A 121,896-nucleotide genomic window follows, 5' to 3' on the forward strand; every position below is an offset into this window, starting at 1 on the left:
CCTTCAAAGCCTCTCGTCATTCATTACCTTAGAAGGGAACGTCGATATTACCACCCTTCGATTCAATCAACCCTTATTTCTTCCCATCCTCGCCCCTCCCCTCCGAAGCGCCGCGTTATCTATGGTCCAAATGTACCAATATGTCCCCCAGAACTGACGTGACAAATGCCAGAACCTTACAGGTGAACAGAACTTTGCCCATTGAGGCTTTGATATTGGGGTTAAAAGCCTTTCTGTGTACGTGTAAGGAAACGGTGTCACAAAATTGAAGCAGTAAAAAAACAATAGTTTTGATGAATCACAGGAAACAAATAGAATCTTATATTTTGTATATTACAAGCATTGTTAACTTTGTAGTATGGTAATATAACATTAAGTCAACATGATGGAATGATTATTCTGGAACCGGTAGTCACGAATTAGTGTTCATTAAAGTGCTATTACATAAAGTGTGAATCCCAGTTTAGTTTTGCAGGAAATCAAATTCAAAATTAACTTTCACCAAAGTAGTGTAATTTTAAACAATTAGTTGCATTTTATATATTGGAAAGTTTTCCTTTAATATGCAAATCATGTACAAGTGTGTGAAAAAAAAGTGTGGGCCACCACATTTCCATATAATTATTTTTTTAAATAAAAACACTTTCATTGTGATACCATAATGTGCAAAAATATAGTATATAGATTCATATCAGATATATATAGATTCGTCTATTAAAAAATTTAAACTTTAATTTCAACGATCGTTCATGTTTGTATTGCTTATTATACCGTTGTGTGTGATTTGTCGAAGAATTATATAACAGCAACAAAAAATGGACAAAAAAGAGATCGAAACACACTGGCATAAAAAAAAAACAATCATCTTGTAATTAATATTAATAAAAAATTTAATTGGTGGGCTACAGCACTTTACGAACGAATAGAAAATAAATACAAAACTGTTTTTTTAAGTAGTAATTTTAATTACTTTTTACGCTTTTTAAGACTTAATTTTTTTCTTGTTTTTCGCAGATGCTTCGTGACACATTTTTTAAACTTTACAAAACAAAACAACTTTGATTTTAACCACTTATTATTGGTACTTTTTTCTCCAACCGGTTCGACAAGAATAAGTAACAAGTTGGAGAAAAAAAGTACAAATTAAAATTGGTTAAAAACAAAGTTGTATTATTTTATTAGGACTTGATTTCTATCTAAAACAAACTAAATTTCAACAGCATGTTGATTTTGCCCAAATCTTTGTAAAGCAAACATTTTGGCTTAATTCCGTTTTTATCGCCTTATCTACCAATCAAACATTGACTGATACCAAAATACGTCATGGCTTGGATAAAATTTTGCGATGTTATATAAAAGTATTATATACACACTCTCAAAGCTGCTCACATTTTTTTATGTTTTTTTTTATCTTAATATTATATTAGTATTTTAACCCACTAGTTTTGGGTCACCGTGTTTAGTTCATTAGAGGGAAGTTCTGATGAAATCGCAGCAAATTCGAGTGAATGTAGACTGCATTTAGATGATTAAACTGTTACCGTTTCTATTGACATGTTTTGCGGTATGATAAACATGTGACATTCATGATTCCACGCCAGATCTTAGATCTCGAATTCAACCGACGTTCTTCAAGTTGACTTTATGTGTATCACCTAGTAATGAATTTCCGGTGTCTTCGTATTTAGAATTTGCTATTACGAATCCATAGTTTTTTTTTTCAAATATATAAAATTGTAATATGCTAGCAATACCAAAATATAAACATTTTTGACATCTCAACACGGATGAAGAAGAATATAGAAATCTGGTCATTTACAATATTTATGGTCTGTCATAGCTGGTTAAGTGATCAATTCACATTGTAATATTCACCATTCTTTCCATGATTGACAAGCACGTTACTCAAATTAAGTCATATGTGTATCATAATCCATCTCATGGCATTCCGTGATTGAGTTCACAACAGCCATCTATGATTGGATTGAGAAGATTGCTTTTATTTTGCAGAGATCTTTTTATTTTTTGCAATTTCTTATATGTGAACACGTATTTAAACATACTGAAAATGTTTGCGAAAAATATTTTATTGTTGAGACGTATGAAGTACGAGTATGATTGTAAAAAGTGACAACGCATTTTTTTTTAAATAAACCTTAAAGATTAATTATTTATAATTGATAGGAAAGCAGGAACATTCATTAAATGCATGTGATTTTTTTTATGTTTGTTGTATAAGAACACGCCTTAAAACATCATACATCATGGAATTAAATACATTGAGAAAATTTACTTTGTTATTATTATTATACGTAAACGTAAAAGTATTGTATACTCACGAGAAAAATTAATATACATGTTTATATATATATATATATATATATATATATATATATATATATATATATATATATATATATATATATATATATATATATATATATATATATATATATATATATATATATATATATATATATATATATATATATATATATATTATATTTATATATATATATATATATATATATATATATATATATATATATATATATATATATATATATATATATTTATATATATATATATATATATATATATATATATATATATATATATATATATATATATATATATTTATATATATATATATATATATATATATATATATATATATATATATATATATATATATATATATATATATATATATATATATATATATATATATATATATATATATATATATATATATATATATATATATATATATATATATATATATATATATATATATATATATATATATATATATATATATATATATATATATATATATATATATATATATATATATATATATATATATATATATATATATATATATATATATATATATATATATATATATATATATATATATATATATATATATATATATATATATATATATATATATATATATATATATATATATATATATATATATATATATATATATATATATATATATATATATATATATATATATATATATATATATATATATATATATATATATATATATATATATATATATATATATATATATATATAATTGAACGACATAAAAGCGATTTACAAATAGTGTCACGAAAATTTTAATTAAAAAAAGCATTTTAATCTTTATTGTCGTCATGGGGTTTTTTTTATTTAAGTGTGTCAATAGTAGGAATATTTCTGTGAAACGTCTTAAAGTACAATGTAAAACGTGAATCATAGATTTTTTCCGAAATATATTCATACATTCTAGAATTTTATTCATTTATTTGAGTATATGATATTACGTACATACATAATGTTTAAATTCAGTTAAAAAGTCCGCCGCAACTTTCAGCATTTACAATAATTTTTGCATTTCAATGCAGGCATTACCGAATCTTCAATGGGGAAAAGTATGTAAATTTGAGATTACTTTTAAACGAGAATATCACCCTGCCTCCGCGCTACCCCGTAGGTCGTTATCTACAATTGAATGTATTTTTTCAAAAAATTTAAAATTTCTCAAAAAATTTGCTCCGTCTATTGTGACTTTTCTTGATATTCTATTTATGATTAAATCTTGAGCTAAAATCCTTAATGTTATATTTGTAACCTTCTCTGTAAAACACTTAAAGTAAAAAATCACAAAATTAACAATAAATTTAATTTTCATATTAAATTAATTTTGTATTGGATCCTACATTTTTTTTTTCTATATGTGAAAAATAAAATCTATTTTATGCTTTTATTGAAAATTGATGTCAATAAAATACATTTGTACATAACGAATTATCAACAGTAAGTCAGTCTTACACATTTTCAGATTACAAGTCTTCAAATTTATTTTGAATCAATTAGAATTAATTGACTTTATCATACAAAAAAAATTGTCCTATGGTCGCAAAAAATCTTTTATTAAAAATATTATTGTAAACGATTATATTTTAAACTTACGGTAACGGGTAACAGCCAAAAATATTATCCAATACTTTATGAATTTTACATATTTATAAAAGTAGATAACAAATTATTTAAAACATAAATATAAAAGCCAAAAAACTTATCCTTGTTATGTCACACGCGTCTTCGGACAGTCTTTGTGCCATCGGTTTTGACAATTTTTATTATTAGTGTGGCGTGTATTTGACATTTTTACAGAGTAAAATGATGTTTATTCATTAAAATAATTCATAAATATATAAATTCACTTATGAATAATTAATCTAAATTATTCGCACTAATATCAAAAATCAACTATCAACGTGGCGTTTCTTGATCGAACGAAAGTGTAAAGAAAGTAAAAAACTACTATCATCACCCAAATTTCTAATTTACGTGAATTGAAATTTATTTGAACATATCGCAATGGATTGCGTTTATATTGATTTTTATCGCTTTAAAAATATTTTTTAAATTTACGTTATTAACTTGATGAGGATTCAAAAAATTAGGTAAATTATTTTTGGTGGATACTTCGTTATAAAATCAATTTTTAGCGGGGTTTTTCAATACAGATATTTCTCTATTGTTACTTGATGAGGCTATGTTTAGAAATAACCTTATTCAAAAATTATTTATTCACTTGAACTTTCCAAAGGGCGAAATGTTCCGAAAAACCAAGTAAAAATATCAGGCCAAGCAAATTTACACTTTATGATTTTGTTAAGTTAAAAGGCACAGAAGGTCACTATGACACCTCACAAGTCACATTCATTAACAGTACTTGTATGTTGGTTTTCCGTTCCACCAAGGCAGGATATTGTTCTTGATCCTGGCGCTTGTTAATGTGGCATTGTTGAGAGCTTTGCACAGCTTGCAGAGAGGATACGTCTCATAACTGTCGTCGATGGAATGGTAACTATAGTACTGCTTCCATTTGAAGAACTTGGCGTACGCCTCAACATCCTGAGCCAGAGCATAGATGAGTTGTGCCAGTTCTGATGGACTATATTCGTTTGCGTCGATGTATGAATTGGGAGGAGCAAACCTGAAATTACATTAGAGTTCAGAATTAGAGTTCAAAATAAAATATGGAACAAAGGCAAAATAAAGGAACGGGTAAATGATCAAGATTTAATTTTATGAAAATTGTAAAATGGTTATATTCTTAATTTTTCTCTCTTTTTTGTGTGTATATTAGGTTAAAATCGTGGTGGTGGGTCTCTGCAAAAAAAATGTGTTTAATATGTAAAAATGTAATTTAACACACAAGGTGGCTTGGTGGGTCTCTGCAAAAAAAATGTGTTTAATATGTAAAAATGTAATTTAAATACATGTGTACAAATAAAAATTAAAAAATTAAAATTAAAAAAATAATAATTAGGCGTATGTAAGTTTCAGGGCTGATCACCTTTCCTCACTATGCATCATTATAGTGATATAAGTACAAGAAATCAAGAGATAGCTGGAGAAGACTCATTGCATCCACAAGGGTCACAACCTTTAGTGATGAGGAATAAGACGGAGAAGAATAAGTACAAGAAAACACATACATATCAATGATTCTGAAGTCTAGCAACGGCTTGTACTCCAACTTTACAGGTTTCATTGTGAGTGAATTTACAATAATGAAACGTTCTAAAATGTTAGTTAAGCACATCATAACCTCACCTTTTGACAGTGAAGATAAGCTCTAATAAATCTTAAAGCAAATGCACCTAGAACAATTCACGAAATATCGCACAAGTGATTACGCGGATTATTTCGACTCCTGGCCTGACCGCTTTCAAGTATTGGACATACTTGATCATGTCAAATTTCCCTCTGTCTTCTTTTGCTTCTATTTCCAACTACGTTCGCCTCATAAATTTGTTTAATTTTCTTAATTTTATCGATAATGTCTTGCTTTCTCTCCTTATGTCGTCATTCGAACATCTATCATGTATCGTTTTGTCGCACATTCGTCTGAGGGATGCATTATGGTTTTCATCAGGAAGAGGTTAGGATACAGGGGGTGAAGACCGGTCTAACCGTTTTATTAGTATGGAATTATCTCTATAAGGATTGTTTTAAAGGCAAGTGTGAATAAGTCTGCCTAATTGGTAAAAAAGTACATAAGACATAATTGACAAATGAATTAGAAATACAAAGTTATTTACGACAAATAAATTCAATTTAAGCTATGAAGTTATTGAAGATTGCATTAATATTTCATAAAACTCACCTGCTATAATTGCCACCACCTCTCACAATCGGCACCATATTATTTTGCATTGCGGTTAAAAATTTCTCGGTAACATAATCAGTACTAAAACTGTTCTCAAACGACAAGTAAAACATGTATTCTTCTCCCAGTTTTTTCTTACAATTATCGTCGCATGGCAATGTGCCACAATTTCCGTAAACATCCAAAGTTAAATTTAATTTATCCATTTCAACTTTCAACTCCTCCACGTAATTTTCGCGCTTGCTTAATGTGTGACAGTTAGAAACGATCCACGCTATCTCTTTCGTTTTCTTTTTCAAATTCTTCTTCGTATCTTCAGAAACTGGTGCCATCTCTTCGATCCATTTTACATTTTCTCCGGGCCCGACTATTTTGTCAGTATTAATATCTCTCACGACAACGTACTCCCAAGGGACTTCGGAATCCAGCATGTATGTCATGGTCCAGTTGAAATAACCCTCCCATTGGTCGTCGCAAATGGGATAATTGGCAGCAGATTCGATGGAAGCTAAAATGTACACTTGGCGAGGGCTCCTTGCGGTAGGCTGGGGATGATGCCAGGGATTGCCCGTCTTTGTATACTCCGGCGCGTGGAAAAGAACGGCATCGAACTCTATAAGGTCCAAATACGTTTTATTATTCGTAAGGTAGCAGTTGTTGAACTGGCAACCCGCGTCTACGAAATGATTCCGGCCGAATTTAAAAAAACTGAAAGGATCCGTGAAGTTATGCGTCCACATTAATATGGTTTTAAGTGATTTATTTTCCTTTTGCTTCTTCTTTACTAACTCGTTGATAAAATCGTCCACCGAAAACGTGTTATCATCTTCCACTTCCAAACTTTCGTCACCATCTCGACCGAATGCGACGTAACAGAGAATTAACGAAACAAACGCTAGTACGCACAATAAAACAAACGCTTGAATGGAAAGAAATTTCGACGTACGAGTAAACCGCTTCATTTTGTCATGTTCCCGATAAGTTCACCTTGCGCCAGCGCCTGAATATTACTGATGCCGGTATCACCTGTATAACTTCGTAATCATTGTGTTGTATGTAAAATTATGCATACTTAATAATATTATTATTGTGGATTTGCACTACGATATTTCCGGTAGTATAGTATGCCGAGAAAATAATTATCAAGTAATTTATTTGACGGATTCATTGCAATACTCAGCAAAACGTGACTTCAAAGTAGGTAATAAAAGAAAGAATTCCGATGAAAAAAAATATGAAATAATTATAAACACGTTGTAAATTTATTATTATTTTTCAATTTAATATAACTCCTTTCAAAGTGCTGCATACACGTAAATTCAAACTAAAAATTAAATTTAAAAAATTAACCTATATAATTGTGTGAGAAAAAAAACAGCAAATTACCAAATTCCATAAATATTGCAAAATTGTTGATTTCGTTTATGGCTGATAGCTATCATTTATGATACAATGATTAAAGAAAACACTTCGTTTTTTACCACTTGAGTTTTATTATAGACTACATGTTTCAGAAGTTAAACTTCCATCATTCGGGTCTGTATAATAACTAAAATATAAAATATAAAATTGTTCTATAAATAAGGAGAGGGGAAAGTAAGGGGAAAGGGGTTAGTCAAGGAACGGAGTTTGAAAACAAAGGAAAAATGGAAAGCAATGGCGAGGAATTTAGAAACAATATATTATTAAATAAATTATTATTAGAATTCAGGTTTTTTTTTGTATTTTTAAATTTTCAAGATAATTCATAATTTGGCCTTTATATGGAACAAGGTGTAATAATTTTAATTTATGAGAGTGAAATGAGTGATTAATATCTATGATATGATTTGCAAATTCCGAAAAATAATTACTAACAAGACCGCTATGATGTTCTTTAATTCTAATCTTTAAATTTCTCGCAGTTTGGCCAATATATTTTCTATCACAATCTCCACACGAAATTTCATAAACACCACTTTTTTGTAATAAATCAATTTTGGATTTTGAGTTATCGAGGATTTTATGTAAATTATTAATTGTATAATATGCAGGTTGGATATGGGAGGGTAAGATTTTCGAAATATTTTTAGTTATTGAACCCGTATATAAAATCTCTAAAACATCGATGTGCTGATTTATTTAAGAACATACCGAAAGTAAAGAAGAATGTGAACAATGAAAGTGTTTTGGTTAACAATATAAAATGGACTTTAAACGATAAAGAACTTATTTTTACTAGATCAGATAAACGAAATAGCATTGTCATTTTAAATCAAACTGATTACATAAACAAATGTAAAGAGTTTTTGGATAGTGAAAAATTTGAAATTTTGAAAAAAGACCCAACGATTAAATATCAAACGAAATTAAAAGAAGTACTTAAACGTTGCCCTACTATCATTGTTGATAATATTAAAGATTTTATTATTAATAAAAATCCCCAAACTCCAAGATTATACGGGTTACCCAAATTACACAAAATAAATGTTCCAATTAGACCAGTTGTATCATACGTGAGTGCGCCAAATTATAAACTTTGTAAATTACTAAATCATTTAATTATATGTCATAAATGCCGAAACAATAAATAAAATATCATTTATGATATTTATTATTTTCAAATTAATTGGTCACCGTTGGGTTGTCCATATATACTGTAAAAGTCTATAAGTAAACTCAATAATATGTTAATACAAATTAGATTTATAAGCAAAAATAGAGCACATATTTGTTTACGAAGTAAATATAGAATTATGTGTATTCACAGGTCTAACTACCGGCCATTGGCTTGCTTTAATGATCATTTCCTGAATCCAGCACAGAATTAAAAAAATATATATATTGTAAAAATTAATCAATTTAATCTCAAAAAATGTAATTCTGTTCTTCCTTGTCATTAATGACTATTTTAAGACAATTTGTTTATGGGAGTAATATAAAATACATACATTAACTACATTTCTGTAAGCAAGACTACAAGACTAACTACATTACTGTAAGCCTAACAGTATGCGACCATGTTCCTTCTACTACCTACTACTCCTCAAGCCCTCAAACTATTTTGCTACAAAAATGTAAAATTTCTAAAATATTACTTGACGTTGACTCCTTGTAATTGTAAGGTCAAGAATACGAACGCGAGCGTGAAGTGATTAAGCTGAAATTGTAGGCCAATATGATTACATTCAGCGAACCTAGAAATTATAAATTCAGTGTTTACACTAAACAACACAATTTATTACGGCAGGTGTCGCAGTTAGTATACCAACAAAAGGAAAAAGAAATTATTTAAAAATCGGACGAGCGGTATCTTTGATACTTACAATGTATTGGTCCTACAATAATTGGTCAATTTACAGAAAAAACACAAAACTAAGTAAGTAACTTATACATAGATAATGAAACGTTGACAATATTTATAAATTTTATTGTTATCAAGTGATCACTCAAAATAGCCAATGATAGGTCGAAAGCCATATAAATACCAAGTTGCGTTGAAATACCAATATAATATATTTATAGAATTTTCTCTCCCAGTATATAACAATAATATGGCACACTTTTACTCCGTTTCTAGGATGCTAAGGTTGTATAATAATTTATAAAATACTGTTAATGTCATCATCGACATATTTAATGATGGCGCGGAGAAACACAAGAGGTCTATTACCAGATTGGTGAAATCAATTTCAAATTGATTTCACACATCTGGGGGGGTCTTGAATTTTGTATCTTAAGTACCATAGTTTAATTTCACTTTCGATTTTTGCTTCAATTTTTTTATTTCACTACTTTTAATTGTTATTACTCTTTTTTACAACCATATTTCTATTCTTTATATATGTATTTAACCTGCACCTTTATTGTTTCTGTAAGCTTTTGTGTAATGTTTTCATCTAATTGATGAAAAACATTCAAACCATTTGTATTGCACTGTATTTTATTTCTTGTAATATGTTGTTCACTGTTTGTAAATCATAAATAAATAATAAAAATAAAATAAAAAGAATTATTTATGACACATACGGCATACTATATGAAGGTGTTTGTTGCCGACCTATTTATGCATGCTTGTCTCATTTCACTGGTCTCATTGCTATTTTTTTTTAAATTCTACTCTAGGCATATAAAAAGATATAAAAACAGAGATAACATGAATCAATATTTGTGGTACCATTAAATGTAGCTACGTGTGTTTGGTTTGTATGTAACCTTGTATTTTATTCCTCAGTTGTAGGTACTTACTAACGACACGCTCAATACTACTAAATTAAATTGACAACAATGACGAAAATGGTTTGAACGCAAACATGAATTTCATTACTAATCGCTTATCTAAACAACCGATATTTATCATACAAACCTTAACTGCCCTCAGCGCTTAAGTGTAAAATCGTGAGTATTAAACCTTGTTTATGTATTGAATAAATTTACTATCAAAATTTACAAAAAAAACAATAAAGGATTTATATATACATATATATATATATATATATATATATATATATATATATATATATATATATATATATATATATATATATATATATATATATATATATATATATATATATATATATATATATATATTTATTTATATATATATATATATATATATATATATATATATATATATATATATATATATATATATATATATATATATATATATATATATATATATATATATATATATATATATATATATATATATATATATATATATATATATTATATTTATATATATATATATATATATATATATATATATATATATATATATATATATATATATATATATATATATATATATATATATATATATATATATATATATATATATATATATATATATATATATATATATATATATATATATATATATATATTTATATATATATATATATATATATATATATATATTATATATATATATATATATATATATATATATATATATATATATATATATGTATATATATATATATATATATATATATATATATATATATATATATATATATATATATATATATATATATATATATATATATATATATATATATATATATATATATATATATATATATATATATATACATATTGAAAGCAATAATCCGCAAAGCCTCTTTTTTTAGAAGCTTATCTGCAGGTGGGATAGTAAGGATGGGAGAGGTGAATGTGAAAAATACATCACAAGCACCCAGACCAATTGAAAATAAATATTTTGGAAATTTATTTTGTAATTGGCGGGAATCGAACCCACAACGCCAGTTTCGCAGTCGAGCGTCTATCCAACTACGCCACGGCGCCTGTCTGTATGCTGTATGTATTGTGATTTTTTTAGTTTCTAATTCTTTCATTTACATGTATGCAATATTATTCATTTTAGATAATAATGCTGATGCCAGGTGCTAAGAGACAAGAGGTCTAAGTTCATCTTTTTTGTCATTGACGTTCGGTTTGTAATAATAATATATTTAAATAACTTTTATAGCGCCATTTTCGTAAAATACTTCTTCAAGGGCGCCTAATTCGGTTATCACTGAAATCGATTAATTTAGTCAAATTTACATAGTTATATTAAAAAATCATTTTATACATTTAAAAACATACCATTCCAGGTTAAAATGTAACATATTATTTTTAATATTTTTTATTCACAATATTTTGACGTGTGTGAATATTTTTGTAGACAATTTTAGGATTTTCTCTGCTTAGAAGTTATTATGATTAAAGAAAACACTTTACATATCACCAATAGATGTCTCCAGTGAAGTTCTAGTGATTCAAGAACAAGGTTTCTAAATTAATTCATATATATATATATAGAACTTCCAAGAATTTGAGTAGTGTGGTTGTCAATTATGGGTAGAATTGGTGAATGTTACACGTGTGTAAAGTGATCACTTAAACCAGCCTATGACGGTCGTCAGCCCCGTAAATACCCAGACTTCCATATTCTTCTTCATCTTTGATGAGATGTCAAAAAATAAAAGAAAACACTTGTTTTATACCACTTAAGTTTTACTAAAGACTAACTCGTGTTATTATACAGACCTGAATGATGGAAGTTTAACTTCCGAAACATGTAGTCATTAAAAAAGTGATATAAAACAAGTGTTTTCTTTAATCATTGTAACATGTCTTACCACAAAATTGATACCGGAACAATGAATAAAACAGAAGTTATTGATTTCAAGATTTTTTAATTGATATCTCAAACACAGATACTGAAGAAAACAGAAACCTAGGCATTTACAGGGATTATGACCTCTCATTGACCGGTTAAGTTGATCATTTCACATTACAAGGTAACATTTACCATTGAACTCATGATTGTCAAGTATAGAGGCGGATAAATATAACCACCGAAATTTAAAACACAAAACTAGTTTTGAATTTTTTCTTTTTTACAAAAACCTTTGTAGGAGTAGTTCCCGAAACTAGTCGTGTTTACATTAATAAAGTCAAAAACAGTTGTTTTTTTCTATATTTAGGTCGATACTTACTATGTCCGAATATAATAAAATAAATAAATATGAAAGAGGAATTCTGAATGGCCATAGATTATTAATGATTTAAAAGGGTTACTTTATAAGCTTCCTCGTCCGCTCGGTTTCCAAGCCTCGGGAATTTGAATTGGAAAGTTTAAGTACGCTTTTGGCTTTGTATGAATTCTATGCCGGGTGAAGAATGAAATTAGCTTCATTAACGAGGATTTTCTCTTCGGAATCTCGTCATAATTTGGCTCATTTACCATCCCGCGTAAAGTGGGGGATCAGAAGGGTGCATTGTATAATTTTTAATGGGGATGCATTTAAACGAAGTTAGTTATAAATCCAACGCGAAAATGTTTCCGCTTTATAATTGGAAATAACTTAACCCATGATTTTGACAATGAACATCGACGTAAAAATTAAATAGTTGTCTTGTTTTTTTTTTAATCACTTCGTAAGACCCATTTTGAGATTATTAATTTAAATATGACTACATTTTGAGTGTATCCAAATACTTGTTCACAAATCTGGATAATCTCCAATTATAGGAGTTTTTTTCATATTACTCAACAAAGATGAAGAATAATATGGAATTCTGGACATTTACGGGGTTTACGACCGTTATAGGCCGGTTTATGTGATCACTTTACACACGTGTAACAATCACCAATTTACCCATGAATGACAACCACACTACTCAAATTTTCGACACTTCTATTTATAATATGATGCAATTTTCGAAACGTAGTGGTTGAATCACTACAATTTCACTAGAGACAAGTTTTTTTTTTTAGTAAAAACTCTTTCATTTATTTGTGAGGTCCGAATATTGGATTATAATCACATACATGAGAAACGCTAGAAAACATCCTTTTGAATTATGATAATATAATATGAAAATAACTCCTGTAAACTCCGCGAATACCTAAGCGACTTATACGAAGACATGGGCTGCTCGACGTATGAGGAGCTGAAGAGGACTTCCGAAAATAGGCTAGAATGGCGAAAGGGACGTCATCTGTTGTTGCAGACCAATCCGCAGGATTGAGACCAAAGAAGAAGAACTCCTGTAATTGGAGATAATCCAGATTTTGTGAACAAGTATTTAGACACACTCAAAATGTTGTAAACATCCTTTTAATTTATTTTAATTTCAGCTTATAAGTTTACCAGTTAATTTATTTACAACACTGAGTGTGCCCAAGTTTTGTCCACAAATCTGGATTATCTCCAATTAGAAATTTATTTTAATTTATTTTTGACAAAAAATAAATAATAAATAGTTTTAATAACATTAAATTTTGCTGAGTTAGGAATGGAGAATTATCATCAAGACATGCTTACTGAACTATTAAAATCAAGGGATACTGCCAATTATTGTAGAATAGTTCGGAACATCCCGGATTCCTCTCCCGCCACCAAGATGGCTGTAAAGGGAAACACGGAAAGGGAGGAATTATTGTACCCTAGTACCAACTGGAATGACAACGGGCGGTAAATTATTTATGAGGCTACAATCATCGGGAATGCAGTCAGTGCACATTTCTTGATTACAACATGTAATTTATTCAGCGCGATTTTTATCAATGTTTAACAAACAATACAAAAAATGCACGTTCAGTACCGTACACGTGATAGAATTGAAAGTTCTTATAAAATCAAGAATAAAAGAGATAATAGATATATATGCTGGTATAGTGATTGTCCTGACGAAGAGACGGGTACGTCTCGAAACCGGTAGACAAAAATCTCGATTAGAAGTTATATACAAACATACTAACATTACTTAAATTTTGTAAAAAAGATGTAAAAAATTTTTTAAATGACTGACTACAAATTAAGTGCTTCTAATAATAAAAATTTATAAAAAAATAAAAGAAAAAAATTAAGTATAAATGGGAGTGTATATATTTATATATACTCCCTTTTAAGTGCATTTGTGAAACCTTGTTTTTAAAAATATTTATTTATATGTTTTTAACAGTTTTGCTGTTCACAAAAACATGTGTTTTTCACGAGCGAAAAATATATCATTCAAATTAATACGAATAATAATATTATAATCACATCTATCTAGTTAGCATTGTATGGAACATCATTTGGGAAAAATATTTAAATACGTCATTATTTTTTGCAATAAAAAAACATATGACGCATTAATATTAATATAATAATTCGATAACTAGAATGATGAATGACCTCTGTGCTTTGTATTTTAAATATAAATATTATAGGATTTAACTACACGAGGGCAACTATGACGGAAGTAAGCAAGGCCAAAAATATTATTTAGTTGCATTGCAATTGCGATGCTATCTTTTATTTATCTTTGCAAATTTACACTCAACACTTTTTGATACTTTTTAAAAATATTTTTTTAAATATCCATGAATTTTAGAAGTAAGAAATCGCTCAGTCTAAGATTGTGATTGAATTAAGATGAAATAATTTCATTTGTGCAGTTAGTAACAAAAATGCTTTGCATTTCTGACCCTTTCCGCACCCCATTGTGCATAGGCACCGTGCATTGTGCATAGGTGATCAGTTCTACTCACTGGATTATTCGATACATTTGATAAGAATATATTTTCACTATATGGTAATAGCATTAAAAAAGACAATAGTATCTATGACCAGAGTTCTGGGGGCTGGATACCCACACTCGTACAAGAGTACATACTTATAGATATAATCATTTGTCGAACTTTTAAGCGTCGTTACTGTCAACTAAATTTAATGAAATTTTAGTTGTGGCTCTCGATAACACATTTTTTGAAAATCCCTTCATATGAATGTAGTGGGTAAGAATTTTAAAAAAAAGGCTATGAATATCCGTCTAAGAATATCATTCTTCAATTTTAACCAATCATATTTGTTGTCAAAGCAAATAAATAATAAATTCAATAATAATATTTTTAACAAAAAAATATATTTTTTTAAGATTATTAGAGATGCGTCACGGTTCGTTTAGATTTTTTTTTAAATATTAACTTACTAATTCTATCTTTAGTAAAAATGTGACTTCATGCCCGATTGTACTATAGTCGTTCAAATAATACAAAAAATAACTAATTTTAATATATTTTCTATTTTATAAAACGCATCCCTTATTTTTAAATAAGGGATGCGTCATACCTATTTTCCAATCACCAAATGACTTCCGCAGTATGTGTAATGTATGAAATAACTAAAGCAACCCTTACTAAGATCATCCCTCTTTCCTCCGCCCGCCGCCCCACCTGTATCAGTATAAAAGGAGGCTTCGGGGAAACTGAGGGTGGCGGGAAGTCTCTTCCGGGACGGGGAGGAAACGCGGGAAATCTGAAATGAAAGTGCATTTCGTTGCCGTTAGGGGTGCCAGCGCACAATTAAATGATCATATCCGGCATTATTTAAACATCTTCGACTGATAATAGAAAAAATAATGAGTTTTTAAGGGTCGGCTTGATTGGAATATTAATGAAAGGCACAACTGTAGGGGAATAAATTGAATTCGTTTTGAATTATTTTAATTATAAACTGATTTTTTTATGAATTATTCAACTGATGTATTTCACAAATTCATGTGACACATAGGACATAACTATAGTATTTGGGAGTTCCTGTTTAATAAAATTATAATATTCTGATAATGTTTTCTTTATTTACTCAAATAATGATGCTGGTACCGAGAAAGTTTGATTAAAATCATGCAAAACCTTTTTTCAAGTTTATTATTTTAAGATGATGATATTTATTGTTAATGTACTTAAGTTATAATTGTGGGACTCTAAATAAGTTAATATTATTAAATAATTTTATTTTACCACACAATTTTCAGGTTTCATATATCCAAATTATAAAAAAAATATATAAGAAACTAAAGATGTCTAAAAACTTATTTAACAATATTTAAACTTTATCATGGTCTTGATAAGATCAACCGCTACAAATTATTAGCGAATTAAAGACAATTTTAAATAGAGGTATTTGGGGTTATAACTTATAAATCCAAATAGGATCCCTTCACACATTTTCTCTAAAAATACAGGTGAAGCGGACGTGCAAACATATTTACATTTTGCTTATTAGACAAACCACTTATTATATTCTTTATTTTGGCATATATTTAATCGTATTATCTATAAACTGTTAAATGTATTCCGAAACGAAGCTGAAGTTATTTATATTAAAAGAAAAAAATAATAATTGTCATTTACAGTAAAATAATATATTAATTAAAATGGAAACAAGTTCCGCAAAACCTACGTTCGTACAGTGAGCAAAAAAAATTTAGTTAGAATTGATATCATTATTGATTATATATATTTAAAAAAAAAAAAATAAAATATATATATATATATATATATATATATATATATATATATATATATATATATATATATATATATATATATATATATGTATATATATATATATATATATATATATATATATTGATATATATATATATATATATATATATATATATATATATATATATATATATATATATATATATATATATATATATATATATATATATATATATATATATATATATATATATATATATATATATATATATATATATATATATATATATATTTATTTATTTATTTATAAATATTGTTATAATGGTTCAACATGGTCTGCCTTACTCAGTTATTACAAAAATATCACATTCACGAAACATCTCCAAAGTGTTCTATTTTGCAAGATGTCGTGAATTTTTCCCACCCCTATCAGCACCCACCCCGCCTTAAGCCTGTAAGGTCCCTTCAGCAGTTTATGAAGCCTCACTCCGGATTATTATCATTGTTTTTGTAGTGAGAGGTTAAGTGTTGCTTCGTCTGGGGTTCGTAACTGCTCTTCCAAGATCGATACACCCCTTTCCCTCTCCCGGCACCTCACAGCCCCCGGAAGTGAGTAGGATCATCGGATGACGAAATTTATCAAACCACAATATCTCCCGTGTAAAATAGAAATGGTTTTTATTATATTTTAAGCAATATTGATTTTTCAATTTTCAGCCTGATTTTTCTTTATGACTTATCATAGATACCTTCCCATAATTATAATTCTATCCGCAGATAAGTAAAAAATAATATTTACGAGTTATTTCTTATAAATAGGGTACAATTTAAAATCTCTAAAAATCTGTAACAAATTCACTTGGAAAAAGAAAAGAGAATGCTTGTGATATTTTTTATCTAATAATGTAGACCTACAATTGGAATATTATGTACAATATTGCCAACTATGGTAAATGCATGCTTTGATGCTATGTATTAATGCATTTATTTGATTTTAACAGCATGTCAATAAATATAAATTATTGTTATTTTCAAAAAGTGAATAATGGCTAATAGAAAACCATAAAAAAACGCTTACTTACTTTTTGTTCCTATCTTAATAGCACTTCTTAGACCCGTTGTTTCATCGTTAGTAATAATTAAAAATCGATTAAAAAAAGTAAAAATTTCAATTTACTTGAACAATTTTTAATAAGCGTGTTCTTTATGTATACATATATGTTACTTTATTCTTCTCACAAATGATGTAAAGTATTTAATTAATTTTAATCGCTTTTGTCGTTTATTTGATATCTTTTGAATAACTGAATTTCTACTGAGATATAAATGAAGATTATTTTAAAAACCCATGCATATTTTTACGGGGAAAAGTAAGAACTTTCCGCTTTGAGCTTTCTGTCTATGCAATATGTAAATTTGGTATTTCCTATAAGATCACTAAACTTTTCACTCCGACGGTATTGAGGGATTAAGCTCTATGCTTTAACTCCACACACTTCGCAAAGTTTTTTAAACACGTATAAAAGTTTGTTCATGCATAAAGAAAATAAGAAATGCACCGAAGGGGTTTGTGAGGATGTATGTATAATATTATATATGGTATACCGAATTCGTAACTCTTGTCATACTCCCAGAGGCAGTAAGTACCTACATTCAACATATCAACATACCGTCGTACAGGAGAAAGTGACCAACTAACAAAACGTAAAATGTTCGGGAGGGCCATTTTGGTCACTTTTGCTTGGCAAGAAAATAAAAATTAATGCAGTTAGTCATTTTTAACAAGTTAATATATTACATTTCCAAGTTTAAAATTCTTTGGGATTTTTTCAGGGCAATATTAATCTAGTAAGATATCAAATAGTCGATGATCACGTTTTTGTAAAACAATGCACTTGGTCACTTTCTCCTGTATGACTACGATATAGATAAGAATCTTTTTTTTCCTGAAATAAATGATGTTACCACCATTACAAATGAATTTAAAAATACCTAAACCTCAACATTGTTCATCATTCAAACTGTATTGATAGATATCGATATTTAAGGTGTATTGAATTTTTTGACAAATGGAACGAATAAGTGAAGAAAGAACAGTAAAATAAATTTATATGGCGAATTTAGCAGAGAAATACCGAGAAAAACTTGGCATGATCGAGTAATTCAAATGCTTGAAAGTGGTCAGGAGTCGAGTTAATTAGTGGGTATGTATAAGGAGATGCATGAATGTGGAAGAGGCGAAGATTGTTTACAAAGGCAGATTGGTGTGGCATTCTATTCTCTCTGCCTACCCCTGCAGTGAAAACATTTACCATAAAATTTTAAGTTAATATTTTTAGTTCATCGCCGAGTACACCCGGCGATGCATTACTGTGGCTCAGTTTATTTAATGGAAAACAAAGAAAATTGCGTATAAAAACACGCCTGTATTGGAATGCAAATTCGTACCAAATTTTCAAAGAAATCAGCGAATAACTTTAGGGTGTTTGATTTTAAATAAATAAAAAAAAAATCATTTACATAAGAAGACAAATAAAAACTTGCTGTCGATAATAACAAAGGGACACGTAGAAGACAAAATTCATAATAGTACTTATCTAGTAAAAAAGTATCCAGTAACTGTTAGTAGGACAGGTATTGAACGTTTACCCTACTGTCTAGTATTGATTTACCATAATTTGTTAAAATATATATATATATATATATATATATATATATATATATATATATATATATATATATATATATATATATATATATATATATATATATATATATATATATATATATATATATATATATATATATATATATATATATATATTATATATATATGTATATTTATATATATATATATATATATATATATATATATATATATATATATATATATATATATATATATATATATATATATATATTTATATATAAATATATATAGACATCTTTTACGTGTTTCAAATTAAAAGCGAATATTTCTCTCCTTCTATTATGTTTGAAAAGCGCCTTTTGTCCAAATAAAAGTTACTCAAGAAGTTACACGAATAACACTCCTAACTACAATTGAATTGAAACGTCTTTACTCACTAAAAATCTCATTCATTACGTTAAGTATTCTCTGCAGACGAAGTAGGAAGTCTGCTAAAATACTAAATATACCCTCCACAAGCTGCAAACATTAAAGATCTTCCAAACCCAACCAGAACTTTTGTCCGGAGTACGGGCACATCGCAAAGACTTTTCTTTTCATGTTGCTTGACTTGAATCCACAATGTTCCATCTCATCCCGATAGGGTTGCCAATCTACTTCAAAATTTATTGAAATTTCGGAATTTACCTCAAAGCATAATTTTTCTCACTGTAGTAAGTATAATGAGAGCAAATGAAAGTAGGTGAATAATAACAGCCAAAACATAATTTTAACGTTTTTCAGTATTCAGCCGTCGTCCCTATATTATTATTTAGCACTCCATATTTGCAATAAAAGTGCCACAGTAAAAAGTTGAATTTTAATTAATTAATTTGTATTTTATATTCATAATCGAGGCAGGTATTAGGTTTGAGTTTTACTAATATTCTATCACCTACAAGATGAGATTAAAACCTCATATGATGCAGTCACTATTATAATTTTTACTGCTACTTTACAATACGGAGTATGATTTGGAGTCTTTGCGACTAATTACGGAAATGTATTGTAATTGGAAATGTAATTGTAATAGTTCTACCAAACCCATAGATACGTAATATTGGAATGGGATTACTTTGACTTCACTTCTGGCATTAAATTTTTAATGAATTTTGCATTTTGAAATCGGCAGTCGATCCATGCAGTCAGCTGGTTAAAGTTACATAAATTCACTCTTGTCAGTCAGTCTACTCTTGGAATCTTTAGATCCTAGGTTCACTTTAAATAGTTCTGAAAAGTAACTTAATTTTGTTGCGTATTTAAACATCCCATAAATATCGTAATATAATATTTTCTACAGCCCTGTCTTTCATATATACTCGCACTATATATATTTCCATAACTTTCTACCTGGCCTATCACTACAGGCTCTGTGTTGATCCTAGACTCCAGGGTCGAAGGTATCTATTGTATTTTACAAGAATGGAGCAGTCTTAAGAGGCTCATTGCTTAGGTAAACTTTACATTTTAACTCGGGTTAGTATAATACCTTGCGTACCTTTAGCTTAAAGATAAGCATGATATTATCTTATTTTAACCCGCATTAAAAGCTTCACAACGTGACTCGACATGTGTATATTTATCAGAATAATTACATTTTTTTAAGGAGATATATGTAAAAACATTTGGTTTTTAAAATAAGCAGAACAGAAATAAACAAAACATTGGATCGTTTCACCGAAATGACTACAATCATTATTTTTGTTATTAAGACAATAATTAAACATTTTACACATTACTACCATAAAGTAGTCTAAAAACGGCAGATGTCGAACGTAACAAAGCGGTCGCTCTCCCCGTCTGTGCACTTTATCAAGAGATCATCTTTGTACATTGAATCACAGTGCCAAACCCCACTTGATGCAGTATATTTCTCAAAAGTGACATGAAAATTGCAAGTGTAAAAATTTCGGGTGTACTGATTTTGAGATCGATAAGACCATTCTGTTTGACTGAAGGCGATGCGATGGTTTGACTTTTCTCAGTAATGCAGTTAAAGGTTTAAATATATAAGTAAAACACTTGTACAATGGTAATTTTGAGTTTATTCGTGTAAACACGACTAATTTCGAGAACTACAAATGTTTTCACCACTAAGTGAAAAAACTCCGTACCTTAGAGGTACTTACTTATTTAGGAGGTAATACCAAAGCACTTAAGAAGAACAATTTGATTTGATTTAAAGTTCCCGAGTTAAATTCACTATTTTTAAATCAGGTAGTAGAGTTTTTAGTTTTTCTTTCAGCGGGAAGCTCTTTCCAGTAGGTAAAGTTTATATTCCCAGCATGTAAAGTCAGTATATTCAGCGCATCAGTATGCATCACACTCCTCCGGTGCGGGGTGTATTACCTCTCCGGTTTACTTTAACAACTGTACGAAAACTACCCCTATTTCACCTCCAATCTTTTCCAAAACCCCACCAATTTAAAAAATTAAATCAGCATTCAAAATAAAAATATAAAAATGTCTGAATGAAACCGTGACTCTAATAAAATATTATAATTGACTTCTTGTAATCGAATCGTGAATCGTACTAATTAGCAGTATTCAAGTTACAATAGCTAGTACGAGAACGGGTATGCAATCTCGAGTGCCATAGCCATTGCTGCTTTTCTCCTTTTCCTAAATATATCATTCACCGTAAGCTCTTTTACGTACGTCATATGTCATCCATATTCCTTCAAATGTATACCTTTCTTCTCCGATCTGGACCGCAGGACTGACCACCTTGTCTTTACATAATTGACGATCAAGATAATACTGTGTCGATCTGATGCGGTGCCCTATGCACCATTTGATTCTAAATACAGGTCAAAGAGGTGATGAATTCATCGAATGATGAGATGATGAGATAATGACTGATTAAATCGGTTTCATAAGTAAAAAAATAAATGCAAACCATATTTTATGACCACTTAAAAACCGGTCATTAAGTAAAATCCGATGTTTTGGTACTAAACCTACTTTTTCCTCTAAATGAGTGTAAAAGTAATACTTAATTGCACACCTGACCTCCTAAATAAACCAAAGCAAAGAATTAATTAGAAGTCATTCAAAAATAATTTAAACAAGTAATTTCGCAATTTCCCTAAGATCTGTTCACAGGTCCTCTAGGAGTAGGGTTGCCATACGTCCCGTATATACGGAACTGTCACCGTATTGAACTATCCCGTCGTGTTTTACTACATGCCCCATATTTGTCCCGCATTTCGACAAAATGCGGAAATACGGACGGACGAACGTAATAGGATGTCGGTAGAAACCATTGAATCCATACTATTTATATAATAATATAATAAAACCCTTATCCGCACCCCAATGGTGCATAGGGCACTGCTTCATATAAACGCAGTGTTATCTTGATCGTTTATACATGACGGAAAAGTGATCAGCCCTCCGCTTTAGGTACCAGTCCAGGGTAATATTGAATTAATATTACAGTGAAAAATCACTTATATTAATTTGACCCCCACTGGGAATCGAACCCGGGATCTCCAGAATGGTAGCCGAGCGTGATGACTATTAGACTACGGAGGCGGACATTTTGTCATTAAAAATTTTAAGTGACATCCGCCCAGTTCTATGATTATATAAAAGAAAAAGAAGTTATTGCAAAAGTAAAATCAACTTTAAAATATGACTAAGCGAATGAATAACTAAGCAATTTGATGTTTATTTAAGCTAAAAATTTTAAACATGGAACAACACCACGCCGAATATTGATCTGTTCCATGAGTCTGAGGGGGTATTCCGAAGCGAGATTCTTCTACATCTTTAATAAAAGTCTTCTTGTTCACTTTTTTACTTTTGTTTTTAATGTATACGCTTTAAACGTTAGTTTGTAATGTATACATTAATTATTATTGAATAAATTGAAGTGAATTGAAATTAAATTGAATCAAGCTATTTTCTCTATAGGGGCGGGGGCAGATGATAGAATGCCACACTTTTCTGTCCTGACATACATTCCTAGCTGTCACGTCCATACATCTAGTCATACATGCCCTCTGATTGCATAGACTTCTGGCACCACCAGATTTTAGGTTCTGATTGATCTGGTCATGCCAAGTCTTTTTAAGGCCTCCTCTTTCTACTCTCCCATTCACATTTGTCAAATATACATTCTTAGTTATTCCCTCGTTATCCATTCACTTCACATGTCCATACCACCTTAAAGAACTTTTCTCGATCTAACTTTTTTTTCGATGTTGGCAAATTAAATATATATTTATTGTAACTGCAGACAGCAATGCTAATCTTAACTTTCATAGAAATCCACATTACCCACTGAAATACCCACCTTTATATGTACCCCTAGACCTAATAATAGCAAATATTGTTAGTATATAAGGACATTTCGTAAATATTTTTTGTCAGTGTTTGATAATGTCCTAATAAGACGAAACGCGTTACATATTATATATGTAAATAAAATATAATTCAATCCATTAACCGTGTTTAATTTCGGATATATTACCCAACAAATGAAATGCAGCTGTTCCTAGTCCGAACAAAAAGTACTTGTGTAACTAATAAAAATTAATGTTTGTAATCTTTAGAAAGTGTACTTGATTACTGAGTACCCAGAATATTTTCATCATAAGGATGGAGTAGTTTTTTTATTATTACCACATTACTCTGCAGATTTTAAAGGTTATTGTATCAAAAGAGTGAAAAATTTAAAAAAAAACTCCTTAATTTTCGATTCCGATGAAATTCTTTTTAAGTCACAAAAAACGTATATGTATTTCCTTAACCATTATATTTCATGACCAGTTTCTGGTAGAAACGGAGTAAATACAGCACGAAGATACCAACCTATTGAAATGTCTTTTTTGATACTCGTATAGGTTTATACAAGCTAAAAGTAAAGTTTTACTTTGTGAAGACAAATACACATGCTTTATTACATTTTCCATATACCTATGGCAGATCAGGGCCTTGGTTATTTCAAAACCAAAAAAAAAATAGGGTTTATTTTGAAATGCAGGTTGTTTTATATCAGTAAAGTGAAGCATACCAATGTGATGAGCATTTCTGGTAATGCGCTTATTTTACAATTTAACCATGTCAATATACATCTGGAATGGCACTCCAAAATTTGAAATTGAAAGATTGGTAATCTCAGCATTATAAGTCTTTTTTCCGAATATTTGTGATGGTTTTGATTCGAAGAATTTACAGCACCCTGGTTATGAACAGACATAAGTTCTCACAATCTACGGCAGGTTCATGACCTACCTTTATTGCTTACAATTATTGCACAGCTGTCCATGTGACGGTGTAACACCTCAAGACGTCCCTCATTTGTTAGTGCACTGCTCTCTTTTCAGCGTAGTAAGGCAACAATTCAAGGCACGATGCAAGAAACTGAATAAGGACTTCAGTGACATCAAAGCTGTGATAAGGCAAAGGAATGTATCGAGAGAGACAGTAGCATCCGCACTAAAGTCAGTACAGGGTTAAAAAATATATAAATCAAAATCTGACTTAAAAATGCCTAACACTTTAGAAGTGAAACGGAAGATCTGGCATTGCGTTGTGAAGCAGGTGACAGTCCCCTTTCTCCTGTTAAGTTTTCTTATCACTAAGGCTCTTCTTCTTTTGTCTCAATCCTGTCGATTGGTCTGCAGCAACAAACGACACCCCCTTCGCCACTCTGGTCTATTTTGCAAGACCCTCTTCAGCTTCTCATACGTCAAACAGCCCATGCCTCGCATAAGTTATAAAGATATTCGCGAGAAAATTCCCATGAATAGGCCACAGACGACTATGCTATCCTTACACAAAGTTATTTAGATGGAACAAAAATCCTTTTACTGAATAAAATAAGCCTTATGGATCATAGGGCAAATAATAACTACAAATCCAATGGAAATCCATAGTAAAAAAAACAGCCCTTTAGTTCAAAAAGTGATAGGGTATAAGAAATAACTTCTTCTCCGTCTTATTCCTCATTGCTGAGGGTTGTGTCCCTTGCAGAAGCAATGACTCTTCTCCAGTTATCCCTTGACTGCGCTGCACGTAGCGTTAAGAAATAACAATGAGGGGTAAATAAATAAAAACAATCACATTTAATCAAATAATATTTATTATTAGAATATATTACTACATAACACGTTATCAAATGTATTTACAAATACACAAGTTTTAAGTCCGTTAGTGTCTTGGTGTCAGAAAAGTTGGGCTCAATGTGCACTCATTACTCACTCAATGTAATAATACACTAAAATAATGACTATTCACTTACCAACGGGCCGCAGTAGTGAAACAACCAACCCACCAAGTCTGACGTACACCAACTGAAAACACATATTGGGAAACACATGTTTGATATGTTGCCAATTCTGTGTTTACACCTGTAATAATAATACACCTATACAACACATGAACTCAACAAGCACAGAGATGCGATCTTGGCGGCAATAAAAGATGATAAACATTTAACTGTCTTAAAAAATTTGTCAAGTTTGAGCTGTTGCGCAGAAGAGATTCACGGTGATTTTCGTTTGTTAAATCGGCCGCTAGAGGAATAATAAAAAAAAAACTCAAAACATTGTATGAAAATTAGATAAATCGATATACATAGCCGGTAGGTATGTGTATAAAAGTAAATAATTAGTAAGTCATACTCTGGAGATTTTATTTTAATATTTTTCTGTCGCCATGATCGCCTCTCAGTTATATAAATTAAATAAAATGTATAAATAAGATCATATCAAAGATAATTCATATAAAACTAATTTATGAACCTCAGATACATACAGATGCAAGTCAAAAATCGAAGGAAATAAGTTGGAGAAGTAAAATTATAATTGCCAATATGTATAATAGTGGAGAGTGTAACTCCTATCACAAAAATATAAGTTTCGAATCCTGAAACTGTTTCATGCAATCATGCATGAGAGAGGAAGAAGTTTTGAGTTAGTAGAAATATAAAAATAACATAACCATACTTTCCCCTTCGAAATGACTGGAGACCTATTTACAATAAATACATTTGCCCCAATATTTCCACCTACAGAGTGGGGGGGGTGGGGTAGAATTTTCCTGGCATGTTGATGACTATTACCAACATTAATATAAAATAAAAAAATCATATTTAAAAATCCTAATAAAAAAATTGTAGTAATTTTAGGGAAAAAATTGCTGTGTTGTAAATTATTTATAGAGAATAGTACTATATGTTAAAATAATCACATAAATTATTTTCAATGGACAATATACTCATATTCAAAGAACCCGTTAATATTTAACCTTGTAATAAAAAGTCCATATAAAGAGTTTAGACTGATCGTACCCTCATCTAGTTAATTACCATCGCTCTATATCCCATGTATGTATAAACCAGTCAATGCAAACACAGCCCAAGTTTCATAAAACTCCAACAATAAGTAGAAATCTGGAATGATTATATTTCTCTACACTCTTGTTTGTTCAAGAGACGTTGGCTTGACAGTTGGTTTTGTACTAGCGTAAATAATTAATATTTAACTAACTTTTCCTAAACGAGTGATGTAAAATAATCGCATTCTTTAAACGCTTTTCAGTGTGTTAAAAAAAAGGTTGACAATGATTATAAAACAGGGCTTATAACAATATTAATATTATTCATTATATCAGACAATGGATTATTCACCCTACGGATGAAACGTCAATATTAATGGTATCTCAAATTGATATAAAATATCTATCGTTCCTCTTTATATGAGAGAAGATAGAAGTCTGAGCATCCCAGGGCTTACAACCTGGCGTTTGGATGGCTTAAGCGATCACTTTAAACACCTGTGTAACGTTCTGATGTGAAAGTTTCTTTGCACATAGACAGATTTTAAGAATTAATGCAATATGGATTTTCAATGGGCAGAATGGTAAGCATTATACAAGTATAAAGCGGTCACAAGTATAAAGTGGTATAAAGTCAATCAAATGCAAAGTCGTAAGACCTGGGATGCTCAGACTTCCATCTTCTTTCATACAAAGAGGAACGATAGATGTTTCATTTCAATATGAAATACCTATAATATTACCTTGACAAATTTCATGCATTTACTAAAAATTGGTATTCAATAATAGAAAATAAGTAACCCGAATTTAAATAGATATTATGAAATGTTATCAACACAATTTATAGACAGATATTATCTGCACACAACAAGTAAATTAAAATTTTATACATTACACATAATAACATCCGCTTCAATGATGAATGCCATATTTCCACCTAATAGAGGTATTGTTTGAGTATTAAAAAGTATGTATGATGAAAGGAATGGAAGGAATGGAAGAAAAAGAAAGAAAAGGACTGGTAACAGAAAGGTCTTCTATGTCTTTTAAAGTAAAATAAGGACTGTGTTGTATTTTGTCTATGGCTTTGGGTGAAAGTATTTGCATTCCGGATCTTTGCAGCTTCCTCCAACTTCAAATGGGCAGAATATGGCCTGAGCATCTTTAGGCCAACTGAAAAACATACCATTTTAAATAAAAGCTAAAAGAAATGTGCAATATTAATGTGCATAATTTAACGTATCCTTAACAAAATTGTAAGAAGAGATTAAAAATTCACTATTTTTTTCCAACGAAAGGTTTCTGCTTAATTCATCTCTTGCGTCATTAACACATTTTTTTTACTATAATACGAAAATCTTTTCAACAGGGAATGCATTTTTGCCATAAAAATAGCAGAAAATATGAGAAAAATGTGCCAACGTACAAAAATATGCAATACTGGGGATGGTATCAGAACAAATTCTGATTGTAATTATTTTATTTTTCCCTCTATGCATGTAAAATATTTACTAAGTAGAGACAAAATATTTCATGCAAAATCACTATTACCAATATGATATTCAGATTATATAGATGTAAAATAATATTCTAGTATATTCCCTCAACTCCTTTGTAAATACACAATTACTTGTGTATTATCAAAAATAATCTGGTTTTATTTCAGATGAAAAATAATCTTCATATGAAACAATTTATCGTTCACGTTCGTTACATGCAAAATTCACATTCCATATTTAGTATTTCTTATCAACTTACTTGGCCTTTAGAACTTGAAGAGGTGATATGTAATCTTGGGGGCATCCTTCATCATTGGAATGTTCGAGTAATGAATCCTTACTATCAACCAAATTTAATTGGGCGTTAACTAAATTACTTGCACCATTATCTGCAATCACCGAGTCTGATTTGTGCATTACAATGGATTCCGTTTTTATAATGCATTTGACTTCTAAATTACAAAGTTCTTTCTTTTCAACGACATCATTCTCAGCACAAATTTTGAAAGATTTAATTTGATTATTTTCCGATGGATGGATGACAATATCTTTTTGGGGATCAATTAATGTTTCCTTTTCAGATTCTTCCTTAATTTCCACTGTTTTTTCTGAATTATGTTTACTTTCAACAGGTTCACCGCAAGAATGTAGAGTTACACTTATTTCTGAACATTGATGCGAATCTTTTGTTTCACTAAAAGTGTTAATTTTCTCAGGTGATTCCTTACCTATTTTCAATCTTAATTGAAAATCATTTTTATTTTCTACTGAAGCTGATAATTCCGCTTGTTCTTGTACCTTCAATTTGGGAGATTCACTATCAGAAATACTAATTTCATAATTTGGTTTGCTCTTTTTATTATGATCGGTATTTGAAAGTGGTGAATTATTTAAATGCTTAGCAGCTTTTTTTTCTATAGTATTAGGTGCTTCATTTTTTCTAATCAATAATTTATTTGGTTCGTTTGGTTTGTTTGAAACCATATGACTCTTTGCATTATTTTCTATCTCAGTCTTTTTAGCGGCGAGTATTAGAGCGGTTGAAGGTAGGTTTATCACAGTACTATTACAAAATTGATTCTCTTCTTGACGAGCAATTATTGGAAAAGATTGAACATCTTGATTCCCAGAAGATTTAGCAGCAGGAGAAGTAACGTCTTGATGAATTGTAATTGAAAATGTATTGTTTACTTTAGTCCTTGGGGAAATGTTAATCCTGAAATTATTTTTTTTTTACTTGAATTGAACCTTTTGTAAGAGACCACAAACACAAATGGAGATTTAAAATTTGCATAGAATAAAACTAACCCTGTGCAATATGATTTCTATTTTATTTTAATTAAAAGAAATACTGCGCAAAGCCTCCTCTATTTTAGAAGCTTGTCTGCAAGGTAAATTTCTTAGGCAAGGAGCATTTCCTCAAATGGGAATAATCAACAATAGCATCATACATATTGCCTTATATTTTCTGTTAATCTTAAAATAAATCACATGTTTGCTGCTTACCTCTTCTGCAAAACCTGCTGCTTTTTCCTAAGCCAAGTTAGCTTGAGTTGTGTATTGCTGAGGGTTTTCCGGTTATCGTTGTAAGCAATGTGGGACTTTCTCCAAGCGGCCGTAACCGCCTTTAACTGAATGTACAATGCCTCTTGCTTCTTCTGTAATACAACGGATTCATCCTGCAGTTGTTTGACAACCTTCTCCTGGTTCGCTATTTTTCTCCTGCAACATAGCAAAAGGCATTATTATATTTTCATTTTAAAGGACACACAATTTCCTGCACTCAGTACTGCTATCCTCGACATTAAAACATTCAATATTTCAATACACAAGTTTTCTTGAACAACATATGTAATAAAGTCCTCTTCTTATTTAATCTGTCCAGGAGTGAGTTTCTGGGGCAAAATTGTATCTGGAAAATGTTTTTTTTATTTTTTTACTTTAAAAAATATTAATTATCGAAGCCAATGCTATAAGCAACATATTTTCTCAAAAAGAAAATATTCAGACCAGAAAACATGTTCTTTATCAGAATTATGGATTTTTTAGACAGCATCATTACGATGACGTAACACAAACTTTTTCATTAAATACAGAATATTTTATTTCTTTAGTTAGCTTATATTTTCATACATACATTTCATACATACATACATTTAATACAAATTATTTTTTACATTTAATTTACATCTTATTATATTTACAACTACTAACAGTATACAAAACATTTATTTTTAAATTCTTTCACTCTTTTCAAAATGTCATGGGTAAAACAGAAAAATAATCTGAAGTGCGGTTTTAGTGTTTAAATCCAACCACAGATGGCAGCCCAAGTACCATTTTAGAAATAAATGTCACTTTAGAATAATGTTATCATTTAGTCAATTTCTAAATCTTCAATACAAAATTACTTCAAAGTAATCTGGATATTGTAATCAAACTTTGACTATTGTTATCAATTCTAGTAGCTACGTATTGACACTTGAGATGGGAATTGTTAGGAAAAAAATCCTAGGAATTATTCTTAGAATATATTTAGCACTATAAATTCAATATTTTACCTTCCACTTAATGTTATCTGCTGGTTATTTTTATCAAAAGTAACCGGTACCATAGTTTTGCAGATTGGGTGTAATATAAATAATGTTTTTTAAAGTATAGGAATTACCATTTCACGCTCTAACAAATTTAATAAAATTATCAACTAACTTTGTTAAATCAAGTTGCATATCTAAGCCACTAGGAACCGCGTGGCTATTTTCCTTTTGAATTATCCTCCCAGGCGAAATTGCTTGACTCTTGCTAGATACTGATCGCACAATCCTCATATTGTTACTGGACGCCAAAGGTTTACTGATCGAGGGAGATACAGGCACTTTGAGATTGTTCTGCGTGAGATCCGAGTTTTTCAAAGCCTGTTTTCTTTTCAATTCGGACATACGCTTGACCAACTGTCTGTATTCCTGCTGATCAGCCTCCGGCAAATGTTTAACAGCCTGGCAAAAGAAAATAATAATAAATATAGTATCAATAGAATAATCAACGTTATATTTTTTTGCAATCGGGCAATAACTACCTGCGGTGTATCTTTCCTGGCTAAAGAACTGAGGTCTCTTTTGACTATCGGTGTTTTACTTTCAAATTGCGACCGGGCAGTCTTGAGGTAAAGGTCTAGATTTTTCTGGAACTCGGAATGCTGCATTAATTTCTGGTGCATTTTGGTCAAGTTTTTAGTCGTTTCGCATTCACTTCCCGAATCAGATTCTCCTAATTTAATGATCAATCCGGAATCGGAGAGATCACCGGGTTTCAACTGATCAGGTTGATCCGCGGGCTGGGCGGTGGACGGCGGAGCTTCGGAAGACTTAAGAGAACATTCTTTGGAAATACTTTTACTTATGGAATTCAATAACTGCGCCCTTAAAATGTCTTCATCTTCTTCTTCTTCGTCTACGTCATCTAATTTTTTGGAAATATTTATAGGAAACTGTTCCTGCTTCATCGGTTTAAGAATATAATTGTTGCTATCATAATATTGGAAGTCATTAAATAATCCTAAGTCACCGGGCAAGTCTCCGGATGGAGCTCCTTGTCCGAAAGAATTTTCCGGCTCGACAAGTACATCTGTTTCTATGGGTGGACTTTTACAAGGTTCAATGTCTATATCCATATCCACTGTTTCAACATCCGTATTATTTTCGTTAGAAAGATAAGATAAATTAATGTTTTCAATGTCATCATCTGAAAAAATTGTGGATAATGATTTACGTTTACGTTTTAAAATTCTTTTTTTATTGTCTTTCCTGAGTTTTTTGCGTTCAATTGCTTTTTTCATAATAGCCGACTTTAAAGCGATCATTCTCAATTCTGCAGTATCGCTATCTGTACTATCGTCCAATGTTACGCCTTGTAACTTTATTTCGTCCACTTTATTACACGTTTTTTCTACATTACTATCTACGGGGAGTGTGACAGGTTTGCGAATAGATTTAGAATTCAACGCAAGTTGCCGTAATGTTTCGGCATCATCGTCCGACGTACAGGTGTTCGTGACGGATCCATATTTAGTAACTTCTTGATTTTTTGGTTGATTTATTGGCAAAACAGAATTCAAATCAGTCACCTTACTATGTATTATATCACGTCCGACCTCAGCTGACTTTTTATCACAGCTTAATCTGTCATTGTCGGAAATATATTCTATGACATTTGTATAGCTTTTATCTGCGTCGAGATAAGGATGACAGCTTATCTCTTCGGAGGATTCCTTTGGAGTGACCTCTTGGGACTTTCGATCGACGCTGTGAGCGTTACTTCCTTTAATTAAATGCAACAACCTAGTTTTGAGCGATGAATTATCAGTCTTGTGTTTAGGTATTCCGACAGCTTCCCTGAGAATGCGCTTCCTTTGTAAGGTGTTTTCGCAGTCCGAGTCGCTGGAAGAGGATTTCACACTTTTCAAGGGTGCTACTTTGGATTTTCCCTTGACGATTTTGCGTGTCAAACTTTTCCTAGTCCGAGTCTTTTTACGCCGTCTCGGTGTATTCGATGTGTTACGTACTACTGTGCTTCGTATTCCCTTGAAAACTGCATACGGGGTCTCATCGTCAGCATCGTCGATCACAACGAGATTAGCCAAGGGCGAAGACACGCGAGAGGTCGGTTTTAATTTAGGTTTTCGTACTTTTACACCGCCGACTTTTAAATCTAAAACATAATAACGATTATTTTCTAATAGTACCCTGAATAATGAAAATACAAATAAATCTCTTACCCTTTTTAGAACGTAGCCTCGCTTCTTTTTTACCGAGAGCGTAATTATAATTCTCCAAAAACTTTATTCGTTCCCTCAAGAGCATTTCCTCCTCCGTAGACACATCGGATATGTCATCTAGATCGCTGGCTTCGTGTATTTCTCCTTCTTCGAGATCGGAAATATTAATAACATCTTGATCTTTTTCAGACAAATTAACAGTGCAAGGTAAGTCCGAGGAACCCATCTTCAAGCCCATTGTTCGTTTATATCAAGGATACGTGAATATTTTTTTTAATCTACAAAAACCTTCAAACGCTAGGTAATATATATCATTTTTTAAAACCTTTAAATAAATAAACATTTGAATTGTAAAAGAACTAAGTATTATTAATATCACGAAAATACCCGAAACCGATACCCTTCCATATTGCGAAAATTACTAGCCATAGACTACATTAAATGGAAAAAAAATATTGATAAGAACCATAAGCGAATTACCACATGAAAACTTTACTAGTACCTACCTATGAGCCGTTGATATTTTGAGTGTGTCCAAAAATTATGAATAAAATACTGGTCAAACTATAAACTTAATCGAAAATTTCAAGTGATGTTTTCAAAACATCTCCTCGTATTTATATTAAATAATTTAGAAATATTATCACATACATTTCCTAGAGATACCTTGTAATAAAAAAAAACTTTCTCAACTCAGCCACAAATGCTGCTGAGAACTCGCATTTGATAGGAAGTGTCAATAGAAGGATATAAATAAAAATTCAAATTTTGTATAGTGTGCTTGTCAATCATGAGTACAACAATAAATGTTATACGCGTATAATCATTTAAACCAACCTATGACAGATTGTAAGCCTTATGAATTCAGTCATGTTCTTTGAACTTTGAATTTTACAGGGCGAATCATGTAGTATAGGAAAGCAAACATCGCCATAACAAGCACACCCCATGAAGTGTCTTGTCGAAGATCTCTTATTGCTGGACAAGTCCAAAAATAAGACCGATCGTACTTTTTCTGTCTAGATGGACAGGCTTATTATTAGCAGAAAAGCATGCAAAAATTTAGCGATTTTCACTTAGTGGCTTGTATGAACGTACTTTTATAGAAATAAGCATGCTCATTTAAAGTATGCTCAAAAATCGACATTCGTTCGATTTTTGAGGAAGCTACCTGCAGTGAGAGTGAAAGGGGTGTGCTCGCTAGTATCGATGTATGTAAACGGATATGCTTATCTTAAGCAAATAATGTAGACAGCTAGAAAGTATTTATGATTGTCTTAAGCATGCTCAAAAGCATACTTTATTAGTAGCGTGTCTATTTGTACCTCAATGAATATAATGTGCCGACTACCCACACAAAAGCAAATATGAACGTCATAAACTATTTCGACATTTCGAGCAACTACAATTTCTCCAATGTGAGCGTTGTTATACGAGTATGTTCACAGTTAAAGCAAATAGAAGCGAATCACTCTAGCTCTAGACGGAGCACGAATTTTGTAGTTGCAAGGAATATTACATGTTTACTATCGAATGGGTGCGCATGTTACTCATGGTTTTTATGCAATTTATTTTGAGCGATAGTATAAACCCTTGAGGTAGCATATTACGCCCTTTAAATTTTAATACGTCACTCTTCGCGCGTATGTCTAAATAGCGGTACTGTGTAAGTAGGTACTTAATTTATTTACTATCAATACTTTTTATGAATTTATATACAGTCAACACTGTCGTTTATTGTCAGACGGTGCATAGATTTCGTAGTTGGTTGTCAATATTTTTATCAAGGATTTTGTTAGTTTTTATTTGTAATTGTATGTGTTTGCATGTTTATATGCATTATTATATTATTTTGATTTCCTGACGTCAATCTAACAATATAGGAAGCAGTTAAACAATTTAAAGATGGCACATTACAAGGGAGCCGCTTCTGAAGCTGGCAGAGCTATGCAGCTCATGAAGAAGCGCGAGAAGGCACAGCAAGAAATAGAATTGAGGAAAAAGAAAATAGAAGAGGATCTCAGAATTCACAATATAGAAAATAAATTTGCTACACATTACGATGCCGTGGAACAGCAACTTAAAAGTTCGACCATTGGTTTGGTCACTCTCGATGAAATGCGGGCAAAACAAGAACATATTGTTAAAGAAAGGGAAAAAAAGCTCGCTCAAAAGAAAGCCGAAAAAGACAAAGAACGGTTAAAAGAAATCGAAGCTAAACAGGCACAGAAAAATAAACAAAAACAACAGGTAATAACGACCATTGCATTACACTATAATTTATTTTTAAATATCATTTGTTATGAATATGTACTATTTATGGCTTCTTCATATTTTATTGCTGTATGTTTTCAGCATATTCTTTCTATTGAATAATATCTTCCTCTTCTTCTGCTTGGTGTAGGCCTTGTGGCCTGTTTTTAAGAGGGATTAGCCTCCTGCGATTGTTGATTCCCAGCTGTCAATCCATCTCTTTGGTGGTCTGCCAGTGCAATATGAAAGAGTCTGGATGGTACCATTCTCCTCACATGCGATGCCATTGTCTGCTTCGTTACTTTCCCCACCTAACGACATCTTCGATTTATCTTATTCTTGCGTTCCTTATTCTGTATCGTAGACTCTTGCCAGATACGCTTCTTAGAGTCTTCATTTCTAAAACTCTTAGCTCTTTTTTTTAGTAATATACTCAAATAAAGTCCTACAAAATTGTCAATGGGATATGTAAGGGATTAAAAAATTTTGGGTGAAACAAATATAAAAGTCTTTTTACCCTGTAAGAACGAAAATAAAATCGCCACCAATTTTTCCCTGCGTAACGTGGTGTTCTATGTAGCATTTGGTTCTGGAGAGTGGTCAATGAAGAGTGTTTATAAATGGAGTTTAAACAAAATAAAATCGCCACAAAATTGTACCTGCGTAACGTGGTGTTCTATGTAGCATTTGGTTCTGGAGAGTGGTCAATGAAGAGTGTTTATAAATGGAGTTTAAACAAAATAAAATCGCCACAAAATTGTACCTGCGTAACGTGGTGTTCTATGTAGCATTTGGTTCTGGAGAGTGGTCAATGAAGAGTGTTTATAAATGGAGTTTAAACAAAATAAAATCGCCACAAAATTGTACCTGCGTAACGTGGTGTTCTATGTAGCATTTGGTTCTGGAGAGTGGTCAATGAAGAGTGTTTATAAATGGAGTTTAAACAAAATAAAATCGCCACAAAATTGTACCTGCGTAACGTGGTGTTCTATGTAGCATTTGGTTCTGGAGAGTGGTCAATGAAGAGTGTTTATAAATGGAGTTTAAACAAAATAAAATCGCCACAAAATTGTACCTGCGTAACGTGGTGTTCTATGTAGAATTTGGGTCTGGAGAGGGGTCATTGAAGATTTTTTATAAATGGAGTTTAATCAGTGTTTATATGTATTTTAGATTCAAGCTTTGTCATTTGCTGTAGAAGATGACAATGACGACGATGATGATGATGATGATGGCAAGGATTCGGACGACAGTCTCGAAGATAAGAAACTCAGTTGGAGAGAGCAGACTGAACCGGTTCGTGAGTTATATTTATTTATTATGATTCAAACATTTTCGCCTGGGATTTTGGATTTAATAAGCTCTACATATAGAATGAGGATGGAGGAATATTAAAATAAATTCAAAAAGAAAATTAAAAGGAATTTGTATCATTAAAATTATTTATCAAGATTATTTATGATTTATAATTTAAATACTTTCATATCTTTTTTGTGTTAAGTGGATATTTGTTTTATTTTTTAACTTTAGTGAAACATTAATACATTAAGAACTTTTTTTGTACTTCATGTTTCATGTAATAAATTAAAATTTCACTTAAAAACATATTTTGTAGATTTTGTAGAAACGTACAAAATAATAAAATAAAAAAATCAAATATAAACAATATTTTTAATTAAAGCCACTGTATGAATACAAGACACAGAGTATCATTGCAGTTAGCGACGTTCGGCTATAGAACCAAGTACAGATTGTGTCAGTACATAATTAAAGCATTTTATGATAATTTTACTGCTGAGTTATCAGTTACCTGAGAGATTCCAATGTGTGTCTCATTTCTTTTGAAATTGTTTGATAGGCGGCCAAGAAAATAAAGAAGAACCCCGATGTGGACACTTCCTTTTTACCGGATCGGGATCGGGAAGAGGCGGACTTGAAGTTGCGTGAAGAGTTACGGCTGGAGTGGGCCATGACGCAGGCAACTCTCAAAGACCAACCGATAACCGTCACCTTCAGCTACTGGGACGGCTCCGGACACAGGAGGAATGTTACCCTCAAGAAAGGTCCGCAGGATTTCCCTTTTTTATTGTTAATTTATGTTTTTAAATTTATGGTAATGACACCTTTTTTGCCACTCCAGTCTATTTTGCAAAACCACTATGATAATTATTATTTCAGTGTCATGTTTATTGACTATCATTTTATATTCTATTATCTAATACATTGTACAGTGAAGCTCCTTTATTTGAAATTTAGGGGACCAAAAATTTTAAAAACACTCAAAATTCAAGCAGCTTAAAAAAAACTCACATATTTCGTACATACTTAAATTGATGGTCCCGTTGTTTCCAAAGAAATTTGTATTTTTTGTTAACAAAATAACAGAAGCAGTGAATGAATTCACTGTTCGGTTAACACGTTCCTTAGCAAACAGAGTAGTGGGATAAATACCCAGTATTCCGGGTTTGAGTTCTGAAGTAAGCAATTATTATTTCCTGTGATATAATAAATTTATGTTATTGCAATGATTTCCACTACTATTTGTATTTCCTGGTTAGGTTGTGTTCAACCCAGCGTAACCTAACCTAATTTCACGCAATTCTAGTACTATTTATATGGAGAGTTGATTTTGTTTGTTTCTTCCAGGTAACTCAGTGTATCAGTTCCTGCAGAGATGTCTGGACACGCTGAGACCAGAGTTCAGTGAATTAAAAACAGTTTCAGCGGACCAACTGATGTATGTTAAGGAAGATTTGATTTTACCTCACCACTACACTTTCTATGACTTCATAGTTACAAAGGTTCGTAATATATTGTGTAAAGTATTAATTTGCTTTTGATTTACATAAATGTTATGTTTTCCCTGTTTTAAAACGAAAGAGGTTTTGTAAAATTGTTCTAGAACAATAACACATTATTTTCATGATCAATGTCTCAAAAAAATGGTTATTTATCCTTAATTTTTTTTTATCCTGTTGGAACTCTCATTCATTCATTCATTCAAACCCTCATCCACACCCAATGGTGCATATGCACTGCATCATATAAACACACTGTTTTCTTGATTGTTAACACATGAAGGAAAGGTTCCAGTCCAGGGTAATATTGAATAAATATTTTTGGAACTCTAGCTGACAATATTTCCATGCTAGTAAAATTGCTTTATATAAATTGTCTGCAATTATTATTATACGGAAAAAAAATGCAACATAGTCATTTCACAATTCTAGGCCCGAGGAAAGAGTGGACCCCTATTCCAATTTGACGTGTCTGATGATGTGAGATTGATGAGTGATGCCACGCAAGAAAAACAGGACTCGCACGCTGGAAAAGTTTTGTTGAGGTAAGACATTATTTCATCAATAATAATGAAACTCCCGATCATTCATTACTTGGCAACATTTGAAGATTTAGCTGCTTTTAACATTCCTCTTCAAAATTATATACATATTTGCAATATTTTCTAGGCATACAATGTATGCAAATACGAGGGAAGAGTGATTTTTTCATATTTGAAATCTTGAAATACAATATAGGCGGAGAATGTTTGCAAAGACAGAGTGGTATGGCATTATTTTCTCTCTGCCTACCATTGGCGTGATGGTTAGCTAGGTAGTTAGTTAGCTTTGCATTCTTTATACATATGTTTAAATTTCTAACATCAACCTCAAATGATCTAATTTAGTGAATTAAGTTTCTCAGATCAAAGCCTACTTTAAATTATTTTCAATTAAAAATAAGTTTATATTTTCTTTCATTGGTTTGGCAGTCACTTTGTGATAAAATCTATCCATTTTTAATTTTACTTCTGTGACACGTGTTTCGATGCATTCAAAGATTTAAGCAAAAGTGGTATTTACGATGTAAAACTTAAATTACAAAAGTTTTATTTGTTTAGCTATATTGCAATGAAATATATTAAATATGTTTTATAAATAAAATATGTATTAATTTTATTTTTTATGTCTTAAATTTACAGATCCTGGTATGAAAGGAATAAACACATATTTCCGGCTTCTCGATGGGAGCCATATGATCCTACAAAAACTTATAGCAAATATACCATCAAAGGAAAGTAATCTTCATCCAATCAAATAGATTACCATCAATGTACATAGTTAATAAGTACAAACTTGCCTTACATATTGTGTATGTTATATTCTAAATCCAAGGCAAAATAATTTTATACATTTATGTTCTTATGTTTTTTTTTCAAATCATGGGAAGGTTTTGTCATTGCTAATGTTCATATTTTTCCTGGTCTTTCGTTTAAATGTATCTATTTATTTCATACTTTAAAAAATTCTAGTAACCCTACTAAAGCTTTAAACGTAAACACATTAATGTACAGTGTATTTAAGGAAACTGATAGAGATAGTCTATGGGGAGTTTTAGTACAGTGTAATAAAACAATGGACTATGTGCCTATTTTTAAAATATTTTTCTAGATAGTGAATATTATTTTACATATAAATAATGTAAAAAAAAAGTTGTATCTTTCTGTATTTTGTCTATGATTAATTTGACAAATATGTTCACTTTAATTTCGCACCAAAAGTCGTGGTGTGAGGTTTTTTCAAGTATGTATGCAGCTGTTTTTTGTGATTTTTAACCGTCTTTTTTTAAAGCTGAAATCGAACTGTTTGATACCATTTCTGTAGGGTGCACTCTAGGGCAATTTTTTTATTTATTACAACCACCTTAGGATTTAATTTTTTTGTTTTACAGAAGAAATTTAAACATCCATGACTGTTCATAGAAAAATAATTTGAGTAATTTTAAAATATTGGAATGTACATATGTAGTCTATTGTATATGTAATATGACAAATAAATAGATACATACATAGTTTGAATGCAATTATCTTCTTTTCCTGTTCCACACCTAATATTTATGTGATTTTGGAAGTATTTTTTTAATACCTAACAAATTACATATACCTACTTCCCTTAACCAAATATTATACATATAAGCAGGGCTTTTTTTAAAACAAAAAAGGTCCCGGAACTCACTTCATGTCAAGCTTATAACAAAAATATATGTATTCAAAAATCATTTAAATATTCATTCCAAACCATATTTTATCATTTTGATGAATTATTTATATATGTATATAGATTGTAATTACGTAGCGCAAACATTGTATGGTCTTATTCATTTTGAAAATTTAAAAAAAAAAAAATTATCCGTGAAAAAAGATACCGGAACTCCATTCCACCCCGTTATATGGAAAAAAGCCCTGCATATAAGTATTCAAAATGTTTAATTCTTTATTTCGGCCTCCAATATGTATTGAGAACGAGGGGATTACAATTCGACTGTGACCGATTATGTAATAAGGTAAACTATTATAGCAAATGAGGAACATCCGCCATTGTTCTAATAATAAGAAAACCACAGATAACCCATCAAGAGAAATGAAACTGTTAATGGGATACAACTGGTCTTCTGTTACATTTAAGGAGTGGAGGCAAGCTGTATCATTCTTTGATTTCATTTACCAATTGACTTTACTAAACAAATCACATGTGATAACCACCTCTTGCGATAAAAATCTCAAACTTAAGACAAATTTTATTGGGATTTGAAGGAATACATATGAAATAAAAGTTTGTTTTGTATATGATTTATTGAATTTTGTAGTTGTGAACAACATACATACTTAAATACACAATATTATTTGTAAATACAGTGAGTAAATAAACATTTATTTTTCTACGGGGTTTCTGGTAATCTTATATGTATACATAAATATATTTGATTTCTTTCTGTTTTTTGTGTGTCATTTCGATGTTCTGATAAAAAAATAAAAACATTAATTAAACAGGCTTGAGGATATTATTTAATCTTATCCCGATTTGTGATATATTTACTGGATTAGACTGTGGGATTGTTTTGATATAAATTCTTGATAATGCTCTGTAACTAGGCCACTTGGAACAGTTCGGTCAATTAAAATATCTGGTTATTTAAGGATGGAGAATGAAATTGCAGTAATTTTTTTTAACTTAAGAATGGACATATTAGAATTATCTATCCCTGAAGAAAACATGATATTTGTTGAAATCAGTTAGAATAATACATAGTACCAAAAATATAAATGGTTAGAATCATCAAGTTTGTGTTTTTATTTTATTTTATACAGTCTCTATTTTAAATCTGTTTTCAACAAAAATACTTGCATGCAAACAGCGGTAATGAAATTTATTTATTGAGGCAAGTATTTCAGTTTTAAAATAATGAAAAAACATTTTTTAAAATTTTAAATCAAAGTTTTAATTATTATATTATAATAGTGAAAAAACGTTTTGGACACAAACTTTTATATTTTTTTCTAGTCTGTGGTCCAAACAAGCATGATGAAATCATTCAATCCTTTTTTACCTTTGATTCATCTGTTATGCAAGAAATTAGTTTAATTATGATATTATTTCTGTGTTATTTGAGTTAAAAAAGAATGTATAGGCTGTATCCATTGATCATGAGGAAAAGGTAGAGAAAAAAATAGATTACTTTTCATCAGTATATAATATTAGTTAAAAGTGTGTTTTTCTCTCAAATGGATAAATATGTTTTAAATTTTTTAATAACATTTCTTGTGTAAATTTAAAGGGTTGTTTATTTTTTGCTTGTTAATATAATATATGCAAAATTGGTGACAAATATTTTGTAAATCATCTTATCATTTTATTATTCTCTTTGTGAAACACGTTTTTTGGTTGTTTTATAAAAATGGTTTTGAATTAAGTTTTTAATTACAATCCGATAGAAATATGTTTTGACTGCGCATTTTTTACAATTTTTTTTAAACTTCATACGACATACATTTCATTTTATATTCTTATATTGATAATAATTATTTAAATATGTATGTAATTTCAAGTAATTTAAGAGGAATAAATTTTTAATAGTTTTGTTAATTTTTTTTAATACACAGTATATATATGTAAACGGAATAACCACATCGATATTTTAAATATAAATATTACACCCAGACATCAAGAATAGAACATTTATTTATATTTAATTTCTTAATATAAATTCACTTGTATCAGAAACCCAGTGTTATAATATATATTTTTTAATCGGGAACGAATAACTTTGTTCCAATTAAGATCTATGTACCTGTAGTAGGAGTGACAATTTTTTTTTCGTCATGGGCCGCATTACTTATTTTGCGTTAAATTATAACATATCAATCTTTATATCAGTTCTATTATTTAAATTGAAAAGATTGCAAAATTTAAGGTCTCATTCCTTTCACTGTATTTGTGGGACGATAATGTATTTTTAGTGTGTAGATATAATTTTTATTCTTTCTGTGCCACTTCTAACGAAGATCGGCAATCATCGTGGCTATCTTCACTTTAGATGCTGCAGCTCGGAACAGAGATTTGGTGCTTCTGCCAAACCATTGTTGTAGGTTTTTCAGCCATGATGTCCTTCGGCGTCCTTGAGTTCTTCGCCCCTCAATCTTTCCTTGTATGATTAGGTGGAGAAGACGATATTTTTCATTTCTCATGACGTGTCCGAAGTACATCAGCTTTTTATAGTGAATTATATTAGATCTTAGATCTAGCAAAATATTTGTTTCGTGGGCCAAGACTCGAAAACTGCCTTCCAAGGGCGAGATTGATTATACATCTTAAGGTTTAATTAAAATTATTACAATATTAAATGTTCACACCGATAATAATGATATAAAATTTACGTGATTATACATCGAACGATTAAGTTAGCTGAGAAGATTTTACTCGTTACATGTATGTAAACAGTAGACATTTTTTCTTAGATTAAGTACATCAATAAGCGCTTTAAGGTATGTATTAATGGATGGTGTACTGATGCTATCAGCTAGGTACCATCTACTTACGACACTGAAAACATTTTTGGCACTTTAAATAGACATTTATAAAGTGAATATTCAGTCCGTCATATTACTCTATGCGACTTTTAAATTAAATAAAATCACCACTTTATGTGAGTATTGGTAAAGAATTTCTTACATTTTTCTGATCAATATAATTTATCATTTGCAGATTAATACGTAACCGCTTTATAAATTATTTCATATGAACTTGTGAATGGCTTCAATGTTGAATTTGAGACCTAATTGAAAGTTTTTATTTGGAAAATGTATGAATATAAATATATTCTTAAATTATTACAGAGTTTCTTCCAAATGAATGTGATTATGAATTGATATATTTTATGAAATGGACGATTATTGCATTATAATATTATAATAAATAAACATTAAAAACAAATCTTCGTCAACAATTTTACTTACAATTTTTTTTATGATTGATTAACAAATATATTTAATGTTTATATTATAAAGGAGAAGAAATTCATTTGTAATTATAAAAGGTGATATAAAGTCCCGTATGTCATTTATGGTTGCAGAGCACCGAAAATGTGCTTTTTGACCATATCACCTGCCACCGTATTACATGGGAATAATGTCTTAAGAATTTGTGCATATTTATATTATTATTTTTTAATTTTTTATTCAAGATGAAAATAGAACCAACATTAAAGGTATTTCAATATTTATTCACCTAATACTCATTTTATTGTCGTTAAAATGTACTGATATATATTAATAGTTTTGTATTTTAATGTAAAATTCTATTTATTTTCGAAAAATACTGTCAATTTATTTTATATGAATCTCTTATACATATATTAATTTATAAATTATCATTGTGAAAATAATATATAAATTTTATTTTGTATGCGTGCCAGACTTTATTCATCCGCTAATTATTTTAATAATTGAAATGTTATTCTGAACAAATGTATCGGTACCTACATATACAGAAAACGTGATTTAAAAAATGGATACATATACTTGTATTTTTTAGTAATGGGTAAATATTTTAAAAATAGCAAGTTACGCAAAATAGTCAAATGTCGAGAAATGTCTCTGTCCATCGACTAAATTATGTTAAATATGTCTTTCCGAAATCCCTGAACTTCTCCATGATACAATATAATCTGAATCAAATAAGTTAAATACATAACACCATAATTTATTAATTTGTGTACACACAAATCAAAACAGTTTTGTAATTGTTTTGTAAAATGTGCTTTCATATCCTTAAGTATTATTAAAAATTTAATAGTCGTAATTATATTCAATTATGTTAAAAGTAGGATATATGTGATAGAATAACAATAGCCATTTATATAAGATTTATGTAGTATTGACTGTAAAGAAGCAATTTGAAGACTAAATAACATTTTTGCATACACAAATATACAGTTATCTTAAAATTTTAATATAATTTACCAGTATATTTTAGGTACACCATAAAAAATGTTGCTGGAGTCTGTAAAAGGTGAAAATTATTTTTTAATCCTAAGGTAGCGATAGATGCAAGGCCGATTATTATTTCTTGTGTGAGAAGACATTTTTTTATTATTTGAAATATACACACAATAAGCCAGAATTATACAGTTAAGAAGAAAGGACAATAATCTTTATGTATAAATTACAAAAGGCCTTTAAATAGAATCACGTAATATATCTATAATACAACATTAATTTATAATAAGATCTTGTCTTAGTAATAAAAATTGTTCAATTATTTTTGCAATACTGTGATGAATAATTTGTCGTTTGAATATTTCGAGCTAGTGTTTATTCGGGTTTTTGCTATATTTTTCAGCTATTTCAACAATTCAAATTTTCATGAACATATTTGAAACATTTTTATATTAAACACAATGAATCTCACATGCTAATGTGAACTCAAGGCGTCTGCAGGTTTCCTGCAAGGCATCAAATATTAGTATAACTAGCTCAAAATTGATCCTATGTAATGATTTAATAACCATTTTTTTCTTTGTAACCGTCCATGAAACATTTCTGGTCACAATAGCGGCCGATATGGTCACAAAGCACAGTTTGGGCACTTTGTAACCGTAACATCTCCCAAGTGACCAGAAATGCTATAAGATTGGCTTGGGTTACATGTGAAATTTACAATTATGCCAGTACATGTATTGAACGGTATCAAAAGAGTTTTTTTTCCATTATTTTAAAATGATTTATTTGAAGGAATAGCTAGAAAGTTCATAATTTATATTAAGATAACATTCATTGTGTGCTTAAATATTTTCTTTAATGAAATAACACACATTTATAGACGGATGGTATAATAATACATACCTCAAACTAATATTACACTGATTAAAAATACTGTTATTTTTATAATACGATATATATTTTTTTGATTTGAGTTATTTAATGTGAAACATTGTAAATCGTAAGTCCTCAGTATGGTTGTGTACACCATGTTAATGCGATATGGTGCCTTATACACCATTTGGGTGCAAATAGAGGTAAAAGAAGGAGAAAGAACAATCTCAAAAACATTTTTTTTTTTTTTTTGAATTACCTAACGTCTAAGTGACTCTGAAATCTAGCTACGGCTTATGCAACACCGATTATTATGACCCTACTCAGGCTTCAACTTTTTTAGTTTTATAGCCTATGCCTACTCGTGAGTGGATTTACTCTTTATGTTCAAAGTTACTATAATTTCATTTAATTCATGAGTGAAAATTCTAGGCAAAAACACTCGCAACCTTGTATAATTATCATAATTTAGTTTTGAGCCTTCATTGATGTCAAAAGGACATTTAATATAAGGTTTTATTTAAAATCGACAGGATATATTATAATATACGGTTTTATTACCGTATAACTAACTTTTAGTTAGTTACTTATACGGTTTTATTTATTACTATATATTATTCATAGTGACCATTGTTAACGTCTTTGGAAAATCTTTAATGAATTTATAGATTTGAAATAGTACTAACATTTTTTTCTGTTTTTGCTTTGGCTATTACTCTGCCCGTAGAAATTATGAAGGAGTCCTTTCCGGTAGTTTTTGATGAGAACTTACGATTGTGAATAACATAGGAATGTAGCTTATCTCAGTGTATGCCACATGGCAGTGGCCTTCCTGGGCTGCTGAACCATCTGGGACCAATGCAACCCCTCCTGGCCGGCCTCCGTGGCGCCCACGCAGCACCACCCCACGGCCTGCCCACCGCTGGAAACACAAACCTGGAGGGAAAGAGAGGATTTACACATTTTATGGATATTTACCAAACCCTTTTTTTAATTATTCTTCTTCTTCTTTATGTGTCGTGTCGGGTCCCCCAGACGTTGACTATCACTTTTGAGAAAGTGTCCCTATTTTGGGCAGTCCAAAACAGCTCCTTGACATTCTTTACTCCTGTGTACTCATTATTAATTTGATTTATTTTGACATAATATTTGTATATAAATTTGAATAACAAGAAAAAGATGGTGCGTTATATGTAATGTAGAACTTAAACTGTATTTCAGGACTTTCATTTCTGGTGAATTTAATAATTTCAAACTGGTTGTCGATCAGTATGGTCTGCAAGTTAATGATACTGAAAAGAAAATAATTGATTATGTTTTTCTTACTGAACAGAAGTACAGTGGAACCTCTCATAATGAGTAATTTGCATAATAAAATGTGAAAAAGTTGCCCCCTTTACGATCAATATTTCGCAATACGAGTTACAGAGAAAGGGCATGTCCCTTTGTCACGAAATTTACTTATGTAAATACAAATATTGAAATAAACAAGTAAATCACTAACAGTGTTAAGCCTGTCACATGATATCCTCAAATATTAGTGTAAATTCAGTAAAACATAATTTATTCAGGTACCTCGAGAGCTGCATCCTGAATGCTATTTGCAGACAAGCTGAAGGTGAAGGCCTCGTTCCACACCGGGTTGTCTGTGTCCTTGTCTTTGCAACTCGCTGTCTTCTTCTTCTTCACCCTCTTGCCGGCCACCAGCAGATAAACTTTTACAAACGGATCTGGAATTTTCATTATAAACATGTAAAAAAATGTATCAAATGTGAAATATTACAATTTGAAACATGTTTACATTTTTGCAATTTGTTACCAAATATTGCATAGTCTTTACTCGAACATTAGTTCATGACATTTACTCTATTGAAGACTATGGGCGTTTGTCCACTACGCCAAATTTATCGTCCGGCACGTCAGGTAGCGTTTTAAAACGATGATTGGCTTGTGCTTTTGTCCATCTTTCTTTGGATCGGAGCTCTTGATCGGAGCTCTTGATCGGTGCGTGAACACGTTGCGCGTAAATTCGGTCACTCTATTGTCGTAGTCGCTTTCATTTTTCAAAACAGGACTGCCACACGGTAAAATTCTGGGTAGTGGACAAGTGCCCTATGTGAAAAACAGAATTTGATGAACTGTTTTTATGGATTTCATACAATTCTATGGTCATATGTAAGGATTAAGAGAGCCCTCTAAGAACTCGGTAGATACATTCTAGTTTACCCTCAACAAACTATATATCCATGTGTTGTCACTTGAGACAAATATACAACTTTCCAAAATTCGAGTTGTTATCAATCATGTCGAAGATGGATAATGTTTCCAGTTTATAAAGCGATCCTTCAAATCAGTCACTTTCTTACTTGAAACAACACGTTGACTGCCAACTACGAGATAACTCTTAGATTGCGTTCTTTGCTAGGACGCCGACTAGGAGTTATCTCCTGCTGTGTTTATTTGCCATATTCGTGCAGCTTTGCTAAAATTCCTAGTATGTCAGTGCTAATATGGATAGATGGCGCATGGGAAGAGAACAAAAAATCAATGCTGGCTTACATGAACAGAAAATTTATGAATAAATGAACAGAAAATAAAATTTTATACTACAATTAGAGTTTTTAATAATTTTCTATGACTAAATGATATTGCTTTTTAAAGCGGAATTCTGAAAGTGCCTACAGGTTTCTAGTTAAAACCATAGTGCAATATGTGTTGCCTATGTAACAGAGATAGTGCTTGTATAGATTTCATGTTGGTATCAATTTTGTGAGGTTATTGAACGAAATAAACATAATGACAGGTGAGTTATACTCATAATAATACTAAAAATTAGTAGTGTTATATACAGTATTACCTCATATTTTCAAGAATAAATGCTTCTATTTATACTTTATAAAACATGGTCTTTTTTGCTAACCACCATGCACATAATGTGTATTTTTAATTTTGTTGGGGGATAAATATTGTTTCAATCTGTGTGCACAATTTTCAGTAAAATTTTGTTCACACTTACACTTATTTTTAAATAATTTCTAGAAATAAAAATGTGTTAAATAAAATATTTTTTATTCTGTCCTCAAAGGGTTAAGTGAAAACGTGAAGCGAATCCAGCATTTGTGAACAAAGCTTTGGATAAATTCAAAATATGGTGAAGATTTACGGACCTTACCCAAAGAGTATCAGATTCTAAAAAGTATTACAAATAATAAGTCATCTGTTGACGGTTATTACCGAAAGACTCCTTGGTATCAGGGCAGGGTTGCAGGAGGTTCCTGGCCTTGAGAATCACGGCCGTGAGTCGCTGCGCCGAAGGCAAGTAGCTGAGGGACAGGAGCAGCTCCTGCAGCTCTTCCGGGGGGCGCTTCTGGCGGGACAGCTCTCCCCACACCTCCACACCCCCGGCCACACTGAGCCCTTCCAGCGCCACGCGCACCTCACCGGTCACTTCGTTACGAGAATATCTGCAATGTGCATCAAAGGTTAGGTTAGACTGGTTTGATGAGTGTGTCCAGGTCCCGTATGTGGCTTCTGGTATCCGATAACATTGTTAAATCTGAGTAAAGTATATTGACTGTCTATATTATTAAAATACGAAATGACGGCTGGTAAAGTGTAAAAAAATTACTTTTTTGAAAACTTTGAGCTCTGATTGTAGACCTAAAGTAGTATGGAATATTTTTTAAAATATTTTTTACATTATGTGCAATCCAAAATGCTTAGACCCATTAGTTTTTGATATCTAATTTTTTTTCATATGTCAACGGCCCACTCTAATATATACACACACACACACACTGTGTGTGTGTGCCATGTCTCCACCTTCATAGTGTAGTGACAAGCACGTTGGACTACCATTCTGGAGATCCTTAGTTCACTTAAGTCGCTGCAATAGACTGATATAGATAATAGACTATAGAGTCTTATAAACATAAAATACGTATTTATAATAGTATATAGAAATCATAACAAACCTAATATTTGAACCAAAGTTACATCTTCAAAACTTTATCCGTACCCGATGGTGCATAGAGCACTGCATCATATAAAGTGTTATCTTGATAAATAAAATAATCTGGTTAGGATTTTGCATACATCCAACTAAGAGTCCAAATAAAAGCTTTCTCTATCCAACCATAGATGGCTCCAGGGAACAATAAAAATGTCACAATAGATTTTTAAGAATTAGTGCTATTAACCAAGCATGAATATTACCAAAAAGCAACTTCTGAATCAATTTATGAGATTTCAGTTAGTTAAGGAATATAGTTAGGTTAGGTAATGTTGGAAACAATGCTCACCTATCATAGTCGTACACTTGAAGAAGGAGAGTTTTATCCGAGAGCTCATCGTGAGAGACTGGAAACTTGAAGTGCTGGTCGAAGAAAGGGTTGGGGTCATTTCTGTGAACCGGGGTTTGTCGCGAGCGGTTGTCCACTTCAGGCAGAAGCGACACCCTCACATAAGGATCGTTGAATCCACCCTGGTCACTTCCTGCCAGATCATGAGCTGAATTGAAAAGAATAATGCACATGTTATTTTTCATTTTTTATTTATTTATTAATTTTTATTTCCATTTCACTTCTCATTATTTCATGGTACATTAATTCATTATTTATTTCAAACATAAACACAAAATCACACATATTTATAGCCTGTTTGTGTGTATATAATATAATACAATATACACCATGGTATAAGGCTAATTGTGATAATTTGAAACCGGAAAATGAAAAGAATGTAAAATAAAGACTAAAAATTAAAACCAAAAATTTTAAAGAAAAGATGTAAAATAGAAATAGTTATTTGTAATTTAAAAAAAATTGAAACATAAGTGATGAAATTATTTTAAGAGAAGAATTGACCAATTCACATGAATAAAAAGTCTACATATTTTGGATAATAATCATACAAAATTGAGTACATTTGATGCAGAAAAATAATATGGTCAAGACTTGGGAATCTTTTCATTTCTAAGGTCACATTTATCCGATACAACAGGAGAATTATAATGTACAAAGATATTCAGATTTTTTCAATTGGCTGTATCAGAGTAGTTAGGCCTCAGTTTGCATATCGCTGGTCAATGGTCACGAGCTGTATAAATAACATACATATTCTAAATTAATTATTTATTATAGATGTCTTTCCTTTTGCTTTCCAGCTTTATATGGTATTGTCTTTTAAATTTAATTCATTTAACACTCTGTCTACCAAACGGGTCCAACGGACCTGTTTCAAAGCTAATGTGGGGTTAATTGAAACTAAATATACCATAATATGTATATTTTATTGAGACAACAATATATAACGTACACGAGGCTTCTTTTTCTTTTTTCCTCTTATTCCCCATTACTGTGGGTTGTAATTTCTTGAAGCAATGACTCTACTCTAGTTAACCCTTGACTGCGCTGCACGTAGCGCCCCAACCACCGAGGTGCCTGCTGCTGTCTTAACTTGATCGGTACATTGTGTGGGGGATATTCCTCTCCCTCTCTTCCCCTCCACATGAGAATTACAAGTAAAGAAAGAACCATACTTAACATAAGAGTCTATTGGATTTTATTCCAATGGTAGTCATTCATTGTTTTTGTTTGTGGTAGACCGAGGGTTAAAAACAGTCAATGTTCCTAATAGAGTATAAATATATTTTTTTATATAGAATGGCATTGTGTATAGAATTTAATGCTTTCACCAATGTCAAGTTAAATAATATTATTTAGTTATAAATCACGTTAAACCTATTATTTGACTATAAATTGATTCTGTTCAATTAAAAAAAAATTAAGTAAAAGGTTGTATATAATTGGGTTCCTGCTCACTAGGATGAGTTGGATATTTGTAGGGAGGGGAATGAGCGGGGCCAAAGTCTTGAAAAATGTAGGCTTTCGGTTTTTTATTGGGCAAGCAAAGAATATGTGGTTGAGGTCTTCTCCTTCAAAACTACACTCGAAAATGGGGAGTCAAAGACACAAAAGAGTATATTACCTTCAATCAAGTGGACAGAGAAGTCGGACCGGTCGAAATCGTACTTGAGTCTCATGTGCAGACGTCCTAGGGAAGGGCCCTGCAGAACTCCGTCCGGAGCCCCCAAGAACAGGGGCCCCTCTCTCTTGGTGTAAAGGTCGGGCTGCAGGGTTCCGAGGGGGCTCGCGGGGGGCAGGGGGCTATTACTGTCCACTAGAGAGTTGCTTCTGTCTATTCTATAATGCAATAATAATAAATTATCAATTAATATTATGATATGAAGCTCTATACCCTGCTTTCTTTATCCATAAAGTAATACATAACAAACTGTGTATTGAACAGCTATCAATGAATGGAGAATGGGAGCAAGTAAAAATGAATGAGTTGGTCTGCGATCCCGGGTGGTCAAGTCGTAAAACATGCGCTTTTGTTATCCACGTCAGTATGACGAACATTGCAATTATTGCAGAATTGCACGTGCGCTAAAGTTTTAACAAATAATACATAATCTCTTATTTTCTACGAATATGGAAAAATGTTAAAGTACATTCGTATATTTAAGTACATAAAGTAAATATTTTAATCATTGCGGATATAAAGCAAAGCCAATATAAAAAAATTCTAATTAACGTTAAGATTGTATCAAGTAGAAATGTAAAGAAATTGTATTACATTGTATAAAAAAGGAATTATTTAAAAAATAATAATAATAAAAGAAAAAAAAAACTCTTTCTACCCTTGAGGAGAAGCAGCATGATGTTTTGTTATTTTTTTTGGGGTCAAGGGATCTTGCATCCCTTATGTCACTGCGACCATATTAGGTCTATTGTGACTTTGATGTTTAGTTAGTTTAGAATATATTCCACTCTTAGCATGTATTAAAAATTCAAATTAACGATTCAATAGGATAAGGCAATTAATATGTAGCTTTCCATTTTTTATCTATCATTTTCATATTATAATTCACGTCTGTGTAATTGTAATTGAGGTAGTATTTTATGAAAATGACGTTATATAAATTATCATAAATTATAATTATTATTATCCTAAGGCTAGGTATTTGAGAATGATGATCTTAACCCATTGCAACACAAAGCCGGCGAATCGCCGGCTAAGGTTAATTTGTCACTGAATGACGCCAGCGATTATTTAGTCACGCGGTTAAGGAAACGCACTGATCTACGACTTAACCACATGGATGGTGTCGGCGGTAGGTACCTCGGCGGGATGAGCAGCGGGGAGAGGCAGCGCGGCGCGCGCGGGCTGGCGGGCGCCGGCTCGGCCAGCTGGCGCGCGTCCAGCGAGGCGGCGCGCAGCGGGGACGGCGAGCGCGCGGCGCCGGCGGTCGGCGCGCTGCCGGCGCCCTCCAGCACGCTGCGCCCGTCCGGCCCGAACGCGCGGATCTGGGGGGACGAGCCGCGGTGCTGGAAACAACCATTCTTGAATTAAACACTCATCCCTCACTCCTTTCAAGAACGTCATAAATAAAAAATCGTCAATTTTCAGTTGTGCATGTTTTCAGAATGCCCAGAAAATGTACTTTATCCTAGCAAAAGAGGCATATTTTTAACTTAATATTTACCCGCTACAGGGCACAAAATATCGTTTTTGTATTTTGAAGAAAAGGTATTGTTTAATTATTTTTTAAAATATACTAAATATTTTTCAAATGGAGAAAAAATCTTCAGGTTTTACCTAAAAAGATATGTTGGACATTAAAAAGTTCAAGAAGTGGCTTGTTATTTATTTTTAATACATTGTGTTATATTTTCAAACTTTAAAAACGATCTCCTGAAAAATCAAGTTTTTTTATTTATGACCTTTTTAAAGGAGTGAGCGATATGTGAATAAAAACATGATGTTTACATCATTATAATTATGAGACCAAACTGAAAACATGTTATTACTTGAAACTTTTAATGAGTTGATCTTAGGAAAAAAACTTTTCCGTGCCTAAATTGCAAAAGTTTTTTTTCCTTTCTTTCGGTGGGATTTTTATTACAACTTCCTCACGGTCCCCGAAAAGTAAGCCTCCTTGAGATTATTTAATTAAGATCAACTGAGTTTCTGTCATTAAGTTTACAAAACTGAAAGAAAGACATTGAATTTCTCGCCTTCAAAATTTCCTACCAACTATGTTGACTGGCAATATAATTAATTGTTATAATGAAAGTTAATAATTAATGAGTTTTAATGAAAGCTTTAAAATTCAGCCTTAATTTTTCAATTTTATTTTAAAAGGACTTCAACCTAAGTCGTGTGAAAACTTTCATAAAAAATTAAAACAATTAACAAATAAGATGAATGATATTTTTTTAGCACACATAATTTCTTTCTTCTTTATCTTTGCTCACGCATTAATGGTATATAAGGTACCTCGACAAATTGATTCGTAAAACACTTGTTTTGATGACATATCTTCACAAGATGACATATCTTTATACTCCTTATGGATGAGAGAATTTCAGTCCTTCAGTTTTTTGGACACATCGTCAGAATAAACGATAACGGTTTTGAAAAGTTAATGTTCATATTAAAGGATGGAAGGTAGTAGAAGAATTGAAAGATCCCTCATTTTTTCCTGCCTATAGTACTGACCAAATCAAGGATGATAGGACCAAATCAATGTTTATCTATATATACTCCTGTAAGTATTAAAGGACCAAATCAAGGACCTATAGTACTGACCAAATCAAGGATTCAATTCAATTCAATTCAATTTATTTATTTCAATTAATATATACATTACAAACTATAAAAAAATTAAATCGTATACATTAAAATAAAATATATGCAAGAACTATTGCTAAAGGTGTAGAAGAATCCCGCTTCGGAAAACTCCTTCAGACGCATGGAACAGATAAATATCCAATGAGATATTGTTCAACATAGCGATAGCTCTTCCTACAAACATAACCATCGGCAGGTTGGTCCTGTGTATAGAAATGTGAAACAATCTATGTCGACGCTGTCTTAGGTAACTATCGGGAACATACAGACCAATGTTCCGCATAATTTCAGGATTATTGATCATACCGCGCAATAATCGATAAAAATGCGTAATCAAATACACATTCCTTCTAGTCTCTAAACTATTGTAGCCAAGCATACCCTGGAGAAACTCGGTCGGGTAGAGCCAAGGATAATAGCCGTACACTCTCATGTAGAGATACCTCAGAAACTTATTTTGGACTTTCTCTACCATAAGAGAGTAATTAAGCTCGTGTGGCCCCAAATCATCGAGCCACTCTCGAGTCTACTTCGCAACAAGGAGTTATAAAGAGTTCTCAGCACGCGGGTATTTTGGAAAACCCTGGCAGTACGCAGAACAAATCCTAGCATTTTCAATGACTGCCTCTATGTTACCGTGAAATGTCAGGGTGCTCACAAACCTAACGCCCAGATCCCTAACATTCGACGCTCGCATCAGATTTTGGTCGTTAATTTTGTAAGGATGCCATAGGTTCATCAGTGGTTTAAGTAACGGGGATGGCGGAGGACATCTATATTGCTAGGAGAGTGGAGGACAACTGTACAGAATGTTTTGAAAATAAGGAGAAAGGATGTTCACGAGCTTCAGCAATGCTTAAATAAGTTTTGATTTACAGATTCAAAGATTCTAATAGTTAAATAGAATAAGCAAAGGATATTATTTTTTTTTATAAAACCAAATTTATATTCAAAGGGTTATTTTTTCGTACAGAATGAGATTTCAGTATATTCCGTTTAAACGAAATCCATTTAGGCTTCTCATTAAAGTATATTTCAGCAATATTTTAGAATAAATATTTATCTTCAATTTCATTATAATTTCAAACCACTTAAGAGATTTCGGGCATTCAAAGCTTTCAACTTTGAAGTTAATTGAACGACTATATTCATCGGAGTGTTTCTAATTAGTTCGCGTTGGGCATTTTTCTTTCGGGAAATTAAAGGGGAAACTCCACTACTACTAAAAAATACTTAAAAAAAGTCGTTATAAATATGTGTATGCAGGACTTTAATTTATAACGACATTGGCATTTTCAACAGTCTGTTTTGACGTAAAAAAAAACTATTTTCATTTTTACCAAAGAATTGAAATTATCTACGCTACCTAGTTAAAACTTTAACTCACTTATGGTATCGATGCCTAAATACAGTTTTTTTTTAAATTCTTTCATTACACTATTTTTTTTCAAACTTCTAGCCTCAAAATTGGATTTTCGATCGATTTTTACCACCGAGGTAGTCAGAGAGGATAGAACGCCACACTCTTCTGTTCTGACATACACTCCTCGCTTCCTTCAAATCCAAACATACATCTAGTCATACATGCCCACCAATTACGCAGATGATTGACACCACCAGATTTTAGATTCTGATTAATCAGATCGTGTCAAGTCTTTTACGGCCATCCTCGTTCTGTTCTCCCGCTCACATTCGCCAAATATACTTTCATAGTCATTCTCTCATTATCCGTTCGCTCCACTTATCCATACCACAAATTAATATTTAAATGAAAAAACAGACACATTTGAATTCCTCCCCTGCGAAACGGAGCCAGACCTCCAACACGGTAGACAAACGCGCCTACCACTAGGCAAAAGTATATACATACATAAAATAAATGAAAATGCTTTTTTTGACCCTCATATTGGAGTTTCACCTTCAAAAATATATACTGTACGTATTATTAAATATCCATTTCAGAATTTGAAACTTTCTGTGTAATTTAGGGGTCGGTGAACTCCCTGGAGTTATAAATGTACATATTTAATCGTGTATTTTTATAAATGAGCTTTGATTAATATTTCAAGGAGTAAAGTTAGGATTCTTCTCAATTTGTATTAATCAAAGATTAATTTAACTTTGTTAATTGAAAGTTTTTAGATAGTTTTAAGATTAGAGTCGCATTGCGCCAAAGTAATTTTAGATAAACCAAATAAAAACTTCTTTGTTTGTAACCACTTTTTATTGGCACTTTTCTCCAACCGGTTTCGACAAGAAACTTGTCATCATCAGGGTTAAACATGGACCTACATATTTAACCTTGATGATGACAAGGTCTTTGTCAAAACCGGTTGGAGAAAAGTACCAATAAAAGAGGTCAAAACCAAAGTAGTATAAAAGGCGCCACAAACCATATTCGAAAAACATTCATGAAAATATTTATTTTAAATAAACGCTAGTTATTAATGTATTCCATATTTTTAATGAAAAAATATGTTTTAAGTGTAAAATAAAATTATTAAAATAACAAATTTATGAGGCGAATGTGGTTGGTAATAGGAGAGGAGAAAACAAGGAAAACTTGCTATGATCAAGTATTTCAAATACTTGAAAGTGGTCAGCTTAGGAGTCGGTATGTATGTATGAGGAGATGCATGAATGTGAAAGAGGTGAAGATTAATTCAAAGACAGATTAGTAAGCGTTCTATTCTCATTGCCTACCCCTTTGGAGAAGCAGCCTAATGGTTAGTTAGTTCTTCAATGGCTAATTTAAGTAATCATTTTACGCACTATGTGACATTCACCATTCTACCCATGATTGTCAACCACATTACTTAAATTTCAAGAGTCATATTTAGTATTTAAAATTAAGCAGTGTGTTTGTCAATCATGAGTAGGATGGTGAATATTACACAATATATAAAGTAATCACTTAAGCCGTAAGACGTAAGACCTGTAAATGCTCAGACTTCCATATTTTTCTTTATCTATGTTTTACAGATATTGTTTATTGTTCGATAATTTGGTTTTCAAATTTTCTGTTCATGCGATCGAATGATGAGAAAATTGACATAAAGAAAACCTCAGTCTGAGGGTATCATGTTTACAATTTTTCTTATTATTGGGATTTTATTATTTCACATGTTTTGATTTTGTTATTTCTCGTTATTTGCTTGTTTACAAAATGTACCGCTCAAAAGAATTGTTACGTAAGAATAACAACGGTACACTTTCCGGACCCTTGGGGGATTTTAATTTCCATTTCATAAATAATAAAATACATTCGTCTGTAAATATTATTTTTTGATATCTCTAAGATTATTTTAAGGGAATGTTACTTTCTACAAAAATATATTGTTTAGGGTAGTTGGCAAAACAATTTTGTCTTGTTAGTATTGCCAATACAATAAAAAATTAAAACTAAGTAACCATCACGCCGCTTCCCGCAGAGGTAGACAGAAATAATAGGACGCCGCACAAATCTGTTTTTGCAAACAATCTTCTATGTAATGTACTTAACCTTGAGCTTCAGCTCTCAGTTTTTTTAATTTAATTTACTATTATTAGCAACATTTTGAGTGCGTCCAAATACTTGTTCACAAATCTGGATTGTCTTCAATTATAAGAGTTATTTTTCATATTATTTTTTGACATCTCACCAAAAGATGTCTCTAGTGAAGTTCTAGTGATTCAAGAACAATGTTTCAAAATCGGTTCATATATATAGAGCTTACAAGAATTTGAGTAATGTGGTTGTCAATAATGGGTAGAATTGGTGAATGTTACACGTGTGTAAAGTGATCACTTAAACCAGCCTGTGACGGTCGTCAGCCCCGTAAATGCCCAGACTTCCATATTCTTCTTCATTTTGGATATGTCAAAAAATAATACTATTATTGGTACTCACAGTTCTGGAAGCGCTGCTTTCAAGGCTGCTCTGCGAGGATATGGAGGGGGTGCGCGCGAGCCGGGCCGCGTGGTGGCGGGGCTCCCCACACGGCTGCACAGTTTGAGATTCCTTGGGCACATTGAATTCCTACAACAAAACAAGCATTTTTAACATTCTTGCCCCCTTTGTATTCAACATCACAGAAAGCATAAATGTTTCCCTTTCATCAATTCAAATAAATTAAAAATGTATTTGAAAAAAACAAAATTTTAAATTAAGCGTTCGTTGGTTGGATGGGAGAAAGGAGCAAATCTAATTGTTGCAATTCCAGAAATGATAAACACAATAAAAAAAATGAAATCCACAATATTTTGTGTTCGTCCAAATCTTTGGTCATTCATTTCGGATTTAATCTCACTTAAGAGTCAACAAAGATGAAGTTAACTGATTTTTATTTATTCACAATAATATTAATATTTAAAGCATTTACTTAGTGGTTAGTTATTTTTACATATTTATTTTATTACAAAAATGTTAATAATATCAGATACAATATTTCTTTTCATTCATTCAAACCCTTTTCCGCACCCCAATGGTGCATAGGGCACTGCATTATATAAACGCAGTGTTATCTTGATCGTTAATACACGAAGGAAAGGTGATCAGTCCTTCGCTTCCGGTACCAGTCCAGGGTAATATTGAATAAATATTAGAGTGAAAAAATCACTTGTATTTATTTGACTCCCCCTGGGAATCGAACCCGGGACCTCCAGAACGATAGTCGAGCGTGCTGACCATTACATTACGGAAGCGGAATAAATAAATTTTATAATTACAACATTATAAAAGGGTTAATTAAAGTAACAGCTCAAAGTTAAAAATCTTGTTTTCATGCGTTTCCTGGTGTAGCTAAAATAATTTAAAAAAAACTAAGAACGAGGAAAGCTGAGCCCCGATTGTCTACAAAAAGGATTAATTTGTTGATTAATGGTGCAAAGGGCACTGCATCGTATTGACGCAGTGTTATCTCGATCGTTACTTACATGAAGGCAAGGTGATCAATCCTGCGTATCAGGGACTAGTCCAGGGTAATATTAAATAAATATTTTTGTGTAAAATCACTAATATTTATTTTCATTACCTCCCCCCTGATAATCGAACCCGGGACTTCCAGCACGGTAGCTAAACACGCAAACCATTGTACCACGGAGGCGGACATGTATGTATACACCATATATTATATATGTATATGACTTTGAATGCATGAATTAGGTTATTATCATCAGGCAACGTTACCCCAAATACGCGGTATTAGCCTATTAATTATACAAGTAAAAATATGAAATATTATACCATAAAAATATGCCAAATTCAAAGTAAAACTGGAAGAAAAATTCAATAAATTTATTCTCTTTACCTTATTGGCGTTGTTATGAGATTTCGCGAAATATCCCCGGGAAATTGTTAAAATGACATAAGAACGGGAGAGTCTGATTGTGTAACTTGAGACAAGGACGCAACTGAAGACAACTGAGGAGGAAAATTAATTTGGGGTTTTACAGGATTGCTAATTTAATGTTCTTTCGACTCCGTAGCTCCAATATTGAATTTCCTCTTTTTAATCAAATTCAATTAATTTGAAAGTTGAAAGACGACTGAGGAATGGCGTAATCAATCGTAATAATTTTAAATAAAAATATTTTCCCATCTGCAAAAATCTAAAGCATACTAACCAAGTAACTATTGTTTAGGGTAGTCAGCTGTACAATGCTGTTTTGTTTGTATGGACAATATAAACAACAACAAGAAAACAGAAAAACAACGTTTCAATTTTTTTAAATAAGAAAAACTAAAACTAACTTATCATGCCACTTCTCCGCAAGGATAGGCAGGGAGAATAAAACGCCGCACCAATCTGTATTTGCAAACAATCTTCTCCTCTTCCATATTTATGCAAATCCTGATACATACCCGCCGATCGTTCCGACTCCTGACCTGACCACTTTCGAGTATTTGAAATACTTGATTATGCCATGTTTTCTTCGCTATTCCTCTGCTCCTATTTCCAACTACATTCGCCTAGTAAATTTGTTTAACTGTTCTTTCTTTACTCATCCGATTCACATGCCCAAACCATATCAACATAGCTTTCTTAGTTTTATCGGTAATGATGGTTATCTCAGTTTTTCCATTATTTCCTTATTTCACCATTCGAACATCCATCATACATTGTTATGCAACACATTCGTTTTAAAGAGGGCATTTTGCCTGTATTCGGTCTACTTTCATCCTCCATTCGCCAACTCCATGCTTGACTTCTATACATCAAGGTTGGAGTCAAAACTCCGTTTTCTTATCTTTCTAGTAAAATTGCAGCTAAACTCTTCAACGCGAACGCAGCCACATGCGTTGAACATTACATGATTTTCATTCATAATTTATATCTGTAGCTTCCTATGGATTGTCTGTGATCAATTCGCTTTTCTATTTATATTTGAGAAAGTAAAATTATGATTTTATTCTCTCAATACAACCTTTGAACATTGACAGGCACCCATTGGTCATACAACACATGAAAAATTACAGCTCTATGGTTGTTTTCATTAGACTGACTATATATATAAAATGACTGGAATAAATATATTTTTATCTTTTATTATCATTTTCATATTATAATCCATATCTGTATAAGCGCCCTTGAGGTAGTATTTTACAAAAATGCCGCTATATAAATCATCCGAGATTATTATTTTTATTATTAACAAAAGTCGTTTTTCAAGGAATTGGATAATATCAAAAATAAGTCTCTAAATTTTATACAAAAATACTAGCATATACTCGTGTGTAAATTTCTATGAATAAGCTTAATTTTTGTCGCGTGTAATTCGTTTATGAATTGTAACGTGGGTAGACGTTTGTTTGAACCTTTGAAAATTTTAATGTTTATACCAAATTTTAATACCATGAGTAAATAAAGCACAAAATTCATAACTTAAACATAAGTTTTTTTAAAGCTAACGAAATTTGCTGACTGTTTTCATGTCTAGCAAAAATATTTTATTTATAGGTCGATTTTTTATATCTATTTAAATCACGCTAAATATAATTTCAAACGTGTATTTCATGGTTATTTTTCCGCCCAAAATGTCGAATACAACCTTGAAGGCTTCAACGGAAAATTTCCTTAATGGTGCCATTACCAGTGCGTCCACTACCGACCACAGACATGTGTGGCGTGTGGACAAGGCCACTGAAAGCGTCATGAAAGCTGTATTTCCGGGCAATTCCTACTGAAAGGTTTTGTAAACAAACAATCGATACGATTTGGATACGCACTACTCTTTATTAGATTAACGGCGTTATTTCGGATTCACTGAACGAACCGGTGATAGAATTCAGCATGACTTAGAATTCTATTAGATTTTACCCAATCAGGCTATCAAAATAAATGAACTGAAAAAATACTTTATGGAAAGATATTTGTGTTAATGATTAATTGTATTTTCTCATTTGTTTCCTTTAAACGTGCTTCTTAACTTTGTTTTTTTTTATATGCCTATTTACTATACCCGTTAATTATTTTATATTTTGCCCTTTGTTAGTTTTGTTTAATTTTTTATCTTTTTTTAAACGTTATTATTTGTGTTTGAGTCTAGTCAACCTTAATCTTATGTACCAAAATGAGAAACAGAAATTACTCATCGGGAATGTAATATGTTTTGAAATAAATAAATGAAAAAATCTTAGCAAAACTGGATCTAAAAAAAAAACAACTCTATTGTAATTATATATATTTTTGTATAATATAATGCATTAACTTGAATATAACCAGGCAGCGTTTACACTTCTACTTAATCCTATGTCCCAAAATGAAAAATGGAAATAACTCATGAGAAATGTAATATGTTTTGAAATAAATAAATGAAAAAGTCTCAGCAAAACTGGATTAAAAAAAACAACTACATTGTAATAAAATCTATTTATGTATAATATAATACATTAAGTTGAATATAACCTGGCAGCGTTTACACTTCTACCCTTTTGGGAAAGCGTAACCAGTGCATTTCCTGAAATAGTGGAGTAATATCATAAATCATAATCAATCAATTATTACTTATTGCAGACCAGTTATGTTATTGTTTGGTATACCTATATTTATACTATTACGAGCAAAATACAACATGCATTTACACAAATTGAAAATAAATATTACTGAACAATTAAAACTGCTTTTAATTCCCGCAAATTGCATTGTTTCTTCCCTGATACAAGATATCTGCCGTATTGCAGTTATATCTGTTAAATAATAAACCATTTCTAGGAATTGAAACGTATAGATACGTAGGATGTCTGTCCTGAACAATCATTTTTGAGTAAACTATTTAATTACAAACCATTTTCTCTAATCAAACTTTCAGTTGTCCAACGTATTCCTGCGGGAAAAGGGACTTTATTTAGAATCCCGAGGGAACGGAACTCATTTAAAAACTAAAACAATTTCCTAAAACATTCCTCTACAATTTAACTTGACTTGAATTTAACTGAATGAATATTATATAAGAGTAGCAATGTGTACAGAATATTCCCAGTGCGGACTTTGTCGGACTCCATTTTATTAAACAACCACACTGATGGAAATAAGGATGCTGGAAACATCCCCTTCTGTATTATTTTCGATTGAATTCCATTGTATTCGGCTATTCAAATAAAGATTTTGGTGCGATGAAACATTTGATGTTAAGTATCTACTCTGAGAATGTTAGGTATTTTATATACAGGATAAATTATTGTTGGGGCAAATTTTTCGAATATTTGTGTTTTGTATTAATACGTTATTTTTATTTGTATTCTGTTGTATTTGGCGATTTTTGTGTAGGTTATGAAACAATTGACATTAAATATCTACTTTGAAAATGTAAATAAATACTCGTATTTATTTGCAGGACAAATTATTGTTGAGGCTAGCTTTTTAAAAATGTTTATGTATATACTTTTTTTTTCAATTTAGATACTTTTATATCCCGTCACACAAAGTACAAAAACACAAAAAAATATACCTGCCTCATACCATTATGCATTTATTTATTTTATTTATTTTCTCTACGTATTATATTTATTTTATGCTGAGTAGCCAGGCGAATTTTTTTAGTTGTAATCATGGTTATACTGGAAATGATATATAGATTTTTAATAATGTCTTTACGGAAACGATAAAAAATATTGGGATGATATTTTCATTTCATTCATTGATTCGGCAGTCACTTTGTGGTAAAATCTATCCATTTGTAATTAATGTTTTACTTAGTAAATTTACTAAGTAAAACATTAATTAAAAATGATATTTTCATGTTAGAGCGTTTTGCTAACGTGCTGGAGGTTACGGGTTCTATTTCCAGGTGGAATAAAATTAAATATTAATGATTTCCCATTCGAATATTTATTTAATACTATCCTTGACTGGTATTTGAAGCGCCAAATTGATCATTCTTCCTTTATGTTTGTACGATCGAGATAACACTGCGTCAATACGATGCACTCCCGTATATATTATACTATTGGGTGCGTATAAGTGTTAAGAATAAGATAATTTTTTAGGAGGCCAGATACATGGCAGACGAACTGTCATTAGCTACTTTGACCTATTCATATGCTGTATATATACACCATTTTGTCCATGATTTGTTAGTATCTGAATTATTTGCGTTAGTATCTGAATTATTCCCACTTCTCAACTTGATAAAAACCCTATTTATTCCATAATAGTCAATGATAAATTCTAGAACTAACTTCTCTCCTTCTCCTTTCATAGAGAGCTGTAATGACCTTCATCTTACGCTCCTTTACTTGCATCCCGTCACACATATTCCACTCTAATATTCATCAATCTGGAGCTCGAGTCTGATCTCTGAGTCTGATTTAAGATGAAGAAAACGCTGCATTACTCTGAAACAGAGCATTGTTTGCGTATATTGGGAAGAAGAACTAAGAAAACAACCGAGCGCTGAAATAAATCATAATAACACTGTGAACAAACAAAGAAGGCATAAGAAATATTAAGTGCCCATTTGCGGTTATGTAGTTTGTACAAAGAGAAAACCCAGTCCCTGCGTAAACTTGATAATGAAAACAAACTAACAAATTTGAGCAGTCGAGTCGGGTAAATACAGGTCGCTCCTTGCCAGTGTGTGTTCTGCTTTTAGCAATCATTTGGTAAAGACGCCAGCTTCATGCTGAACATGGAATCAAACCATACAAGGGTGGTTCTTTCGTGCTCGACCATAGATAACGTAACATAATTTTCTTATAAAGTAGAAATTTTGTTACTAAATTTAAGATGATTATATCAACTTTGTGAATGATTAGATTTTTAAAAAAATTACTAGATTTTTACCATCCGTCTTATCGAGCTCGCCTGAAGGCTTGAAAATAGTGTTTAATACAATTAATATTAAAACAATTAGTAATAAAAGAGAAATATGTGTTTTCAGATATCATACACAAATATTTAGATTCAATATTGTTTTCAAGTATACAATTTGATTCCTGTACATTTTTTGACATGCCAATTTATTTTTTATATAAAATAACTCCTTAGCGGAGATAATTCAGATTTGTGAACAAGTATTTAGACGCTCAAAGTGTTCTAAATTTGATTCCTGTTTATTTTTAGGTGTATAATATATAATCAAATTGTGTCAGAGTGGGAACTAAGCTATAAACTCCGACTCCTAAAGACTTACCATGGGACATGCATATAATATTATTACATACTTTTTTTTGTAAATTATTTTATTCAGTAGATTTGCACAAGTTCAAAGAAAAACGTGTTTTTGAGATCGTTTTTTGGGTAATTTTAAAATATTTATATCCCCCTTTTAGGTTTATTATCATAATCCACAAAGAGGCATTGTTGGGGTTTTTCTAATGTATTTTGTGTGTATTTCATAATATATTTAGCTTTAACTGGCAAAAAGTTAAATTAATTACATTCCTTCATGGACGTAAAATTTGGTCTGTTCAGTACAAATGTGTGGGACAAAACATGTTTAAATTTTGTGGCTTTCGACGGTATACGTAAGGAGGGGTTGATATGTAAGTATGTACATAATTCGAAATGTCCTTTCAAAGCCATTGTCCTTGAAATACCGCAATAGCGGACGCACAAAAAATAAAAATATAGTACCTAAGGTCGTGAAATATTTAATATCCTTTCACGCGAATTCCACGCTCCTTCACGTATGCCCTATTGCAGCGGCTCTCAATCTGTATTCCGCCGGGTTTACAAAAATATCGGAAACATTTCGCGGATGAGGTAAATTGTCTTTTTTTTTAAAAAATAAATAACGAAATTTTATGTACGAAAATCTTCCAGTAACGGTCTTCTTCATCTTTTTATTATTTCACCCACGCTGAGGGTTGGCAATCATCGTGTCATTTTTTTCTTTGTCTGCAGCCGCTCTTAATAGTGACTGCTACAGTGTTACTATTTTTAAACCCAGTAAATACTTTTTCTCCGAATGATGATTTTACCCTAGACTTTCCCTTAAAATGCGATAGAATACCGTCATACGCTGTAATGATATAATATTTTTATATTCTTTTAATAATTTCTTTTAATAATATTTATTTATCCGTTAAATGTTAGGCATTTTTGAAAAATGAGTTTTTGAAGATTTGCATAAATTTTATTTATTTATTATTTTTATGTTTATTTTGTCGGTAATTGATTTATAACAAGTCGTATTTCGATGTCGACTAAAATTTGTATATTTTTTTATAAGGGGTGTGAGGTTGAATAGAGTAAGCAAAAGCTGGTAATTTAGACAAAAGAGTAGAAAAGTGCATAGCAACGCTTCTGTTTCCATACAATTTGTTGCGTTAAAACGGTTCTATTAGTATACAACATGATTTACTTTTTTTAAGATATCTAACCATTCGAATATCTAATATTTCCGTAGGGTCCGATGACGGGCAATTAATTCATCAATCTATTTGCAAGCATTACCGAGACAATAATATGTACTTAAATTTCCTGCGAAATTTGTTTCTGCAGTCTCGATCTTGTAGTTCATCAAGTGTTTTCGTATTTAGTATTATTGGTGATTAGTTTATCTTTCATTCTTATTCTTGTCGCATTATTCAAAGCAGCAGGTAGTACGAAATACAATCCACAAATCGAAACGGTTCTAAGGCAGTAAAAATTTAGGAACCGCTGTCCATAATAAAGTACGAAGTCGCCCATCACTAGGGATGAGAAGTGCCTACTCGTATTTCTCCTTCAACTTCGCGCCGCAAGTATTATGTTGTTAATTCCCTAATCGTCTTCGCGCAGAAGTGCAAAGTTTTCCCATCTCTAGCATGTGCCTCGGAACACGTTACTCTAATGTAACGTAATAATAACGTATTATGTAACGTGTGTAATGACACGGACGACCAGACAAAAACGGTAATGATGATAAATTGAGCGCGAAGAGTATTCCTTAAAATACGCTTTTCTGAGATTCCCGAGACAGTGACACGGGTCTTTCCACAGATAGGTGAAGTAAAAATAAGGTATCCTATAAGGAATTTGTAAAACAATTAGCCCCGATTTTTTGCAGCCAGTTTTAAAGCGTTCGCCATTCTGTCCAAAATGGAACATGCATACCGCTTGATTTTTGAAACGTGTAGATGTATAATATAATAATTTGCGTATGAGTTACAGGCAGGGAATCATCTAAAAACCTTTGAAATGTCGTAAAAACGTAACTTTTAACCTTTTTTAAATATCAATAGACAATAATATGAAGAAAAAAGGTAAGAAAATTTATAAAATCAGTGAAATTCTACATAATGAAATAATCATCATCTATTTGACACTAAACAGAAGAAATCGTGGGGTCAGTGAGTGATAAATACGTAAAAAGAGTTTAAATATAACTGAATATGGACGGAGCTAAGAGACCATTAATAAATTACCCTTTTCACAAATGTCACGTCTATCGTGTTTTGAAATACATGTTTTGTAAATATGAATTATTATTTTGTCATCAAGTAGTCTTACAAATTCTATTTTGAATAGCATTTGACCTAAAAAATATGTCATTTTAAAAGCCGGTTTTCGAATTTTGCTTTGAAATTTCAATTTCACCCGATAGCGACGTTACATCCACTTAGGGGTTTTTGGAGGAATAAACTATTCGTACATAAGTTTGTGATATTAGGCGACTTCTAGTAAGACCACGACTTTCATATTCCCTTAAATAAAATACTTTGTCTGTGCTGTGATACCTACAAAGAAGAAGTACATTTTAGTTATATATACAAGTTCCTTACCTCTCCCGGACTCTGTAACCTTTGTCGTAGACCAGTGTAGTGTCTATGCTTACCTTTTACATGCTGTCTGTAATAAAGTGGGGTTACAAAACCTCTCCATTACTCATCTCCTATATACACACACACACACATATATATATATATATATATATATATATATATATATATATATATATATATATATATATATATATATATATATATATATATATATATATAATATATATATATATATATTTTTATATATATATATATATATATATATATATATATATATATATATATATATATATATATATATATATATATATATATATATATATATATATATATATATATATATATATATATATATATATTTATGTATATATATATATATATATAATATATATATATATATATATATATATATATTATATATATATATATATATATATATATATATATATATATATATATATATGTATATTATATATATATATATATATATATATATATATATATATATATATATATATATATATATATATATATATATATATATATATATATATATATATATATATATATATATATATATATATATATATATATATATATATATATATATATATATATATATATATATATATATATATATATATATATATATATATATATATATATATATATATATATATATATATATATATATATATATATATATATATATATATATATATATATATATATATATATATATATATATATATATATATATATATATATATATATATATATATATATATATATATATATATATATATATGTATATAGGAGATGAGTAATGGAAAGGTTTGCTTTGAATTATAAAATAAATTTTGTTTTACGGCCTGGTAGGAGATTTCATTTCTAAAATCTGGCCCGGCTGCTGAAAAGGTTTGGCCACCCATGCGCTAGACCCTTACCTCTCCCAGGCTGTCCGTGGAGCTGGTGGTGGGGCCCGAGGAGGCCGAGCAGGACCTCTCCCGGGCGGCGCGCGCCCAACTCTCCAGGCGGCGGTGCGCCACCCAGCACCCGGCCGGCCCCAGCCCGCTCATGGCGCCCTGCGTGCACTACCGCCCCGCCAGGAAGACCATCGCCGCTCGAGCACTCGCGAAATGTGCAAACTGCTGTTCCGACACTCACCGACGCTCGACGCGCGACACTCCAATACTCAAAACTACGATGTACTTATCAAATGCGCTACGTATCAATGATAAAGTGAGAAAAGGAAATTACTCATCGAAAATATTATATATAAGTTATGTTTTGAATATTGAAAGCATTAACTTTGTGGATCATATTGATTTATTATTTTAAGAAATAAAAAGACTTTGTGTTTTGATCCACTCACATTAACATCACAAATGTGAGTGGATCAAAACACAAAGTATTTTTATTTCTCAAAATAATATATATAAGTTACATTACTTTTGTCCACCTCCATAGTGTAATGGTCAGCATGCTCGGCTACCGTTCTGGAGGTCCTGGGTTCGATTCCCAAGGGGCGTTAAATAAATATAGACTGATTTTTTCACTGTAATATTTATTCAATATCAAATATTACCCTGGACTGGTTGGTACTTGATCACCTTTCCTTCGTGTGTATACGATCAAGATAACACTGCGTTTATATGACGCAGTGCCCTATGCACCATTGGATGCGAATAAGGGTTTTACTTTTACATTACTTTTGACATCTCATCAAAGATGAAGAAGAATAAAAAAGTATTCGCATTTACAAAGCCTCCAACCGTCATAGGCTGTTAATAGGGCGCTTGTCCACTACCCGGAATTACACGAAATTTTACCGTCCGGCACGTCAGTTAGCGTTTTAAAACGATAATTGGCTTGAGTTGGCTTGTACTTTTGTTCATATTTCTTCGGATCGGTGCTCTTGATCGGTGCGTGAACACGTTGCGCGTAAATTCTATCACGCTAAAGTCGTATTCGTTTTCATTTTTCAAAACCGGACTGCCGGACGGTAAAATCCCGTGTAGTGGACAAACGCCCATAGTGTGGTTGTCAATCATAGGTAGATTAATGAATGTTACACATGCATAAATTGCTCACTTAAACCAGCTTTTGAACGGTTGTAAATACCGGTTAACACCCAAGCTTCCATATTCTTCTTCATCTTTGTTTTGTTTGATTTCAATATCTAACTCACAAGTGAACAAACCCAGATTTGTAGACGAAGATTTGAACATTTGACATAGTATCATAAAATAATAACGGTAATAAAAATATGAGTACATTTTGTTGAAATATTCATTTGTAAATGGTCTTTATATATGAAGTTACAAAGTACAAGTAATTTTGTACTTTACTTGCCTCCTGTATTTGCCGTGCAAAGACTTCCAAGTTTTATTAGCTACCTCTCTCGATAAATACAATGTGCCGAGAAGAAATATTTGCTTAAGGACTTCAAAGAAAAAAATAACTACCAATCTACCCTCGTTTCGGGGAAACATTTTGTCGTGACATTGAGGGGGTGACTTTGAAATTGTTGACCTTTCGTAAATCATATTTGCGTAAAACAAACGTATATTTTTTAGACTTAAAAATACTAAAAAGGGTAAAAATATATTATCCCCCGAAGCGTGAAAGTGACTTTTTTCAGTAAATTTGGAATCGTTTATATGAGACGTGGAAATGATCAATAGAAAGCAGGAGCTAGATAACGTTTTCAGATGGATAAACATTCTCTCCTCCATTCGATACTTCGTTTATCGTTACATCCCTTCTGGCACCGGAAACCTTCGAAGGAAGTTCTTTTGTAAGGGCAAATGATGTATAACGCCCTTGTGAAGTATTTTCTAGAAAATATCGTCGAGTTTGAAAGGAAGTGTCGGATTTCAGACTCGTCATTAGAACGTTTGTAAGGGAGGATTTATACTAACGAGTTGCAAAATAGGGTCGCGGGAGATATTCAAATCCCATTGCACTTAGTAAATTGCAATTGCAGCTAACCTTTTTGAAGACTCGGCACTACAAAGGCCAAAGTTTTAGCATTTAAAATGAACGCTCTACGGAATGATCTCTTTTCACCGTTTCATCTACGCTTTGCTCATTACGTATTCCCGTTTTGTTTTTCTCATTATCATCTCTTAAATGGAAAATGTTTGCAAAAGACGGGTGAATTCTTATTTTTCATAGTTTTGTTTATATTGTAATATCTTAATTGCGTAAACAATGGGGCTTTTGAAAGCTTCTAAAAAGAATATTTTTTTCAGGTTACGGAAGTAATAATTTTACAGCGAAGGATAAAATCGAGCTTATAATAATCGTTTGAGTGTAAATATATCACTCACTCCTTTCAACAACGTTATATATATAAAAAAACTTTATTTTTCAGGAGATCGTTTTTAAAGTTTAAAAATATAATAAATGTATTAAAAATAAATACTAGGCCACTTGTGCTACAGATCTTTTTAGGTAAAACCTGAAGATTTTTCTCCATTTGAAAAATATTTAGTATATATAAAAAAATAATTCAATAATACCTTTTCTTCAAAATGCAAAAAACAACACTTTTTGCCCTGTAGCGGGTTAATATTAACTTAAAAATATGCCGCTTTTGCTGGGATACAGTACATTATCTGGGCATTCCTAAAACATGCACAACTAATGATTGTCGATTTTAGATTTATGACGTTGTTGAAAGTGTTGTTGGAGTTTGATTTATGTCGTTGTTGGAGTGAGCGATACGTCGATATGTTTTAGTTACTTGTGTACCTATTAGTATATCAAATATATTCATAAATATTTTGAAGCGTCATATGATTTTTTTTAACAAACAGGGAACATTAAAATGATACTGAACATGATTTTGAATCCATCATAATTTATATTATCGACTTTGATTTGTTGTTCATACATAGCTATGAAATAGTTTTTAAACGGCAGTTTTGTACTCGTATTATATATATATATATATATATATATATATATATATATATATATATATATATATATATATATATATATATATATATATATATATATGTATATATATATATACATATATAAGTATGTATATATATAAATATATATATATATATATATATATATATATATATATATATATATATATATATATATATATATATATATATATATATATATATTTATATATATATATATATATATAAATATGTATATATATATATAAATATATATTTATATATATATATATATATATATATATATATATATATATATATATATATATATTTATATATATATATATATATATATATATACATATATATATATATATAAATATATATATATATATATAAATATATATATATATATATATATATATATATATATATATATATATATATATATATATATATATATATATATATATATATATATATATATATATATATATATATATATATATATATATATATATATATATATATATATATATATATATATATATATATATATATATATATATATATATATATATATATATATATATATATATATATATAATATATAAATATATATATATTTTTATAAAGATATATATATATATATATATATATATATATATATATATATATATATATATATATATATATATATATATATATATATATATTTATATATATATATATATATATATGTAAATATATATATGTATATATATATATATATATATATATATATATATATATATATATATATATATATATATATATATATATATATATATATATATATATATATATATATATATATATATATATATATATATATATATATATATATATAATATATATATATATATATATATATATATATATATATATATATAAATATGTATATATATATATATATATATATATATATATATATATATATATACAGTACTTATATAAATTATCTAGTCTGTTAAATGTTTTCAATCAATCAGAACCCCTTGTGGGAGGTTACCCATCTTTAATGGAGCCGATTTTCAATTGTTTGCTGGGGGTTAATAACTGGGTCAGCAAATAATTATTTAGACGATTTAAAGGGAACTACTCCACATTTGACTAAATGGAGCACCTCTAATGTTAGGGCCATGACTCGGGCGTAATATAATTTACCATTTTATCAAATCATTTTTCGTGAAAAACATTTAAAAGCAAATTAAAAAGCAAACTTAATTTAGACTCAAATATTAGGTTCATTACAATATCCACATATTATTACAAATACGTATTTTAAATTCATACGACTCTAGATCAATCTATTGGGAACTGAGAGAACCCAGGATCTCCAGAACAGTAACCAAACTTACTTACCACTACACTGAGGAGGTGGACACATATTTTCAGGTTATTAAAAAAAATTCTAGTTACGCTGTACCTCTTCAAAAAGGAGACTAAGCTCTTTTGCTAGGAGAGGAACATAAACTCAATATTAATTAATTTTATATAATTAAGGATGTAATCCAGATTTTTTTCTTTGTATCATTTTTAAGAGTTTTCATGTATTTTTTTAAAATAAGTATTTTAATATTTAAAATTTTTTTGTTATCCGTAGGGAGGTTATTGAATTATTTGATTCCCAGATATTTTTTTTATGTGTTAGAATAAATAATACAGTCAACAGTATTTATATTAAAATGATGGTCATCTTTTGAACTCTAACCGCTCCCAAATGGTGCATATGGTACTAAATAATATCTACTCGGTTTGAAATCATTCATGACTAGAAAACAAGTAATCAGTATTGCATTCCAGATTATAGGATACGTGAGTAGATTATTTTTTATGGTATGAAGATGACTGTGAAATAGTTCTTGACGTTACTGTTATATGGGAAAGAAATTGAAGGAGGAATTGCATGAAGGAAAAAGAGAATAGTAATACAGATAAAAGCTTGAGTAACATACAGGCCACTGAGAATTTATTATATGTAGTATTTAGACGGTAGCAGATAATAGTCGAGTGAAATATAAAGCTTACATTAAAATTTAATAAACTTATAAATCTTTTTTTGGCAACCCTGATTGAGTACAACTAATTTGTCTGAACAACCCTCGAGACATTCAAGAAACTAATCAATGTCTGCTGTAGACACTTAGAGAACCTATTATTATCAGACGAACGCACCAACACCTATTACATACATGAAGTTCACCAAAATAGAAATGAATTTACGTAATTCAAACTATCCGTAGTGGTTAGTACGGTTGGCTATATCGCTGAAATAAAATATTTTTTCACTGCAATATTTAGATATGTATATATTACTCTAGACTGATACCTGAAGCGCAGAACTGATCAAGTTCCCTTAAAATCAATAGACTCTACTATTTTATCCAGTTTTTAAAAACAAGTTTATCTGGCTGACCTGAATGTAGTAATTTTTAACTTCAATAATTAGTGCATGTAATCAAGAAAAATATAAGTTTAAAAGTATTTTGTCGATTCAAAATTATCAAAACCAAATTTTAATGCATTTAATATCTCGAAAAAAAAAATAAACGAATATTAAGCTTTTTAAGGTTTTTGTCAATCGTTACTCCTTCGCACACAAAATTACTATTTTTATCGATTTATGATTAACTTTGTGGAAAATTTTATATAATTAAAAAAAAAACACTTTTCTAAGACCAATTTTCTGAGTTTAATAATGTAAACGTGACTAGTTTCAATAACACAGATGTTCTCATCAACAGCATTTTACATTTTTCAGTATTCCTAGAAAAAAATGATTAAAAAATGCTTTTGTATAAAGTAACTTAAAACCTTTGACAATAAATTGCGTTGCGTTCACTATTCATTGAATCTTTATACCATGCCAATTAAATTGCGTTTTTTACCATTTTTCAATTTCTGTAAGTTGAGAAATCAAGCTTCCATTATATCGTATTGTATTGATTCACTCTGCCCTAAAATTATTATTTAATTTTTACTCCAGTATTTTTGAAACATTTCATAATAAAAATGCTTTCAAATCCAATTAAAAAATATACCTCCAAATGTTTAATTGGGCTGGTCCTAAAAGTGAATTTACAGTGTAAAAGATTTAGGCTAATCAAGTTTTCCGCTTGCTCGTTCTATTAAAGAGAGTAATTTAAATATCATAGTTCAAACAGTGTTAAATAATGGTTTATATCTCGTAATAAGATTCCGCTCTACCCACGTTTTGTGATTAATCGGATTTCATCGCTAATCAACAGTTTGCTGGGAGGTTTGGTTATTGTTATCGTTTAGAAATTTTGTAGGTTAAGGGAAAATCCGCATGATAGAATAGTGAAAAACGACTTTAGTGACTCCACTTTAATGCTAAACAAAAGTTGTCACTGTCTTAAAATGCTGAAATTTCGTAACAATAGAGTTGTCATTTTCATAAAATATTCCACGTTTAAACCATTAATAAACGCAGTACCTACTTTTATGATCATCTGATATAGAAGGCACTGATGCATCGGCGCCATCTTGGTTATACCATATTATTGATATCCAAAATTTCTGACTATTATTAATCTGTAAAAATATTTTAATTGCGTTGATGATATAACATATTTTTTTGAAAATCGGGCTGTATGTAAACACGTGAGTTGAATGAATATTCACACCATAATCAAATGAAACGACTGCCACTTCACAGATTTCGTTACGCGCGAAGATGGTATTTTGTAAATAAAATTATGCATTCATATAAGTTGCATGTTGCTGTGACAAGAAAAGAGAGAAAATATAGATCGCACATTTGTAATACGTTTAATTTCGCAATGAAACCTAATCCTAACCAATGAAAATGCTAAGTGACAGCAGCTGTCAAGAAGCACGCTGTGTCCCATGATTAAAATTGGGTGTGTTGCTGTTACGTTCAACAGATGGCGCTAACATTGCGGTCAAAAATTTTTTCGACCACAATGGCAGAATGATAGGAATATTAAATGAATAAAAAAAAGTTTTACCTGTCACTAGTAAAAAGCGAAATTCCAAAGTGATCGATTAATAATTTCAGGAGATTTAAGATTTTGAACAAACTAGTTTTTATGTTTTTTTTCTATATATGGTAGAAAATCTATTTAATTAAAAAAATACGTGAATAGATCTGATTTTGGTATTACTCAATCTCCTGTTTAGCACTAAGTGCATAATCAAACTAAAAAATGTCTAAGTGACCTCTCAAATGAATATTGAGGTAGTTTTGTGAGTTTATTGAAAAAATAAAACAAGTTATGTCGGGTTTAGTGACCCCCAATGAAAAAATAGAACAAGTTATGTCGGGTTTAGTGACCCCCAAACGAAAAAATAGAATAAGTAATGTCGAGTTTATTATACAAGAGATGAATTAATAGTCCTTCGGGGAGAGGTTCCAGTTGCAAGAACCTTATCCGAGGGATGTGGGAGATGAAATATTGTAACTACGTCAGTGGAGAAGAAACATATGTGTGACCTATTTGTTTTTCTCTCAAGTATAATATAAACAAAACGTTGTGTCAGAGTGTGGGATACTTCTCTCTATATAACATTACGATGACTGTATTTTCACAAAGAAAAGCGTATTAACTATTATATTCTTTAAAAAAAAAACATTTAAGTTTTAATGTTACCCACATACTTTATGTATAAAGAGAAATTCATAAAAAATAGCATGTAATAAAAGAATATTTATTTCTGTTTTTATTAATTCATCTTACAAATGTACCCAATAAGATAAAAAAAATATCACATCTAGTTTTTTGATAAAAATAGTATTCGTTTAAAAAAGTTGAATTCTGTCGTTGAAGAGAAAAACTTCTCAAGTAGTTTTTTTTGTTGGTGATATTTTTGATTCGGGGACGATTTTTATTAATTCTATCAGACACTAGATTTTTATTAATCGAATCGACATTTTGTGTGGTAGGTAATTACCAAATGAAATTTAAATAAAATAAAAAATACACTAAGGATAAAAATACCCTGTAAGACATATATAAGAGATATTTGTTTAAGGTATCTTAAAAGAGACGTAGCATCTATTATTTTTATACGAAGAAATGATGACTGTAATATTAAACGTTACACAAGTATTTAAAATGGCCTATAAGGCTAGCCAGGGTCAAGCCCTGGCATGCTTCGACCTCCATCTTTCCTTCGTATAAAAAGAAAACATGCTTCGTCTCTGTTGATACACCTTTAATATTAATTTTTTAATGATGTTTATGTGCAATATAGTTGGATTCTTTTCATATGTTAGTTCCTGTTGAATAGATTTGAAATGCATGGCTGACAGTAGTTAGAACCTTCGGTTGAGAAATCTGTAACTTACATAGCTTGCTCCAATTGAACCATTTGAATATAACTTTGTAAAACACACACACACACACACACACACACACACACACACACACACACACACACACACACACACACACACACACACACACGCGCAAAGTTGCTTTAATATCTTATCATTTCAAAATCGCGATTTTCCCCGCAGTTTTCCCGAGAAACACAGAATTTGCAAGTAAATCCTTTGAATTATTGATATCATAAAACAGATAGGCATCAAACGGAGAATAATATGTTACGTATTATTCACGTTAAGCACGTCTAGAACTTTGCGTCAAGTGTTTATTGTATTCAACGTTATACGTTACGTGAAGGTATTTCTTTCTCTTTATCTTATCTAAATAATGTATGATATCAATATATCGTGTAATGTTATAAAATAATATTTTTATCTTGTTATTCTTCTCTTGGTAATATCTTACCCAATATGCCATTCAAAGTGTTATATGTTCTAAATCACTATTTCTTTCATGATACTGAACACTTTGGCAAAATACATAACAATTACAAGATTTTGAGTGTGTCCAAATACTTGTTCACAAAATCTGGATTATCTCCAATTACAGGAGTTATTTTCAATATTTTCAATTTTTACCAATAGATGTCTCTAGTGAAGTTCTAGTGATTCATGAACAAGGTTTCTAAATTGGTTCATATATATGGAACTTCCAAGAATTTGAGTGGTGTGGTTGTCAATAATGGGTAGAATTGGTGAATGTTACACGTGTGTAAAGTGATCACTCAAACCAGCCTATGACGGTCGTAAGCCCCGTAAATGCCCAGACTTCCATATTCTTCTTCATCTTTGATGAGATGTCATAAAATAATATAACAATTACAACATTTTGAGTGTGTCCAAATACTTTTTCACAAAATCTGGATTATCTCCAATTACAGGAGTTATTTTCAAATTGTTTTTTGACATCTCATTAAAGATGAAGAAGAATATGGAAGAATGTAGATACCTATACTTCCATATTCTTCTTTATCTTTGATGAGATGTCAAAAAATAATACGTAACAATAGTGGGTTTTCCAATTCTAAATAGAATATAGAAGGAAATTCAATCAATAATTTTTCCGCCTCTATGCACAGAGCACCATAGCAAAATATGATCAATCATGATACAGAACCTTTTAGAAAAATAAATTAAAATCACAGGATTTTCACTTCCAAATAGAAAAAAAAATCAATTTTTAGAAATTTAATTAAAAATATTTCCGTCTTTTTAATTTATAGCACTATAACAAAATGCTTAAAAATAGAGGATTTCCATTTCCAAATTGAAAAAGTTAAAGATATGTTTAATAATTTGTCCGCCTTTTTAATGAAGTGGTCAGTGTATTTGTTTACCACGCTGCAGGTCCCGGGTTTGATTCCAATAGGGATTAAAATGAATATAAGTGATTTTTTACATTTAAATTTATTTAATAATACTACCCTGAACTGGTACCTGAAGTGCAGGGCTGATGACTTTTCCTTCATGTATACAACAATCAAAATAACACCGCTTTTACATGAGAGTTGCTAGTAGAAAAGAACAATATCTTTACACTCTAGTCAGGAACCTGAAGTGCTTAAAAACTTAATAAACTCAACCATTGTACGTGAAAGAAGATGTCGATTGAAGGTAAAACATAACTTTTAGATATCATATAGATATAGTTATCGTATAGATATCATTCATGGGTAGAATAGTGTATGCTACACGTGTAATAAATCAATGACAAGTCGAAAGCGCTATAAATATCCAGACTTCCAAATTCTTATTTTTGTTGTCTTAGTAAATACCACAATTTATTTAAATCTAATGTGACGCGTGTTTCGCAGCATTCCGCATCATTTTCAAACTCTGGTATTTGAAAATGATGCGGAATGCCACGCAACACGTGTCACAATAGATTTTTAATAAATTGTGGTATTTACTAAATAAAACTTATACTTAAAATGGAAAGATTTTACCACAAAGTGACTGCCGAATCAATTAATGACATTGTTTATTCTTGTTCATCTATATTGAGATATCAATATGACATATTTAGTTTTACTTAAAATTTTATTAATTTTTTCCAATCCCTATCCTCACCCAAGGGTGCAATGGGCACTGATTCTTAAATAAATAATGCTATCTTGATCGTTAAATAAACGTGAAAGAAAGGTGAACAGCCCTTCGCTTAAAGGCTGTTTACCTTGAGTAAAAATTTCGAAATTTGAAAATTGAATCCGGAATCTCCAGCACGGTAGCCAAACGCGCTGACAATTACACTACGGGGATAGATTTAATTCATATTTAAAGCTCTAAAACAATTGTTACAAAAATACATTGTTATGGTACAATCGTCCATTGTTCCCCCTAGCAGTCAGGTAAAATATTGATACACCCCACCCAAAAACGGACAAGAAATACCGATTTCGTAACAATTTTCTTCATATATAACGTAATACGAGACAGGTACATACAAAAACGACGTGACATTTAGTATGACTCATCGCCAAACTAAATTTTCTCGTATATCTCGGGTAAACAAGAATAAGACAGGCTTTAACTTGATAAATGAAATACCAAAAAAAGTATAGGATACCACTTCCCAAATCGATATATTGTACCTCAAATCTAATGTTCAGAGTGCCTTGAAATTCGAGAATCTAAATTTAACCTCTTGACCAAGGCTGACACACACGTATGTGACTATCACACAGATGATACAAGGAATCAAGTTTTTTCCTTACATTTCTTGGTGGAACTACATTTTGTAGAATAAAATAACAGCCATATAGTTTATCCCACTCGGTCGCTTGTCAATTAAATTTTATGTGGAAAAAAAATATATTGTTGCTATTTTATTCTACAAGCAATTTAACCTTATTTTTTGGGTGGAATATTCAGAAAACCATTTTTTTCTAAAACGAGATATTTTATTCAAGCGGTGTATCGACATTTATTTAAATAATGATTAAAAAAATCTTTCTTTGATCAAGGTTAAAGAAGAAGAAGAAATTTGGGTAAACTTTTAGAAGCGGACGATATTATTTTAAGTTGGTAAGTAATCAATTAAAAAGAATATTAATTTTATAATTATTCTTAGACAAATATTGTTACTAAATATCGAATAATCCACGTAAAATGTTATTTTAGAAATCATCTAAGGTTAAAGGTATTTTTCGGGTTTATTCACATTTAGGATATGTAGTTCTTTATTTAAAAAATCTTTAAACGAATATCATTAAATAAATTAAATAGATTTTTTTACATTAAATATTTACCTCATACAAAATAATAAGTGTATTAAAAAATTGTATATTTGTGTCATACTTTCATTACAGAAATAAATATTACAGCAAAACAAAACATTAAATACATGAAAAAGAATTATTATTCCACTAGTCAGTAATTTATATTGTACAAAACTATTACGGCATTTTTTATAATAATTTTTAAACGTAAATAAAACTTTTCTTTTTGAAAACAAATTTTTCTTTTTATGTGTTTTTAATAAGAAAATACAATTTGGTGGACTCTAAAAATCAGTATTGATGTAAATATTTAATAGAAAATGTAAAAAAAAAACTTTTAAAAAATGTAATATTTTTTAGTATTTGTTTTAATTTATTTCTGTATAGTATATTATTTTAAAAATACCTGTGTATGCTGAGAAATATCTAAAAGTCGATTTCTGAGTATCAACAAGTCGACGGAGAAAACCTGTCAATAAAATTGTATCCACTGAATGTCAATATTGAGCTTACACCTTGTTTACAAAGCTCTAACGCAACTATGAAATTTAAAAAAAGTATATTTTTCACAAGCGTGCTATATTGATTTGCAATAAAAATTATATCGAATTTCAAACTAATTTTAATCGAAATATAGAGTGTGCGTTAATTATTAATTTGTTTAAATTGTCTGTCTCGCTGCGGCGCAACACGGTACCTCTCGGCGCGGGGTACTGCCGAAGACTGGAGCGAATCGCAGGATCTCTGGGATGTCACTATATGGGAGGCTAGGGGGTTGGTTTTGAGGGTTGGGGTCCCAGCAACAGGTCCCCCTTCTCCACCGCCTCGGTAACGCCCAACGCTCACCTCAACCGTGTCAAGTGCAATCACCCTTCGAGGCTCTAATTTCGGGATCATAAATATGATAGAGAAATTCAATATTTTTTAGTATTCAAAATAAATTTATTTTTAAATAAATTACGTGTGAAGATCGATTAAGTCCTGGAAATAAGCACCCTGTCCAAAATAAAGTATTCAAGTGAAAAACTCTCTCATAAAAATAACAACCATATAAATTTTTCTTCAAACATTTTATTTGACCAGTGACCGGGTTTCAACATTACCGACATAATTAGACTAGTGAGAGAATAGACAAAATTATGTTACATACACAAGATGGCAGGGGTCATGATCATGGCATATGATATGGTCATGATTTTTCTGACAAAATGGATTTAAATTGAGTGAATTTAAGTAGTGTATTATAATAATGGTTACATATGAATATGGTCGAATAAATTCATAATATTCCATAATATATTAGTTCTATGCACGTTTTCATAAAGTGTGTTAATTGTAATTTGTGTGCTTTGATGAGAAGTGCTTGGGTTATTTGAGAGTATTTATTGAATGCATATAAGAATTGTTTTAGAATAAAGTTGTTTGAAAGTAAGTATGTAAGAAAAAAAAATGTTGAAAACATTTTAAATGACTTTTTAAAATGTAGAGGTGTAAGAATCATAAATCAAAATAGTGAAATGTTCAGGCCAGACTAATTAGTTTATATTATTTTTCGCTGACATCTCTTGTTATAGGTTAATGTTAAACTGAACCCGAAAACTGGTATCAATATTTTTTTACTCTTATTTGTTATGTCTGAAAATTTGACATATTGGATTCACTGTTCACCCCACTTCCATTAAAATATCACTTATGATTTAAAATTAATGCAATAATATGGTATTAACCACAATTTTTTTCTTAAACAAATTATGAGTACGGATATGTTATGTTTATAGACTATTTTGGAGTTTAAAAATACGACAAGGAGGTGATAATTAAATTTAATGTTTTAATGGAAATCTAAAAACTTAAAAAATAAATATTAAAAAGGATTTATTTCAATATTTCACCCATATAAATACCCTAATAATCATTTTTCAAATATACATATTAAATATTACCTTTGTTTTTAAAATATATTATAAATTTTAAAAATAACTTTTCATTTGACAAATGGCTTTGCGTCAGTGTTGGGAGATATAATAAATGGAGGTAATCTATCCTCATAAAGATGACTTTATACGGCGTTCGTAATACGGTAAGGTAGGATAACAAATTTGTAATGAAATTTTGTCTATTACGCAGTTTTCACGCCACTGAAAGTTGCCGTAAACGAGATAAGCGTTGAAAACTCACGTTCAGGTAAAATTGTATTAAATTTTCTTTTTGTATCATAAACTGTTTTAAAACGTAGTACTGAAATGTTTTCTCCATTTTATATTTATTTAAGTTTTTATGATATGTTTCATTCCGAATAAGTTTATTTTTGCATTACACATATCGCTTACTCCTTTCAAGAACGTCATAAATAAAAAAACTCGATTTTTCAGGACAACGTTTTTAAAGTTTGAAAATATAATACAATTTATTAAAAATAAACATCAAGCCACTTATTGAACTTTTTACTGTGCAACAAATCTTTTTACGTAAAACCTGAAGGTTTTTTTTCTATTTGAAAAATATTAAGGATATTAAAAAAAAAAATTAAACAACACATTTTATTCAAAATGCAAAAACAACACTTTCTACCATGTAGCGGGTAAATATTAAGTTGAAAATATGCCGCTTTTGCTGGGATATAGTACATTTTCTGGGCATTCCGAAAACATGCATAACTGAAAATTGACGATTTTTACATTTATGACGTTCTTGAAAGGAGTGAGCGATATGTATACTGTATTTTTGGTTAAAAATGTATTTATGTATATATGTTATATAATAATTGTATTTATGTATATATGTATTTATGTATATAGAATAATGTTAAAACTTTAAACTGTTAAACCTTTTCCACATATATTTTATTCGACCCGAGACTGGGTTTCGTTGTTTATTTTATATCTAGAAGGTCAGCATCAGACTGGTATCTATAAAAAATTAACATTTATAGTTAAATTAATTTATGCTAAGAAACAAATTTTAAGTAACTTTTTATTTTGTATTAAGTTATCCGAATTTGTTTTAACCACTTTTATTTTTGCACAATTATATCCATATTACGTGTCAATCCCTGAAATAAACAAGGTATTTGTCGAAACCGGTTGGAATACTAGTATCAAAAATAGAAGTCGTTAAAACGAAGGTTGTGTTTTATTAGTTTTATTAAGTTTGTAAAACATCCACCGTTTTCTTAACGATAATGATTTATAGTAAAGCATAAAAAAATGTGGTATAATTATGAAATGCAACTTTATTTTACAATAGTTTATAAGAGTACTTTAAGCCATCGGTGATATTCTTATTATCGTTTTTCTTAATTGAATTACCCAATATTCTTTGTCCATAACCTTCCTTACGTAAATAAAATACATTTAACTCTAAACACGTGTTAAATTTTAAATTATTTAGATAGATGAGCTGGTCACCTGGCCTTATCATGGATAATAATAGTCAGTGCTCAAGGGATATTTAGGAGTACTTGAGGATTATTCTAGAAGGGTGAAATATAAATACATGTACAAAAAAAATATATAATAAAAATACAAAAAAAGATTCCACAAAAGTATGGCCTGTGTGTGGGTATACATTATATTTAGGTCATAATAAAGGGCACTGGCAAGAATACAATAGATATTATAAGAAATACAATTAGTTAAAAATGTTAATATAAGATACAAATACTTGACTTCAACAGAAAAAAAGTAAAAAGTCTTCTGGAAATGTAATTTGGATTAAATAGTTAATTATATACAATCTTGAAAATCATTGTTATGTTCTTAAGATGAAGTCTTTTATCAACAAAGATAAAAATTTAATTAAACGCTTTGTAATACAAAGCAAGACTGCTAATACACAACGTTCATAACAATGACAACGATATCCTTTCTACGGTACACGAAACTAAAGATTACAGATAATAGGATACGGGGCATTATTAAGAGGATACAGCCTTCGGGACCCGACAAATGCCGAAATTTCCCGAGTCCTTGACGGACTAAACCATTGCGCTAACATTCAAAACGTCCCGAGAATCTACTACGAAAGAATTGACACTTGAAATCGGCGCAATCTAAAAATATTCTAGATTCTATATCAATTACGTAAATCAAAATTAAACTTTAAAATTCAGTTGAATCTCTTTATAATGAACTTGTATTTATTTATTATGTTTTTCACCATAGAGCTTTAATGCATGTAGGGCTTGTATTATGCTTGCGAAAACTACTTTCTATTTTACAAAGACTCATCATTCATAATACCGATTTGGAATTTTACCTATTGTACTAACTAACTAACCATCAAACCTTTTCCCTCATGAGAAGATGGAGAAAATTGAACGCTTTATCAATCTGACTTTGCAAACAATCTTTACCTGTTCCACATTCACGCTTCTTCTGATACGTACCCTACGCCTCGGAGCTTTGTTAAATTAAGATAAAAATGCAAAATTAATATAAATTAAAAGAGAAATACACAAAATGACAATGACAAATTTGACAATGCTTCCGTTGTCACTATCGTACAAGTTCACAAGGTTTTCTACGATGCTTTAAATCTAAGTTTCACAATATCGTGTAGATGTTAATTATACCTTTTAGATGTAAAAGGTTGTAAGCCTCGTAAATACACTTTATTCTTCTTCATCAATGTTAAGATGTCAAAATGTAAAAATATCTCCCAGACAGATTCTTGATTTGTAAACAAGGATTTGGGCGCGCTCAAAATGATTTAAATACCATTTGTCTAGTTTTTATTTTCTTTTAAGATAATACTTTATAAGTCTGATGCAGTCTTCGATGCCTTATTTTGAGTACTAATAAAGACTAGAGGAAAATGTTTTGAATTCATAAATAAAAATTCACATGTCTTCTTTCTGTCCGCCTCCGTAGTGTAATGGTCAGCATGCTCGCCTACCGTTCTGGAGGTCCCGGGTTCGATTCCCAGGGGGGTTTAATAAATATAAGAATTTTTTCACTCTAATATTTATTCAATATTACACTGGACTGGTACCTGAAGTGGAGGGCTGATCACCTTTCCTTCATGTGTAATCGATCGAGATAACACTGCGTTTATATGAAGCAGTGCCCTATGCACCATTGGGGTGCGGTAAGGGATTATTAAAGATATGAGTGTATTTATTTCAATGATAAAATATGACATTACTCCCAAAAGATATTTTACTAAAATGCATTAATGTCAAATATTTTCCAGGATAATATTCACCACTCATGATTCGAGGAGTGAGATTTATTCACTTAGTATACGAAGGGTGAAATTCACGTCAACCCTTCGAATTGGGTAAATAATTGCCCTCGTTTCTGTGCATTTCCTCTCAGTAAACATTATCATTCCTAAATCTGTAAAGGGTTCTCAAAGAAGCCTATTTAGGTCACTCGGTTGATAAAGGATCTCCTGGATTATGTCAAAAATAATTGGGGGCTTACAGTATCCTGCACGGAGTTTTTAATCAGGGCAGGCAGCAGGAAAACAGAACATTAATTTATCTAAAAACTCATGGAAAATTACCACAGACAACTACCATGATAAAATTGTCAAATATTTTATTTTAGTTGCATATATTATTTATCTATTAATTTTTAAATCAAACACAGATTTTTTTAGTCTACTAAGCTGTATTTTATTAACTGCATATATAATCAACTGGTAATATAACAGAAATGGGTATACGTTGCATACACAAAAAAATCAAGGAATGTGGTATTGACGGAACTCGTCTGATTTCCGACATCGATGTTGTTAATTAACCCTCTTAATATGTAGTACCCTAATTTAAACGTTATCCTTACTATTGTTATAATCAATAGAATCCCATTGTGGGCGGATTAGGCGCGAGAGGGGGTATTCGAGGCCTTAGGATACAAAACATAGTGAAAGGAATCTGCCTAACTAACTAACCATCACACCGCTTACCGCAAGGATAGGCAAACAAAATAGAACGCCACACCTCTCTGTCTTTACAAATATACCTTACCTCTTATTAAGGCTTTTTTTACTAAAACTTATTTCAGTACACCGTTTCCAGCATTTTATCTCCTTTCTTTATCTTTATCAATTATTTTCCATCCCTAGAAAACATATTTCCCAAATACACAAAATTATCTACAAAATTATCTATCTAGATCTACATTCGCTTCTTTCAAAAACCATTATTTTGGATTTGTGAACATTCATCAGCAATTCCTTGCACACATCATACCATACACTTTTGACACCAGCGCCTGCAGATCTGCTCCACTCTATCGGCAAGAAGTACAGCATCGTCAGCAGACAAAAGGCAACCGACATTTAATGCAATCAGTTTAACATCAATATTTAAACCTTTCAGTTCTTTTATGTAATTACATAAAAGATGTCAATTAACATTATTTATATTATTGTAACAATCAAATTTTTTTTAATGAGGGCGGACCGCCCAATAGTGGACGCTGGAGAAGTCTCAAAGGTAAAATTTAAGGCCTTAGGACACAGAAAAGAGAGCTTAGAAGATATCAATATAATATGGGTTTATCCTGCCTATATATGCATAAATACTTATACTAGCAAATTCATTATCCTTGTCAATTAGAAATTTTAGTAGTAATAAATAAACCCTGAAGAGGGCAACAGGCTGTTGCCGAAACTAGTTGGTTAATAAAAATGTGAGTGGATCAGAACACAAAGTATTTTTTATTTCTCGAAATAATATATCAATATGATCCACAAAGTTAATGCTTTCAGTATTCAAAACGGAAATTTTGAGTATAAAAAGTTAGAGACCTTAAAATTTTCAAAAAAATTCCTAAAATAAAAGTTTGTCTGATTTAATTACGTTTAAGGGTACACGATACGTCCCTAGGTACACATTTTAAATCAGAAAACACCACGAAATTTGAGACTTTATGTTCAAGAGTACATTCTAAAGTCTAACAAGTTCAGAGAACTTATTATAAGTTTGTACATTAAAAAGTCCAGATATACTCTCGGAATCCGTATAGCCGGGGATATTAAATTACGGAGTGTTTTTTTGTGCGCATATAAAAAAAAAATTATGCTGTACAGGGTTGGAGATAAGTAACATATTATAGATATATGTTTAATTTCACAATTTTTGTGAAGCATACAAAATCTTTGAAACAACTATGCAATTGTGTCGGGTTGTGGCCCCGTGGTTAGTGTCGCAGGCTCTTGAGTCAGAGTTTCTCGGTTCTAACCCACTCTACCAAAATTGGATATCTATTTCTAATACTGAGCCGCTTAGGCTCTTAGAAATTGTACGAAATTGAAATAATTGTGTAAATAATGAAAACATCAATATTTCTCATTTAAATAAAATCGGAGCATTGAAAGTTACTGTTGAAAGTCACTTTCAATGTTTCTTGAGAAACATGCTGCCTTCCAAGAGTTTTCCTGACATGTTTAATATGTTGCTGTTACGTTCAACAAGTGGCGCTGCCATTGTTGTCAAAAAAGCTATTATTTTTTTTTTAACATAGATAAATGATGGTGATAGCACCAGCACGCGGTGAAACGGCGTTCTGGCACTTTTTTCACGGATGAATTTTTAAAAAAAATCGATCAAACAATGTTTGCGCTAACGTAATTACAATTTTTATTTATATAATTCGTCAAAATGATAGAATATGGTATTGTTATGAATATTTAAACTATATTTGAATTTTTAGTAAAAAACTTGACAAAAAGTAAGTTCTAGGACCTTTTCTGTTAAAAAAAAACCCTGCCTTTCACAATAAAAACACTAGTTAAATATGTATATTAAAATTGCACATATTCAAATACAACTTTGACCTAAAGCAATCAGCGAATTACTTAACGAGATTAAGGATTTTGAACAAAGAAACATTTATGTTTTTAAATATTTGGATGTTGACAAATAAGACACTCAGGGATTCAAAGTGACGTTTTGACAAAATTAAAAAGCAATTGATGAATAAATTTATAAGATTTAATATTTTAAATAAACGAACCTTTTTATTTATAAGAATATGGATACTAGATTCGGAGATTTAATGTGGCAATTGGTGAATAATTTAAGAAAACTTAGGATTTTGCAAAAACGAATACAAATAAACATTTTTATTTTTATGCCCTTAAATAAAAAATCCAATAAATCACTTAAAACTCGCATTTCAACATACACATTTAAAAGGTTTATCCGGTTAAACTTAATACATTTCGCTTTTAAGTGAACCGAAGACCTTTCTCATGTAACATAGAAAATGTATTGCCTGCTAAAAGCAATACGAATCCCATGAACGATATTACGCTCGACGACGCCAACGCAGCCTCATCACCTGTTACGGTAAATTTAGAAACAAGAGATGAGCTTACTGATACAATTCAAGCGCAAATCATTCCGGTAATTCCTGTCCCGGTATATGTAGTTAATTTTCACCTCCAAACCTTTCAGGATGATATATAATATGATCAGTATAATCAAGACAATTTAATACCTCATGAATTCCAGAGTAACAAAGTATATGGATATATTTATATATTTCGATATACATATGTGTGTGTGTAGATTAAAATTTGTCTTTGACAAGTGAAGAAAGAAAATACAGAAAGCATAAAAAAAGATATATTCAAAATTGGACCTATAATAATTTTCATGTAAATTGTATATTAAAATTGGAACAGTTACCAAAATTTAAAGTTATTTGAATTTTGCATAAATCATATCGAATATTATATCGTTCCTTTTTAAACAGGATTGCAAGGATCCAATAAAAAAGATCGAAGTACGTACTTACTTACAAAGTTATACTCGAACATGTATATTTTTTGACCTTTACCTCTTATATAGTTTTTTTAATCCTACCACACTCTGATTATGTATTATGTACCGTTCTCCGACTTATTGCACTAACGCGACAATAATGTTTTGCCAACTGTAACCCCTCGTATACGAGTACATGTATGCGAACCCTAGATTGAGAAACGACGATCTTAAAGAATACAGACAACCCAGGGCCAAATAATTCATTATTTAACCTGAAAATAGTTTTCATTACGTGACCACCCGAAGGGTTTATGTCCCTTCCAACTCCTAACAAAGGGTTATAAAGTGGCGTGTACAGCAGCCAATTATCTTAAACACAAGTTTTCGTAAATGCCGCTGAGAAAAAACGTTACTAATTATATTTAGAAAACTACAAGTTTTCCTCGAGTTTCCCTCTAAATACATTTTTATTTTTACATTTCTCGTAGTTATATTTACATTTCATTGAACCTAACTTACTAACTCACTACCTATCACGACGCTTCCCACACGACGTGTAGGCAGAGAGAATAGAACGCCATACCATTATGCCTATTCCGCATTCATGCATCTCCTCATGCATATCTGCCGATTATTTTGGCTCCTGACCTGACCGCTTTCAAGTATTTGACATACCTAATAATGCCAAGTATTTCTCATTCTACCTCTTCTTCTTTTACCAACTACATTCACTTCGTACCTTTCTTTCTTCACTCATTCGTTTCACATGTCCAAACCATCTCAACACACCTTTCTTTATTTTATCCATAATGCTTATCTCGGCTTTGCATTATTTCCTTGTTTCACCATTCTAACATCTATCATGCATCGATTGTTTTGCCGCACACTCCTTCTCTCTCATTGAACTGTTTTATCATTGACGATTAATTTATTTAAATAAACGATAGATAAGCCTTGATAACACACGTGTATCGGCTAACACAAATGCAACCAATCCAAAAACAAACGTAAGTATTTTTATACACTTACACATACTGCACTTATTCGAGTGTTAATATTCATATTAACCGCGAACAGTTTAGCCTGAAATGCTCGAATAAAGCAAAACGTTTCATCTGCCGATGTGCTGTAAAGACACCATACTCCTTTTAGCATTTATTATTCAGAAAAGAGGTGACTTGAGTAACCTTTGAAAGCTTTCACTTACAGTGAACAAACCACAAACGCCTTTGAAGATATAATGCGCAGTATGGTAATAAGGTTTAAGCTTTATTACAGCCAAAATCGTGGGTATTATTGGGTTTATATTTATTTAATACAAACACAATTTTAAAGCTAAGTGAGATTTTAGTTAAGCTTTGATAAAGTCAATCATGTCAGACTTCTAAATCAATTTATTAAAATCGTTTGAAATGAATTATTCATTTTCTAATGATTGATAGCATACTTTCGTATTTCTTAAGCCCCCTAACCTTTCAAATATTCAAAATCGATGTAAAGCATAACATTTTGGTATATTCACAAATATGGATTTCTCCATTAAGGAGTTATTTTTACATTTTTACATATAAATAAAGATGAAGTAGAATATGGAAGTTTGGATATTTACAGGGCTTATTTAAAGGCTAGTTTAATTGATAACTTTAAACACGCGTAAGATTCACCATCTTAACCTTGATTGACAACATCACTACTCAATTTTTCGAAACACAAATCTTAAATTGCTCGTCATTTCATGTGTGAGTTTGCGGCAGTATATATAGTTGATTTCAGTAAGCCTTTATTTATCAGTGACCCTTTTATTTTAAATAAAAATTGTGTCAACAAAAGTTCTGCCACCTTTATTTGACATCGTTTTCAAGAATTAAGCATTTGAGAAAAAAATAAATTAAGTCATCGACACGTCCTTTTCACGTACACACCAACATTTAAACATGTACAGATTTCTTCGAAATCTTTGTTTTACGATTTTCCCCTGATATTTAAATTCAAATATTGGGAATTGTTTGGTATTTTAAGATAATCTTGACTTACGGTACTCTGGATAATGAATGAAGGTAATACACCATTAGGATTTAGAAAATCCTTTGACCTTTTATCCGAGGGTATAACATCTCATGGTTTAGAAGAGATAAGAACTTTTAAAGGAAATGTTTTCTTTTCTATATTATTTAAGTATATTACAATATATGTATAATAAAACTGAAAAACTATTATTATTATTAAAATTGTTTAACATATGTATAGTGTATAATGTAGGTATCTACTCGTAAGTACATTATTGTGTTATTATTATATACATTAATAATAAAAATAAGAATAATAATTAAACAAATTAATATGATTTTGTAAATGTAGATTTTTCAATCCAATTATCAATCTTCATATACGTCCAGAATTATTAACAATATTTTGATATTGATATGATAAATTATTGTTACGATTTTGCCAAACACGATTTTGTCTTAAATCGGACATAAGTGTAGCAATTTAACGGAAAGCTATGTAAAATATTTTAATTCTGTTTATTAAAAAAAACTCAATGTAATTTTTTACCTATTTTCGTAAACATTATTTCAATGATTTACCCAAAAAGTTGCTTTAAAGCTATTTTATACAACTTATAAATATAAAGAAAGAAAAACATCTTAGGATTTTTTTTGTACACGCGTAATTACAAAAGTCTTCACATTTACCGGAAGATTTTTAAAATAATAACCACAATATTGCTGTTTTACTTTTTTTTTTTAAATAAACATTATAAGGAAATAATTGCTCATTATTTTAAATATGCTATGTACTCATTATTCGCAATGTTGGATTCCCTTACACACAAAATAATCATTGTTTTATTCCCGAAACAGATAGAAAAATTGAAGGACACGACTTTTACTAAACGGGGATGGAAAGAAGTTTGTAGATTTTATCTAATGCATTTGTTATTTTCAAATGTATTTTTTTATTATTTTTTTATTATAACGTTCGATACACCAATAAATTATCCATATGTAAATAATTTTATAACACAAGAAGATAAGTAAAAGTGTTCATTGAGGATTTATTTTTATTATTTTCAACATATTACAAACATAAAAATTTACATTCATATTATTATGAGTAATTTCATTACTCCGTTTTACTGCAGCGATATATGCGGTTATAGTAAACATAACGAGTAACAAAAAGTTGTACTACTAAAATATCGTGTTTCAACAAGCTTTTTATGAAATGGGTGTTGAAACACACATTTTCCGAATTATCTTGGGAAAATGAAAAAAATGTGATGATTCAACAACAACAACAACAAAAACAGCTAAAATATTTTGGGTCCATGGAGGATATTAACAAAAAATTCTCGCGTTAATCATCCCTAAAGAAAGGAGCTAGGTTACTTTCGGGACAGCCGTACAAACCATAAATCATTTCCACGTAGCAACAGGCCAATGAACCGCAATGTGGGGAGATGGAGGTCACACACCTCAACAGGTAGGCACTGAAAATACCAGCTGGAAGACATAAAAGTCCAAACCCAAAGAAAATAAATACTCGCCTAAGAAAAGCAAGGCTTTGAGAAATAAGTCACGCGCATTATACACTAGACTTGTCTAAACAAATAACAAACATTCCGCACCGTGTTTTGAAAGGCAATCGGAATGTACCATGCTGTTTTTCGAGTAAACTGTCGTCGCTCTAAAACCATTATAACCTCTCTTCAAATTTTATTTTTTCCAAATGTAATATTACATTAAAATTCGATAATTAAACAAGATATTACACACGGTATAATTAAATATTTATATTTTGTACCGGAATACCGGTAAATCAATAGCTTTCGTAGACGCTGTACTTATATTCAACTAAATTTATTCCTTTACCAAAATGATATATGGTAATTAAAAAAATACAAATATTTAATTACTTTTCACGTCTTGCAGTAACACCTACGCCATTTTTGTGTTTTTAATCAATAAAACCCAAAGTAGAGTTATTTTTTAACATGTTTTAAAGATTTAGCATAAATATTTTCTGCCTCCATTGGATAGTGGTTAGCACATTTGGCTACAATGCTGGAGTTCTCGGGCTCAATTTTTAGAGTAATTATTTTTAACTCTAATATGTATTTAAAATATTTCCCTGGACTGGTACCTGAAGCGCAAAACTGATCACCTTGCCTTCAAAAAAAATTATCATATTAACATTGAATCAATTTAATACAGTACCCTATGTACCAATGGATGTAGGTAAGGTTCAGTAGTAGTAGTTATTAATAAATGGATATTAGACCTTCATTGGCAACCGGATCCTGACGATCCGCCCATATACTTACATTAATTTAGTGACAGCATCTCAATTTTGAGTGAGTAAATCTCACGAAAGCTTAACTCATTCACTAGCCTACATATTCGACAATTAACTGATTTGTCGATTCATGTATTTTAGGCTGTCTAAAAATTTAGGCTTGGAGAAGAAAGTAAGGTTTCATGATATAATAAAATCTCGATCGAAAAAGCGATTTTATTGTCAACGAAAAAAATGGATTAAAATATTTTTTTTCAGTGAGAAATCCAACGTTTAATTGATTCAGTCGTAGAAAACGGATCATTCCAGTAAACCGGATCAACTGTAGTCAATCTCATGTATGATCGGATCTTACCTACTTCTAATACACTTGTTTAAATTTAATGAAAAATATAATGTTAAAAATAAAATATAAGTTGTGAGTTACTAACATGGCGATATGTACCTATGAATGCAGAGCACATTCCCACAGAATAAGGTAAATTAATGTTTTCATTTTTCAGGACTAGACGCTCTGTTCATGTTTCAAGCCAAACGACCATATTTTATATATATATACATATATATATATATATATATATATATATATATATATATATATATATATATATATATATATATATATATATATATATATATATATATATATATATATATATATATATATATATATATATATATATATATATATATATATATATATATATATATATATATATATATATATATATATATATATATATATATATATATATATATATATATATATATATATATATATATATATATATATATATATATATATATATATATATATATATATATATATATATATATATATATATATATATATATATATATTTATAAATATATATATATATATATATATATATATATATATATATATATTACATATATATATATATATATATATATATATATATATAAATTTATTTATATGTAAGATAGTATTAACATGGCATTCATAATCTCTTGCAAGCAGTACCGTGCATAAAAAATACAATTTCACATATTATATGGTGTATATATATACAACGCCTACATTATCTACCTTATTTATATAAAAGCATTTTGTTTCTCAGATTTAATTTAATAAAATCTAATTTATTTTATGCCATGCATCGTGACAACCTGAAATTTAATTCGCCAAAGAAAAGATTTAAAAGACCTAAAAAATACCCTAATTTTATGGTTCAAGGATCACTTTGAACATTGATTCCCTCAAGACCGGATTTAATCTGCTTTTAAAATGAAATAAATAATGGTCTTAATTTATCTAGAGACAAAGAGTTAACGGCCACATTTTTATGGTAATTTTTTTTTTCAATGTATGAGAATTTTCTCTAATCTCTTACTAAACATTATTATAAATGACAAAATCTCTTTCACATGTGGCACATAATTATATTTACACAAAAAGATTAACAAAAAAATTACTAATTTTTAATTTTTCCTATTAATCCCAAAAAGTTTAGATACGCAGGGAAATTTCAGAAAGAAGGAGATTCCGAACACCTAAAATTCTCAATGACACGCAAAAATTCATATTTTGATATCAGACTATCAGCACCTTAATTTTGGGACATTCGTTAGGATTTAGTGTCATAACAGGGAGATACCTAGACGTATCGGGATGAATGGCATCTTAACTACGTAGTTACTGTCAATAGCCGCTGATTTTTTTTACCTACTACATAGTTATCGTAATTTTTCCAACGTTAACAATAATAAATCTTCAAAGTTGAGAAGGGTTGTCAATTCGGGATATTTCGAAAAACATTATATTACATAATTAACCCGCAAACATATCCTATTTCTTCTTTCTATAGCATTGTATCAACAGACTTGCGAGGTATTTGACATTGATGAAGGTAGAGTAACTTGATATCTATTAGGGGTGGTTATTAAGGGATGGTTGAAGGGAGAGGGAGAGATTGGATACTCCGAACCATAAAGGAAAGATCACAAAGTCAATATGTGACACTATAATATGCAACAATTACATTTTCAAATATAACCCGACATGAAAAAAATACTAAAGCTTTCGAGGTAATCTACACTTTTAAAGCACAAATATTAAAAAAAAAAAAAAACAGGACTTAAACCCTGATTGTTACAGCAGTTTTAATTTTTTCTGAATGGGCCGATATCATCCTTCAAACGATGGAGGATCATGACCAGCTCTAGTGAAATATGTTTTTGCATAAAATTTTAACCTCTGCTTTTGAAGGGCGCTGATGAGCCATCTCTAGCACGAAATAGACGGACCACAGTTTGAGAATCTAACAGCTTAATTTTTTTAAATGTATATTTAGTATACATATATAATCTAATCACTTAATCAATTATAGTCTAGTTAAAATCATTTTTTAAATTTAAGTTTTACGTAGTAAATATCACTATTATATAGTAAAGCTTTTAAGTAAAACTTAAATTAAAAATGGATTGATTTTACCACAAAGACTGCCGAATCAGTTAATGAAATAAAAATAATTAATTTTGACATCTTTTTTTTTTACTTTATACACATTATTGAAGAAAAGGGAGGGTGTTAATTTACATTTGTATCGATAAATCCCATTTTTTCATGTATTCGTATTTTATGGTTCATCTACAATTTTACCTTACATAAACGTTATTTTTTGCACTCGGAATTTTCATATTAAAATCGTTAATAATTTGTAAACGTACCTTTACGTGAAAGGTACAATGTGGTGGGGGTGCATGTGCAGGGGTGGGCGGGGTGGGGGGAGACTGATCGATGGAGCCCGGACAGACCTCCCGCTCTGAGGAGACAAGGACGGACCTATACAGCGCGTCACCTCTTTCTCTCATACTCACATGAGTCGGTACGTAATTTCGCAACTAGTACTGCAAAGCTTTCGCGCATACATTTTTACACTTGGATGTTGAAATATTACATTATAATCATGTCTACCTATGTGATTTCTTAAAAATAATAAGTTGGTACCCGGTAGAACCGTGCCGTGGTATTTATGATAGCTAAACTACAAATACACATATTTTGTACATTAAAAGCATTGTTTACTTTGTGGTATGGTAATATAACACTCCCTATCATTCATCGTTTACTTTGCGTAATACCACTTTTATAAAAAAAAAATTCGTGACTAGCGGTTTCGGCATAATCATTTCATCATCAGGTCATTAAAATGAAATTATTACGGTCTTGAGTATTCTATTTAAAATATACGTGTTTATTTATATTGAGTTGAGAACTTTGTTTCAAATAAACGTGTTTACCTACTGACTTGAGAACTTTGTTTCAAATTTACGTGTGCATTTACTGACTTGAACTTTGTTTCAAATATACGGGTTTAATTACTGACTTTAGAACCTTTTTTTTAAATGAACGTATATATTTACGGACTTGAAACTTTGTTTCAAATTTACGTGTGTATATACTTAACTTGAGAACATTGTTTCAAATAAACGTGTGTATACACTGTCTTGAGAACATCGTTGCAAAAATACGTTTATATAAATTGACATCAGAATTTTGTCCTAAAAAACGTGTGTATATACTGACTTGAGAACTTTGTTCCAAATGTAAGTGTGTATATATACCGACTTGAGAAATTAGCCCGCTACCCAAAGCCCGTGGTAGTCACTACCCTCAGTCATTAGAGACCAACTTGGAGAAAAAATCTATTATGCTTTACAACAATTTACTATTTAGGGATGAGACTATTAAAAATGTACATTAAGTTTTCCACTTATAATTTGAGCGGCACGATATCTTATTCTTTATTTCAAGGGAATTCCCTTAAGGGGAATATTGTGGGCTTTTACTGCGCACAACTTTTACAACATGGCGTGCTACATGCATTAAACTGTGGAAAACAAGAGAGATTAAAGGTTAACAATCTTTCTTCTTGTATCCAAACTAGATGGTGCATAAGGCACTGGATTGATATTAACCTACGACTGTCCCTAGGGTCCATATGGGCCAGAAAATTTTGACTGCTTAACAGCCCAGGATTTTTTTTCTAATTTCCAATATTTTTCTAACTAGCGAAACAAATATTGGAAATTAGAAATAACGGAATAAATGTAAACTGGTATGAAGCAGTATTGTCAGTGTTATAAAAGAAGTGTTGCCAGCCCAAAAAAATAACGGTAGTCCAACAATAATCAATAATATAATACTTTACATTTGGGCCCATATGGACCCCGTTGGCATTGGAGGGGTTTCCATGGCCTGGGCATTTAAGAGTATCAGAGTATAAAGAATATTATTTTAAATGTGTCCAATTATTAAAGTCAATTCAAGCAAAATGTTTCAAATTTAAAACAACATAATATACATAGAAGTTCTAAGAAATTGAGTAATGTCGTTGTCAATCATGGGTAGAATTGATAAATGTTACACTTGTGTAAGATGATCACTTAAACCAGCCTATGACGGACCGTGAGGCTACAGGGCCTCCCAGATGCCCAGACCTCCATAATCCTTTTAAAAGGCTATCACAAAAATTGGTCACTGACCAATTTTCGCCATTTAATATAGAAATAATGATTTTAAAGATATTATCAAATATATACATGTGTATAAATATATATTTATATATATATATATATATATATATATATATATATATATATATATATATATATATATATATATATATGTATATATATATATATATATATATATATATATATATATATATATATATATATATATATATATATATATATATATATATATATATATATATATATATATATATATATATATGTATATATATATATACATAATTTATTATTAGATTAAAACCAATATTTTTAGCTTTTCCACTTTTTTATTTGACCAGCGACCGGGTTTCGTCGTTACCGACATCATCAGACTGGTGATGTCGGTAACGACGAAACCCGGTCGCTGGTCAAATAAAAAAGTGGAAAAGCTAAAAATATTGGTTTTAATCTAATAATAAATTAAAAATGCAATTCCATCACGAAGTGTCAGTGGATAATATAAATATATATACATATCTTTTTCAGCGAATTTCAAGCCACTGTATATTTGTATTTTTAATTTCAATATTAATATCTCAAATAATCGTTTCAATTGAAATGTTATTTTGTTCTGGTTTATTTCCCTTACCATGAAACTTGACAGACCTTTAGAAATATAATAATTGAAAAAAAATATTTTTTAGCAAAATACATCAATTCAAAAGATGTTGGACGTAAATTCTTATATAATTTCAAAGAGGAAAGAAACCTTTATCTTTTGAGACAGAAATGATAAAAAGTTTTTGTTTAAAACACCTGTAGCATTGAGATGTTTTATGAATCCACACGAGTTTACATTTATGTCTTCATAAAGTATGATAAAATGAATCTGCAAGAAAAGGAAGGTTTGCGTGTACATTGTATACTTCCTACATCTGTATATTAAATCTAAGTATAGGGTGTTTTTTTACAGGTTTGGTTTTTAAACTGGCAACTACAGGTTGTTAATTTGACAGATGACAGTTATTTGTAGTCGGTACGTTTTGCCATTTCACCATGAATAGGGTGAATGACCATTATGCGCATCCTAGTTTCGGTGAATGGGTCGAAAACTATGTTCAGCTTGATTCCCTTTTTAACGCAAAATTTTGTTCCCTGATGAGTCACATTTTTGGTTAAATGATAAGTGGAGAAAACCCAGAAGCCTTTGTCGAGACGTCCACTGTGTGATATGGACCATATTTTGTTAAAGATGATGAAGGCCAGAATGTTACGGTCAATGGAGAGCGCTACAGAACCATGATTACTGCTTTCTTCGTACCTCAGTTGAATGGCATTGATGTGACAGAGCTGTGGTTTCAACAAGATGGTGAAACATGCTACACGAAGGGCAACATGCCACCATCAATTTAATGGAAAAATTTTAATTTGTATAAATCTAAAAAACACCCCACACTTGCTTATATAGCAATATCAAAGGAATAATATAAGTAAGAATAAATTGAGTATCAAAAGTATTCGTAATGAGAAAATTTTGTTTGATGTTCAGAAGATGAAAATTTTGTCTTGAAATGTTATTAAAATTGATGTAGGGCCGAGTTTACGTAGCTTTATTAATATTTCGTTAACGCAACTAGAATTTAACTGTTACCAGAAAAACTTACTGTCACGTATTTTGAAATCATCCGACAAGTAACAATTATGTTATTGTCTTTGAGAATACATTTTTCAATAGTTTAAGACATTTAAAAATTCTCCAATTATTTGTTTAGTTTACAATTGATATCCAGTGTGGTATAGCTTTAAAATATATAATTAAACATTTTGATAATAAAACCACTATTTTGAGTTTATTATTGTAAACACGACTAATTATGAGAACATCTATAGTTGTCGAAACCAGTCATGTTTACATTAAAAACCTAAGAAAGTAGTATTATACAAATGTTTTATTATCATATTTAAATGATCACGTTATAATACAAAGCCAAATGTCATTTCAATAAATAACATAATGTACGTTACAAATCAATCAATGAATCATAGTTTTATATTAATACGTTTTGATCCTACAATAAAGATAATATTTATCACAAAAATTCAAATAATATAATGGATATTTGCTTACAATTATCACGAAAATGACATTGAGATTGTCAGTAAAAATTAGGACTGAATAACTGAGTTCAAATGAATAATGATTTCATATGGATATTCAATCCGAAAATTCTGAGATTTATTTACCTGTTCAATTTCATAAGACATATAATGGTGAAGTGAATTCACTTTAATTAAAGAAATACAGTATTAATAAGAACCAGCCAGGAATATTTTGGAATCAATTATACATTGCGGATATCGATGTATCCCGGTTTAAAACACGCAAATCCACGAAAACTACCTACACACAAAATGAAACACGCTACCAAAACATTTTATATATTTCCTTATTTCTGAGGGGATAAAACATTCATTCCTTTATGTAGGAGTAGCTTAACAAGGAAATAAGATACTTTTAGTATTTCTTTAGCACACCATATTGTTGACTTTCCACACAAACGTATTAAATGAAAAACTATAATCTTTATTCTTTGATCATGAAAAATAATATTTATTCAAACAATAAGTACTAAAAAATATTTTTACTTAAATAAAAAGCATATATTTAAAATATTTCAAAAAGCGAGTGGGAGAGAAAAATGTATCTCTGTAGGGTAAACAGCATATTTACTGACCCCTTAAGGAAGTTCGCTCAGTCAAATTATTATTATTATTTATTGAATGACTAGTATTGGAAAGAATATTTTTATAACAATGTAACTTGAAGTTTAAAATCAGATTTCTTACAAAAATAAGGCACGCAAAATACAGTTAGTAGCTACCTCGATGTAAATTGTACTTAAAAAAGACATTAAGTTTGAGCAAAATTTTAAAACGGCTATTAAAGATATTCCGATGTGGGTGTCCCGTTGAAACAGGTTATAAAAATATGTTTTCATCACACGCAACATATTTTTTTTTTAAAGTTATAATTTGAGCACAGGAAAACCATTCATTTTAAAGAAGTACATCCAAAAAATGGGGTTCTCTGTATTAATTTAAAAAAAAAAAACTGTACAACTTCATTCATCGATTCGGCAGTAACTTTGTGGTAAAATCTGTCCATTTTTATTTTATGTTTTACTTAGTAAATACCATTGTTTCTTCAAATCTACTGTGACACGTGTTTCGATGCATTTCGCATGATTTTGATGATGCGGAATGCATCGAAAATGCATGGAAAATGATGCGGAATGCGTCAAAACACGTGTCACAGTGGATTTCAAGAAATGGTGGTATTAACTATATAAAATTCAAAATTTAAAATGTAAAGTAACTGTTAGGGTGCCAGTAACAGAACCTTTACCCCTACTCTGTATTCTGTATCTACAAACTTCACAATACGCACATTTGAATAGTGCTAAAATAATAATAATATATGTTCTGTTTGCTCGTATAATGGCATGAACTCCGTCTATTTCGGAGCACGTTTCGCGGATTAAGTGTGCTTGGAGAAGAGATTTATATCGGAATCACAGACCCGAGCTCCAACAAACAGGCAGCGAGTAGTGGGTCCGCGGATGTGCTAACATTCAACACGATCAAAATGGCGGGAATATTGACAGATGAACTAAATTCCAACCAATCCCGGCGGTATTTTATACTTTGTTATAGAGTGTGCATTTCTCCATGGCATACCAACCTATGGTTTTCCAAGAAAAGTAGAGTAGCCCTCAGCATATCACTCACTCTTTTCAACAACGTCATATATCAAAAATCGTCAATTTTCAGTTGTGCATGCCCAGAAAATGTACTTTATCCCATTTTTCGCATTTTAAACACATAAACCTTGCGCGTTTAACTAAAATCTACTATAATAAATTCGAATGGGAGCTTCCACAAACTATTATTTTCTTGTAAAACCACAGGTGTGTGTCCTATGAAGAAACATTCAAATATAATATAAAAAGTAAGTATTTAAAACGTGTTTTTATAGTATTTATACTTTAATAGTATTTTTTTTTATTTACTTGATACGCGATGGGTAAACGCAACACTATTTTTTTTATATTTCACATTTTAGACACATAGGTACCTTTTATTACTATTACTGGCACTACTGAAATTCCTCGCAAAATGCAGTAAGTATCCATGAATCATTGAATGCAAATAAGAGCCATAAGAAGATAGCAACCCTTTACTAAAATAATGTCGAAGCAATTTTTTTTTAATTGAATAAAATAATGACCCTAGAGTAGAGTAGATTAAATAAAATAACTATCCAGTTTGCTACATTTATCCACACAATTAGTGCATTCACAATTAATGCGTGTAATTTTTCTTCAAAACGAATTACGAAGTAATGAATCTGAAATGAAGATTGTTAAACCAGTAAAAATTCATTTTACTGCTAATAAAACTACACGCTTATTTTATTCTTATTTTTAATTAAAATATTTTTCTTTTATCCGGTTTGTAAACCCTTTGTTGAGTATCACTGGATCAGAACATGGTCTGGTTGCTCTGGTTTACACCAGAGCGACCGACATGTAATTTGACTTCGATCGTGAAAGGCTTCATGTAAATTGGTATTGGACGTCAACATATGTATGTACAATAGAATTTACGAAATGTAATTTATTATTTGCTTCGCTTTGAGGAAAAAATTCACATTGTACGTTACATTTATCAATATGTTAAAATATCTAGATGGTTGAGAAACTAAATCTTAGCGTTATCAGCTTATCGTCGTGATATATTGATAAATGATTTTATTGCGAAATAAATAATCTTACTAGATCCTGGGATGTACGCTATAACGATGTGACATTTATAGCTCAGTCGACACTTAAATCGGATTGCGGTGCCGTTTTGCCTGACTTTGTGTCTGCCATAATTTTTCATTCCTATTTTGAAACACAAGACGCTAAGGCTTTCATAAAAATAAAATTGAATTGAAATATTTGTATATATCAGTTAAACATATATATATATATATATATATATATATATATATATATATATATATATATATATATATATATATATATATATATATATATATATATATATATTATATATTTATATATTTATAAAAATATATGTATATATACATATATCTTTATTGGACTATGAAAATATTAGAAACTTTGCCAGTCTTTTGACGTTTCTTTATCCCTGGTGAATTTTAGATTTTATCATACATGGTATTTTTCATAACTATAGTATTATTAACATGTATGTGTTATGCGGTAAATTATCGCACAAAGCGAAATTTTCAAGCGATAGCAATCGAAAAGCTTTAGCCCGCTTAGACAAAATTTCGGTATACAATTCAAATCGGCTTTTTTTCTTTAGCGCCTTCTAGTGGAAAATACAGGTGTCATTTGTTTTTTTTTGTTTTTAAATATTCATATTCACTTCACTAAGCCGTGTTATTGTATATGAATTTTATATAGAATTATGTAACACCGTATTCAATAAAATGTCACGCTGGTAGACTGTCAAATAATTACATTTCTCCAGTCTCGAAGTGAGACCTCCGGACTAACTTTGTGAAGAGCATATTCCGGTAAAATTACCCTGTCACGGCATACTCGTACATTATTCATATGTTCGTACTTCATGTTGTCATGCCTGAATATGTGTCCCATGAGCGTGGATGTGTGTGGTAGCTTTGCAAGTACCAGCGGCGAGCCGTGACTTTTCACACAGAGTAATTCACACATTAATTTCAAACAGTTTTGTTGATTATTAAAAATTAAACACTTGTATTATACCACCGATCGAGTTTTATTTCATATCACACGACTTGTTTCGAAAACTGCAGATGTTTTCAATTTGTAAGTGATCATAAAAACTGGTTTTAGTAGTTTTCAAAACTAACCGAGTGGAATGAAATAAAACTCAATCAGTGGTCTTATACAAGTGCTTAATTTTTAATAATCAATATTCATTCCACAAAGTTGATGTCAAATCACTAAATAATACAGTTTTGTAGGTAACTTTTTCAACCTTTTTAACTTTTATATAACTTTTAAAACCATACAACTTTTTTATTACCATCTTTAAAAAAACTGTTGTAATTTAGTCCAAAAGTACCACATTTTAATACAAAAATTAAATCTAATAGACTTCCTAGTGCTCTCCTCGTAGTGAATGAACACTCGTATTGAAATTAATATGATAAATTTCTGATAATAATTGTGTGAATTTCAGATGCATTTTAATGAAATTTATAGAGAAAATCATCCCTTAAAAGATGAATTGGCAAAAAAATCCTTGTCTAGTCACCCTTACCTGTTATCTGCCAGATTGCCTCTTACAGGGGTGTAAAACAGAATATGTAATACCTTGAATCCCGTTCTTTAGAGTATGTAGTACCTTGTATCTTCTGTCAGGCTTTTGTATCCCGTTGTCTGTACAAGAATATTAATCTTCGTCTTACCTTGTAGGGCACCGCGAAGAGAGGCGACCTGTCGTCCTCGAGAGTGGGCCAGGTCTTGGGCGTAGGGCGGCACAGCGGGCGAAGCACGCGGTACATTAGCAGCAGAAGGGCGGAGCCGCCTATCAGCGCGGCGGCCGCCAGCGCACCCAGCTCCATGGGGCCCATCATCTTGGGCGGGAAACTAAGAACAATATTCAATAATGTAAAAGAGATAGGTATTATGGAAAAGCCAAAGGTGAACACACATAATTTTAGAGCGAATACGTAAAATCGTTTAAAAACCCGAATCACGGATTTAGATCACATATGTAAGCCATTGTCGAGTTTTTTGTTTCTTTTATTACATATAAAGAAATTAAAAAGGATAAAATAATTAATCTTTTTTATTGTTTATTTCTATTTCAATCAACGTCACATTCATATTAGGACAAATATCTTTTTCTGATCTTATTTTTTCAAAACATTTTACGATTCGAAAACAATATCAGGCTTAAAAAAATATTACCATCTGAAATTCCAATTGACAACAAAACAGGATAATATTAATAAGGAATATCAGCATAACAGGGCTACGTTTTTTGGCTGGTTTATATTAAGTTTAAAATATCTGCTTTTGAAGAAAAGACCGATAAGTGTTTCACTAAAAAAAGATTTTGAACACGTTCTCGATTTTTGAAACTAAAATATCTCAAAACCTTTTTTTTGTTTTTAAAAACATTTGTCTGAACAGGTGTGATACGTATGTAAATAACACGAAACTATTTAAATTAATTATGGTTTGTAAATGTCGCTCACTCCTTTCAACAACGTCATATATCAAAAATCGTCAATTTTTAGCTGCGCATGTTTTCGGAATGCCCAGAAAATGTACTATATCCCAGCAAAAGCGGCATATTTTTAACTTAATATTTACCCAAAAAGTGTTGTTTTTGCATTTTGAATAAAAGGTATTATTATTTTTTTTAATACATCAAATATTTTTCAAATGGAGAAAAAACATTCAGGTTTTACCTTAAAAATCTGTTGCACAGTAAAAAATTCAATAAGTGGCTTGATATTAATTTTTAAAACATTTTATTATATTTTCAAACTTAAAAACGATCTCCTGAAAAATCAAGTTTTTCTTATGTATGACATTGTTGAAAGGAGTGAGCTATGTGTGAAAGTATTTTATAAATAATTTCATAAAATGTCTGTCGGTCCCGCGAAAATGGTATTTTTGAAGCAAAAATGCAAAAGGCGATGTTCGAACAATTTTTTTTTCGACCCTTCGTAAAGATTTAAGATTATGTTGAATAAGTACGACCAATCCATAACGTAGGGATAAATTCCTTTTTCTGGATTTCTTTTTCAGGTTCCGTTCGGACCTGAATTCTAAATCATCGTCAACTCTGAAAATGAATAAAATATCCAGCTTTTCTTAAAAAGGTCAAACCAGGTTATATTTTAAAATTTCTCTAAAAAATTGTCTTCAACATTCAAAAATACTATTTTCAACTATTATTCCACAAAACCAGTACTGATTGGGTATTATAAAATTGTCAAGTTATAAATCAAACAGCACGTTGTATATTTCATAATATAATCCGCCTTCGTAGTTTAATGGTCAATATGCTCGGCTGCTATACTGGACGTCCCGGATTCGTTTCCCAGGGGGGTCAAATAAATATTTTCACTCAAGAATGTATTTAATATTACCCTGGACCTGAAGCAAAGGGATGATCACCTTTCCTTCATGTATTAACGATCAAGATACCACTACATTTATATGATGCAGTGCCCTATGTACCATCGTAATTAAAACAAATCAAATAATGAAGAAGATTTTGTATAAAAAAGTTGAACAGTTTGCTTACCTAAGTGTATCACCTCACTTACAGTGTATATCCCAGGACAAGTTTCAGAACAAAAACATGCCGTAAATAGGCTTTAGTCGCTATTACGTTTTATTACATATCCCTACCTTCCTGTTATCCGTACTGAGAGAAGATAGTTTCCAGGGTGACACGACTAGAGTATTGATTGGGCCTGCACACGATAAGATAATTCAGAACGTACGTAATATTATTAAAGGAAATTATTGTACTACGAGCGTAGCAATATTTACGTGAGCTTTTAAATAAGCTGTCGTAATACGACTGATTTCACGTTCCATAAACATTCCCCTTTTCGTAACTGGTCTGATGTATGTTTGTATTATCAGGCTCTAATAGTGATTAGGATTATTAGAAATTCATTGCATTGGACGTTATTAATATTTTGTTTCATGTTTTCCGTTAAGCTTCAATTAATTTTGAATACTGTGATTTTCTTCTAAAAACTCTATACTAAGTTAAAAATATCTTAAATAAAAAATATTATAAATAACAATTATTAATAAGTCCCTCTCCGAGCACCAGAACTAAGTCTCTTTAATGGAGAGAGAGGCGTAATTATTTTTTTATATTGTAAAATAGTAATGTCTAGAAAAATAATTAAATGATAAAGAAACTTTCTAAAACTGTAACAATATTAAATAAATAAAAATTATATAAAAAAATACATGGTGCCTTCCATTTTGAAATTTGTAGACGGGTTATACTTTCTTATGATTTTAATATCTTTTTAATTTATGCGTTTATAAAAAAAAATTCTTTCGAGATAAGTTTCAGTTTCCATCTAGGCTCATTTCAGTGTCGGGATTATTATCATAATACGACACCTTCGTTTTGTGAAATATCCTCCAAGTTTCTCCGAAAAGATGGGGAGTGAGGGCAACATATTATATTACTCTGATCCCCGCGGAATATGCTAAGAAAATGTTTTCATTTTGTTAAAGAAGCGACAGACATTTAACAGATGTATCCTCTGCGTATAGGGTGAACAGCAAGTTGAGATATTAACTTTCACAAACTTCTATTTAGTGAAATGTCAAAAATGACTCGACTGCAGTTAGTATCAAACGCTGCATCAACTATTTTTAGGAATTTACAAATTTAGTGACACATATTCGTAATTTAATGACACCACTATTCACGAACTGCACAGATTACGAATTCCCGAAAGTGTATAGTATAAACTTTTATAATATGACTCAATCAGCTTCAATAACTACCGTGGATAAAATAATAAAAAGCGCTCTTAAGAGCATTACATACAGAGCCATACTCCCCAAATTAATTTGAGGAGTATGACTTTGCTGTTGCGGGACCGATGGCTTGAAATGCTCTTTCACCCTCAGTTAGAAACAGAGATAGTAAAATGACCTTTTTAAAAAATTGCACAAACGACATATGTATAAATATATATATATATATATATATATATATATATATATATATATATATATATATATATATATATATATATATATATATATATATATATATATATATATATATATATATATATATATATATATATATATATATATATATATATATATATATATATATATATATATATATATATATATATGTATATATATATATATATATATATATATGTATATATATATATATATATAAATATATATATATAAATATATAAATATATATATATATATATATATATATATATATATATATATATATATATATATATATATATATATATATATATATATATATATATATATATATTATATATATATATATATATATATATTTATATTTATATATATATATATGTAAATATATATATTTATATATATATAAATATATATATATATATATATATATATATATATATATATATATATATATATATATATATATATATATATATATATATATATATATATATATATATATATATATATATATATATATATAAATTTATACATATATATATACATATATATATGCGTGTGTGCGTGTGTGTGTATACAAATAAACAGGGTGCGGCAAATAACTTTGTTAAAATTGTTTCATGAGTAAACAGTTTTAACTATACGAATATGTTGCTACCAAATTGTCTTAGCTTCAGTTAAGTTTTTTTTTTCAGAAAAACAGTCTATGACTTTTGTCACAGCGTGTTTAATAATGTAACTTTACAAAGTTCGCTTTATTAACTGAATATTCCTTCTAGAATTACTTTACCGTGTTAAGTAATATACTGACTTGGGAGTCTTCGGCGTTGGCTTCGGCATGGGTATAAGCGAATAATTAATTATGTACTTATTTGATGTGGATGGAAATAATGTAAATTTGAAAATTTTGTTTTTTTTCTTAAAAATAATTTATTAATTTCACGCTTTATTTTACTAGAAATATCAAACTGAATAGATGAATATTGTATGAAAGGACAAAAATTTCCTGAAAACTGAAACAAGCTTTAAACCAAAACATTGCCTATTATTTGACAACTCACTGAAAAACTGAAAGGTAAAATATTAAGGTTTATTTTACCATAAAATATCAGACAATAAGATCAGAGGTTAGTAGAATGGCTATTTTTATGTTTCGATGGACAACTTTTCTGATTAATAAATTATTAATCATAAAATGATAAAAATTAATAAATTAAAAGCTTTGCTAGTGTCTTGTTTTTTGAAATTTTACTCTTGAACTGGCAGTATTAAATCGAGAATATTTGAACGCTTTGTAAATAAGCTTCCAGCTAATTTATCGTTCAGTCTGACTAATCAATTTGTTTACTCAAAATCAAGGAAACGTTATTTCAGCAATCCAACACACTGCCTTATTCAGCGTTTTGAGCTGTCGATAGGAAAACGGGGAAAACATGTTAATTAGGTTGTGTGTATTCGGAATCTTCACTGGCAATGTTGAGGGAATAGATTTTTTTTTCAGAATTTCTATCCGAGAGATGGTTTCAAGCGAAACAAAATACATCTTTAGTAAGTAAGTATTGTTTATCTCGGCATCCCACTTGATAGATTTTACAGCAGGGTTGCCAAAACGTGACATACATTGATTGCAATATTGACAAGATTTTCTCAATGTCCAAATAAGTTATATAAAACAACACATAAGTAATAATTTCAATAAAATAAAACATTAGCAATTTATCTCATGTTAAGCCCCTTGACCGAAGATAAGAACAACCGTTTTAAGTACTTTGCTTTACAATATATACTTTGAATTAATTTTCAGTATCTGCATTTTCACAAATCAAAACGTGTTCACACCTTGAAAATTAGTGGGTTACGACATATATGTAAAACATAGACCATTGAATTAGAAAAACCGAATGAAATAACGATGTCTTTAAAATGATTCGACACCTCAGTTTTGAATCCGATCATTTAAAGTAATCACGCCAATCAGTGCTCTAACTTAGTAGCGTATTACGTACATATTTCGAACTCCCAATATATTGACACAAAAAAAATATATTCTGGAAAGAAATATAAACTGAGAAAAAGTAACATCCCAACCAGATTTTTTAAAAAGGAACCTGCAACAATAACCGAATAAGTAACAGTTACGCATTAGTCACACCTCTACATTACATCGCTTGCATCGGACATGAAATAATGTACCTAACAAGCAACTCTAGTGATACTAATCATAGACTCATACAACAAGACATTTAATGACATCGATATTTTCGGGAAAAGTGTTGCTATAATAAAAAAAGAGGTTAGTAGAAAGTTCTCATGCTCTGTTTACTCTCCACCAATAACCTAGTTATGTTATGGGTGGGGGGTGAACGGTGCATGACTATTTTTTTTCTGTATATATAACTGAATGTGTATAAGTATGTATTTGTATATATATGTGTGTATGTATGCGTATGCATATATATGTATGTATATTTATAAATATATTTTTTAACTTCTTAACTGGAAAAAAAAAATCCTGTAACCACCCTTTATTAATTCCTCTCCTTTCCTTCTCCTTTCCTGCTTAATCTATTTTTTTTTTGTTTTTCGTTATCTCTGAATGTTTTTTAATAGTTTTATAACATAATTGTGGAATTGTTTAATTGGCTTTTTTTTTAACGTAACTATTTTTTGTCAATGTAATGTAATGTTTATTAATGTTAATGTAACTATTGTTTTATATCATTTTTTTATATGTAAGCTGTACAATTCCCGAATAAATAAAATAAAATAAATAAATAAATAGATACCAGATTAATATAAATTCTTCCAAAATTAATGTTTTTCTTTATTATTGTGTTTACTATATTATTAGTATTGTACAAAGTAATTACAAAGTAATAGTTAAATAATAAATAATAATATTACAGAATTAATTATTTTTATTTTAAGTATTTGGTGTTAATTTAAAATCTTAGTAGATGAAGAATAAGGAAATCTCTCTGTAGATGTTATTACGGATGAACAAACGCATGCAAAACATCACTCGTTTTTATTTTCATCTAACACCTGATATTTTTTAAGCTTTTGTTGTTTTTGATTGAAATGAAACATACATATTTACTAAAAAAAATATTCTGTGTTTAGTAAACCTTTGGATTAAAAATCTTATATTTTTTAATAAAAAAAAACTCATTTACAATTTATAAACAACATTTTTGGTAACCCTACAAGTCGCTTGAGGGGTTGCTCAATTAAAAATTCAATTACGGCTGCCAATCTACTCCCATGATCACTTCCCTCGGCAACTCCGCCATGTTGCGCATAAAGCTGAGGAAATAATATAGCTACATATCTATGGAAGCCAAGTTAGTGTCTACGAGGCATTATCGGGTACCAACCTACTACCTACGTACCTGTCTACATCAACGGAAGGGCATGTAGCAAAAAGTCTACCCAAAGTCACATTATATTCTGATAAAATATTTATAATGTAGGTTTTCTGGTCCGCTGGAGGCGCTATGGGGTGAGTTAGGGTGGCCGACGAGAAGGTTCTATACTTGAAAATTCCGCAAATATTATTGTTAGCTAACTTCGTTTGAGTTGGTCTATAGAAGAAAACCAATTAGATTCGGATTGTGCTTTTACCCAAAATAAATATTTCTCTAGAGTCAAGCGAAACTATGAAATGATAACATATTGTTTATTCGATAAAATCAATTGAGATAATGTTTAATCAAAATTAAAATTAAACATTGTTTTCTTGTAATATTCGTTTTATTTTTTTTACGTCATTTTCAATTGAAATTAAATGCGTGAGAGACCGGGTATTTTAGTTTTACTTAGTAAATTACCACTTGTACTTAAAATTGTGACACGTATTTCGATCGATGCATTTCGAATCATTCCCAAAAACCACGGTGTTTAAAAATGATGCGGAATGCATCAAAACACGTGTCACGATGGATTTTAAGGAATAGTGGTATTTTCTAAGTAAAACTGAAATTAAAAACGGATATATTTTTCATTAATCCTAGTGGATACAGATAAAAACTCATTGGGTTTAACGTATATCTTATATAAGTATAGATATTTTATTTTTACACGCAAGCTTATGTATGATATTTCAATCTTTTTTTAGATATGTCTCGTTACTTTTGACAAGACTTCAAACATTCAAAAGTTTTTTATATAAATTTTCATGCGCGCGTTTCACCTCTTTTCTGGGAAGTAGCTTATAAAAAGGGCTTGTTCACTTGATTCCCATTACAAAGAAACACGGGCGGGGTAAAAGCTTTGTTACTTCAAGCCCTGATCTCCTCTTGACGAAAAATGAAATAAAGAAATCTGAAAAAGTTAACAGTCAAACTTGAAGAATTGACGTTTGTGTGTGTGTGTGTGTGTGTGTGTGTGTGTGTGTGTGTGTGTGTGTATGTGTGTGTGTGTGTGTGTGTGTGTGTGTGTGTATGTGTGTGTTTGTGTGTGCGTGTGTATTTGTGTGAGTATGTGTGTGTGTGTGTAAACTAATTATGTTGAAATTTTGGTATCTCAAAATAAATGAAGAAGAATATGGAAGTCTGAGCATTAACAGGGCTTATGACCTGCCAAATGCTAGTCGAGTGATCACTTTTCACGTGAGTAACGTTTACCATTCTTGCATTAACAATAACAACACTAATTTTTTTCCTTCAAATATCTCTGCAGTGGAAAAACCCAGATTTATGTTTTTAGTAATTTTGATTTATAAAATTGTTGTAATTATTTTGAACAACCGTGCAAACATAAACAATTGCGATAGAATTTTCTGAAGGGAAGTTTGAAAAAAAATTATCATTTATTAATGTTATTTATTAAAAAAACGTGTAAAAAACACACACATCGCCATATTACCTTGCATATTATGGCATTAAATGCCCGCGCCATATTACAAGCATTCATAGAACATCAATACAATCTTCCCTCCTTATAGCGTATAATCAGACCGTCTAATGGCTGTTTTAAGATACTTGATATAAAAGTATGAATATGGTGCTAACACAATTTTGCCATTAAGATGTCCCACGTGTGACTATTTCAAAGTCACGACGTTAACAAACTTTTAAAGTAGGTACAAGATACACTTTCAGTAAAACCGTGTATGTACCTAATTTTCGGATTTCTTGCTTACGCTGTAAATAAATTACTCTTGAACCGTAACACCGATCACCTCGTCTTCACGAAGCGGATGAATTAATGTAATATCCTACTTTCCAAACGGTTAAAAAGAAGCAAAATAGTCTTATTTTACTAGTATTTAATTTGAATATTTTTGATGACTTCTAAAATTTATTATTTTTGACATCTCAATATGGATGTCTGGGTATTTACAGGGCTTACGACCGTCATAGGCTGGTTTAAGTTATCACTTTACACACGTGTAACATTCACCAATTCCACCTATGATTGACAACAACACTGCTCAAATCATTGAAACATCTAGATATATTAATCAAACTCGAAACCCAGTGTGCGAAATTTCCTAGAGACATCTATATTGGTATGAGGAAAGGTTTTATGACGGTCGTAAGCCCTGTAATGCCCAACTTCCATATTCTTCTTCATCTATTTTGAATAACTCCTAATTGGTGATAATCCAGATTTGTGAAAGTATTTGTAAATGTAAAAGTATTTCAAATGTTGTAACTTCTTAAATGCGGGTGAAAAACTACCGTAACTCAGGTTAGTTCTTAAATTGACATTTTTTTAAAAAACGAGAGTACTTACGAAGGATACTTCTGAGGAAGAATGTCTATGACCTCCTTACACAACCAGTAATTTCTCCACTGAGGATCGCATAATACCTACATACGAGGAGGTACCCTGACTCAGTATTTAAACTTTAAATACCACCCTTTCTCGTGATAAAAGCCTCAAAGCTGTGAGAATGCTGAAGCTTTGGGAAACTTTTCAACCATCAAAGCGTGTACCCTTAGGTGCTTTAAATGTTTTATGTACGTTATATGGTATCATTATTCTGTGCGTTCTTCGCTTCATCTATATTCTGGCAATAATTTGAACAAACCGTACAAATATTGAATCCTAAATGTAGCTTATATAAATAACAGATTCAATAACGTTTTCAATTCGAATTCGAGAATATATGACCGAATTAGAAAATTATTGCAGCCCATTTTCCCACCCCATCAGTTAAATTATACACTTGAAATCTTTATAACTATTTACCTTACCTGTTATAATATCGTTATAAACTATATGACAATATGCCTCACCCTTATCTCCATCGAATGGTGCATAAGCTACTGCATCGCATCAGTGCAGTGTTACTTGATCTTTAATCACTTAAAGGCAAATCTCTTCAGGTATCAATCCAAGGTGATATAAAAAAATATTAGTGTGAAAAATCAATTATATTTATCTTGACCCCCTTCTGGGAATTAAACCAGTGTGGTAGACAAACGCGCTAGCCATTACACTACTGAGGTGGATAATAAGTCAATTGGCTAACAAGATAATTGCCCCTCGTAATAGAAAAACCCAACATTCTTGAGTAAAGAAGGACTGATGAAGTAATTTTGTACATAAATATGTGAATTTTTACTAAGACATAATTTGATATTGCCCTTGTAAGGTGTAACACCTGTTACAAAAATAAATAAATCAGTAAATCATAAATTGCGTAATAATTTATATTAAAAAAAAATATAATAATGGGACAATAAAAGAGGATAAACACGACCCTAAGCAATAAGTAAAACGACGGAGAAGAAAAACAATAATGGATTTCTACAAAAGAAATGCTTATTCAATAAATGATTCAATAATATTTCTGGGATAAGAAAAAAAACTCATTTTACTATCAATTATTCGCTGTGGTCTGCTAAAACACCCCTTGACCTTTAGAGCACTAAACTCGGCACAAAATTAATGATATCTCCCTTATTCTCATCCCTTCTAAGATGGAATATAAACACTTTGTTCTATAGTATATCTCTTCGTTGGTTCTCTAAATGACGTGCGAGTAGTAAAGCATTTAAATGTAATGTCCTGTATAACGTTTTTTATTCAAAGAAAATCATCTTAATTTCCCTAGGAGTTTTTAATTATTCTTCTATTAAATTACAAGAATTTTCTCGGCTCCAATACAAAAAAAAATCACATTCAGTTATTATTTACTACTTTTTTTGCCCCCTGTATAATACATAATTACGGAATATGTAATAGTAAACTACGGTTATTCAAAAATATGTGTCCATATATTTTGGTAAAGAATTGATTATGCAGTAACTTTTTAGTAACTTCTATTTAAACATTAAATTTCACCTCATCTGTTTTTTCATTTCATCTGTTAACGTAAATTGATATGAAAGTGACTATAAAAATGTCATATTAAGTATAATAATAAAAATAAGTAGCAAAATTCGCTTAAAAAAATATATTTTTACATATTTTTAAAAAAAGATTTACTTTTTACGATAGCTGTTTGACGGTGTAAGGGCATTTTTTTAAAATTAAAATAAAAGTTTTTCGTAACTCAACGTTTGGGAAACAATGGTTTCTACACGGTGTTGTAAAACTTTGTTTCTAAACAATATTTTTTTAAATAAATTTCAAGGGTTATTCTTAAATGAAATAAGAATTTTTGATTAATGCATATAAGATTGGTTTTCGAATGATTAGTATGGAAATGCCTTTAAATATGTTTTTCAATTAAATATTTTTTTAAATAACCCTTAAGTGCGATACGACACAGGATTTGTAAACAGGATTTAGCCATACTCCAAATATTTTCTTCATGTTTTTTTTCTTCAATTTATCATAAACCAACAACATTTAAAACAAACGATAAAATAATTTAAACCTTAATTAATGTACGATTTTTATTTTCAGTAAATTAAATTGTTACCATGCTGAAGGTCCCGGGTTCGAATCCCGAGCTCAAAATTTATAAGTAATTTTTCACAATAATATTCATTTGATATCACGCTGCATTGGTACCTGAAGCGCAGAACTGATCATCGTGACTTCAAGTAATTAAAGATCAATGTAACACTGCGCCGATGTGATCCCATGCCCTACGCACCATGTGGTGCGGATGAGGGTATGCAAATGCATTTTTCACCTACGACTTTCCAAAAAAATAAAAAATAAAATAAAAATAAAAATATATAAATATATATATATATATATATATATATATATATATATATATATATATATATATATATATATATATATATATATATATATATATATATATATATATATATATTTATTACATATTTAAGTATATAGTTTTTTTCAATTGTATTTATATGCCATAAGTTCTTATGGACCGTGTTGTTAAATTTTATTGTGTACTTTCTCCATCCCACCCTAAAATCCCCCAGTTCGTGCAGTGTTCGTTTTGTCAGCAACCCGAGGTTAATTACACAACACGTGTTAGAAACATAAAACTTCTCTCTAACAATGTTGGAGGTCATATTTTAAGGGTGGTATAGATTCCACTAAATTACGGAAATTCTGTGAATGACTTCTCATGGTACGTCTAGACGGGACTCTGTTGGTGGAGTCCGACGGATACTCGCGTAGGTGGCCTCAGGAGTGTTACATATTATCCGAATACCAATTATATACTCTCATGGCCGTATTAAAATAAAATAAAACCTGCCCCAAATTCACACTGCGACATCACTTCAAAAATGGTTTCACTTAAAAATTATACGTTCTTTTTTGGCTCCTCTGTTTTGTTAATTTTTTTTATTTTTTAGTCTTAGAAAGCCTAATTAGTTTTCTAACATATTCAAAAAATGCTATTAACAGACATTTAAACGAGCTTATTTTCCCGAACAATAATTTAACGTAATCAAATATTAAACTCGTATTTGTATGTGTATATTCGACACACTCACTCGAATATGTTGGTTTGTAATTTTAAACATGAAATAAATTTAACAGCATAAGCATAAATAAAATATTATTAGTAAAGTGATTTTGGATACAGACGAATGTTAAATATTGACATCATAAAATGGCTCTGATAAATCGTGTAGGTATTACACATATGTACATCATAAAATTATTCATTTTGCTCTTATAGCATTACTTAGTACACGCTATTTACATTAGTGACGGGGATTTTATTAACCCCATTCACATGTATGACTGTACTTTATGTACTGTAAATGTAAATACATAATTATATTTGATTTAAAAACCATGTTACGTACGACTTTCCACTTTAGATGGGGATGAATAAGGGAATGAAAATCATATTCTTTTTCCATTTTAAAAAACTTGCTCCTAATGATAATTCATGTTACATGTAAACCTTGGAAGGGAAGTTCTCATTTTACAAATAGTTTTATCTTCTACGATCAAGCTCCATGAAACATCAACGGATCATTTATTTTACAACTTGTTGTGTCTAAAAATGCTCAATTTTTTTGTTGCAAACCACCGCCGAAAATTTAAAGTTGCCATTTTAATTTTTTTTATGTATCAAAGAAAATCGGGTTCAATTTCCGGTGGAGATCTAAATAATTATACATTTTTAATTTTTTACTCTTACGTTTATATCATATCACCCTTAACACCACGATACGTGATATACTCCATTAAACCGACTTTAAAATAATTAAATATTTTTTTATGAGAAATATTTGTGTTCTTGTTATATACACAAATATTTCAATTTCATATATTGTTTACTTATTAAAGGTAGGTATCAAATTGCGGTAATGCAAAATTCATGAACTACAATAGTTTAGTTAAGTAAATTCAATATAGCTAACATAAATATGCATATTAACTATTAAGAAAGTTCATAGAAAAGAAGCCTTGAAACGTTTAAGGTTTGATAATGATAATATCTTAATAGTTTGGAATTTTCGAAGAATATGTAATAAGGAATATTAAACAATAGATATTCCGAGAAATACTATCGATATATTTACCGAAATTAAAATTCTTTCAGGAGATTGTATTATCATAACTATCCCACATAATTGTGTAATAAACTCATTTATTTTATTTTTCCCAAAAAAGGTAACTATATACATATGTGTTACTAATTACAGTCATACAATCAGTAACGACTCGTGTCCATGAACTTTTTCCAATGTATCACATTATAAAGAGAATAATATTGATACAGATAAAAATTTGTGCCCAGAAAAGTAGATTTACAAAGCTATAATTATTTGTAGCACGCAATATAAAGTAATGTAAAAGTAATTATAAAGTATTTTTCTTTATACATTTTACTATTTTATATTTAATTGCAGAGAGAAGTATTTTATTATTTCTTTATTATGAAGAAAAAAATGTGTTAATTTTAAAAACTATAAATATTTTGAACCAAAAAAATGTTATCAAACTGAATCATATAATTAGGTAGACACTCACTGTGAAACTGGCGTCTCGGGTTAAATTCCGGTCAATCTCAAAATGAATTGATTTATTTTCAATAAGACTGGGTATATCATATATTTCGCATATCTCCCAAGATGCTTCGGTTAATTTGTATTTTCAGACCTTCATTAAGAATTAAAAAAAAAAAAACAAATGTATTCATAAAAGCATTAATTTTTATTTCAAAATTGTACCATAAAAATACAAATCATCACATCCGATTAAAATATCATTTTCAAAATAGTTTTTATATAGAATATCGACATCAGATCGAATTTGAATTTGTCGCAATTTAGCTTTTTTAAGCCACAAGACCTACACCAAGCAAAAAAGAAGAAGAAGAATTTAGTTTAAACCTCAAATTATTTTTTAAATGGAATATCACTTCTCTTGAAGTCGTTACGTTTTATTTTACTTCAATAATATAAATATGCTTATTATATTGTTAATACGTAATTATTAAAAAAAAACATACGATTGGAATGGTAATATTTTGATAATTTTTTTTAATGATTTTTTTACACCAAATTTATCGGTAGAATAATATCGAGATATACTTTATCATAGATATTAAAAAATGAATTACGTTTTCAAGAGTTATTAACAAAATCCTGTCTTTATCAGTAATTATTATGGAATATTTATCAATAATAAAATAAGCTTTTGGTTTATTAGTAACTTATGGTTGTTATTGAACATAGGCTATCGATTTAAGCCGACAATATTGAAACGCTTGATCTGATTGTACATAAAAATAATTATGAAAAATAGCTTACTATTGTTAAATAAAAGCGTTTAATAAACAAAAATAGATTATAATGCATATATACATTTAAATTCAAAAGATATAAACAAAAATATTTCAGTAAACAAAGCATATGTTTAAGAATTCAAACCTGAATGGTCGCGAATCTCGAAAAGGCTACTCTCAGGTCGTAGACTCACTCGAAATATATCTCGAGACACACTTAATTGTATTATCTCTCACTTTTATTTATCTCCGAGAGATTTGAAGTGTAACAGATCAGAATTAGGGACGATTGAATGGGAACAGCTGTTGGTATGAATGAGGGTCGCGGGAGAGCGTCGCGGCGCTGCCTTCAGATGATTGCCATGGCAACGACGCGCTAGCAGCGCTGCCATCCGTCGCGAATCGGCGGCGCAGTTTCCGGTGATAACCTGCGATACGCTTCGCTGATTTACACTTCGGTGTCAAATACAAATCACTTCAAATTTATGTTGTTTTAAATCCACTTTTATGAGATCATAATGCCGATATTAAAAATATCCAATTTTACTGAGCAGTTATTGAATGGCATAAAAAATTTAATTCATTATTAGGCAACGGTTTACCATGATATAATATAACTTTTATAAAATAACCTCATTTTAATTAGTCGGGTTATGACCCCGTGGTTACTGTCTCGGACTCTTAAGTCAGAATTTCACGGTTCGAACGCACTCCACCACAATTTGATACCTATTTCTAAAAATGAGCCGCTTAGCCTCACAGAAATAGTATGAAATTAAAAATAAAAAACGCAAATATTTCTCTTTTAATTGAAAACAGTATACATATACATATATGTACTTAACCTTTAATAAATTAACTTGACTAGATTGATAAGTTTGATTCCATCTAATTTAAAAAAAGTAATTTTTTCTATATTTTTCAATGTTTTTTTCTTCTTTTTCACGTGTAAACTTTTTACAAATTATTACATCCATTATGTTCACAATGATACAAACATACTTCATTATATTTTCACCAAATATATAACTCTTCTGAAGGGACCGTATCCTTGAATGTCATACAAGATTGTACAAATACAGATGTGCCACCTACATATCCTACCCAATAGTATAGATATTTACATACTAATTATTTCAATCTTTTATGTGTTTAAAATAATTATATAAAATACTTATGAGCTAGCGAGGGATGATAAGTGAACAGTCAGGGTTCCAGGGATTTGTAATAATATTTCAGGCGTTTCTTAAAGACCATCAGAGATTGCATTTTACACCAATAAACATTAGATCCTATCAGATATCCACAATGTACTTTTTCTACCTACGTTTCCTTATGGATATAGTATATTTTTAACTCTGAGCTCTTTGACTTACGTCAATTGTATCATAACTTATATATTCCATACACGCACCTTATTATTTTTTTCATACTATATTATTTTTATTATAAATTAAAATTATAAATATAAATAAAAATTTAATATTCAATTTTTTAACACAGTTTTTTAACGTAATTTGACAATACCCCGGCTAAGCAAAGCCTTTGTCACAAAAAAAAACAACAACGGAATCATAAATCGTGTTTTGACTTAGGAATATTATAAATAATATCATATGAAATTTAACGAAATAAATTTAAGTTAAAATGATTTATAAAAAATATTTAATAAAAAAATTACATTTTACAGAAAACAAAGAATTTATCTCAGCTATGCAAAAAAAAAACAATAAAATCAACGGCAAATTTTATAAATTTAACAGATAACACTTAAAATAATTCTTTTTAATTGTATTCTAAAAAGTGTAATAAGTTTTACCTTGTGAAATTGAAGAAGGTGTCTAGATAAAAGCAACCATTTCCGTTCCTTTCACGGGCTACAATAATTACAAACCCCAGAATCGACGGGAACTGACAGATGCCAAATACAAAGTTACGTAAAGATTTTTTACAACTTACCTGTGTATAGTAAGTTCTGAGTATGGATATACGTTCCTTCCCGCAGATTGTCCTGTAATGTGCGTTATTAAAATATTGATTCTTGTCACTGTCACTTACACTCCTACCCCCAGCCCCGGGGTAGCGTCGTCCTCATAAAATATTCCCGTATTATTTCTGACTAAAAATGATTATCCGAATGTTGTACGCGGTGGCAAATAACAAGGGAGCTCCCAGAAATAAATCACATCACGATTTTAACTATTTATATACTGTTGTTCGTTAAAGAACATCCATTATATGCATATAACTGATTTGAGTACTTACTTTAACGATAAGTTTAGAAAAATATTTAAAAAACTCATATAATCTAAACATGCACAGAGAATATTCGTAACGAGATGGTGACGTACAAAATCGCTTCTGTTCTTCGGCAACTCCTGCCAATATGTCATTAAGAATAAATAAAAATGAACAATCCGAAATTTGGGTAAACATAAAATATTTTGAATAAAAACTGGTCTAAAATTAGTATTTAAAATTTTAAAACCATATTTTCAGACTTCTCCTAGTAGGTATGTAAAATAATTTGGGGAAAAAACCTTCTTTACATTTAATGAAGGTTTCTGGAACAAAAAAAACTTCTTTCAATTAAAGCGTTTACAAGCTTTAATTGAAAAGCTTTTTGCATTTTTATTGTACATTTTTTACAACTTTACGAAATGTAAGTAATGTAGTTGTCAATCATGAGTAAAATGGTGAATTTTGTTCAGTGCATAAAGTGATCTTTCAAACCAGAGAATAACAGGTCTTGAGCCCTGTAAATAGCCAGACTTCCATTTTCTCATCTCAAAAGACTCCTAGATGTTAAGTTACTTGACTCCGATGTTCAAATATTTGTAGATTAGTGAAATTTGCCCCCTCCATAAAACGTGGCTTAAGCAGAACTGATTACCCTGCCTTTTTATGATCGCGATCGAGTTTACACCCGTCGATTTGATGCTGTACCCTATGCACCACTTTCCAATAACTACAATATGTGTACATATGAATGAATATAAGATACAATGTTTTGTATATTTTTAATCAGGGAATTTTAAAAATACTATTCGTCTTCTATGAAATTACTGAAATGGCTTTTAAAGAAACATTTTTAAAGGTACATTTTACGGTAATGCATGACATAATAGTTTCAATATACTTTCAATAAAAAAAAACGATGTAAGATTTGTGGACGTTTTTTGTTAAAGTCTGTTATTGACAGCGGTTTGATGAACAATGAATGAAGTTATTTTTCAGTAAATATGTACTAATATAATGTTACATAATTATTTCTCGGCACCGTGTACCTTATTCTTAGGTAAGTAAACAACTGGTGGAAAAATTTAAATCCAATGTAAGTAAAATAATTCACGTACAAATTGTATATAATGAAGCAATTAAAAAGTAATTTACCGCACGTTTTCTATTA

General features: G+C 30.3%; 4 protein-coding genes across 5 annotated transcripts; 1 reads left to right on the forward strand and 3 right to left on the reverse strand.

The window, feature by feature from the left end:
* Positions 1-3,120: 3,120 nt before the first annotated feature.
* LOC148309924 (lewis-type alpha-(1,3)-fucosyltransferase-like) lies at positions 3,121-7,202 on the reverse strand. The gene is made up of 2 exons (XM_088259284.1): positions 6,185-7,202; positions 3,121-5,008 (listed from the first exon to the last, which is right to left on the reverse strand). The coding sequence occupies exons 1-2, from the start codon at positions 7,147-7,149 to the stop codon at positions 4,735-4,737; spliced, it is 1,239 nt and encodes a 412-aa protein (XP_088115410.1). The 5' UTR covers positions 7,150-7,202; the 3' UTR covers positions 3,121-4,734.
* A 20,689-nt stretch (positions 7,203-27,891) lies between these two features.
* LOC148309925 (uncharacterized) lies at positions 27,892-33,647 on the reverse strand. The gene is made up of 6 exons (XM_088259292.1): positions 33,214-33,647; positions 31,516-33,146; positions 31,149-31,435; positions 29,946-30,161; positions 28,699-29,655; positions 27,892-28,113 (listed from the first exon to the last, which is right to left on the reverse strand). The coding sequence occupies exons 1-6, from the start codon at positions 33,449-33,451 to the stop codon at positions 28,020-28,022; spliced, it is 3,423 nt and encodes a 1,140-aa protein (XP_088115418.1). The 5' UTR covers positions 33,452-33,647; the 3' UTR covers positions 27,892-28,019.
* A 1,292-nt stretch (positions 33,648-34,939) lies between these two features.
* On the forward strand, positions 34,940-40,326 carry LOC148309926 (protein FAM50 homolog). The gene is made up of 6 exons (XM_088259240.1): positions 34,940-35,463; positions 36,640-36,762; positions 37,325-37,529; positions 38,113-38,267; positions 38,697-38,809; positions 39,446-40,326. The coding sequence occupies exons 1-6, from the start codon at positions 35,119-35,121 to the stop codon at positions 39,543-39,545; spliced, it is 1,041 nt and encodes a 346-aa protein (XP_088115366.1). The 5' UTR covers positions 34,940-35,118; the 3' UTR covers positions 39,546-40,326.
* A 5,569-nt stretch (positions 40,327-45,895) lies between these two features.
* Positions 45,896-118,764, reverse strand: LOC148309927 (synaptotagmin-5-like). Of its 2 annotated transcripts, XM_088259297.1 has the most exons (9): positions 118,633-118,764; positions 104,062-104,242; positions 58,200-58,328; positions 52,799-53,004; positions 51,602-51,816; positions 49,915-50,122; positions 48,848-49,077; positions 47,189-47,343; positions 45,896-46,549 (listed from the first exon to the last, which is right to left on the reverse strand). In XM_088259297.1, the coding sequence occupies exons 2-9, from the start codon at positions 104,227-104,229 to the stop codon at positions 46,412-46,414; spliced, it is 1,449 nt and encodes a 482-aa protein (XP_088115423.1). In that variant the 5' UTR covers positions 104,230-104,242; positions 118,633-118,764; the 3' UTR covers positions 45,896-46,411. The 2 variants fall into 2 exon arrangements, with proteins under 2 accessions (XP_088115423.1, XP_088115424.1); XM_088259298.1 differs by lacking the exons at positions 104,062-104,242; positions 118,633-118,764 and adding an exon at positions 68,444-68,720.
* Positions 118,765-121,896: the final 3,132 nt, after the last annotated feature.

This window comes from Brachycentrus maculatus, unplaced genomic scaffold (assembly GCF_059751285.1).
Source record: "Brachycentrus maculatus isolate JH-2025_06_01 unplaced genomic scaffold, ASM5975128v1 h1tg000115l, whole genome shotgun sequence".
NCBI lineage: Eukaryota > Metazoa > Arthropoda > Insecta > Trichoptera > Brachycentridae > Brachycentrus > Brachycentrus maculatus.

Coding starts and splice junctions, on each gene's coding strand:
- LOC148309926 (XM_088259240.1), top strand. CDS start 35,119: ATGGCACATTACAAGGGAGCCGCTTCTGAAGCTGGCAGAGCTATGCAG. Junction 35,464..36,639: donor AAAATAAACAAAAACAACAG/GTAATAACGACC, acceptor TATGTATTTTAG/ATTCAAGCTTTGTCATTTGC. Junction 38,810..39,445: donor GCTGGAAAAGTTTTGTTGAG/GTAAGACATTAT, acceptor TTAAATTTACAG/ATCCTGGTATGAAAGGAATA.
- LOC148309924 (XM_088259284.1), bottom strand. CDS start 7,149: ATGAAGCGGTTTACTCGTACGTCGAAATTTCTTTCCATTCAAGCGTTT. Junction 5,009..6,184: donor GGTGGTGGCAATTATAGCAG/GTGAGTTTTATG, acceptor ATGTAATTTCAG/GTTTGCTCCTCCCAATTCAT.
- LOC148309927 (XM_088259297.1), bottom strand. CDS start 104,229: ATGATGGGCCCCATGGAGCTGGGTGCGCTGGCGGCCGCCGCGCTGATA. Junction 58,329..104,061: donor TCTTCGCGGTGCCCTACAAG/GTAAGACGAAGA, acceptor GTTTTGTTGTAG/GAATTCAATGTGCCCAAGGA. Junction 46,550..47,188: donor TTCAGGATGCAGCTCTCGAG/GTACCTGAATAA, acceptor CTTTCCCTCCAG/GTTTGTGTTTCCAGCGGTGG.
- LOC148309925 (XM_088259292.1), bottom strand. CDS start 33,451: ATGGGCTTGAAGATGGGTTCCTCGGACTTACCTTGCACTGTTAATTTG. Junction 33,147..33,213: donor GAGGCTACGTTCTAAAAAGG/GTAAGAGATTTA, acceptor ATTATGTTTTAG/ATTTAAAAGTCGGCGGTGTA. Junction 28,114..28,698: donor CTTCAAGTTCTAAAGGCCAA/GTAAGTTGATAA, acceptor TATGTTTTTCAG/TTGGCCTAAAGATGCTCAGG.